This window comes from Schistocerca americana, chromosome X (genome assembly GCF_021461395.2).
Source record: "Schistocerca americana isolate TAMUIC-IGC-003095 chromosome X, iqSchAmer2.1, whole genome shotgun sequence".
Lineage (NCBI taxonomy): Eukaryota > Metazoa > Arthropoda > Insecta > Orthoptera > Acrididae > Schistocerca > Schistocerca americana.
The window spans coordinates 283927424-284071602 of NC_060130.1; positions in this window are offsets into that span (position 1 = coordinate 283927424).

Sequence of the window (144179 nt, forward strand, 5' to 3'; positions counted from 1 at the left end):
ATGATGACAATTCGCTCCCCCATCGTGCATATTTTGTGAATGACTTCCTTCAGGATAACGTCATCGCTCGATTAGAGTAGCCGGCATGTTTTCCAGATATGAACCCTATTGAACATGCCTGGGATAGATTGAAAAGGGCTGTTTATGGACGACGTGGCCACAAACCACTCCGAGGGATCTACGCCGAATCCCCATTGAAGAGTGGAACAATCTGGACCAACAGTGCCTTGATCAACTTGAATATTATGCCACGACGAATATAGGCATGCATCAATACAAGAGGACACGCAACTGGGTATTAGAGGTACCGGCGTGTACAGCAGTCTGGACCACCACCTCTGAAGGTCTCGCTGTATGGTCGTACAACATGCAATATGCGGTTTTCATGAGCAACAAAAAGAGCGGAAATGATTTTTATGTTGATCTCTCTTCGAATTTTCTCTAGAAGTTCCGGAACTCTCGGAACTGAGGTGATCCAAAACTTTTTTTTGATGTGTATGTTTACATCAATGTGTGTAAGGGTGTTCCTGGAAGAATGGTCAATATTCAGGGATATGACGGGAAAGATTACGGGAAATAAAAATTCTAGTAAACAAGGGCTCTAAAATGCTTACCTTAAGGGCTATGAGGACTTTTTCATCTTCCCTATTGTGTAACATATCTCTTACACTGAAAAAGTGCTCACAATTCCTAAGGTACGCATCTTACAGCCCATGTTTACTAGAATTTTTTTGCTCCCAATTCTTAAGGTACGCATCTTACAGCCCATGGTTCAAATGGCTCTGAGCACTATGGGACTTAACATCTATGGTCATCAGTCCCCTAGAACTTAGAACTACTTAAATCTAACTAACCTAGGGACATCACACAACACCCAGCCATCACGAGGCAGAGAGAATCCCTGACCCCGCCGGGAATCGAACCCGGGAACCCGGGCGTGGGAAGCGAGAACGCTACCGCACGACCACGAGATGCGGGCCTTACAGCCCATGTTTACTAGAATTTTTTTTTTTGCTCCGAATGATCGTTCCTGTCTTATACCTGTATATAGACCATTCCCTATGTGATTTTGGTATAGGCACTGCTGGTTATTATAACTACAGTATCAGGAAGGATAGGATATGCTGAGATTTTTACAGTATCAGGAAGGATAGGATATGCTGAGATTTTACATAGTGTGCTGACACAGTATGGCAAGAGGAATTTGTCGACGATTTTAGCGTATACAGGGCGAAAAATTTAGTGTACAAAGCTACAAACTCTAGTAGCACCATTGGCTATGAATCGGCTAGATAAAAAGTATAAACTAGCTTGGATTACTGTTATGTGGACATCATTCCACACTTCAACTCTACGCCGACGTACATCAACCGTAGTGGCTAGCGAGTAGTGCACTGCCTGTCCCTCGGCAAACCTTAAACAGTTGTTTCCAGTGGGTGAAGCATTTGTACAACGTGCTGTCTAGGGAAGCATCTGTATCGAGATATACTTACATGGATATGGTGTCTGTTCTTTCGGACATCGATGACCTACAGTCGTCTAGAACGAAATTAGAATTATATATTAATACCTTCAGTTTTTTGCCGGGCGTTGATATATATCAATAGGGACAGGTGAAAATGTGTGCCCCGAACGGGACTAGAACACGGGATCTCCTGCTTACATGGCAGACGCTCTATCCATCTGAGCCACCGAGGGCACAGAAGATAGAGCGACTGCAGGGAATATCTCGCCCACGCCTCCCGCGAGACCCACATTCTCACCTTGTATGTCCACACAATACACTCCTGGAAATGGAAAAAAGAACACATTGACACCGGTGTGTCAGACCCACCATACTTGCTCCGGACACTGCGAGAGGGCTGTACAAGCAATGATCACACGCACGGCACAGCGGACACCTCAGGAACCGCGGTGTTGGCCGTCGAATGGCGCTAGCTGCGCAGCATTTGTGCACCGCCGCCGTCAGTGTCAGCCAGTTTGCCGTGGCATACGGAGCTCCATCGCAGTCTTTAACACTGGTAGCATGCCGCGACAGCGTGGACGTGAACCGTATGTGCAGTTGACGGACTTTGAGCGAGGGCGTATAGTGGGCATGCGGGAGGCCGGGTGGACGTACCGCCGAATTGCTCAACACGTGGGGCGTGAGGTCTCCACAGTACATCGATGTTGTCGCCAGTGGTCGGCGGAAGGTGCACGTGCCCGTCGACCTGGGACCGGACCGCAGCGACGCACGGATGCACGCCAAGACCGTAGGATCCTACGCAGTGCCGTAGGGGACCACACCGCCACTTCCCAGCAAATTAGGGACACTGTTGCTAGTGGGGTATCGGCGAGGACCATTCGCAACCGTCTCCATGAAGCTGGGCTACGGTCCCGCACACCGTTAGGCCGTCTTCCGCTCACGCCCCAACATCGTGCAGCCCGCCTCCAGTGGTGTCGCGACAGGCGTGAATGGAGGGACGAATGGAGACGTGTCGTCTTCAGCGATGAGAGTCGCTTCTGCCTTGGTGCCAATGATGGTCGTATGCCTGTTTGGCGCCGTGCAGGTGAGCGCCACAATCAGGACTGCATACGAACGAGGCACACAGGGCCAACACCCGGCATCATGGTGTAGGGAGCGATCTCCTACACTGGCCGTACACCACTGGTGATCGTCGAGAGGACACTGAATAGTGCACGGTACATCCAAACCGTCATCGAACCCATCGTTCTACCATTCCTAGACCGGCAAGGGAACTTGCTGTTCCAACAGGACAATGCACGTCCGCATGTATCCCGTGCCACCCAACGTGCTCTAGAAGGTGTAAGTCAACTACCCTGGCCAGCAAGATCTCCGGATCTGTCCCCCATTGAGCATGTTTGGGACTGGATGAAGCGTCGTCTCACGCGGTCTGCACGTCCAGCACGAACGCTGGTCCAACTGAGGCGCCAGGTGGAAATGGCATGGCAAGCCGTTCCACAGGACTACATCCAGCATCTCTACGATCGTCTCCATGGGAGAATAGCAGCCTGCATTGCTGAGAAAGGTGGATATACACTGTACTAGTGCCGACATTGTGCATGCTCTGTTGCCTGTGTCTATGTGCCTGTGGTTCTGTCAGTGTGATCATGTGATGTATCTGACCCCAGGAATGTGTCAATAAAGTTTCCCCTTCCTGGGACAATGAATTCACGGTGTTCTTATTTCAATTTCCAGGAGTGTACATTCGTAGTGTCCCACTCCAACACATATATACGGTGAGAATGTGGGTCTCGCGGGAGGCGTGCGCGAGATAGTCCCTGCAGTCGCACTATCCTCGGTGCCCACGGTGGCTCAGATGGATGGAGCGTCTGCCATGTAAGGAGGAGATGCAGGGTTCGAGTCCCGGTCAGGGCACTCTTTTTCACCTGTCCCCGTTTATATATATCAACGCCCATCAGCAGCTGAAGGTATTAACATATAATTCTAATTTCATTGTATCGAAGTAGGTCAGGACGGTGTGGACAGTATGAAGTCTTGGTTTCTCTTGCTATATGGTAGGGTTATTTTATAAAATGGATAGACATAATTTGGAGGGTGAAATACCTGCCAAATCCAACCAGATCCTTTCCATACGCTAATGTAACACTTAGATGGAGTGTATTTAAAAAAATAAATTGTCTGTTTTACTTTAGAGTAGTCCGTAATTTTAAAAATTTGTGGTGTTCTTATCCAGAAATTTTATTTCTTCAGCGGTTAAAATTTATGTTTTTGTTCTTGAAGTGTTTTTACTCTTAATTTTTTAGCTTTACTGGCTTTATTAGTGAGCCAGTTTTGCTTGTACTAAAGAAATTTTTAATTTTGTGCTTGTGTCGGCCGGTAGACTCCTATTTCCTCTAATTTGGAATTTAGCGACTCAGCCTAGTCTCTCCCGAATCCGATAGACTAGACTAGTAGCATGACTGATGGCAGAGGGTTTGGAGCAATTTTGTGATTATTAAAACGCACAGTTGTTGTACTCGGATTTAGAGGGTTTAGTTCGTAACAAAGCTTAGTGGTTAAGGCTGGAAGGGTCAATTCCGTAATTTGAAGTACTGGCTTCACGTATGCTGAACGGACACTGACCAGATTGCTGCTTGTTCCAAGTCAGTCGCAAAGTGAGTTCTGTTTAATAAGATGCCTCTTCTGCTAATTCCACGGTACCGACATCCATTCTATCCACCGTCACTACTGTTGAGATTTTCACTGTCACTCTAGCAAGTGGTCCTTAGATGACTCTATCACCCTGGCGAGGTGAACCCCGTTTTTTTTTCCCTTCTTATGTTGGTATTACTCCTTCCCCTCCTCCTTCCTCATCACTTGCATGATGAGACACCAGTCTTGGGACGGGTAAACCAGAGTTTATTAATAATTGAAAAACTACATATGGACCTTCTTTCTTTACATTAAGAAAACTATGGTGATGTTGCCAATGAGAAAAAACTGCAGGACACGATCCTTAAAAGAATAAAGAACAAAAAATGGCCATGTGGCTTGAAATGGATTCAGAGGGAGATCACTCACTTAAGTGGAAGATTAATGTCCTTTGGCAGTGTAGGTTTCAGTGACTGGAAGTACACATTAGAAAACACCAAGAAAGTGCGAATGTGTTGCCTATACTAGTGTTTTAGCTCCACACGTAAGAGCACAGTGGGAACCATCATTCAGTAGGCACATTACCCTTCGTACCTGCAAAGGCATGTCTTCCAGCATGGTAGGTAGGGTCACCTGTAGGAAGTGCAGATATATCTCACCTGTGAGGCGTTGTGGAAGGTTGACAGGTTTCACGAGGCAGTCGCCAATAATCCATACCCACGCACTGAGGCTGGAGCGGTGCTGATGGATCGCTGCCACCCAGCAGAAAAACCGTCGCTGCGGCGGCAAGTCTGTAGGTAATAAGGCTGGACGGACGCGTTGTAATTGATACGGAGAGGGGTAGTTGTGGAAAATGTTCCACATGGTCCCTTGCCGGCCTGCCACCCGCCATACACCAGCGTCACTATCAAAAACCTTTTATTTCCACCTTCACGTAGGTATATCTACAATGGAACATATTTAAGGCCAAACGAGCACATGATATTTTTTACTCATTATTTTCTCAGAGTTCGTTTTCCGCAGTTAATGTCCTTTTAGCAAATTGACCCTTGTATACAGAAAATTAGCACATACTGACTGGTGTGTATGGAGTGGGACAAATAGAACTGCCGGCCGCGGTGGTCTCGCGGTTCTAGGCGCGCAGTCCGGAACCGTGCGACTGCTACGGTTGCAGGTTCGAATCCTGCCTCGGGCATGGATGTATGTGATGTCCTTAGGTTAGTTACGTTTAAGTAGTTCTAAGTTCTAGGGGACTGATGACCTCAGATGTTAAGCCCCATAGTACTCAGAGCCATTTGAACCATTTTTTTTTTTAAATAGAACTGGCTGGAAAATATTTACAATAAGACTGACACAGAAAAGACCCTTCTTGATGAATTTCACAGACAAGCTGAAGGTGGCCACTGTTGACGTTGATGCAGCACTGTGTTCCATTCATCAAACTGTGAGACGTGTTTAGCAGCTCTGTTTGAGGGTTAGCAACAACAGCGTTTTCATTGTTCCACTATAGCTCTTCCAATGTATGAGGCTTATTTGAGTACACCTGAACCTTCAATTTCCCTCACAGGTAAAAATCACCCGGGGGGAGATCATGTGATCTAGGTGACCAGGATATTGCACTGCCTCTGTTAATTCCCTATCCTCACCGAACACCTTATGCACTCGTGACAAGGGTGTCACGGCGATGTGTGCTGTTGCATTTCTTACTGAAAATATCCATACAGTCGTTGACCTTCCGTGATTTGATCCACTTATGGATTAAACAGGGCATGGTCACACCGTTTAGCATTAAATTTGGTGAAATAATCGTGTTACGATGCGAACACCTGACATTGCGTACCAAAAAGCAGCCTTGAGATTATGGAACGACTCTTGAGAGAACTGACGGGGGTTTTCTGGTGCGTTATACATGCCCTGACAGACTGAACCAGGCCTCAATTGAAGAAATGGAAAAACCGAGGGTCCGAAAGTTCTGATTCCACTTCACTCTGAAACCACCGGCAGAACTCAACACGCGAAAGTTCATCTGGATTCTTTAACTCGTGCACAAGAGTAGATTTATAAAGTTACAGATTTAGCTTGTTTTTGGTAATGTTTTTCGACACGACAATCTCTTGATTTACACTAGTAAAGTCAAATGGCCTCACTCCAGGCTTTCCATCACTAGAGCAATGTTTTCAAATGTTTGAACTCTTTTTCCGATAATTACAGGTTTTATTCGTTACAGAGCCCGCTTCGTACCGTTTCGCCACTAAGTTTTGCATTGGAGACTTTTCTGGGGGTTTTTACAGAACACTTCCTGTCTTAAAACTCCTGCGCAGATATGAACTGAGCTTCGCATAACACTCTACAACGAACACGCGCTGTTTTATGGTGAACACCATTTTGCGTTGCAGTCAGCTGGTCACTAAGAATGTCTGCTCCTCCCATCCTGTCACACACGGTGAAGTACTCGGGACAGTGCGTGCGGGAGTTGGGTACGTGCAGACATGTGACAGACGCCGGCTGTGGCATCGAAATCAAAGTTTCCTGCATTTTCTGTGATGAACAGCAAGCGGCTTTCCTTTTATTAACAAGGATCAGTTCTGCGTGAGTCTTACGAATACTCTGCTGGCCAGTTTTTTTCCATCTTGTATATACAATGAGTTGTCATCTGCTATACCAATGCATGGGGATCCAGAGGACATTAGAGAGGAGGGCTTACATTATCTCGGACGTGAAGATCTAGTCGCAAGAGCTGTAACACGCTACGCTTGTGTTAAAGTAGAACTGCTGCACTGACGAACGGATTTGTTTCGACCTTCAGGATCAGTAGAAGACGTACGTAGATTGCTTGCTTTCCTGCCATATGCTGCAGGTGTATTTTGAAATGTCTGTAGGATTTTAAAAGTATGTAATATTGGAAGTGTGTTTCGTCCACCAGTCAAGATTAGACCGCCCTTTCGCTCGGTAAAAGTTGATCTAGTACTGAGGATGTCCGGCATTTACAAAACCCCTTTCAATTGTGGGGCGAATAAACGTGGCCCGGAGAATAGTGCTCCAGGGTACAGAGGAACACAGTAGAAGAAAGAAAATACAGTACTAACCTGACTATAGCAGACGTTGAAAGTGACCTCCATTCGTCTCTTGGCACTTCTGGATCATGGTCAGCAAGCTGAAGGCAGATCGAAGCTGAACTGCTGGAATTGCTGCAGTCTCATCCGAAACATTCTGCTCCAGTTCTTCAAGACTGTGAGGGTTCTTGTGGTACACGTTACACTTCAGAGTTCACCACACAAAGTAGCTGCACACTGACAGATCAGGTGACCTGGGTGGCTAAATATGGCTGCGACCAGAATAACCTCTTGTAACAACATTGTTAGGCGTGAAAATTGTGTAAATGTGCTCCAACGTTCGTACTGGCAGTTGCTACATCCTGTTGGAAGTAACTGTAGGTCTTTTCCTCCACCGTTAATGCTCCCACAAATGATGGTTTCAAAATGTTGGCAATGTAAAGCGCCGAACGTTCAGTCCACTTTTATTTGCACCACCCTGTATATCGGTTAGACAACTTACACTTTTCACAAATGCTCTGCTGAGCACCGTCGTGCGACCGCTACGGTCGCAGGTTCGAATCCAGCCTCGGGCCTGGATGTGTGTGATGTCCTTAGGTTAGTTAGGTGTAAGCAGTTCTAGGTGACTGATGACCTCAGAAGTTAAATCCCATAGTGCTCAGAGCCATTTTTTTGCACCGTCGCCGACCACTGTCAGTGATGATGGAGCACTGTTAAACGAGGAATACATGACAGTGTGCGGTGAGAAATAGGTAGTTGCTACTATGTGTCGCTATTGGAATAGTGCCTTAACCATAGATCACTAAACCCTCGTATATATTACGATTCCTGATGGCACCAATTCGCGGTTGCAGCCATTCAGATTAACATTCATATTTTAGGTCGTGATCTCGGTCATCTCCAGTACTACATTTGCTATTTGTGGTTTATGACTTTTTGAATGGGGAAATAACTTGCACCTGAGGGGTCACAGTGGAGGCAAAGGAGAGAAGGGAGAGATACGAATTAGGGACCATAAATGCTACATGTAGCGACCTGACCATGTGAGTGATTCTGGGAAGCAGCGCTCAGTGGATCTTACCTGCAGAGAGACTTCTGGCCGAAGCTCTCTCCTTCCACTTAGGGTCAGACGGAAGGGCACTATTTCGCAAACAGGCGGCAGTCCGTCGTAAAGGCGGCCAGATGGCGGAAAGTGGATGGAGGAAACCATTTAAGAGAGACTGCTGTAAAGTGAGCTTTTGTGGAAACTGTGGGAAGGCCATAAAACTTGGAGCATTGTCATGTTAGTAACTGGGACAATACAGACACGGCAGCTGTCCATATATAGTGAAGGCAGGACTGTAACCCATGCCCACCCTGCCCCCCCCCCCCGCCTTAAGTGACTCCAGGAAGTCGCCAGGTCCTTCTAGCGAGTGGCAAAAACTATGATTGTCTGGGAAGCTTAACAGCCTTCTTTCAGAAATTGGATATGGTCAGCCTAGAAAGATTCGATCATTCTGTAGCAACAAAGGAGGGACTGAGGTCTCATCTAGGTAGATGTTTTTTACCAAAACATGGCCAAGCTTACCGTGAGAACGACGTCTCCATAGCCTAAAATCAGTTTTTTTTCGGATAAGAGAGATTTGGAGTCGCTGACTGGTTCCTCAGGGTATGCAAAGTAGAGGCTTGCTCACTCAGCATGGGAACCCCGGTGCTATGTCTGGATTGCATACCAGGCAAACAGAACAGTAAACAGGGGAGATTAAATGTATAGAGGATAGTTGAATTGGTTTGTGCAATGCGGGGTGGTTTCGTTTTTGCTAATTCGGCTCTTGTACCAAGGCTTGGTGGAAAGTGATTGTGATTCTTTCGCTCCTTTTTATTCTGGGTCTTCCCTAGTGGAGAACTTCAGGTTTCTCCCTAAGGGGTAAGACTGGTGGTCTGTATCTTGTGGTGGACTAAGAGCCAGTGGCAGCTTCTAGTTGTACCGACAGTGGAACTGCACGAGTGTCCCTAGTGCTCCTGAGTCAGTCGTCTGACATGAAGCTTCCTAGCAGATTAAAACTGTGTGCCGGACCGAGACTCGAACTCGGGACCTTTGCCTTTCGCGGGCAAGTGCTCTACCAATTGAGCTACCCAAGCAGGACTCACGCCCCGTTCTCACAGATTTACTTCCGCCGGTACTTCGTCTCCTACCCTCCAAAGTTTACAGAAGCTCTCCTGCGAACCTTGCAGAACTAGCACTCCTGAAAGAAAGGATATTGCGGAGACATGGCTTAGCCACAGCCTAGGGGATGTTTCCAGAATGAGATTTTCACTCTACAGCGGAGTGTGCTGGAGAGCTTCTGTAAAGTTTGGAAGGTAGGAGATGAGGTACTGGTGGAAGTAAAGCTGTGAGGACGGGGCGTGAGTCGTGCTTGGGTAGCTCAGTTGGTAGAGCATTTGCCCGCGAAAGGCAAAGGTCCCGAGTTCGAGTCTCGGTCCGTCACACAGTTTGAATCTGCCAGGAAGTTTCATATCAGTGCACACTCCGCTGCAGAGTGAAAATCTCATTCAGTCGTCAGACGTTTGACATTTCTAGCATGCGCCGTCGTGGCTGTGATTCAAATTGGTTTGGCCAGACTAGTGAACAGGTGCACCTCACACTGAAATCTGTCGGGATTTCAGGGCTCTGATAGGGAAGTTTCACGCGTTCAGATAATCAGAGCGCCCAGATAGAGCAGTTCGCGTATTTTCGTGGACGCGTCGAAATACAAAGCTGCCACAGCGCATCATTCGTTGGCCACAGTGCACCATTTTCTGCTGCCACCTGAATCAAGGTGAAACGGTAAAGTATTGCGGCATCGGCCTAGGGTTGTTAAATGAGATTCACAGCTCCGTGCTCTCAGGTGAACCATATTTTGTAGTATACTTCATCGTAGTTGATTCCATTAGAATAGAGTTGGGTCTCACAGTGGATTTATGTAAACAGTCAGATTAAAGACATTAATGTAGGGGAGAATTAGTATAGCTTTCACCCCAATGTATGTTTTGACTATCAAACACCATTCCTTAACTGATTAGTGTTTGTCTTTTTTGTGTAACATTTCTACATCTACATCTACATCTACATTGATACTCCGCAAGCCACCCAACGGTGTGTGGCGGAGGGCACTTTACGTGCCACTGTCATTACCTCCCTTTCCTGTTCCAGTCGCGTATGGTTCGCGGGAAGAAAGACTGTCTGAAAGCCTCCGTGCGCGCTCTAATCTCTCTAATTTTACATTCGTGATCTCCTCGGGAGCTATAAGTAGGGGGAAGCAATATGTTCTCCAGAAAGCCGTAGTTACTAAAGGTTTAATAAAACTCGTCTTATTTTTTAAACTTCAATACGCCTCTGTTCTCACTCATACTCCCTCTACTACACCTGCAATGGTGTACACCAGCAATTTAAAGTTCAATATTATTAATTACATTAGTTTTAATTTGAGTTCTGAAAGTGACTACAGGCAGAGGGCAACAAAAGTACCATGATTAAGTTCACTAATTCATGTTGATAACTCGTGAGTAGCACACGATTTGAAGGTTATTGATAGGATAATATTTTTCTTTATGTAAAGATAGTAACATTTAGATTCACTCACACATATATTTACGATTAAAGCAAGCGACAACTTGCAACATCCCATTGGAGACTTTATGACCGTAATTAATTAGTGCATAAACTGTAAATTATAAATTCTTTCAATAAAATATGGAGTAGTAAAATTTACGATGGTTTAGTAAAAACGCTACATCTCCCGCTCCTTCATTGTTCTAGGGTTAAAATAAGCAATGAAATTTATAATGTTGTCTTCCAGTCTAGAAATGAGGGCTCCCTTTAAATCAAAATGTGAAATCCTTTTCTAAATGACACAAAAATGATGTACTTTTACTCGGACCGCAGAATCTATCAACAGCGTTATCCGATAGCGATTCATCATTTCTGTCAGCTGTCAACGCAGCGGCGCTGTACCTTCACTTGCATTACGGGGCGGCAGCGACGATTTTTGGCGCACGTGCTGTTGATCTTTCGCGGCGTATAAAACGACTGCCGTTAAAGTTATGAGTCAGTTCCAGCTAGATCAGCAAACAAGGTTCTCACTTGAAGATGGTGACCAGACGAACTCCTGAATAATTGTATGAAACGGCTGCTAATACGACAAGAATAGCGTCATAAGTTACGAAAACGTATCACATCTCAGTGAATGAACATTTACGACATTCAGTATTCAGAACTCAGTGTTAGTGCTTTATATTTCATCGTCAGTGGAAAAATTATCCGTATCTCAGGTGTTTCATAGAAATAATCTTTATCATATTGCCAACTAAAAGCAAATCTACGTGCTTATAATTATTTTGGCAGAGAAAAACGAGCGGTGGAAACAGCGCTGAAAGTTTGCTTCTTTCAGGGTACCCTTTCGCCTGAAAATACCCAGTCTTGTTTCAAAATAACAGCATTACAAATATTGGTGTACCTCCTTCGCACAGTGACAAATATTTCCATAAAGAGCAATAAAGCGCTGGTTGCCGTTTCCGCTGCACAAACGCTGAAAGTTTATTTCAGGGCACCCTCCGACTGAAAATATGCGGTCTCGTTTGAAAATGGCACCATTAAACGTATACATCGTTCTCCCAGTAGCAAATAATTCCATAAAGAGCAATAAAGTGCCGCATGCCGTTTCCCCTGCACGGCCCGGAATGTTCTCGTTTTATGTCGGATTGATTTGCGATAAAACTGGAATGTTGTCTCCTGTACAGGTACCACGGGATCTCAACTCCCTTATCTACTGGACAAAGAGGATTGTTTTCTTTCAATAACGAACGAACAGACGGCCAGAAAGGAGCGGTAGTCATAAGAGTATACTGTATCTATTTCATATAAGATCCCATCCTCGTATCAGATCACCTGCATTGGCTAACTAAAGATAGAAAATAATAAAGAAGTAAATGCTCACATCTGCAAACGAAATGCTATTCAAAAACATCTGTTCAAAAAATGGTTCAAATGGCTCTAAGCACTATGGGAGTTAACATCTGAGGTCGTCAGTCCCCTAGACTTAGAGCTACTTAAGCCTAACTAACCTAAGGACAGCACACACATCCATGCCCGAGGCAGGATCCGAACCTGCGACCGTATCAGCAGCGCGGTTCCGGACTGAAACGCCTAGAACCGCTCGGTCAAATGGTTCAAATGGCTCTGAGCACTATGGGACTTAACATCCATGGTCATCAGTCCCCTAGAACTTAGAACTACTTAAACCTAACTAACCTAAGGACATCACACAACACCCAGCCATCACGAGGCAGAGAAAATCCCTGACCCCGCCGGGAATCGAACCCGGGAACCCGGGCGTGGGAAGCGAGAACGCTACCGCACGACCACGAGATGCGGGCCCGCTCGGTCACAACGGCCGGTTAAACATCTGTTAATCATGTCTTCAAACAGCAGAACTACAAAACTATAAACTGTGACACAGAGGCTAAGGATATGAGAGATCCACTTTTGTTTAAAGAAGCCGGATATGATGATTATCTTCCTTCCAATAGCGAACAGTAGTTTTGAAAGCACATAGAATTTACGTTGGTAACTAAAGCTAGTACAGTTTCTACGCACGGAATCTGATTTAGGTGTGTGTTAAGAGAATGAATTAAATGTTTCATTGAATCACATATGTCATTAGGCCAGTAGCACTCGAAGTGTTGTTAAAAAACTGGGATCCTTGTGGAAGACTACACTGCCGAATCAAGTGACATCTCCCCTCTCCATTCCCTCCAGCATTTCAGTTGCCAACGCGTCAGTCGGGCCGTGGTCTTCGTTTGCGTCAGACCGTGTATCCACAGTGCATCGAAAAAATTCTTCCTGTTTTGAAAGAACAGGGGATTAGTGTGAGGTTTTAGTGAAACTCGGAAAGTCCGGTGCAGAGGTCCATTCTTTGTTGAAACAAGTGTACGGTTACGAATGTCTTTCACGCACTGGTTTAAGCGGTTCAAAGAGGGACGAGAAATGTTTGGAGGTGAGTCACGTCCAGAGCGATCGTCAACGTCAACTACGGACGAAAAAATTGAAAAATTTGGAGATTTAATCCGAACAGACCGTCGGTTGAGTATTTGTGTGGTTGCTGGCATTATACGAATCGACGAAGTGTAGCAGATTTTACATGGACATTTTCACATAAGGGAAGTTTACTCAGAAATGATACCCAGGAACCTGACGCCTGAACAAAAAGGCTCTGGAGTGAACATCTGTGTTCACACTCTGAAAACCATAAAAAACGACCCCAAACGTCTTGACAAAATAATAATATGTGATGAATATTAGTGTTTCATCTCTTATCCGTAAACTGAGTGCCAATCACTGCACTGGAAGAGCAACAGTTCACCGAACATGAAGAAGGTTCGAATCACAAAGCCAAAATTTAAAGAATTGGTGATTGCGTGCTTTATTGTCAGAGGGATTGTAGACGCAAATTGTGTGACTGAAGGTCGAACTGTATAAGTAATAATATCTTGAAGTTCTATCTACATTCTGTGAACAAGTAAGGACAAGACGACCTGAATCGTGGAAAAACAGTTGTCGCATTCTGCTTAATGACAACGCACCTGCCCATACTGCACTGGCTATTTATCGCTAAGCACGGGATACTTGTGTTGCGACATCCACCCTGCTCATCATGTCTTGCCCCGTTTGACTTTTTTTCTGTTCTCGAAAGTGAAATCTGCACTGAAAGAAACAAGTCTTCAGACAAGTGAATACTGTGAACATGCCTGAGAAGATAACTTCAAACACTGTTCTGAGCGTGGAAAATTAACATGCAGTAATATAAGGATTGTGAAGGGAAGTATTTTGAAGGGGATAACGTAAAAGTTGTGAAGAAGTAAAAATAATGTTAAATCACTAAACCGGTTATTTTTTAGCCAGACCTCGTAAATATATTGGTCATATTCGGGAAACACAGTTAAAATACACGAATGCACTATCAAAACTTCATCTCAAAAGCCTAGTCAAAGTTGATATAAATTACACATCGTATACTGAAATTCCATGTACAACGAACACAAAAATGGTTAATTCGTGTTGCTGACCTTTTAGACGAGTGAGTGAAAGTTTAACCATTAATTTTTCCACAAATGTTTCGGAAGGATATAAAGCCATTTCGAAGAACGCCTCGTTTAACCTGTTCGTTTTGTTTTAGATTTCCACTTTAAACATCCGCATTTGGATTCGGTTACGTAGTGTCTCACAGCAAAGCATTCAACAGGAATTTTAGTCGTAGGTTTCTACATAAGTCTTTCTCTCGGCAGTGCCTTAGGAATGCATCATGGTCCGAACAAGGAAATCTTGTGTCGTTTGCTTTTTATGGAACAAGTCTAGAAAAAGACCAAAATGAAAGGAACCGCCACAGCGCTAATCGGCAAGTTGCGTAACGAGCTTAATTTCTGGACACGCAGGCAGCGTTTGCGAGAGTTTTAGCACCATTGCCTCTTCTACCACTGACCGTCTTAAGAAGCTGTTACTTAAGATTTCAGCTTCACTCCGAAATTGCTTATGAACAAGTATTTTAGTATTATACTAACAGTGTTATGACTTTCAGTTGTACCGATGTAAAATTATGGTGTGCAGTTGATCTGGTAGAAGGTTTAGGGATATATTTCATTTTGATCTCACTATTTCGGTGGTTAAATTTAAATAAAATGCTGTTTGTATGATCTGTTTGCTATCAGTCGTCATTTCTTAAGTAGTCATACATATCTCGTATATCATCGATGAGTATTTGTAGTAATGTGTACGTTTGGGACTATTACAGCCAAAGTGTCAGTTCACCGGATTAAATATGCATTTAGAAATGCAGCCTCTACCGCTTGAATCTTAAGCAATGGATTCAGAACATAACCTTGGAAGACACAACTTCTTTATTTATTGTTGCTACTTCCAGAATTATTTGGATTAATTACATGTTTTGGCCGGCCGCAGTGGCCGTGCGGTTCTAGGCGGTACAGTCTGGAACCGAGCGACCGCTACGGTCGCAGGTTCGAATCCTGCCTCGGGCATGGATGTGTGTGATGTCCTTAGGTTAGTTAGGTTTCATTAGTTCTAAGTTCTAGGCGACGGATGACCTCAGAAGTTAAGTCGCATAGTGCTCAGAGCCATTTGATCCATTTGAACCAATTACATGTTTTCATAGCGATAAAATGTTTTTCAACTTGTTGATTTATATATCTCCTCGATTATTGTGAAAACTGCAGCAAACATAAGAACGACGAGGAACATTCAAAGTAGACTGAAATGTGGGTTTTGAGAGTTACAAAATAACTAAGCATTGCCGGGATCTTCCTGAAGGCTGAGAGACCTGTGCTGGAGAGAATGGGACTACCCATAAACTCTGTAGTGGAATACTCGTACGCCATCAGCATGACATGACAAAACGTTTCATAACCCCTCAGTAGTTACGTACGGTACAGCTGTGCCATGTGTTTCGGCACAAGACTTCACCACTGCTACAGGTATGTCATGACCTGCCCTTGCAGCAACCCGGTTCCTGTTGCGATTTTGATTGCCATTACTTATACATTTGCGAAGGCTATTCATAACTAAAAATCCAAAACGTTGGCAGCTACATCCAATTAATGCATAGTATGGCATTACAACTGAAAAAATTAGTCTTCTCCGGCAAGACTGGCTTCACTGTGGACTTCAGAATGCACGTAAGAGGATAAATATGGGGACATTGTCTCTCGGAGTGTTTTTTCCAGTGTAAACTCTGGGTTGATAGTTTGATGAGCCGACCAGTGTCGTGGACGATCGTGATTGGCCCGAATTGCAGGCTGTATGCGAATGAAAAACTTTGTCAAACATTATTTGTCCTGGAAGAAGTTACTATTTACCAATTTCTGGAATTGTTAAGTTGCAGTTGCACGGTTGCTGTAGTCTTCCAGCTTGGAAACCTATTCGATTCGACTCGTGGCGACAACCAAATGAACTGCTGCGCTTTTCTAGGAGCCCAACGCACTAGTTTGTGTAACTAACTTAAGCTGACTGCTTAAATTCCTCGCGGAAAAAGGAAGTAATTACAGAATACTGACTTATTGGGGACGGATGATAAGCTCAGTTAGGACAAGAATGGGGTGCGGCGGGACCACGATTGTAGATGGCAGAACCTCGTTTAGTATAACAGCAGCAGATCTGTGAGGGAGGAGACGATTATAAACGAGGTTATCAATATAAGGTTTAAGGTTTATTTCGTTGTCAATTGTAAAATATGAACGAAATTTAATTAATTGCTTATTATTATTATTATTTTATTGTGTTGGAGTTTCCATAAACACAAACATATGAAAAACGAAGGCAGATTGCTAAAACAATGAAGGGAAATACTTCCTTGCTTTGCTATTCGCTACAGGAATTAATCCAGACGAGTTGGGTTGGACAGACAACAGGCGCTGTCGTGACACTAGAACTTCTAGCTGCCTCTCAGATAACCAGCATTAAGTTACCACAACATATGCTAGTTAAGATTCGTGTGCCACAAACGCCAATTAACCCTTTGACTGCGGAGAACTGCCACAGTGGTGTCGTGGGCTTTCCTACCGTGGGCCTTAGATTTTAAACTTCTTCTTACATGCACCGACTCGTTACATATTCTTATAATTTCTTTTAACCTTTTGCCTGGATTTATGTATATTTTTGTTCTTTTTAGAAGAGCTAGGGCACTGTAATCTATTTTAATTTCAATTACAGCATTTACTGCTTCTTCGTTCAGCTTCCTAATCAGAAAATATACATTCTGATGTTTTTGATTTATTGAGAGTTTTTCTATGATACACTTTGACAGCATTCGTCGTCCTGCGTCGCTGGTTGAAAACATTCTACATTAAAATGAGTATACTAGGATTTTCCTTTCACTGGCTGACCACGCAGTCTACGGATTTCATGACCTTGTCCCTACTGGGCATTTCTTCATTATTACCATCCACGCTTCATCAACAGTGTTTAGTAAAAGATGTGCCACCGCAACCTATATGCGGTAAAATAATCGGACTTATTATCTATCCCTGTATTCCTCTGTTAATCTCAGTTCTTGCATTTTTTTGTTGAAGAGAAAATTGCGACAGGAAAAGGATGTTTGAGTGAAAACTGTTTTCATATGTTCCCTCGTAAAAGTGAAACGCCGGCGCTACGGTCAGGAACGGTAGAACGGAGAGGACTGTGAAGAAGTTGTCAGCCAGTAGTAAGCCGACAGATCCCTCTGCCGGCCGCGGTGGTTTAGTGGTTCTAGGCGCGCAGTCCGGAACCGCGGGACTGCTACGGTCGCAGGTTCGAATCCTGCCTCGGGCATGGATGTGTGTGATGTCCTTAGGTTAGTTAGGTTTGAGTAGTTCTAAGTTCTAGGGGACTGATGACCATAGATGTTAAGTCCCATAGTGCTCAGAGCTATTTGAACCATTTTGTTAATCACCCCTGTTAGCACTTGCCTTCTTGGAGAGTATTTTGCCTGTCATATACTGAGCACACGGCGTGAAATAATTTTGTCATGTCTAGCTGTTGGAAAGATCTCGAAAATTCTTATTGAGTGCCGTCTACTGCAGGGGCCTAGTTTCGCGCTGCATCACTGAGTGCTCTGAAAAATTCTTCCCGCATTATCATATCTTCCCTCTAGTGTTCATCTACTTGCTCTTATCTTAGCTGTAACATCATACTCTAGATTATTCCCTTTATATGGACCCTTCCACCTTCTAGTCCTCCGATCTTTGCTTAGTGCTGGCTAACCATATCATCTCTTGATATTCATACTGCTGCTTGTCTTTTCTCCAAAGGTGTCTTTAATTTTCCTATGGCTGATATCTATCTTCCGCGCTAGTTATACATGCTTCTGCAGTCTTGCATTTAACCTCAAGCCATTCGTGCTTAGCCATTGTGCACGTACTGCCAACCTATTATTTTTATATATTTGCATTCCACATCGCATGCTTCATCTGCTGCCTTTACCGTGCATATTTTCTTCTGTCGTCAATTAAAATCAGTACCTCCTGTGTTAGACAGGTAATTTGTACCGGGTCTTGTCGTTTTACTTGTTATCCCCTGCTGCCTTTAGTATTTCATCTTTTACAGCTACCCGTTCTACTTCTATTGTGTTCCTTCCCCTGTTTCAGTCCATCGTTGCCTTATGGCCCCCTTAAAACTCTAAACATCATCTGGTTCCATCAATTTATCCAGATCCCATATCCATCATTTACTACGTTTTTTTGCATTTCTTCAGTTTCCATCTACAATTCATAACAATAAATTATGGTCAGTGTCAAAGTCTGACCCTGGAATGGCCTTACAGTTAACAGTCTGGTTCCGAAATCTCTGTCTTACTGTTATATAATCAATCTGAAACCTTCTCAGCTGGCCGGTGTGGCCAAGCGGTTCTAGGCGCTTCAGTCTGTAACCGCGCGACCGCTACGGTCGCAGGATCGAATCCTGCCTCGGGCATGGATGTGTGTGATGTCCTCAGGTTAGTTAGGTTTAAGTAGTTCTAAGTTCTAGGCGACTGATGACCATAGATGTTAAGTCCCGTAGTGCTCAGAGCCATTTGAACCATTTGAACCTTCTGGTGTCTCCAGGTCTCTTCCACGTATACAATCTTCTTTGTTGTTGTCGTTGTTGTTGTTGTAGTCTTCAGTCCTGTGACTGGTTTGATGCAGCTCTCCATGCTACTCTATCCTGTGCAAGCTTCTTCATCTCCCAGTACCTACTGCAACTTACATCCTTCTGAATCTGTTTAGTGTATTCATCTCTTGGTCTCCCTTTACGATTTTTACCTTCCACGCTGCCCTCCAATACTAAACTGGTGATCCTTTGATGCCTCAGAACATGTCCTACCAACCGATCCCTTCTTCTGGTCAAGTTGTGCCACAAACTTCTCTTCTCCCCAATACTATTCAATACTTCCTCATTAGTTATGTGATCTACCCATCTAATCTTCAGCATTCTTCTGTAGCACCACATTTCGAAAGCTTCTATTCTCTTCTTGTCCAAACTAGTTATCGTCCATGTTTCACTTCCATACATGGCTACACTCCATACAAATACTTTCAGAAATGACTTCCTGACACTTAAATCTATACTCGATGTTAACAAATTTCTCTTCGTCAGAAACGCTTTCCTTGCCATTGCCAGTCTAGATTTGATATCCTCTCTACTTCGACCATCATCAGTTATTTTGCTCCCTAAATAGCAAAACTCCTTTACTACTTTAAGTGTCTCATTTCCTAATCTAATGCCCTCAGCGTCACCCGACTTAATTCGACTACATTCCATTATCCTCGTTTTGCTTTTGTTGATGTTCATCTTATATTCTCCTTTCATGACACTATCCATTCCGTTCAACTGCTCTTCTAAGTCCTTTGCTGTCTCTGACAGAATTACAATGTCATCGGCGAACCTTAAAGTTTTTATTTCTTCTCCATGGATTTTAATACCTACTCCGAATTTTTCTTTTGTCTCCTTCACTTCTTGCTCAATATACAGATTGAACAGCATCGGGGATAGGCTACAACCCTGTCTCACTCCCTTCCCAACCACTGCGTCCCTTTCATGCCCCTCGACTCTTATAACTGGCATCTGGTTTCTGTACAAATTGTAAGTAACCTTTCGCTTCCTGTATTTTACCCCTGCCACCTTCAGAATTTGAAAGAGAGTATTCCAGTCAACATTGTCAAAAGCTTTCTCTAAGTCTACAAATGGTATAAATGTAGGTTTGCCTTTCCTTAATCTAGCTTCTAAGATAAGTCGTAGAGTCAGTATTGCCTCACGTGTTCCAATATTTCCACGGAATCCAAACTGATCTTCCCCGAGGTTGGCTTCTACCAGTTTTTCCATCCGCCTGTAAAGAATTCGCGTTAGTATTTTGCATCCGTGACTTATTAAACTGTCAGCACCTGATTTCTTTGGGATTGGAATTATTATATTCTTCTTGAAGTCTGACGGTATTTCGCCTGTCTCATACATCTTGCTCACCAGATGGTAGAGTTTTGTCAGTACTTCTAATGGAATGTTGTCTACTCCCAGGGCCTTGTTTCGACTGAGGTCTTTCAGTGCTCTGTCAAACTCTTCACGCAGTATCGTATCTCCCATTTCATCTTCCTCTACATCCTCTTGCATTTCCATAATATTGTCTTCAAGTACATCGCCCTTGTATAGACCCTCTATATACTCCCTCCACCTTTCTGCTTTCCCTTCTTTGCTTAGAACTGGGTTTCCATCTGAGCTCTTGATATTCATACAAGTGGTTCTCTTTTTTCCAAAGGTCTCTTTAATTTTCCTGTAGGCAGTATCTATCTTACCCCTAGTGAGATAAGCCTCTACATCCTTACATTTTTCCTCTAGCCATCCCTGCTTAGCCATTTTGCACTTCCTGTCGATCTCATATTTGAGAAGTTTTTCGCCTGCTTCATTTACTGCATTTTTATATTTTCTCCTTTCTTCGATTAAATTCAACATTTCTTCTGTTACCCAAGGATTTCTACTAGCCCTCGTCTTTTTACCTACTTGATCCTCTGCTGCCTTCACTACTTCATCTCTACTGTATTTCTTTCCCCAATTCCTGTCAATTGTTCCCTTATGCTCTCCCTTATGCTCTGTACAACTTCTGGTTCTTTCAGTTTATCCAGGTCCCATCTCCTTAAATTCCCACCTTTTTTCAGTTTCTTCAGTTTTAATCTACAGTTCATAACCAATAGATTGTGGTCAGAGTCCACGTCTGCCCCTGGAAATGTCTTACAATTTAAAACCTGGTCCCCAAATCTTTGTCTTCTATCTGAAACCTGTCAGTATCTCCAGGCTTCTTCCATGTATTCAACCTTCTTTTATGATTCCTGAACCAAGTGTTAGCTATGATTAAGTTGTGATCTGTGCAAAATTCTATCAGGCGGCTTCCTCTTTCATTTCTTAGCCCCAATCCGTATTCACCCGCCGGCAAGAGTGGCCGAGCGGTTCTAGGCGCTGCAGTCCGGAACCACGCGACCGCAACGGTCGCAGGTTAGAATCCTGCCTCGGGCATGGATGTGTGTGATGTCCTTAGGTTTAAGTAGTTCTAAGTTCTAGGGGACTGATGACCTCAGATGTTAAGTCCCATAGTGCTCAGAGCCATTTGAACCATATTCACCTACTACGTTTCCTTCTCTCCCTTTTCCTGCTACCGAATTCCAGTCACCCATGACTATTAAATTTTCGTCTCCCTTCACTATCTGAATAATTTCTTTTATTTCATCATACATTTCTTCAATTTCTTCATCATCTGCAGAGCTAGTTGGCATATAAACTTGTACTACTGTAGTAGGCATGGGCTTCGTGTCTATCTTGGCCACAATAATGCGTTCACTATGCTGTTTGTAGTAGCTTACCAGCACTCCTATTTTTCTATTCATTATTAAACCGACTCCTGCATTACCCCTATTTGACTTTGTACTTATAACCCTGTAGTCACCTGACCAGAAGTCTTGTTCCTCCTGTGCCGGCCGGTGTGGCCGTGCGGTTAAAGGCGCTTCAGTCTGGAACCGCGTGACCGCTCCGGTCGCAGGTTCGAATCCTGCCTCGGGCATGGGTGTGTGTGATGTAATTAGGTTAGTTAGGTTTAAGTAGTTCTAAGTTCTAGGGGACAGATGACCACAGATGTTACGTCCCATAGTGCTCAGAGCCATTTTAGCCTCCTGCCACCGAACTTCACTAATTCCCACTATATCTAACTTTAACCTATCCATTTCCCTTTTTAAATTTTCTAACCTACCTGCCCGATTAAGGGATCTGACATTCCACGCTCCGATCTGTAGAACGCCAGTTTTCTTTCTCCTGATAACGACGTCCTCCTGAGTAGTCCCCGCCCGGAGATCCGAATGGGGGACTATTTTACCTCCGGCATATTTTACCCAAGAGGACGCCATCATCATTTAATCATACAGTAAAGCTGCATGCCTTCGGGAAAAATTACGGCTGTAGTTTCCCCTTACTTTCAGCCGTTCACAGTACCAGCACAGCAAGGCCGTTTTTGTTAGTGTTACAAGGCCAGATCAGTCAATCATCCAGGCTGTTGTCCCTGCAACTACTGAAAAGGCTGCTGCCCCTCTTCAGGAACCACACGTTTTTCTGGCGTCTCAACAGATACCCCTCCGTTGTGGTTGTACCTACGGTACGGCCATCTGTATCGCTGAGGCACGCAGGCCTCCCCACCAACGGCAAGGTCCTTGGTTCATGGGGAGGGGGAGGGGAGAGACAATCTTCTTTAATGATTCTTAAACCAAGTGTTAGAGATGCATACATTGTGAGAAATTCTATAAGACGGCCTCCTCTTTCATTCCTTTCCTTCAGTCTATGTTCTCCTATTATGTTTCTTTTTCATTTTCTAAAATCCAGTCACTCATCACATATAAATTTTCAAATATTTTAATGGTGTGAAAAATTTCTTTTATCTCGTCAAATATTTTTTCAATATCTTTATCATACGAGGAGCTAGTTGGCATATGAATTTACACTACTATGGTGGGTGCTGACTTCATGTCTATCGTGCCTATGATAATGCGTTCATATGCTTTACAGTATCTTATCCATATTACTATTTTATTATTCATTATTAGGCCGCCTCCTGCATTACACGTATGTGATTTTGTGTTGATAGCCCTGTACTGACCGGACAAGGGGTCCTGTTCGTCCTCCCACCGCACTTCTCTAATTCCCATTATATCTAATATCATCCTATCCATTCCTCTTTTAAAAACTCTAAGCTACTTGGATGATTAAGGGATCTTACATTCCTCGCTCCTACCTGTCGAAAGCCAGTTTTGTTTTTCCCGATGAAGGTTTCACACTGCACTCGGAGATCCAATTGGGGGACTATTTTACCCCGGAATATTTTATCTAAAAGGGTGTCATCAACATTAAGCCATACCGTAGAGTTGCATGTCCTCAGAAAAAAATCACGGATGTGGTTTCCCCTTGCTCTCAGCCGTCTGCTGTACCAGCACAGCAAGGCCACAGTCGCTAATACCACAAGGCCGAATCAATCAATGAGTCATCTACACAGTTGCCCCTGCAACTACTGAATACGCTGCTGCCCAAAAGCAGGAACCACGGGTTAGTCTGGCCTTCCCAAAGATACTCCTCCATTGTGGCTGCACGTACAGTACGGCTGTCTGCATCTTTGAGGCACGCAAGCCATCCCCATCACCAAGGTCTATGGTTCATGAATGTGACGATTTTCTAACACAAAACAAATAAGCAGGTGTTTCACGAATAATGGGCAAACAGCTCTTCCGCAGTGTCTATCGGTGTGTCATACACAAAAGACTACATCTCCCTCCACAGAAAGATTGGATTGGATTGTTTAGGGGAAGAGACCAAACAGCGAGGTCATCGGTCTCATCGGATTAGGGAAGGACAGGGAAGGAAGTCGGCCGTGCCCTTTCAAAGGAACCATCCCGGCATTTGCCTGGAGCGATTTAGGGAAATCGTGGAAAACCTAAATCAAGATAGCCGGACCCAGGATTGAACCGTCGTCCTCCAGAATGCGAGTCAAGTGTTCCTCCACAGAAAGAAATCCATAGGTTAGCAACATTTATAAGGGATAATTAGAATTTCTCAGCCAAACAGAGAGGACAGGTTATTTACACGCAAACAAGGAAATGCGTCTCTAGAAACATCTCATTTTTCACTTATTACTCAAGAAACCTTAAAGGTGGCCAGTTTGTGTAGATTGAACGTGTAACGTGCTGGCTTGAGTGGCATTTAACGACCGCTGATATGTTACTTCGGCCAGCCTGAGTGTAGTTTTTAGGCGATTTTTCACGCTAATTTGTGCAAATGCTGAATGGTTCCGCAATCTCCGCTTCTGAAAATACGTTACAGATACAGTTACATGCTACGAAATATGGAACAAAGTTTGCGCAAATCACAGACTGTGAGTGTATACAGTTGTGGTAACTTACTACTGTGTGTGCAGGAAGGTCATCTTGTCAAGACGATTAAAAAAAAATTGTGAAGCTTCGGAGACAGCGGACACACTACGATGGGATAAACGCAAGGAAAGAGAGATGCTGAAATCTCTTGATGTTTATATTTACAACCATATCTCACAACTCAGATTTGTAGAGTGATGCAAATTGTAACGGTATACTTACGTCGAGGCATCAGCAATGATTGTGGTATATTATGGTTTATCATTTTTAATCACCAGAAAAGATGGTTATTCCTTGAGCATGTTTTTCAGCAGTTGTCCTAATTCGTAGGCAAAGTCTGTACACGCCAGTTGCAATGGCACCATACACTGTATCGAGTGAGTTATAATGTTATTTTGGAAACGAACATTAGTTGGACGTGATAATGTGAGTTTTTTTGGGCTGAGTGCGCGTGAAATGGAACCGAGAGTCAACAATGAAATTACGGCTCGAGGCAGGGGCGGAGAATGTGAGTGAAATTGTGTTGTACTGAATATTGTGATTATGGAAAGTGAATAAATGTCAATGGATGTTAAGAAGTGGAAGTGGGATACCAATAAACATGTTAATTAAAGAATTCTGAGAAGGTAACATAATAAGAGGTTAGGAAAGAAATTGTGTTGCATTCGGGCGGCTCTAGTGTTTAACATTAAAAGTCACGTGCGCATCATAAGAAATAGTAATTGCCCTAAACGTTGCATGATTTAAGTTTCTGTAATTTTCATTGAGAATGTCCCAGTAAGACTAACCAGAGCAAAAATAGACTTGGTAAGACAATGAATTGAAAACTGATCTACTGTTAGCTTTAATAAACAGTCACTACTCTTACAAGTGGTTTTGGTCAGTTATTAAATGTATCCCAGGACGTTATATTATTCATTAAATTAGAATGAACAACGCTTAAATGTTCAAAAAGAGATCGAAACAGAAACATGGGATTAGTAATGCGCACACAGTCACAATTCTTTGCCAGCCCTTGTTCATCAATATGCAGCTTCTTCACTCCCAAATATATGATTTCCAATGGCCATGATAAAATTTGTTACCGCAAAGTGAAAATTAGAAATAATGCGAGAGTATAAGTGTTACAATTCTCCCTACCTCCCTACGTTCCCTCCTCCACACACCGTTGGATGGCTTGCGGAGTATAAATGTAGATGTAGATCGCGACGCATCGGTACTCGGCTCCCGGCTACAACGCATAGCTGCTGATATCAGGGTCGCGACACAGATTGCTGGACCTGCTGGAAACTGCTTGATTCAACCACTAGCTCTCATATACGGCCACAATACAGTACCTTTCAAAATCTGTCAAGCGCTGATTTTCCTGTGTAATCTATTATCGTGATATTAATTGCTTTCCTCTCACTGTTTCACGTAACTGTCAGAGACTTCACTTACGTCTCGTCACAAACCTGAGTACTGATCACACTATCACGCGGCGTCATTATTAAAGCACTCTGATGGTGATTCTGAATCCTATGTCACGGCAACAGTTAAAGTTAACTTAGCCATTTGTGATATCTTCATCTACGAAATCATGTGGCTGTATAGAGGAAATATGTGTAGAGAAGGTACTCCGCACCCCACGCTGAACAGTTGTATTGTGGCATTTACATTCTAATTATCGTACAAACTATATGGAATGTTTACGCACTACGCATCATTTGAAGTTACTAACACAACTACAAAGCTTCCTCTCATTTTTCTGCAGCAATGAACGATATTTTATAACGGTTCCGTGGTGTCATTGGGGCTATAATAAGTTATGTAACCTTCCATTCTTTTTACAACAGCAATGATGTTATTCCGCACAGTATATCCAACAACGTAAAAATCTCACACACACCCACACACACACCCACACACACAGCCACACCCAACCACACACACAGCCACACCCAACCACACACACAGCCACACCCAACCACACACACAGCCACACCCAACCACACACACAGCCACACCCAACCACACACACAGCCACACCCAACCACACACACAGCCACACCCAACCACACACACAGCCACACCCAACCACACACACAGCCACACCCAACCACACACACAGCCACACCCAACCACACACACAGCCACACCCAACCACACACACAGCCACACACACACACACACACACACAGCCACACACACACACACACACACAGCCACACACACACACACACACACAGCCACACACACACACACACAGCCACACACACACAGCCACACACCCCCCCCACACACACACCCACACACCACAAACCACACACACACACCCACACACCACAAACCACACACCCACCCACCCACCCACACACACACACACACACACACACACACACACACACACACACACACACACACACACACACACACACGCTTACGCAAATGCACCCCCCCCACACACACACACCACAAACCCCACCCCCTACACACACACACACACACACACACACACACACACACACACACACAGGTAAAGTACCCTGGTAGGGCAGACGACATACCATACATTGTTCCATGCAATTTACTCTGATATCAAATACTGTGGCATGTCCTTTCAGATGAAATATAATATACTGGAGTATGCTGTTGTAGATACTCTGTTGCTCTTGTCTATGTGAAAATTTTCGCAACAGGAGAACACATAAGCACAGAAGCAACAAATATCACAGTTCTGTAATAGAATGTACGGGTATCATGATCGTCAACGGATAACACAGATATGCATTTGCGTAGAATGTATTTAATGAGATTATTGAGCACTTTAGGAAGAAAATTTTTTCGCTTCTGATGAAGACATACGTAGGAGTTTCTAATCGATCTGCAAAAATGTTTGTGAAGGAATTTCAAACGACTCAGAACTACAGAGGTTCGAAGACCATTCTGTCCAAGGCGTTCAAGTGATAGAATCACCTATTGGGAAGTCACACACCAAATGACTTCTTTTATCTTCAACATACGGCTGAACTAGGATCGGATTCACGTCTTCTCTATATCTTCAGTAGATTAAAAATGTTTCTGATGACTTGACGGTATGTGTATTTATCAGTAATAATACCGTCTAGCGTCATTTTCTTCTCCGGTATCAACTGGTCTGCTATCGGCCATAGTGTCCACGTTGTACAAAGTTTCGCCAACTACTGCCTTCTGAAACTTGGGGGTAATTGTACTTAATGGGGCACACATCATGGGCCAACCTCCTTACAGAGGACTACGGATAAACCGGTCTGATGTTCTACACCACGCTGCTAGTTTCAGGGTTCACCGAAACTGAGGTATGCTGCACCGTAAATTACGACTGACTGAATTGCTCGACGACAGCGAGTCCTGATCTGATACGACTAGTTGTATGAAAGTGACGCCTTAGCAGTGAAGCTTCTCTTCGCGATACTCAGTAGCACTTACTACCCATACTGTCACTCAACAACTCCACCTACCGGTCACCACGCAACACATTACTGTTCCTGTGAGGATGTTTCGTAGAGAAACTGGACATCTGTGAGGATCTTTTATAAAAAATGCTGTACCTCTCACCAATGGACCATTCAGATACTTTGATTGTTTGACAATGAACACTGTGACCGAACACCAACCCCAGAGAGTTTCAAGAGCTGATAAATGACCCAAGTAGCAGTCAGGTGTGGAGTTGATATCTCTGCCTGGTCTGAAAGATTGTATTCTTCCTATAGCAATATACACACCGGCGCAACATATGATTTCGCGTTTGGACTGTGGTTCTCGATTTTGGAGTGTCCGTTATGAAATCTAGAAGAGGAAGACAAGGAACAAATGGAATCGTCTCGTCCCAACGCTCGTCGTCTATCATTATGGAACTGAGTTTGTCGTTGTAATAATACAAAGGAGTTGCAATTCAAGTAGCTCCGCGAACGCATACTTACTGTTTTCTTTTACGCTCCCAGATTATTGATAATGGGTGTAAAACATGTGAATATCTTGCTCATACGCAGAAAAAAAACAATTATTCTCTTCATACACCATCCATGGCTGGAATAGAAAGCTGGTAAAACGATGCTGAGAACGATTATACTGATAATGATTCTGTGGATGTACGGGCATTTTTTTCTGTTCTGCGAATGAGTGCCCTGATTTTCTAAGCTACTTAGGTGTTTGTGGAAACTGAGAAACGTTGTTTGAAGACTGACCTGCAACTCTTCATGTGGTTAACATGTCCTGAAAACGGTGTTACATGCTACAGGATATCGTTGTTGTTGTTGTCGTTGTTGTCGTGGTGGTGGTGGTGGTGGTTCTCGTAAATCCAAAGATTAGTTAAATGCAGCTCCGCAAGCCAGTACATCATGTGGCAGCCTCTTCATCTCTGCTTAATTCCTGCAAACTAAATCCATATGGATCTGCTGAGAAACTCAAGCCGTGTTTTCCGTCTACAGTTTTGACACCCCCCCCCCCCTCACTTTTCCATCCATTACCGATTTGACAATGCCTCTCACAAACAAACCCTTGATTCAGTCAAATTGTGCAGTAAATTTATTTTCTCGTTCGTTCGATCGATTCATCACATCCTCATTAGTTATTCGATCTACCCATCCAATCTTCAGCATTATTCTGTAACACCACATTTCTATAGTTTCTGTACTCTAAAAAATGGTTCAAATGGCTCTGAGCACTATGGGACTAACATCTGCGGTCATCATTCCCCTAGAATTAGAACTAATTTAACCTAACTAACCTAAGGACATAACAAACATACATGCCCGAGGCAGGATTGGAACCTGCGACCGTAGAAAGAGCGCGCTTCCAAACTGATGGGCCTAGAACCGCTCGGCCACAACGGCCGGTTAAATACACTATCCATTACGTTCAATTGCACATCCAAGTAATTTGCGTCTCTGACACTATTATATTTGCAAACATCCAAGTGTTTATATCTACACCCTTGACTTTAATTATCTATCAAAGCTGCTACTTGGTATCCGTTAGTGCTAACTCGGCTTACTTATTAAATAACATCGGGCATAGTCTGCAACACTGCCTTCACGGTGTCAGCAAGTGCCTTGTTTGAAATTGGAATTATTACATTCTTATTGACATTTGAGGGTTTTTCGCCATGTCTTATATATGTTGCACGCGAGGTGGAATAGTTTTGTCATGACTGGCTTTCCTAAGGATCTCACATTCTGAGGTTATAGGGTCTACGGCAGGGGCTTAGTTTCGATTTACATCCCCAAGTGCTCTGTCAAATTCTTCTTGCAGTATCATATATCCTGTCCCATCTTCACCTACTTCCTCTTGCCTTTCCATAATACTCGTTTAAAGTTCGCTTCCTTCTATAGCCCTTCTATGGTTTGCCCATCCTTTCAGTCTTCCCCACTTCGGTTAGTAGTAGCTTGCTTCAATAGGTTAATGCGCTTACTGTGAGGGTAGGAACGTCGACGAGCTACTTCGATGCGCTTTTAGGCTAATATGAAATAAGGAAATTATTACCACGTTCCTTTCGTATGAAATAAATCGAGCGTGTTTGAGTAGTGGTGGAGAGGTCTTTTCGTGCCAAATACCCCGGCTTGCACGTCATGCAAGTATGGGCAGCTACCAAATGTTTGTTATTTATCATTTACTCGCAGCTCATCTGTTCGCTTGTTGAGTCGGTATTACAGTTAGGAGATCAAGATGGTATATAATCTTACCAACCTGAAACAAGACCTCTGGATGTGGATATAATCTGAATAGCAAGGATACGAAAGAGAGGCAAAAAACCTATATAAATAACAGAAACCTAGTATGTATCGTTAATTTGCCGATATAATTATTGTAATGATACACTGAACGTTTCAGAAATAAAAATGAATGTTAGCAGACCTATATAAGCGAAATACAACTTACACAAATCCTTCCCTAGACTTACCTCATCACTACCTATATTATTCGGCAAAGCAAAGTGATAATCTTGCCACGGTGGTAGCACAGACGTGTTTTGCCCGATAAACAGAGGAGGAAGTAGTACTGGTGTACACTCCGGTATTCTTACAAGTGGACCCCTGTAAAACGCCCCTTGTCTATCACCACGTATATGCTTCGGTATGTGTAAAAGTAAAACAGTTTTTGTAAAATATGGCGTACTCTCACTGTTATTTACTGATCTTTGTTTACAAGATCATGATTTTACATCTGGAATCTTGTGGGGAGCAAATATTTTTCTTCATTTATGGCCAATTTTGAGCTTGATGTCCTGCAATATATGTTAATGACATAAACTATCACTTGAAAATGGTATAAAATGCCGTATCCGGGGTCGTAATTCTTTAAAAAACAATACAGTCAAATGGCTGTGGGTCCATTTTAAAAACTTACAGTTGGCATCTAGACGCCCATCCCACCCTTCCCCCAGTGAATACCGAATGTTTTCTTACCGGCAAACTACTGTGGGCTGGAGCATTTGTGAGTAAGTGAAAGTAAGCATAATAATTTACAAGTTAGTCTATTACAAAGGATAATAAGGTTGTCGCCAGTTAGATGTGTTTTGTTAATTCAGAAGATATTTCCGAATATGTGTTTCAAAAATGGCTCTGAGCACTATGGGACTTAACATCTATGGTCATCAGTCCCCTAGAACTTAGAACTACTTAAACCTAACTAACCTAAGGACAGCACACAACACCCAGCCATCACGAAATATGTGTTTCTTGGTTTAATAAAGAAAGGTATAATGCAATATTCCTTAAATAAATAAAGACTTCATGGTCAACACAATACTTTCTACCTTCACTTCACACAAAATCACTTCATTCAAATAATCGACAGTTTAAAAAGTAGGTAGAAATCTCATAACTGTCCAGTTGGAGGAATTTTGGTTTTTGAGTCATATGTGAGAAGTGATGCCAGAATGGAACTCATGTCATCGCGAGCATGCACAACAATTAATCGCTGACCTGCACTTCTATTCGACAATACTTCCCGCACACTGTCACTTTCCCAAAATGTATTTACACAGTCATGTGCGTGAATACATGTTCCATCTAAGTAAGTCACCGGCTGCTTCAATTCTGATGCCTTATTTTTCTGTAAAAACAAAATTTAATGTGCCCTTTTCGCAACTATGTCGTCTTGCTCGCGCATAACAACACGTTTATTTTGGTACCTTTAGAAACTGAGTCTCATAGACAGAATAATTCTTCTCAAAGTTTCCTTGCTAGCCTTGACCATCACTTTTGTGCGACAAAGGCTGTGGCTTCCGAAAAGTTGGTATTTGTTTACATAGTTCCTAATAGCGCACAAGTTGCTGCCAGCTGATACATTTATCCATATCGTCAGTAGAATGCCTACTGTGAGCACCTTGACTCTCCTTCTTTGATGTATAAACTTGAATTGCCTCCTTTCATAATTTTCAAACCATGCTGTTGATGAACTTTAACACTTTGGCTGCATGATCAGTCGCCTTGCCCGCCGACACAATAAATCCCCTCTCTTCCCATCGTCAACAAAATTAATCACATTAGCCACAAGTCTGTGTCCCTGCCCGTGAAGAACTTTCCCGCGTTCACCTCCCGAGCTTACACTGCGACATAATACTCACAATTTCAACAGGAACGTGGTTGTACCCAGTGCGTGGCCACATTAGTTCCTGATACGGCCGCATTGCCTCTTCACCTTGTCAGGAAACGGTGCTGAGTATTAATACAACTATCGCTTTTACACAACAACCAGTGACAATGATTTGCAGCCAACTGTTCCATTGGTGCTGAAGTGGAAGAGACAGGCAAGCCCACAAGTACGGCTCCTCCCACTGCAGCCCATCAGCAGAAAGTCAACAAGTGAGCCATCTGGTCACCACCGTCACCTCAAAGCCATTGCTGTTGTAGCCATATGTTGCCCACTGCTCGACTTCGCTCGTACGTAGTTACAGCTGTTCTACCTCTTGTTCATGGATTTTGTTTTCCGAATACAATTAGGATTTTCATTTCTCCTCGGTGTAGGTCGTTGCTTCAGCTTTTGTGGTCCTTTACTAGAACTATGTAATCCATTAAGGGGGATTTATATAATGCCCTTACATTTTGTCCATGTGCAGTTAATAATGTGGCAACTCAAAGAATACAACAACGGATACTGTGAGTGTAACTGTAGATGCTCACCTCAGATGGTTTGGAAGCTTATCAATACATAGAGTACCTCTCTGTTTAAGGCTGACTAGAAGCAGCCACAGAGTCACAGAAATTACATTATCGTACCAATCATTTTTTTCCGACGTTGTTAGCATTTTCTCTATGTAACCTGTCTAGTGCCGCATACATACTTACAAACTTGGAATAGTCCACAGTGATGATCCTCTCTGAACATTATAAGACATACATTCCATTTAGCGGTGTACAACCAAGTTCGTCGAAACTATTTAGACTATAAAAATACACTGAGATGACAAGTCATGAGATACCTCCTAATATCGTGTCGGATCTCCTTTTTCCCGGCTTGGTGCAACAGCTCGACGTAGCATGGACTCTACAGTTCGTTGGAAGTCCTATGTAGAAATATTGAGCCATGCTGTCTCAATAGTCGTTCATAATTGCGAAAATATTGCCGGTGCAGGATTCTGAGCACCTACTGACGTCTTGATTGTGTCCCATAAATGTTCGATGGGATTCGTGTTGAGCAATCTGGGTGGCAAAATCATTCGCTGGAATTGTCCAGAATGTTCTTTAAACCAGTCGCGAACAATTTGGGCCCGGTGACATGGGGCAGTGTCATCCATAAAAATCCCATCGACGTCTGGGAATATGAAGTCCATGGATGGCTGCGAATGGTCAGAGTAGCCGAACACAACCATCTCCAGTCAATGGACCAGAGGGCAGCCCACAGCATTATGGAGCCACCGTCAGCTTGCACAGTGACTTCTTGACAACATGGGTCCATGGCTTCGTGGGGTCTGCACCACACTCGAACCCTATCATCAGCTCTTACCATCTGAATTCTGGACTCATGTGTCCAGGCTGCGGTCTTCTAGTCGTCTAAGGTCCAACCGATACGGTCACGAGCCCAGCAGAAGCGCTGCAGGCGATTTCGTGCTGTTAGCAAAGGCACTCGAGTCTGTCTTCTGCTGCTATAACCCATTAACGCCCAATTACGCCGCACTGTCCTAACGAATACGTTCATCGTACGTTTCGCATTGATTTCTGCGGTTATTTCACGCCATGTTGCTTGTGTTTTAGGACTGACAACTCTGCGGGAACGCCGCTGCTCTTGATTGTTAAGTGAAGGCCGTCAGCCACTGCGTTGTCCGTGTTGAGAGGTGATGCCTGAAATTTGGAATTCTCAGCAAACCATAGATCCTGTAGAATTCCCTAACAATTTCCGAAATGGAATGTCTCATGTGGCTAGCTCCAACTACTATTTCGCGTTCAAAGCCTGTTAAGTCCCGTCGTGCGGCCGTAATGACGTAGTAAACCTTTCCCCATGAATCAGCTGAGGACAAATGACAGTCCTGTCAATGAACAGCCCTTTCATACCTTGTGTACGCCATAGTTCAAATGGCTCTGAGCACCATGCGACTTAACTTCTGAGGTCATCAGTCGCCTAGAACTTAGAACTAATTGAACCTAACTAATCTAAGGACAGCACACACATCCATGCCCGAGGCAGGAGTCGGACCTGCAACCGTAGCGGTCGCTCGGCTCCAGACTGTAGCGCCTAGAACCGCATGGCCATACGGGCCGGCTGTGTACACCATACCACCGCCATCTGTATAATAGGTGCATATCACTATCGCATGAGTTTTGTCACCTCATTGTAAGTAATTTACATATCAGCGCGTTACACTTTACTCGCGTTGACGAACGACGATAGATGGCAGAGGTTTACGTGAAAACTGTCTTTGGAAACTGCCGTAGATTTTAAAAAGAAATAATTATTAGTAGGAGAAATGATAACATTAATACGCTGTGCTTCCTAGAAGTGACGTTTGTAAAAAGATGTCGGTTCTTGAAAATGAACAATTTAACTTGGTGAGAAAGGCGTACTGAGATGCCCCTCCATTCCGCATCCAAATGACATGCTTTCCATGATCTTCATGATCTTCAACATGGTGGTGTTGCTGTCAGGGTTCCTCCGAGCCATAATCCGTAGGTAGCGGTCATCTACTGCACTAGTAGCCCTTGGGTGGCCTGAGCGAGGCATGTCATCGACAGTTCCTGTCTCTCTGTATCTCCTCCGTGTCCGAACAACTTCGCTTTGGTTCACTCCGAGACGCCTGGACACTTCCCTTGTTGAGAGCCCTTCCTGGCACAAAGTAACAATGTGGCTGCGATAGAACCGCGGTATTGACCGTCTAGTCATTGTTGACGTACAGACAACACCATCCGTGTACGTCCTTCCTGGTGGAATGACTGGAACTGATCGGCTGTCGGACCTCCTCCGTCCAATAGGCGCTGCTCATGCATGGGTGTTGACATCTTTGGCGGGGTCTAGTGGCAGCTCTGAACAGTCAAATGGACTGTGGTGCCATAATAACTTAGTTGCAAGGGTGCTGAAACAATATACCTCTGTTTCCCCATAAAAGATCAATGGAAACATTTAAAATCAAAGCTGGAAAAATCGAGAACTAAAAGTAGGCCAACCTTCTCTGGTCTCCCTTAAATTATCCTTGTCTTCAGATTAATGGAAACTTGGAAAGTACTCCTTAAAGTTGTGCTATCCTGGTTGGATTATCAGTCACTGTTGAAACTTACTTTAATGCAAACAACTTCATTCTGAACACGGAAACATTATTTCCCTTCTGTAATAAAATGAACCTGTTGTTTCATACTAGTTCTCGAACAATTTTAGTCGTGTATCGGTTGCTTTATTTCAGGATGTTCGTTGTAGTCTCTCTTGCATAAGCTGCTTCTTTTCCATTCATTTACTATATGGTGGGGAAAAAACGGATGAAAGTTCTGTGGAGTGAGTCGCAGTATCCAGAAATGTCACTACAGTACAGTCTTCATCAGAGCTGCAGTAAACTACCAGTGGTCAAATAACGCTAATCAAGACCTAGTAGGGAAGAGTTGCGTTGAGCAAAGAAGTAGCTGCTCGTCTGTTACTAGAGTGTCCATCAAGTGTGGCAATGGTCGTTGTAATCCGAGCAGCAATCGATCCAAGCAGTAAACCATTTATCTTCCAATTCCTAAGCAACGTGTTCCTTGTAGCTCACAGCGAGCTTTAATAGCTAGCTAGGTAATGTTCTGGCGTGGTGAGCCCGCACTGCGTCTTAGGTTGGCAGAGTTGGGAAGGTGTAAGGACGTTGGCACGTCCCATCGCAAATGCCGGGTGTAGTATTTTTCAGTAACATGCGTTACCCTGTATAAGTATACTGCAGAGTAATATAGACGTCTTGTTATTAATTAATGATACATTTATACCAACCACACTGTATGTGTCACTTCAATAATACATACTACTTAGTCAGGTATTCTTTAAGATCTATGTATCAGCTGCCTTTTTAAACCTAGATTTCCGTTTCCTCTTATAATTTGATTACACGGTAGCAAATATTGTTTTGAGTTTTCCATATGTTTTTGATACTGTTGAATGTAAGTTAGTGTGGTCCTTGTTCCTTGATAAAGTCAACAAAGCTCTTAGTACAATAATTGCTGAGTTTCTTTTTAATCCTCATAATGGATTTGCAGAGGAACCCACTCGGTGCATCTGGGATATCCAGTTCCTTAAAAGGTTATATTCAAAGGGACGGATTTCTGTTTTCAGTCATTATGCATACGGTCCTTTTCTGTAGTATGAAAGCTGCGGAAATGTTTCGGAATATGGTCCCCAAAAACAGATTCACAGGTAAGAATTGAGAGTACTGGGGAATAGTACGTACTTCCAAGTAATATTCGAGGGACATACCGTGCTTGTCCCCCCTCCCCTCCTCCCCCCCCACACCCCACGAACCATGGACCTTGTCATTGGTGGGGAGGCTTGCGTGACTCAGCGATACAACCGCAACGGAGGGGTATCTGTTGAGAGGCCAGACAAAGAGATAAAACAAATTATTTACATAGTGAAGGGACACGAAAATTTAATAGTAATGGGGGACTGGAATTCGATGGAAGGAAAAGTAGTATGGAATGGGGGTAAGGAATGAAAGAGAAAGCCGCCTGGTAGAATTTTGCACTGAGCATAACTTAATCATAGCTAACACTTGGTTTAAGTGTCATAAAAGAAGATTATGTACGTGGAAGAGGCCTGGAGACAACGTTTCAGATAGATTACATAACGGTAAGTCAGAGATTTAGGAACCAGATTTTAAATTTTAATACATTTCCAGGGGCAGATGTGGACTCTGACCACAATCTGTTGGTTATGAGCTGCAGATTAAAGCTTAAGAAACTGCAAAAAGGTGAGAATTTAAGGAGATGGGACCTGGATAAACTGAAAGAACCAGAGGTTGTAGAGAGGTTCAGGGAGAGCAGCAGAGGATCAAGTAGGTAAAAAGACGAAGGCTAGTAGGAATCCTTGGGCAACTGCAGATATATTGAATTAATTGATGAAAGGAGAAAATATAAAAATGCAGTAAATGAAGCAGCCGAAAAGCAATACAAACGCCTCAAAAATGATATCGACAGGAAGTGCAAAATGGCTAAACAGGGATGGCTAGAGGACAAATGTAAGGATGTAGAGGCATATATCACTAGGGGTAAGATATATACTGCCTACAAGAAAGTTAAAGGGACCTTTGGAGAAAAGAGAACCACTTGTACGAATAACAAGAGCTCAGATGGAAACCCAGTTCTAAGCAAAGAAGAAAAAGCAGAAAGGTGGAATGCGTATATAGAGGGTCTATACAAGGGCGATGTTCTTGAGGACAATATTACAGAAATGGAACAGGATGTAGATGAAGATGAAATGGGAACACGTGAGGCAATACTGATTCTACGACTTATCTTAGAAGGAAGATTAAGGATAGGCAAACCTACGTTTATACCATTTGTAGACTTAGAGAAAGATTTTGACATTGTTGACTGGAATACTATCTTTCAAATTCTGAAGGTGGGAGAGGTGCAATACAGGGAGCGAAAGGCTATTTACAATTGCACGGAAACCAGACGGCAGTTATAAAGAGTGAAGGGAAGCAGTGGTTGAGAAGTGTGTGAGACAGGGTTGTAGCCTATCCCCGAAGTTATTCAATCTGTACATAGAGCAAGCAGTAAAGGAAACAAAAGAAAAATTTGGAGTAGGAATAAAAATCCATGGAGAAGAAATAAAAACTTTGAGGTTCGTCGATGACATTGTAATTCTGCCAGACAGCAAAAGACCTGGAAGAGCAGTTGAACGGAGTGGACAGTGTCTTGAAAGGAGGATATAAGATGAACATCAACAAAAGCAAAATGATGATAATGGAATGCAGTCGAATCAAATCGGATGATGCTGAGGGAATTAGATTAGGAAATGTTACACTTAAATTAGTAAATGAGGTCTGCTATTTGGGGAGCAAAATAACTGATGATTGTCGAAGTAGAGAGGATATAAAATGTAGACTGGCAATGGCAAGGAGAGCGTTTCTGAAGAAGAGCAATTTGTTAATATCAAGAATAGATTTAAGTGTCAGGAAGTCGTTTCTGAAAGTATTTGTATAGATTGTAGCCCTGTATGAAGGTGAAACATGGACGATAAATAGTTAGGACAAGAAGAGAATAGAAGCTTTCGAAATGTGGTGCTACAGAAGAATGATGAAGATTATATGGGTAGATCACGTAACTAACGAGGAGGAATTGATTAGAATTGGGCAGAAGAGGAATTTGTGGCACAACTTGACTAGAAGAAGGGATTTGTTGATAGGACATGTTCTGAGGCGTCAAGGAATCACTAATTTAGTATTGGAGGGCAGTGTGGAGGGTAATAATCGTAGAGAGAGACCAAGAGATGAATACATCAAGCAGATTCAGAAGGATGTAGGTTGCAGTAGTTACTTGGAGACGAAGAAGCTTGCGCAGGATAGAGTAGCATGGAGAGCTGCATCAAACCAGTCTCTGGACTGAAGACCACAACAACAACAACGTGCTTGTGATATAATTCTTACTAGTATCTTTGCATGTCCATTTCACTTCATACATTCATAGTGTAGCAGCCAACAGAACCACTGATTCTCGATTTTTCGCAATCTGTAAGATATCCAACTGCTTCATCTAGCGTATATGTTAACTCTGCAAGCCAGTTTTAAATCTAACACGACAAAGCTTAGAAGTACAGTGAGAATATTGTCAAACGAACATTTACTATGATGGGACAGAATATGCGAAAAATAACGTCAATAAAAACTGCTGAAAGAATGACAGACGATCAGTGCTTAGTGCAAAGATTGGCAGCACAATCTAGATGTAAATGAATATTACGGAGTGTCGTAGACAGACAACACTATCAGCAAACAGTAACTGGCATTAGTAACAACCATCGAGTATCTGTGAGTTTAAAGTGGAACAACCACATAAATATTGTCGCGATGAAGAGAGATGCTATACAGAGTTTTAATTGTAAGGTGGTATAATTCACCCGTAACGGAGGCCTTTTGAAAATTGAAATATCGGCCTTTTCTTCAGTTATTGTGTGTCTGATTGGGACCCTTCCGAAGGCAGCTTAGGGGAAGAGACGGTGTGTTTAAGGAATAGCTCCCTCTCGGTTTTGATTAGCCATTGTGACAGAGTGAATGAAAGGCTCTACAGAGATATGGGTAGCTGCAAAAGAAACAGTGCATCGGTGTGGTGTGAGTGGAGTGGAGAGTGCAGCGCCGGCTACGTGATGCTGCGTGCAACCGAACCTCCCACTCTATCGGCAGAAGCCCGACAAGATCCGTGGAGAGTGCTCACGCTGCCTCCAATAAAGGCGGCCCGGCTCCGTGTGAAGTGGCCCCGAGGTGTTAAGCCGTGATGACCACGCGCCATCAGCTCAAAGCGATAATGGACCAAAGGTCAGCGTGTGTGCCTGCTGCCTATTTCTATCAAGACAAACGTCAGCTGATCGGAAATACATTTCTAAGACAGCTCAAGAGCGATGTTGAAACTGTAGCCCCTTTTTCTTTTTGTACACATTGTTTCAGGAGAACCGGGCATGGGTTATGAATTGATTGTGTGGTCCAATTTTAATGGAACACATTTTGTACGCACGTTACTTATACTCAGTAGCTATCTAAAAAAAGAAAGGAAATAAGGAAAAAATGTTAGGCTTGAAGCCAGGCCGATGATTATTCGATTACTGAATCCTCATAAAATTTACGATTTCAATGGATTACAACACAGTTCATTATTAACTTAATTTGGTATGTAGCGTACCTTTGGAGATCTAATGATGGCTATTAACTAATGGATAACCAATAGATTATTACGTCCTATGAATAAAATGTGAAGCAATAAACTTTGCGATGGTTTTGGTAGCAATATAACTTTCCTCTCTTTAGAGTTCTAGGGTTAAAGACGGAGCACAAACCCGGTGGGGCCGGCCGAGTGGCCGAGCGGTTCTAGGTGCTACAGTCTAGAAACCGTTACGGTCGCAGGTTCGAATCCGGCCTCGGGCATGGATGTGTGTGCTGTCCTTAGGTTAGTTAGGTTTAAGTAGTTCTAAGTTCTCGGGGACTGATGACCTCAGAAGTTAAGTCCCATAGTGCTCGGAGCCATTTGAACCATTTTTGAAACCCGGAGGGGATCAGGGTAGAGAGAAATAGGTCTTGTCAATTTCATAAAGGAACCGCCCTAGCTTTTCATAAAGCAATTTTGAAAACTAAACAAAAACAGAAAACGTACTGCTGGATCCCCAGACGTCCAGAATGCGAGTCCAGGACCTTAACCGCTCCACCACTTTACTAGCTAACAGGTTTCGAGATACAGCTGCTTGAAACTGACAACTATAATGTTCGTCAGTTTAAATATTACTTGCCCAGATATCTGTATACTGCTTGCTTTAAAGGGGTGGAATGAGTCATCTTACCTTTTGCCCGACTCTGATAAACAAATTTTGAAGTAGTTTTTCTATTCTACACGATGCGAAGTGAAGTTGAGCACAGAGTGACACTACCGTTGTGTTCAAGTTTGGCGAAGAGACAGATATCTAGCTAGTTACCTAGCTATCTAGTTACCTAAATTAGATAAAAAGATAGGCAGGTAGGTAGAAAGAGAGAGAGAGAGAGAGAGAGAGAGAGAGAGAGAGAGAGAGAGAGAGAGAGAGAGAGAGAACATCCCGGCATTTTTATTAGTAGGAAGCGTGAAGTTGTAAACGCTTAGAAACAGTTCAGTGTTGTTGCACTGCCTCGTTTAAAAATATTCCTGGAACATTTTAGATTTGTGTTGTCAGAATTTACTCTTAGTGCAGTGTGTGCATCCAGAGATGGTTTCTATAATTCAGTAGTCACTAGCATTCTGGTGCTACTATTTTTTAAATAAAATATGTTTGAACTTTTAGTCTGGAACCTTTTAATACTGGCTATCATAGAAACATTTCAGTGTCTTCAATGAAATACATTTTGTGAACACTTGCTTTATTTTGTTTGGGTTTGATATTGGAAACCAAGTCCCTGGCCATGGTGTCTCTGGCGTAAGCTGAGCAATCTCACCCCAAAAAATTTCAAAGACGTTATAACGCGCTCTCCAGCGGCTCTTCCATCTTCCATCTTTATTTCTTTCTCAAAACCTATCATCTGCCTTCGAAACACTTCCCTCGATCACTGACGTGGTCGCACCGCGAGGTAACAACGGCCTTAAACTAAGACATGGCTGTGCCTAATCACGTGACCAAGTCAGTCCACGCTACTGCCAAGACTATAGTGTACCATTTATCTTAGTGTAGTTCTTATACTGTGCTGTGACAGTACATATATTTGCTTATTAAAGTATGCTGACATCTGCGCGTTTACGATCACTGTAACAGACTAACTTCTCATTTTGTGAACGTATTTTGGATCTAACTGCCTCTTTTCAAATCTAGGCAGTGTGTAAAAACACAATTTCACTGCGATTTGTGTTAAGGGTGTTGAAATTGGCTATAGTTCCTGTAATTTACTTAATTTCACGATGTACGGGACTTCTTACGTGATCAGTGCTGCTGTATTTTTACAGTGAAAAGACTCAGTTGTGATGAATACAGGTTGGAGGGTTTTAAAGTCTGACATGTGTTGAAGCAAAATATTTTTCAGTACCACTTGAAAAGGGGCTTAAGGCCGAAGTTATGGCTGTGAATTAAACAATCTCTACAGTCAACAGCGAATATGATGTCCTATAAAAATACGCTATAATAGAATTTGAGGGGGTGTAGTTCGAGAAGGCCAAAGATAGTTCCTCAATGTAAAATAGCCCATAACATTACTTCCAAAGCGTTCGACGGACTACTGTATGCGATTCTTGCCTAAGTGGCAAATATTCTTTGAGGAACTGAGCGTCGCCCATTATGGGACCGTAAAAGAATTTTCGCGCAACTGGGTATTCCACATACATGAGATGATCAGACAATACGAGAGCACGGTATGTAAACTTACCGTCAGCAGCGTATGTAAAGGTAGTAATATTGTGTGGCAGGAGTTTCGTGAATAAGTAGCAACGTACCTAGCTATACAGAGGCACGAAGAATGAAATTTGCATTAAAAGTTGCAACATATTAGGCAGCAAATGGGCTGTGTCTAATGCTGTTCTAAAGGTTTAGCAAGACGGTCGCCAGATGGCAGAGGCAAAGTTCCATGCCCATACGTAAGAAAAGTGTAACATGTTCTTCACTTGTTTGGTTGGAGAGGCATAGACAGAGTTGGTCCATTGTCGATCCCAAATGTGATGTGCTCCTAAGTACTGTAAAGTGTGTGATTGTGGTAGTAGTTGTACATTGTCTTCATAATGGCTTGTTGACTTATCATATGATAGCTTTCCGTGGCACTGACAGTGAACGTAACTTCCTACCTTGCAACACAGTGTTTGCCACGGTAGACAGAATAAAGACAGTAGCGAAGGCATTTGTATTGAATGACCTAAGTAAGATGATCAAGTCCGAAGCAGTGAAATTAAGTCATTCACTTGGATGGCTACAATGTTTTCAGTGTTAAAAAAGTGGCTGAAAAATTGTGATAGCTAAGGCAAGTCAACATTTCCGTAGATACCGTCACCACTCATGATTAAAGAAATTTAGACAGAGTAACGGTGCAAAGAATCAAACACAAAGGTAAACTGTCAGTGAGATATATGTGCACAAAAAAGAAAAACTTGAAATATATTAAATCTATGGCATGCGAAGTTTGTTCGTGATTGAAGTCTTTCTAAGTAGGCTGAAGTTATCATTTTGTAAATGGAAATAAAACCACTCGAAGAATTTTATTCACAAATTTTTAGTAAATAAATAGCGTATAACGCTTTGGACACTATTGTGAGTCTTAGTACAGTAGATAAGTCTCATGTTTGGCTATCTTTTATTGCCACCACTACAGTGCACTACATTATTAACACTTACAAATAACCTATTTTCCTAACTCTGCTACTTTTGTGCTTTCCAATATCCAATTTATTCGACATATACTGATTACTGAAAAATGAACACGAGCTCTTAACGGAAGCAGCAGCATGTGTAACCCTCACAAACGAGGGTACGATAATCTTAACACGTTGGACAGGAACTTTCAGCGTAGTTTTTCAGCTGATATGTGTCGTAGACACTGAAATCCGTCATTCCTGCAAAATCTATTGCCTGGGAAATTGGACGATGTTCCTTTTGCAACTTTTGCAAGTCCAGGATATACTTACAGCAGGATGGATGCAGAACTGCTCAGTTGAACTTAAACGGGTCATTTGAATGAATAGCAATGTTGTAGGGTCTACCCTCTCCTCCCCACCCCTTCCCCTCTCGGCACCAAGTACCACTTCCCCTTTTCCACCTTCTTGACGGGCCCTCTACAGGAAAAAATGACAGGTAGTATGGAAACTGCACCCACGACTCATTAACGGCTTGCTTTATGTTGTTGTTTTGTGTAACTTCAATATTCCTTACGTTACTGACATGAGTGATTTATATCACTTATACAGTGCACCATGGCTACATAAAGTCACTAACCAACTCTACGCGTAATAGAATGAGAAATAATTGCTATGTTGGAAGGCAGGAAGATGAGAGATTAGAATTTAACGTCCCGTCGACGGAACGGTCATCAGCGACCGAGCACAACCACGATTTACAAAAAGATGGGGAAGGATATTAGCCGTGCCCTTTTCAAAGGAACCAACCCGGAATTTTACTGGAGTGGGTTTAGGGAAATCGCGGAATATCTAATTCTGGCTGGGTGTACGGGAATCTGAATTGTCGCCCTCCAGAATGCGAGTCCCGTGTCTTAACCAATGCGCCACTTCGCTCGGTTTGTTGTTTGAGAGAGAGAGAGAGAGAGAGAGAGAGAGAGAGAGAGAGAGAGAGAGTGAGAGAGAGAGAGAGAGAGATAGCTTCTCACAGTCAAGCACAGCAGGATGGACAAGACACAGAATCAGCTGATTTGATTAATGCCAGATCGCAGTGTTCTGTGACAGCGAAACGCCAGCAACAGGTCGTGCAGCCTGGGCTTTTCATGTGCCTCCATCTTCTGTCTGTGGGGTACAGTGCCTAGCAGCCAGAGGTTCATCTGTGTTCAACGCGCGCCACGGGGCACCAGCTCAGAAAGAAACCTTTGGGTGCTCTGAGCGTGGGAGAAGCTCACCAGAGTTGAAGAGCCACGTCGGAGTATGAGGACACGGAAAATCACTGTTGGTGATGCACCAAGCATGCCATGAGAGCAACGTTCAGGCAGATGCTGGTGTGTATCTATAGGATGAAATAGAGCACCTGTTACGTATCACAGGTGAATTATACTGAAATACACATTACAGTGATGAAAATACGTTTTCTCGTCTACAGCACAGCAAAGGCGACCTATACCTTCAGAGAGATATGCCCCATTGCTCCCATATTTGGTCTGAGTGGTTCCTGGAACACTCCACAGACATGTGGGAGTCTGTAGTATATCCAATGTGACATGATGACCTGATACCAGTCCTGTAGAATGTATCTGGGCCACATTAGCGACGTCGTGGAACTCAGTTAGCTGTCTTCGTCTACAAGATACAGAGCGTAGTAGATATCAGAGTCCAGGATTATGCCGAGTTCCTTGACTTCACAAAGGAATTAGTCTCGGTCGCACAGTTTTACTCTGCCAAGACGTTTCATATCAGTGCACACTCCGTTACAGAGTGAAAGTTTCATTCTTCACAAAGGCATTTCCTACAGTTCGCGCTGCCGTTTAGTGAGCAAAGTACTGGCTTACCCAGTACTAGATTCTGTACTTCTTTGCAGATACATAGTCCAGTCACATTAAAGTGGCCACCGTTTATGTTCCACATCGACATGCAATAACCACTAAGAGACGGCAGGTGGTAGCACTAGCAGTGGAGGGTATATAAAGCGCGTTGGGTCGATCGCGGGAAACAGTGCAGTCATTTTCGTAATGCGAAAACGGAGCGATTTATCTGACGTCTAAAATGTTATGATCATTGGCTTCCGGGCCAGGAGGGCAACTGACCTTCCAGATGAACAAAGAGTCTACCAAAAGTGTGTCCTCAACGACCGCTCGACACATATTGCTGCGTATGGATCTCCGCAGAAGGTGCCTGGTTCGTGCTCGCATTCTAACTGCTGTTCAGCGGCGACGACGACTGGAATTCACACGCAAATACCGCAACTGGGAGTTTACTGAGGGCCGTTGGCGTGTACGGCCCTGCAACAATCGTCGGAAGGAGGCCGGAGGAAGGAGTGTTACGGTCTGGAAAATGTTTACGTCGTGCTCCCTGGGTGGCCTCGTCATTCTGCATGGCACACTGAATTAACACAAATGTGTATCTATCTTTGGAGACCATGTCCTTACCTGCATGCAGCTGGTTTTTCCTCGGTACGATATCTACCAGCAGGACAAGGCGACGTGTCGCACAGATAGCAGTGTGTGTGTGTGTGTGTGTGTGTGTGTGTGTGTGTGTGTGTGTGTGTGTAGTTCGACAAGCACCAGGATGAGTCCTATTTCCTCTGACCACCATTTAAACCCAATCGAGAAACTGTGGGACCACCTCGATCGGGCTGTACGCGCCATGGATTCTCAGCAGCGAAACCCAGCGCAGCTGGTTACGGCATTTGATTCAGCTTGGTTTCACATCCCTGTCGGCATCTTTCAAAACTCTCTTCCTGCACAGCTCTCAGCGGTCCGCTCTGCAAAACGTAAATAAATCTAACGCATTGCGCATAAGTAAGTTGAGAAGTTCGCTACTGTACGATTACACTATTCCAGACAAATCACTATCATAAAATACTTGATGGTAAAACCCGGTGCGACCTAAAGTATTATGACTACACAAAACAAACTACAGGAAAAGGTTATGCTAAGCTTAAAAAATGGTTCAAATGACTCTGAGCACTATTAGACTTAACTTCTAAGGTCATCAGTCCCCTAGAACTTAGAACTACTTAAACCTAACTAACCTAAGGACATCACACACATCCATGTCCGAGGCAGGATTCGAACCTGCACCGTAGCGGTCGCGCGATTCCAGACTGTAGCGCCTAGATCCGCTCGGCCACCCGGCCGGCTGATGCTAAGCTGAGATTCACTGGAAGAATCTCGAAGAGAAACTCTTTTTGGCCAATGCTTGGGTGTTGCTCCTCAATCTGAGACCCTTTCTGGGTTGGATTAGTAGAAGAGGTAGAAAAGAGCCAACAGAGAGTGGCTCGTTTCGTCACGGAGTCGTTTAGCTCGCACGACAGCATTAAGGAGATGTTCAACAAACTCCAGTGACAAAAAAATGGTTCAAATGGCTCTGAGCACTATGGGACTCAACTGCTGAGGTCATTAGTCCCCTAGAACTTAGAACTAGTTAAACCTAACTAACCTAAGGACATCACACACATCCATGCCCGAGGCAGGATTCGAACCTGCGACCGTAGCGGTCTCGCGGTTCCAGACTGCAGCGCCAGAACCGCGAGGCCACTTCCGCCGGCACTCCAGTGACAGACTCTACAAGAGAGACCCTGTGCATCACTGAGAGTTTCAGTTCAGAAATTCAAGACTACGTTCCGAGGAGATTCGGGCAACATACACACATCAAAAAAAGTTTTGCATCACCCCGGTTCCCAGAACACCTGGAGGTATACGTTGACTGTGGATATTGTATCACAGATACAGTCCCTTTGATTGCTCAGAGATGCCACTAAACTCGCCCAAAGGTGTAAAAAGCCATGCATGAACAGCTCCAACAGACGATCAGTTGTAATCATTGCACCAGGAAGGAGGTACACGGCTCGTGTTGTCTGTAGTTCAACCATGCCTAGATGATCAATACTGCGGTTCGATCGCGTCCGCGTTGTTACTTTGTGCCAGGAAGGGCTCTCAACAAAGGACGTGTCCACGTGTCTATGAGTGAACCAAAGCGATGTTGTTCGGACATGGAGGAGACACAAAGAAACAGGAACTGTCGATGACATGTCTCGCTCAGGCCGCCCAACGGGTGCCACTGCAGTGGATGACCACTACCTACGGATTAGGGCTCGGACGAACCCTGACAACAACGCCACCATATTGAATAATGCTTTTCGTGCAGCCACAGGACATCGTGTTATGACTCAAGCTGTGTGCAATAGGCTGCATGATGCACAACCTCACTGCCGACGTCCAAGGCGAGGTCAATCTTTGTAACCACGACACCATGCAGTGCGGTACAGATGGGTCCAACAACATGCCGAAAGGACAGCTCGGCATTGGCATCATGTTCTCTTCAACGATGAGTGGCGCCTATGCCTTCAACCAGACAATCGTCGGAGGTTTGTTTGGCGGCAACCCGGTCAGGCTGAACGCCTTAGACATACTGTCCAGCGAGTGCAGCAAAGTGGAGGTTCCCTGCTATTTTGGGGTGGCATTATGTGGGGCCGACGTACGCCGTTGGTCATGGAAGGCGCCGTAACGGCTGTACGATACGTGAATGCCATTCTCGGACCGATAGTGCAACCATACCGGCAGCATATTGGCGAGGCATTCGTCTTCATGGAGGACAATTCGCGCCCCCCTCGTGCACATCTTGTGGATGACTTCCTTCAGGATAACGACATCGCTCGACTAGAGTGACCTGCATGTTCTCCAGACACGAACCTTATCGAACATGCGTGAGATAGATTGAAAAGGGCTGTTTATGGACGACGTGACCCACAAACCATTCTGGGGGATCATCGCCGTTGAGCTGTGGGACATTCTGGACCAACGGTGCCTTGCTGAACTTGTGGATAGTGTGCCATGACGAATTCCGGCATGCATTAATGCAAGAGGACGTGCTATTGGGTATTAGAGGTGCCTGTGTGTACAGCAGCTTGGACCACCACCTGTGAAGGTCTCGCTGTATGGTGGTACAACATGCAATGTGTGGTTTTTATGAGCAATAAAAACGGCGAAAATGACGTTTATGTTCATGTCTATTCCAATTTTCTATACCGGTTCGGGAACTCTCGAAACCGAGGTGGTGCAAAACGTTTTTTGATGTGTGTATCACTTCCTTCCACATAAGACTCGCTATATAAACTCTACGAGAAAATCAGGGGTAACTACAGCTAAATTGGAGATTAACAAACTATCATTCTTCCCACGCACCAATCACGACTGGACCAGGGAAGAGGGGGACCAAATAGTGGTGCCAGAGCCTCTCTCCGTCACACCGTAAGGTGGCATGCGGAGTATACTTGCAGATGTGCCCGACTTCCGGCAACCAATACGTATGGGTCGGGATCAGCGGTTATGTTGTCAGGATCAAGACGGCTGTCCAACACCATCGTTGTCTTGTGGCTCCATGTCAAGAATTCGAAACAGAGTTGTATACCGCGTAACTCTTCATTTATCTCGTTGTAGTGTTGCAGACGATTGTTTGCCGGTCTGCTCCACACGCATATATATCTTTCATCATTCTGTCTGCTGAGTCGTCATGGTACTCTCGTCCGCCAAGGGAAAGGTGCTCAGAAGCAGCCTGAAAAGCTTCTAAGACTGCTGCAGATTGGCTTGTGCTGAGAAATAATTCTTAAAAAATAAATTCTATATGTTGCGCCGTTTCAGAGTTAATTAAGAAGTTAGCCAATCAGGCCGTTGCGAGTGCAAATTAAAGAGGCCCACCAGATACCATTAGTCAATTGTTCTCGTAGCGTAGATGATAGCTCACGAGACTGCTCAGCCTTTGGCTCGGGTTCGATCTTTACTACCGCCTCATGTCCAATTTATGTATTCCTCTATTCGGTACTAGAAAACCAACCAAATAACATAAGATATTGCTGTGCCGGTGTTGTTCGGAAATACGATGCTAAGTTCCTTCGAACATGCATGAATGCCCGAAGGAACTGCGCATCGTAATTCAGAATAACACAGGCACTGCACCATCGTATTTATTCACCGACACCGACCAAGCGATTAGGAAGTAAAATGTCTCTCCTGTACGGGAATATACACTGAAGCGCCAAAGAAACTGGTATAGGCACACGTATTCAAATACAGAGATATCTAATCAGGCAAAATACGGCACTGCGGTCGGCAACGCCTGTATGACAATAAATGTCTGGCGCAGTTGCTAGATCAGTAACTGCTGCTACAATGGCAGGTTATCAAGATTTAAGTGCTTTTGAGCGTGGTGTTATAGTCTGTGAAACATCAATTCTCCGTCCTCGCAGCGGTCTGAAGAAGATCCCCCAAGAGCGGGACCAACGACGATTGAAGAGAATCGGTCAACGTAACAGAAGTCCAACCATTCCTCGAACTGCTGCAGATTTCAATGCTGGGCCATCAAGTGTCAGGGTGCGAACCTTTCAACGAAACGTCAGGGATATGCGCTTTCGGAGCCGAAGGCCCACTCGTGTCCAATTGATAACTGCACGACACAAAACTTTACGCCTTGTTTGGCCCCGTCAACATAGACATGGACTGTTGATGACTGGTATTATGTTGCCTGGTCGGACGAGTCTCGTTTCAAATAGTATCGAGGAGATGGACGTGTACGAGTATGAAGATAACCTCATGAATCCCTGGATCCTGCATGTGAGCAGGGGACTGTTCAAGCTGGAGGCTCTGTAATAGTGTGGTGCACATGCAGTTGGAGTGCACAGGACCCTGATATCTCGAGCTACGACTCTGACGAGTGACACGTGCGAAAGCATACTGTCCGATCACCTGAAGCCATTCATGTCCATTGTGCATTCCGAGGGACTTCGTCAATTCTAGCAGGACAAGGCGACACCCCATACGCCCAGAATTGCTACAGAGTGGCTCCAGAAACACTCTTCTATGTTTAAATACTTCCGGTGCCCACCAAACTCACCAGACATGCATATTCTTGAGCATATCAGGGAAGCCTTGCAATGTTCTGTTCAGAAGAGAATTATGGATAGCCCTGCAGGATTCACAGTGTCAGTTCCCTCCAGCATCACTTCAGACATTAGCCTAGTCTATGCCAGGTTTTGGTGCGGCACTTCCGCGTGCTCGCTGGGGCCTTACACGATATTTGGCAGGTGTACCAGTTTCTTTGGCCCTTCAGTTTACATAATGGATGTACTAGTACAGGATGTTAACGCATGGTTGGCGACATATGGAAGTTTCGGTCTGGCCGTCAGTTGTTCTCGGATAGCCTAACGTTAAGGCGACTGCTCGCGATAAGCGGGAAATCGGGATTACAGTCCTGAACTAGCACAAATTTCGTTGCCGTCATTCCATTGTACAACTGATGATTGTCCATATTCGCAACTGCGCATACATTCCATACAAACGAAAAACGCAGTTGGAATTTGCATTCGCAACGGACCGATTGGCTAACTTCATTGCTAATTAACTAGGAGACGGCGCAATGTTTCGATTTTGTTTTTTATTAAGTTATTTCTCAGCACAACCTACCCTGAAACACCCTCCAAGCATTTCAGACTCTTTCTGACGACCCTATGTAGGTCACGCCCAAGAATCGGTCGAAGGTCGCAGATCGTGGTCAGTGCACGCGATACTTCATACAAGAGATTTATGAGCATACAGCTCAATCACCGTCATAATGACAAATGTAGATCACTGCATGTGTAACAGAGCTATAGTGAGCTCGGTTGATCGGTTTAGTTTTGAGACTACTTTCAAAAGCACACCACTTCGTGGCACCATCGTTTCTTTTGTGTCCGTTCAATAACGTGCGCTCCCGTCTGCCAAAGTGACTGACAAAGCTGGTTGCCAGTTCGAATAATAAACCCTGTAAACCCCTCCCCCCATCACCCAGCCGAACCGTAGAAGTTTTATTTATCAGTATTCAGAAACAGTGTCAGAGTTTTCAGTACACGTTATCATCCATTTAGTCTGTTTACTGTCTCCCTACAATCAGTTCAGTGATTTAGAGTTTCTGTGACTTTTGTTACACCTGTACGACAAAGTAAACCAGTTACTTTTACATTACCTCGGCCACTCGTCCTTTGATGATCCCTGCCAAGATTTGGTACATAAAATAAAATCCTTAAAACATACAAAGGAGGAGCCATTGAGGCTCTCGTAACTGCTGGTAAACAGAAGAATGGTGCAGCAAGATAAAAGACTGTAATTCATTCCTCATACGTGTGTTTGAACGAAAAGTATTCATCTTTGTGTTTTGTGAACATTAATGTACGTGAATGAACACTTGGCCATTGTGGCTCGCTTTTGTGGTGAATTACACCTGAACTGAGTTACCCGAGAAAGTTATCCCGTATGACGGGCTAGAAAACAGGCAGCAGACAGATTAACAAAACTCACAGTGTCACAGCCAGTCGCTGCCCACTGTCGGTCCGACGATGAAAACTTATTTTTGTCAGGAATGCTTAGACGTATGGTGTTGAAATTTGTCACATTTTGAGGTCTATGGTCCCTGGGAAGTATAATACACGTTAGCTTTCAAGTCAGTGTAATCAAAAGATACGACCATTTATGTCACATATTTTGATACTCGCAGAGTCACTCATCAAAACTATAGGGTACTTCCCGTTGGCCTATAATGATGAAATTTGGCATGAAGCTAGGTTTTACAGTACAAGTAAAGTAAAAAATCCGAAAAATTGTTAATTTGGAACTGACACACGAAAAAAATTCTTTTGCCGTATGTTATCCGACGTAAAACTTGAAATTAAAACAATCAGAAGTTCTGCATTCAGGCTGAATGTATCACAATAGTGAAAGCCAAACATTAGGCAAGGAAGGAACTTATTGCTCATATGACGCGTTTCGGATTTTATCCATCATCAGATATCCAGTCGTTGGAATCCTTGGGATCGATATCTTGTCAGTATCACTATCGATAACAGACAAAAATGGTTGAGATTCTAGATTGCAGGAATGGTTGAACCGACTATACACATAATTCAGTTTGTGCGGAACCCTCTGTGCACAAGTCCTAATCGCACCTGGCCAATTCTTCTTTATTTTAATGCTTATTTTCAGTCACAGTTACAAGCAGCACTAATGATGTGAAAGGAGCCACTAGGAGATGGTGTATTTTAATCGTGAAAGTTAGTATTGCGGCTGACAAGGTGCGTGGTATACTCCCATCTTGTGGAAGGGAGCAACGACACACGATCGATCCAGTGCGTGATTTACCACTCACCAAGAAATTTCATTCACGGTCTCATATATCATGTGGAGTTATCTGTCATGGGAAAATATCATTCTTCTTAAAATAGGCCAGCTTCAATGTCAGGAACTTTGTTTCCTTAGGTCCGTTATGAATCTTACTCTTATACGAATGGCGCGCCTGCCGGCCTGGTGTGATTTCTGTGCTGTTGTTTACGACTGGTTTGGCAAATTATGGTTCGTTCTAAAGTAATTCTTCAAAGACACAATATACAGGCAATGAAAACTAACAGTACACAATATTTAAACGTAATAGAAGGATTTGTAGTTACGCTATATGCAAATTCACTCTAATACATCTTTCGCCAGAGAATACTGCGAGCGAAGTCGTACTGCATGGTATGAAATAAGATTCAGAAGTTTGATAGTTGGATCAACAGCCTTTGTGAAATTTTTAAATGAAATCATTTGAGCTTATGGCGTTAAAATATTATTTATTGCGACTGCAATTTCGACAAGCTGTTATTTTTAAGCACTCTGAAAACAGTCAGTCATAAATTACAATACACGTAATTATGAAACTGACAAACACTGAAAGTGAAAATTTTAAAGCTACTTACGTGGTGTGTTGTAACCCAATCGATAATACAAAGCTATACCATGGTGTTTAAGAACAGTTTCACGAGGTGTTGTGAATTTATCAGCTGCTCCATATACCATATTCGTTATAGAGCTGGTGAAATAACAATGTGAACGCTGATTTTTAAGTTCCATGTTGTAGGCGTGGTAACTGGACCATAAAGGCGGCAAAGATGTAAACGTAGAGTATGAGCTTTGTAATCCAAAAGATGCTAATATATGGAGTCGATATCATGTGGTTTGTGAAATATGTGTGTAGAAAAAAGAAAAGTGACGGAAGTATGTGAGAGATGTAAACGGAATCTAAGAATGATACTGAGAATATAGATCAAAAGTAGGCAAAGAGATGTTTTCATTTCACACTTACTTCCGTCAATTTTCTCTTTTCTACACACAGGTGTCACAAACCACACGAGATCGACTCCATGTATTAACATCTCTGGATTACATAGCTCATAATCTTTGTATGTTTACATCTTTGCCTCTATTGTGATCCCGTTACCACGCCTACTACATGAAATTCAAATTTAAGTGTTCACATCATTATTTCACCAGCTCTATAAAGTATATGGCATATGGAACAGCTTATAAATTCACACCACCTCATACAACTGTTCTTACACAGCATGATATAGCTTTGTATTATCGACTGGGTTACAACATCCCACGTAAGTAGCTGTAAAATATTCACTTTCAAACGTTTGTCAATTTCTTAATTACGTTTATTTTATTTGACGTCTGATTATTTTCAGAATTCTTGAAAATAACATATTCAAATTACAATAGCAATAACTAATGTTCTAATAGTCAAAAGCGGAAATGATTTCATTTAAAAGTAAGATTCAGTGTAGAAGCAAATCTGGTTACATATTTTTATTCTAATCTGGCAGTGTTTAGAGTATGATTATACAAAACCTGCGGCAGTGCCGTTCTCGGAGCTTCCAGGCGAGACACGTTCCCGTTCAAAAGAGTGCACGTCGTTGTTTCGTAGAGCAGCCAGGAAACTAAACGTGAAGAAATTGTTCGGGGTCAAAAGGCTCGCTATTACCTTAATTTTAATGAATATGACAAGTAGCAAAGCAGAAGGTGATGGAAGGTCTTGGAAAAATGTTAATTTTAAGGCTGTGCTGTGTAATTATGGAGGGATAACCACAGTGCCAAGAGGAGTGGGATACGAAACGATAATTAAGGTTTAACGTTCCCTCGACAACAGCGTCATTAGAATGGTTCAAATGGCTCTAAGCAATCTGGGTGGCAAAATAATTCGCTGGAATTGTCCAGAATGTTCTTTAAACCAGTCGCGAACAATTTGGTTCAAATGGCTCTGAACACTATGGGACTTAACATCTGAGGTCATCAGTCCCCAATAACTTAGAACTACTTAAACCTAAGTAACCTAAGGGCATCACACACATCCATACCCGAGGCAGGATTCGAACCTGCGACCGTAGCAGCCACGCAGTTCCGTACTGAAGGGCCTAGAACCGCTTGGCCACCGCGGCCGGCCACAAAGTCATTAGAAACGGAGCGTAAATTTGGATTGGCGAATAATGGAGAAAGAAATTATCATCGTCCTTTTCATAGGAAACATTCCTGCGTTTGCCTGAGGGGATTTAGGCTAACCACGAGATATTTTGGCTTGTTCAGTGACTGGTCGGTCGAATACCGGGGCGCGTCGTGACAGACGATCACAGAATCGGCAACACCCGCAATATGAGCGAGTTAGACAGCGGCGAGATCGTGGCTGCTAGAAGAGGACAGCAACCATTCGTGGTTGAGCGGGCACTGGGATTTTCACGTCGCATCTCTTAAGCATGTACCGTGAGCAGCTCGATGCGGGCTATGCCAGGGCAGCCAGATTCAACTACCACATGCAGCAAAGTGTCGATGAGAGAGGTCGTCGCCAACTATTGCGTATAGACAGACAGCAGACGGTAAATCGATGGCCAGTTCATTGTTAGACAACAACTGGTGACCAGAATCTCATCCTTACCATGGGTAAGACGCCATCTTCCTAACATCATCGTTCCGTTTTCATCACGTCAAAAGACTAAAATATATGGCAGGAGCGTGGAACAAGGCCACTAGAAGCCAAAAAGATGGAAAATCTTCCCCCGGTAGTGAATGGCAGTGCATATTGCTACGCAACTGTAAGAGGCTATGGAACGATGCATCCTACTTGTGAAGAGGAAACCGTTTCAGTAGGCGGCGGAGTTGTGTGGGGCTTTGACACTGGTTAAATGGGGACACTGATATGAATACTGTTTTCTCTTGCGGCTGAACGATACAATAGCATGATGATCCATCATCTGCGTCCGTTTAATCGCCTGAAGCTCCTGTTCGTGACCTGCACATGTGGCGAGACCATGTCCCCATCCTGTTGTTGATAAATTGTCACAATGGTTTGACGAAGATTTAAGTAGCACTGAGGCTGTGTAATCCTGCTGAGCAAATATGGGACGCCATGGAGCGAGATGTAAGTCGCATTAACAAAGGTCCGAGCAGGCTCCATTAGCTTTAGTTGGCAAGTGAGCGATTCTGGGCCTGGATGGGTGCCCAGCGAGTTCTGTGTATAGTAGTCTATGAGAACCGGTTTGCCCACGCTACTAGGCCAATAAATGTGTAATATACAAACCGATTGTTTCTCCTAAGAACCCCGAAGTTGATTTTCTCTAATGTTTCGGTATATAACTGCAAATCCGTATTTCAGTTTTTAGATCCGGACACAGCGTCGACGGAAAATGGTGTTTCTTGATACAAATCAACTGTTTTTAAAGATAAATTTAATGCCCCATTGTATAGAACCATTCACAACTAGTCACACGTGGCGTTTGGTTTTACGATGTATATTAGCAGATACAGTGAAACATGAATATTAACCAGCAACGAGCCAGTAGCTCTGCTACATGGCGGCAACAGGCCTCAGGGTGCGGACCAGTAGACGACACGAGGAAATTCGAACACTTCCGAAATGTTTTCACAGTATGGCTTGAAATTTTAATTGCACATGGTTGTATTACTAATTTGGCTCTCTGGCTTACTCTTGACCATTCGATATCAACAGACACCGAAAGATCAGTAAACATTTCTTCGCCACTTTTCCCCTGTCCGACATGATACATCTGAGCGTGTTGTCATTCTTCGCGTTTAGCTGTAGATGTTAACGTATGCCGATAAAACGAGTATTACCTGCGCTAACTTGGGACAGCGCAAACGAATGGACTGATAAAGTTCCACTTAAAAAAAAACGATGTTTTCTGACTACACAGGTATCGTACAGGGCACATGATGATCAGTATTCATTTAAGCTGAGTCCGTCTCCAGATCTCAAAAAGGAATTAGTGAATATATACCGACATACAAGAGAAAATGTGTCTGACAACTCTTAGAGGAGAGACGTACAACTGTAAGTCGGATCGACGTTAGTAGCATTACCTTGACACGTAAGAATTACTGTGTCATCCAAGGAACTGAGAACTGGCCAAAATATTAGGTGGAGAACTGTTCGCGCAGTAACACTCGGAGAGGTGATGTTGGTTTAGCAACAGACTTCATTCAAGCTTCCTTCTTCTGAAAAAAATAATCTTCTAAAAACACAGTGCAAAGACTCTTTCTTGCTAGGTTTAACCTGTGAACAGGTTGTTTGAACTTAAAGATGCAGGTTGTTTATGTCGAGTCCTGTATTGACAAAATGGTTCAAATGGCTCTGAGCACTATGGGACTCAACTGCTGAGGTCATTAGTCCCCTAGAACTTAGAACTAGTTAAACCTAACTAACCTAAGGACATCACAAACATCCATGCCCGAGGCAGGATTCGAACCTGCGACCGTAGCGGTCTTGCGGTTCCAGACTGCAGCGCCTTTAACCGCATGGCCACTTCGGCCGGCCTGTATTGACATTTTGCAGTTCTAATTTCCCATGCTATCGTGATGAAATCGAATGAAGCTGTATTATTTACGTGCGTGTGTATATATTTGTCTTCTATAATATAAGGGTGACCAAAAAGTTCCCATTCGAAGGTAGTACAGTCCAGAATCGGTATGCCAACGAGACAAAATCGTCTTGAGCGTTTAGGAAATCGTACCACCAACGCACCAAGTTGAAGATATCCGTTTGGTAAAACACAGTTTCCTGTAACCTGAAGAAGTCTGTAATCGCCTGCTCGCTGAAAGGAATCGTCGACCTCTCAAGGCCTTGTTAAATGGATCAAAGGTGAGATACTAAACGGAGAGAGATAAGGACTAAAAGGTGGATACTCGAATGTGTCTCACTTCTCGAGTGTCTCCACTCGAGCTGACGTAACTTCTGCGTTACGACATTTTTTCATATGGGGACGTGCGTTGTCATGATGCAGCAACACACCTTGTCGCAGTTTTACTGGACCTTATTAGGATGATTCAGGTACCAGCAACTGCCAACAGGTCGTGAAGGAATGCTCGATCGCATCAGGAACGCCTTTGCTGACATTCCTGCAGATATGCTTCTGTACTGTGTACGGTCATTTTAAATGTATTGAAGTTGACGGCCCTACTTTTGAACATTTACTCTAATTGTAAGCCAAGGCCACAGTGGCACAACATCAGTCCTTTGTTTATGTCTGAGGAATATAACATTGCCAATGGGGTTTCCAATTAGAAGTTATGAAATCCTGACCTGTCCTACCCTTGCAGAATCGAGGTGGGGTCGATATTCAAGGGCCATTGAGTAGCATGTCGCAAATTTAGATTGTATACACATTTATATTAAAGCACCATCTGTGGCGAAACGAAGAAAATTCTTCAGACAAAACCTACGTAAATTTTTCCATAGAACTGTAATCTGCAATAAAAAAAACTGGTTTTCCCATTAAAGATTTCAGTGTTTCCCCGGCCAACCACGAATCGGGTTGGGCGCGGGGGAGTCGAGGGTGTTGTCGTTGGATGTCTCCCTCCCAGACAAACAAATTGGAATCATATATTTTTTTGTTCCGATGTGTAGTGCTCGAGATATTTCAATGTCTTCAGTGAAAATGAACACTCGGTATACCAGCATAGGAGTCGCACTGTTTTGCATATACGATGCAGCAACACCCTAAAATGGAAAGTTTTTCATCGCTCCATATATATTGATAACATGCCTTGTTTTTCTAGAGCTATTAGTACGAATTTTATTGAAAGTCAGTTCAAAGATTTTAAAAAAAATGTGAGTTCCGGAAAAAGTTGTAATTGATATTCATTTCCCCATTCTGTAATTTCTTTCTACAATAGCAAATTGGCTTGTGCATTCACTTCGAAACTCCGCTTCTGCCTTTTGCTTGATGAAGATACTATGTTTGTTCTATGAGGCTGGTTATAAATTTTGCGACTATTTTGTACATTAAATATGGGAGGTCGATACGTCTTTAGTTCGTTTTGTTTTGTGTCTCCTTTCTAGTGAAGCATAACAGGTAGAGCATTTCTTCAGTACCGAAGAATTGTCATTCTCTGCATTCGCTCTGTAAATAGTATTGCAAATTCCTTTAGTATTAATTTATGTGTGTTCTTGTTTCTTACCTCGAGTGGCTTTACACACCTTCTTTTACATTCCTTTCGGTGTGTAGCTATCTTCATCATTTTCTGTCTTATCTCTGAAACTAAAAAATTATGGAGGGAAATATTCGGAGACTTGTACAGTTTTATTTCTGTTTTTAGTTACTATGCCATTTTTACTGGTGAAACGCCGAGTTTTCCTCAGCACAAGCTTCCAGCTTCCAGTTTCTGGTTTTTATGTGCTCATTGTTTACACTTATTTCTCTTACCATAGCCGGCCGGAGTGGCCGTGCGCTTCTAGGCGCTACAGTCTGGAGCCGAGCGACCGCTACGGTCGTAGGTTCGAATTCTGCCTCGGGCATGGATGTGTGTGATGTCCTTAGGTTAGTTAGGTTTAATTAGTTCTAAGTTCTAGGCGACTGATTACCTCAGAAGTTAAGGCGCATAGTGCTCAGAGCCATTTGAACCATTTGAATAAACACCCGAAAGCACTTCCGTACTTCAACAAACTGATCATAGGACTGAGGCTTAGGGACTAGTCCAGATATCTTCTGCTCCAATATGACACTGATTTTCTCCCAGTTAGCCTTTCTGAATTTAAAACCTGTGGTCCTATTGCCGATAAAATTAGGAGGCGGATATTAAAGCCTAGCCTTCATCTGCAGCTATTGAACAATGCTGATTGCTTGTTATCATGAATTCATGTTATCTGGTAAGAGTCTGTTAATTGAAGAGCATTTTCAGCGTTCGTATGATCATTATAACCCCATTTAGTATTACATTCGAAATATCCAATTAAGAACTTCATCCTGTCTTTATGAAACTTCTCAGGCCCGTCGAAAAGAAATTTATTACCTCGAGGTTTGTATACAGAGGAAATAACACAATCACTAAGTTCCATGGTGATCTAAATTGTTTCTCTCTCTCGTCGGATCAGTGGATATGATCTTAATATACGATTCTGCAAACGCTGAACTCCCTTTCAGCAACGAGAGACATACCAAGGATCCTGGGGCGGGGATGACAACTTCTGTGGGTTCCTTGCATATACAAGACATTACATTTCTGAGCGCTGCATAGCTACTCCACCAAGTATCATGTTGACTGAAATTATTGCCTTACTTGGCCCTGACAAGGGATAATGTTTAGCTGGAAGATTATCTTTCATTTCAAAGGGTGTCTTACTACTGACGCTAGTAATTTTACAGTATTGTTACCACTGTCCATGGGACTCCAGATCGCAGGTAAATTTTGCAGTCTTCTGGAAGACTCCTTTAGTTAACACAGTAGGTTTACTGAAATCATTTATTTTCTACAGCGGACACAGGTTGGCTGTTTAAAGTCGCTGACGATGTGCAATAAATTTTTTGGTCGGAGAAAAGTCAGTTCATATCAATAAAATGCCTATTAGTGGTCAGTGCGTGAATTTGTTTCGTAAGAGGAGGAGGTAACATGAGATAGGCCGTTGAAGTGTGGTGCTCTATCTGAAACTTCGAATGATCAGTAGATTAAGCTTGTGCTGGCGATGTATACGTGCCAGCGGTAACTATAAAAGTCTAGTCTCTAGAGAATAAAGATGCGTCGGAGATTTTAAGTGGCATTACACGGTGCCGTTAACCAATAAACGCCCAAGAGAAGCTGGAACGAGAGAAATAAGGGCAAAAGCGCAAAATTTACACGGTCACTCTGACAGATAATTTACCAACTAAAAAATACGACCTCTGTAGCGTTCAGAATGAGCCATCATCCATCTTAGATACTGTGACCGTTAATTTACGAACGTTGATACACCACATCAAAGATTTTATTCTTCATAACAGCTAGGTTGGAGCCTGCAACGAAAACTAACACACAGAATGAGAAGCAGTTACATACTCGTTGCAGTATAATATCATTTACTGTTCTTAAGAGCTATTTGACACTTGAAAATCGTTTATTGTGTTGCATTCTCTTTTAAACACAGCTTCTTCCTGCGTTTGTTTGAAAGGTATACTTTTATGGTTAGTAATACTTAAATTAAATTGTCACATTTATCCACTTTGGTGCTACGGTTTTTACGAGGTTAATACATTTCCAGATTTTTGTATCTTGTCTGCGTCTTTTTTGTCCTGAGAACTTCGCCAGGTACGAGTAGGACTCACGCACCAAGGGTTCCGCACAAACTTAATCATGTGGTCGGACAGTTAACCCATTATGAGAATCGAGGATCTCGATGATGTTTGCCTGTTATCAACATTGATACTGGCACAATGTTGGTCCCACGGAATCAGACTTTCCAGAATGTCGTAAGTAGGATCACAAGTGAGAAAGGAAACAATTTTTTCGTGTGATACAATTATAAATTAAGAATTTGTAATCTTTTTCCCTTTACTTTTACTGTGAAACCATTCTTCTAGCCAAATACCGCGCGACCGCTACGGTCGAAGGTTCGAATCCTGCCTCGGGCATGTCTGTGTGTGATGTCCTTAGGTTAGTTAGGTTTAAGTAGTTCTAAGTTCTAGGGGACTGATGACCTCAGATGTTAAGTCCCATAGTGCTCAGAGCCATTTGAACCATTCTTGCCAAATTTCATGATTGTAGTCAAACAGGAAGTATCCTATGGGTTTTGATGAGTGAGTTTGGGAGTATCATAGTATGAGACATAAATGGCCGTAACGTTTGATTGCACTGACTTAGATGCTTCACTTTCTTACATCACCGAGCGGCAGTAGACTTCCATATGTGGCATAAATTTCAACGTCACTGTTGCAGCTATTCCTGAGAAAAAGGATTTAGGACAGTCGGACGGACAGACAGACAGACAGACAGACAGACAAAATGTAGTGGGTATAATAATTATGTATAATAATTGTTACCTATGTTTGTGTACAATAATAGTGCGTTATTCATTGCTGTTCAAAGCAGAGATCCGGGAGAAAAATACGTAAAGAGCTATTATAGGTTAAGTGAACATTTTGGAGGCTTTGACACGTTAAGCCACAATATTTGGAAGTGGCACCAGTCGAACAAGGAGGCCGGTAAGCACCGGAGTTTTTGCAGCAGCAGCCAGCACTTAAACAGATCAACGGCCGAGCGGATGTTTCCAACATCAATGTTTCCAAGGAGAACAACGACCAGCGCAGTTCACACATCTGCGGTCAGTGCTCCAGGAACTTCCCCCATACTGAACTCACGTGCGTATCGTATGTGGCGGTGCGGAGCACGACGACAGGGCAATGCCGAACACGCCAGTATAGAGGTAAAACAAGGAAAGCCGGCACGTGTGTCGACATTGGTCACGTTTCTGTCCAAAATGAGAAGCATAGATCAACAACCGAAGAGTCAGTCGCCGTCCTGGAAACTCCTTTGTCGAAAATACCGAATGAATACCTCCGACAAACGGGCATGAGGTGGTCCTTTGAGGGGAGAAAGAAGAGATGAAGAAACGTCGCCTGAACGGACGGACCGATGGTTAGTCAGCGGACGTCATACTTCGCTGCGACGACTTAATCGCTACGCTGCTCGACAGATGATGATGTCGGTACCGCACCAGTATGTCAACGCAGAAGATGTCACCCCAGATGATACCAGAAAGAAGTTTGTGTGTTACTTACACAGGTGCTGGTGAAGACGGAGGGACTGTGGCCTCACCAAATGGGTCACCCGTGAACCTAGAGGTTGGTGAGCTCCGCCAGAAGACGCCGAATCTGAGAGTCACTGGTTCGATTACGGGACGCCATGCCACGCCGGAGCCACTTGTTAATAACGCAACGAGCTAATTCACAAGGAGAAGACCGCGTAGCCGCTGCAGTAGGTTAAGGGTACGGTGCTGAAGGGAAGAATACGCCGCTTGGCGCTTCGCCGCAACACGAGCCGTCACCGCGTCAGTGGTCACATGAATATGTATGCTACGACTCCGTGCTGCACCGCTGCCGCAAGTAATTGAGCGAGGTAAAACACAATGCATTACTCGGTCTCTTTAAAGGGTCTTACATGTCAATAAATGACTGATAGTGGAACCACCAAAGTGTCACTCACGCCTCACCTACTGAACCAAGGAAAGAACCCATTCAACCCCCCAAAGTGTCGCTTTCCCTCCCGCCGTCCGTACAAAAATAATGACTCTGCCCCCATCTATCAGTGACGCTCAATATCTTGGGTCACAAAACCCCGACTCGCTACAAGCCAGACATACGAGGGCTGTCCAGAAAGTAAGCTCCGATTGATCGCGAAATGGAAACCACAGTGAAAATCAGAAATGTTTTATTTGTAACAGTTAGCTACACCTTCCAACTACTTCTCTACGTAGTCCCCGTTCTGACTCAGACATTTGTCGTAGCGTTGTACAAACTTTCCAATACCCTCATCATAGAAGGCAGCCGCCAGTGCTCTCCGCCAATTCTCTACGCTGGCCTACAGCTCGTTGTCTGTGCCAAAATGTTGTCTTCATAGCCAGCGGTTCATGTGAGCAGAGACGAAAGTCAGAGAGAGACAATTACGGGCTGTATTGTGGGTAATCAAACATTTTCAATTGAAAACGATGCAGGAGCATCTTCACTACCCCTGCAGAATGTAGCTGAGAATCGTCTTGAAGAAGAAACCGCACGACGGTTATGTAATGTTGGCTGCATAGCTTCATAAAATACTTGATGGTAAAACCCGGTGCGACCTAAAGTATTATGACTACACAAAACAAACTACAGGAAAAGGTTATGCTAAACTTAAAAAATGGTTCAAATGACTCTGAGCACTATTAGACTTAACTTCTAAGGTCATCAGTCCCCTGGAACTTAGAACTACTTAAACCTAACTAACCTAAGGGCATCACACACATCCATGCCCGAGGCAGGATTCGAACCTGCGACCGTAGCGGTCCCGCGGCTCCAGACTGTAGCACCTAGAACCGCTTTTTTTTTTGTTTATTTATTTTCAATGAGGATCACTCTGTTAAAAGGAACATATAGACCATTTCATCGTATAGTATGTGCATTACATAGTGAGTGGTGAGAGAAGCGTGAGGTTCATCATCAGCTGTCAAATGTGCACACCGACTGCACCCGGCACATTCCAACTGCGTGGGGGGTCAAGGAAGACTGCCTGAAGATAATTGGCAAAGGTTTTCCGATAGTGTGACCATCTATGAACCTCACTGTGGGCTTGCTGCAAGAAATACCAAAAGTCAAGTCGCGACGTGGCAGTATCCCCATAGAGGTATGGGATCGTCCAACCTTTGATCCAGATGATCGACTGTGATTTAGTCGCCGGAAAGTAGTCACTCTCCGGATGTAAGAAGGAAGCAGGTGTAATATGTTGCGGGGTCACACGGAGGTAGCAAGCCACCATCTGTCTTCCTAGGAGCCAGACGTCCTCCACCGCGATACAAGTTAAGCGGTGATGGTCGTCATCCACTTGGTGACATTTCGGGCATAGTGGAGTGTCCACTAGTCCAATTGCATGGAGCCGTTGGTGGGTGTTGAACTTGCCACAGGCGACAGAGAACCACAGTGCCCGAACGAAGGTAGGAAAGAATTTTTGGTGCACATGTCTCCAAATCTTTGGCCAATGCAACCTGGGGTGTTTCAGTTCAATTACATTACAACTTATCCGTCGTAGCAGCCAAACATAAAAATCCTTCGCGCATGGCGGTCTCGTGCGCGGAAGCTCGTCTCTGATATAACTAAGTTCCACGATAAATGTTGAGACATGCGCAAAATGTGGCGTAATGTTGCCCACCGCCACCGGAGGTGTGAGAGACGCTGGAACCAGGAGATCCAGTAGGCGGGATGTAAGGGAATCACGCCCGCTACGCCATTGCTTATACATTGTGGCTAGAAGGAGCGCCGTCGCACGGCAGTGAACATTCGTAAGTCCGAGTCCCCCCTTGTCCGTAGAGAGAGTGAGCGTTTCGTATCGCACCTTGAGGGGCGATCCAATCATCACGAAATAGCCTAGTGCTGATTGAAGTCGACGTCCGAGCGTGAGTGGTAGGGGGCAGGATCTGCGAAATACGCACCATTCGAGAAACCACATAAGTGTTCAGGTACTCGACTCGCTGCAAAGGATCAAGGCGCCGTAGGAGATGTTGTCGGACCATGGTACGTGTTGTCTGTAAAATATGTCGGTAGTTAACTGCTGCAGTATGTTTTACAGATGAGGTAAAGTCTATGCCGAGATAGCGGAATCGTTGCACATAAGGAAACGGACTGATTTCTTCCGGCGTAAGGCCCCTTCCCACCGGCATTGCCGCCGATTTGTTCATGTTCACTGCACTACCCGCGATCACACTGTGGTCCAACAACAGTTCAAGGACCGTCTTCACCTCTTCCTCAGAACGAACGAGCAGCAGGAGGTCGTCCGCATAGGCACGACATTTGAAGGTGTAGCCCCGTAGTTCCATCCCAGAAAGAGAATTGGTGAGCCTCCCAATTAATGGTTCCAACGCTATCGCGAACAGCAGCATCGAAAGAGGGCAGCCCTGGCGAATGGATCGTCGAATTTGAATGGGCCCTGCTATACGCCCATTAACCTGTACCAAGGATTGTGCGCCCCCGTAAATCCTTCTAATGAGACCAGTAAAACGGTCTGGAAAACCCATTTGTTCCAGCACAGCATACAGATAGTTGTGGCGCACCTTATCAAAAGCACTGTCAAAATCAACCGCCACCATCGCCGCTTTAAGCCGGCACTCCTCCGCCAGCGCTATCACATCACGGCATTCGCCAGTAGCTGTTTGCACATTCACCGATCCACCCGGTGTCGTCTGTTCCGGAGAGAGAACGCTACGAATTAACATACGACATCGGGACGCTAGCAACCGTGCAAAGATCTTATAGTCGGCATTAAGCAGGGTGATGGGGCGATAATGTGTGACCGTAATTCCTGGCTTCGGTTTATGTACTGGCACTAGGAGGCCTTCCATAAAAGCCGGTGGAATAGGCGCATCGGAATTTAACATCTCGTTGTACATTTCCGTCCATCGCGGTGCCATTTCGTTGCGAAATTCGCGATAGAATTCAGCAGGAAGCCCATCAATGCCCGGGGACCGATTCAACGCACCTTGTGCGATCGTATCATGTACTTCCTCACAGCTAATGGCTTCCAGTAAGGTTCCCGCGGCTTCCACCGTCAGTGTACGGGAGACGGACGTGGCTATACGGTCGAGGTCATCGAAAGAGGCTGCTTCTTCCCGATAGATGTGTTGGTAATGGTCGACGAATGCAGAGACAATGTCCGCTTGACGCGTCACTCTTCGGTCTTCGCGGGTGATTAACTCCCGTACCAAAACGCGTCGTCGGTGCTTTCGTTCATTCACGACGTGGTGCATGGAAGGAATCTCGTGCCTTATCGTATCGTGACATCTGGCGCGCACCATGGTTCCCTGAAGATGTTTCCGAGCTAAAGCCACTAGTTTAGCTTTTATCCTTTTGCGTTCGATCCAGATGTCCTGTCCCGGCGGGCCATCATCCAGGTCGCGCAGTGCTGCAAAATAAAAGTCGGTGGTACGGCGGCGCCATTCTGCCATTTCCCTGCTATATGAGATGAACCTACGGCGAAGCGCCGGTTTAGCACAAGTCAGCCACCAATCAAGCTTCGTCGCATACCTTCCAACCCCTCGCTCGCACATCGTCCATGTCTCAAGGATCCGTTGACGGCATTCAGGATCATGTAGATGTTGAATGTTTAGTTTCCACGGGGCCTTACTGTTCCACACCTCTCTACGGGGAAGAAGCACCGTACAGATGTAAGCGCTGTGATCGGAAAATGCCAATGGCCAGCGTTCCGCGTACTGGACATCATTTGCATGAGCCCGTGAGATATAAATGCGATCTAATCTGCTCGCCGAATTACTTGTCACATAGGTGTATCCCGGTGCAGCTCCATGTCGTACTTCCCACGTGTCACTAAGTACAAGGTCGTTGACAACGATTCGCAACTCCTGGCTGATGTTTGCTTGCGGCCATTGGTCTTTCTGGCTGAGAACACAGTTGAAATCTCCACCAATTATTACACATTCAGAACGTCCATGGAATAGTGAAGCAATGTCTTCTGCATAAAATCGCGCCCTTTCCCGCCGCCGATTGTTTCCCGACGGTGCATAAAGATTGATGATGCGTGTCCCAAACGTCGTGAAAGCCATTCCCCTGGCCGACGGAAGATAACACACGTTTTCCACTGGGAAGCCATCTCGCACGTAAACTGCCACCCCACTCCCATTGTGATCTCCATGTGACGAATAGGATTGGTAGCCTGCGATGTATGGGAGTGCAGCTATGTGGACTTCCTGCAGCAAAGCAATATCCACATCAGATGCCCAAACCGTTTCCTTCAATAGGTGTATTTTGGCCGGTGAACGCACGTCATTGATATTTAATGTCGCAATACGGTTCGCATGGCGTTGAATCCCACTCTGTCGAGGCGCAACATCATCTCCCTGCACCGGCGCCGGGGGCTGAGTTAGAAGACGTTCTCTCGCCCCTCTCCCTTCACCTTCAGCAATTATTAGTCCGTCTTCGTGAGTGCCGGCTGCCTCTGTATGACGTCCGGCGCCTCCTCAATATCCCCATACCACATCTTTTCAGGCTGTGATATATTCGTGTCCATAGCCACAGCATCTGCGTCTGGAGAGCCAACTGGCTGTGATTTCTCTTCAGCATCACCACTTCCCGGTACCGTCAATGCGACAGACCGCTGTGGGTCGGATCGAACAGTTCCCAGTGCCTCATCCTGTTTCGTAGAGGCTGTTGTGTCGTCTTGGTCCACAGGCACATCGTCGTCGGGGCAAGGGGAGTCATCCCGAGGAGATGTCGTGCGACGCCGCCGTTTCCTCCTTTTCGGGGAACGCTGTTTGCGTGATCTTCCGTCCGTGTCCTCAGATTGCAGGGAATCACGGCTGCCCGACAGAAAAGCATCCGTAGGAACTGGAAGTGTTTCGAGTCCCATCGTTGAACTTGGCGGGAGTTCGGTCGAAACTAATGATGTCGTCTCAGAGTGCGTTTCAGACGGAATAGCATCCGTAGTGGCTGGAACTGCTTCTTGTACTATCGGTGTGCTGGGTGGGAGTTCGGTCTCATCTGATGTTGTCGCCGTAGATTGTATGCTCGACGGAGCAGCATGCTCTGTCATCCTGACGTCTGCGACAAGGTTTCGGAGAGTGCCATCTTGATCTTCCACCGACGCTGTGTCCTTTCGGTCATCAGCGGACGCAGTGAGGGCTTTAGCATAGGTGATCGGTAGTACTGTCATCGCCGGCGACGGCTCCCGCACATCTGAAGGCAGTTGCGTAATCCGCCGTTGCATACAGTTCGACCTGAGGTGTCCCTCCTGGCCACATCCAGAACATGTACGTGGTTGACCATCGTAAATCACCACCGCCCGACAACCACCAATTGTCAGATAGGACGGTACATGCTTCTGAAGATCAATAGTGATCTGCCGCACTCCGTTAAGAACGGGGTATGTGGCGAATTGTGTCCAGCGTTCTGCTGTGTGACCATGTACTGTGCCGTATGGCTTAAAAACCTCGATAACTTCGTCAGCCGGGAGCTCAAATGGCAGCTCAAAAACACGTATTGTCCGTATACCCAGACCAGCATGTTCTACAGTTACCGTGCCGACATTCCCGTCACTATGGCAAAATCGGAGACCTGCTTTTGTCGCCTGTAGAATTCTCTCACACGCCGCGTCATTTACCATCTTAACATAGACCGTGGGACTAACGATGGATAGGTGAATTCCGATAATATCGTTTGGCGGTATCTTGACGTCCTCTCGAATGAATCGTTCCACTGCTAAAGCCTTTGGTCGTTCGTAGTCTTTGCAGAAATTGAATCGTAATGTAGTTTTCCTGTACTTGTTCGCCATGATCGGTGTTACTAGCCCGCGTGCAGACTAAGTCCACAAGTAAACAAACACTCGCACACGCCGCACAGGCGGAAGTATCGGACCTCCGCTTCGCACGGCCGCTAGCGCCGAACTGTACCGCTCGGCCACTCCGGCCGGCACCTCTAATCACCTCGACGTTGAAGAGTCGTTAAACTCTAATCTTCCCTGCTTCTGACTGAACGTTCGTTAGATCTCCTTGCATTTCCTTCCACTCATTATAGTCTATCATGTTCCTGTAATCATTCAGTTCAAAGTACCTCTTTCTCGTTAATAGTTTCCACGTTCTGTTGAGAGTTTTCATCTACTTTTTTCGTACATGCAGCATGTTTTTCTATTTGAATAAGTAGCTTCAATAAATAATATCTCCTTTCGTCCATGTGTAACTTTGGTATTTTAAAATGTTGAATTTATTACTTCTATAGCGACCTGGAGGTGAATGGGGCTGCTACAGCACAGCGGTGGTCGAATGGCGTGCTGTGGAAGCTGAAGTACTGGTCTGGGTGCCTACGAAAACTCTGCTGCAAGATACACCATATTTTGTTCGTCTTTGATTACAATGTTGGAGGACTGTGGCGCCCCTGGATATGCCCCCTGCAGGCGCACAGTTCACGGGCGATGCCGATGATGCCGAAAAGCCTGAGCAGTGTGATGGCCGACTGATATCCACATCCGGCTTTTCTGACACTGTTTACCTCATTCAGCAGCACATGCCTGAGTTAGCACTATGTATCGTCGAGTGAGCAGTGTCAGTGACGCGTACGTCTGCTGAATTCACGTAGGTGGCCATGGCTACTAAAGCGCGCGTCATTTACGACGGCGGCCGAGTTTAGGTTCGTTCTGCGCATCTGATGTCACAAAACACAGTCCGCCAATAAACAGAGAACGACGTCGCCAGAGCTCGACTGCAGTGCAGAGCACGGACGAGTGTCTTCAGTTTTAGAAACGTTCAGTCATAAATAAAGTAATTGAACAAAAGCAATGTCTTGTTAGCACACTTTTTTTTATAGAAAGTTTGGAAAAAGCATTATTTACACCAATTACTTCATATTCTATTAATTACTTAAACTAAACAAGCAATAAGCCTCCTAATTCAGGCGATAGCAAGGAAAGGTGTTTGTATCATTCTCACTAACCGCTTTTTCGCAATAAAGAACAGCGGTAATTGTTTATTTCCTATTGTACTTCGACGAAGCGTGAGTAATTCATAGTCATACCAACAGTGTTTGTCGGTATTTTGTGTGAACTTTTAAAGTCCTCCAGGATGTCTGTTGGATAGCGAGCTACGTTAGTGTAATGGTTGAAGTATTTGGTTACTGAGCAAAAGTTTCTGAGTTCAAACCTTGTTGAATGCTTAATATTTTCTTTATTTAAAAACAATATCGACGTGTCTTACTTTATGAATTTTATTCGTTTGAACGTAATTTTTTGAAATTTCTAGTGGCAACTAAAATCGATCATACGGAAAGTATACACTATGGACTTTTACCTCTGCAAACTCTTAAAAATTTCGTGCAATGGTTTACTACATTTAATGATATACAATAACTGCGTTGAACATCGAATCAAAATCAAAAATCAAATAACCCCCCAGGGGATCCACAACTCTTTTGTGGCTACGTGCGTAGCGAGCACGGGACCCCGAGCTAATGTGGCCTTCCTTCCTTTCTGGGCTGCATACCTTCCCTTTCCGCATCCTTCCCCATCCCCCATCTTCGTCCCCCCCCCCCTCACCTCTGGCTCTTTCCTTCCCTTTCTCCCCCTCTGGGAGTATGGTTTGTGCCTACGTCCGGAGACGGACACTAGTAAATGTACCACATTCTTCGCCTTCCTTGCTTGTATGTCTTCATCCTTCCTTTGTCCTTCTCTTTTCCTTACCTCTTCTCTTTACCCTTTTCTCCGCTGCGGCGTTTGAGACCTCTTTTCTTTCCTTTCCTTTTCTCTTTCTTCCTCCCTGTGCGTGTCTGAAGGCCGACCCACGCACTTCCATGCGTAGCCGGTGACGGGGTAACGCGTAATTTCCCGCCCCGGATAGACAGGTAGGACATGTACGTACCCCCTGGTAACGGCCAGGCCCAGGGAGGGGTGATTACCCGAGCTGATACCTTCCGAAAGTGCCGATTGGTCCCTCCGTCCGTTTGTCGGGAGGTGTGATCTGAGGTGTGAACAATCACCTAAGGCGGGAGTGCCCTCAGAGAGGGCCCCCACAAGGGAGGAGCGCGCCATCGGAGACGCCGGTAATCATGGGGGATTCTTCCGCAATGGTTTCCTCACCTTCCACTATGTCTGCTCACAAACGTAAGTTCACTGAGTCTCAGCCACAGTCAGTTCTTCCATCGTTGCCACAGTTCCTTGTTGTTTCTCGGTCTGTCGAAGGTCACGACTTCTCCACGGTCAACCCTTTCATTATTCAGAAAGGTGTCGATGCAATTACAGGTCCTGTAAAGTCTTGTTCCAGATTACGGAACGGCACCCTGTTGTTAGAAACAGTCAGTGCCCTCCAGGCACAAAAATTGCTGCGTGCCTCACTACTACACACCTTCCCTGTGGAACCGCACCGTACTTTAAATTCCTCGCACGGAGTCGTTTATACACGCACCCTCGATGGATTATCTGACGAAGAAATTCAGCACTACCTGTCTGACCAGGGCGTAACGGCTGTTCATAGGGTTATGAAAAGGGTTGACTCGAACATCATTCCAACCTGCACTGTCTTGTTGACATTTGACAAAGTTCAACTCCCATCGAAAATCAAAGCAGGCTATGACGTAATTTCCGTTCGCCCTTACGTCCCAAACCCTATGCGTTGCTATCGGTGTCAGCGGTTCAATCACACCAGCCAGTCCTGTTCCAATCCGGCCAAATGTGTTACGTGTGGCAAGGATGCCCAAGAGGGTGCTTGTCCACCTCCATCCCCTCGCTGCATCAACTGTATGGGTGACCACGCTGCTTCCTCTCGAGATTGTCCCGTTTTTAAGGACGAAAAGCTCATCCAGGAAATTAGAGTAAAGGAAAAGGTGTAGACCTTTGCTGCTCGAAAATTATTCGCCAGTCGACAGCCCACCGTGCCTCAGAAAGGAAAATACAGCACTGTCGTTGCTTCTCCTTGGCCAACAAAGGAGGTGGCCACGCAGACTTGCGACCTCACCTTTAGTGCCACGGTCGTCAGATCGGCCAGCGCAAAGATCGCCCGTTCAACCTCACCACTTTCGCCTGCCCACTCTCTGGCTCACCCTTCGTCGAGTTCTGCTAAATCTCGAGCCCAAAAGTCAGACACCAAGACTTCGAAAAAAGAGGACACTCGTGAAGAGCTTTTACGTACGGCAACTTCCCAACCATCGGTTCCTCCTTCCTCTAAACATCATACTTCCAAGAAGGCTACAAAGAAACCCAGTTCCTCTCCTTCTCCGCCAAGGCGTGTCCCATCTACAGCACCACCTGGCGGAAATCGCCCTTGGCCGTCTTCTGTGTCGCCGAGGCTCACTGCTAGCGGCCGATCAACTGGCCGATCGCTGGTGGCAGGAGCTGCTCCTGACCAACCTATGGATCAGGATCTTCTGCCTTCGGCTGAATGCCATTCCATACTGTCGGTCGCAAGCTCAGAGCAGTCGTTGAGTTGACAGCGACCTTGGTCACATTCCTCCATTTTCTGTTCACCCTATGTCCATTATCCACTGGAATATCCGCGGTATTCGAGCCAATCGGGATGAATTGTCGATCCTCTTACGATCCTACTCGCCGCTCATGTTCTGTCTTCAGGAAACAAAGCTTCGTCCTCATGACCGCTTTGTTCTCCCTCATTTTCAGTCTGTCCGATATGATCTCCCCTCTGTTGAAGGCACTCCAGCGCATGGAAGACTCATGATTCTTCTCCATGAAACTCTCCATTATCACCCAATCCATTTAAACACTTCCTTCCACGCTGTCGCCGTCCGTCTTTCCCTTTCCGGATGCACGTTCTCTCTTTGTACTGTATACATTCCATCGTCCACACCAATGGCACGAGCTGATCTCCTTCAACTTCTTGGTCAGCTTCCACCCCCATATTTGCTGGTTGGGGACTTCAATGCCCACCACCGCTTTGGGGATCTCCACATCCTTGTCCACGTGGCTCACTATTGCTAGACGTCTTCCACCAAGCAGATCTAGTTTGCCTCAACACTGGGGTCCCTACATTTTTGTCTGCCTCCACGACAAATTTATCTCATTTGGACCTTGCGGTCGGTACTGTTCCGCTAGCTCGGCGCTTCGAATGGTTCGCCCTTGATGATAGACACTCGAGTGACCACTTTCCATGTGTCCTTAGACTGCAGCCTCAACTGCCCTACATGCGCCAGCGACGCTGGAAGTTTGCCCGAGCTGATTGGACACTTTTTTCGTCTCTAGCGACATTCGATGACCGTCACTTTCCCAGCGTCGACGATGAGGTCACACATATTTACGACGTTATTCTTACAGCTGCGGAACATTCAATACCACGCACCTCCGAATTGCCCTGGCGCCCCCCAGTTCCTTGGTGGAACGAGGCATGCCGTGATGCAATACGTGAGCGGCGACGTGCTCTCCGCGTTTTCCGCCACCATCCTACTTTGGTCAACTGTATCCGCTATAAGCAGTTCCGAGCGCGATGCCGTCGTGTCATCCGCGATAGCAAGAAGGCAAGCTGGAAATTCTTTATTAGCTCATTTAACACCTTCACTCCCTCCTCGGAAGTTTGGAGTCGGCTTCGACGGTTCTCAGGCGCGCCTAGTTTCTCCCCGGTCTCTGGGCTCACTGTCGCGCATGACACATTAGTGGACCCCGTCGCAATTTCTATCTCGTTGGGTCAGCACTTTGCTGAGATTTCGAGCTCTTCAAATTACCCGCCAGCGTTTCTCCCGAAGAAACGTGCAGCGGAAGTGCGACCTCTTGCTTTCTCCTCTCAAAATCGCGAAAGCTACAATACTGTTTTCTCCTTGCGGGAACTCCAACATGCACTCTCTTCCTCTCGCTCCTCCGCCCCAGGACCGGATGGTATCCACGTCCAAATGTTGCGGCATTTATCAACCCATAGTCTGCGTTACCTCCTTCGCCTTTATAATCGAATTTGGACCGACAGTACTTTTCCCAGACGATGGCGGGAAGCTATCGTCGTTCCTGTTCCGAAACCTGGAAAGGACAAACATCTCCCCTCTAGCTATCGCCCCATTTCTCTCACGGGTAGTGTCTGTAAAGTTTTGGAGCGTATGGTGAATTACCGTTTAGCGTGGTGGCTGGAATCCCGCAGTCTTTTAACACCTGCCCAATGCGGATTCCGAAAGCATCGTTCTGCAGTTGACCATCTTGTTGCTCTCTCCACTTATATCATGAACAATTTTCTCCGGAAACGCCAAACAGTAGCAATATTTTTTGATCTGGAGAAAGCATACGATACCTGTTGGAGGACAGGCATCCTCCGCACACTGTTCTCTTGGGGCTTTCGAGATCGGCTGCCCCTTTTTCTTCGCGAATTTATGGCAGGGCGCACATTTAGGGTGCGGGTGAACACTACTCTCTCCCGTACTTTCTCCCAAGAAACGGGGTACCCCAGGGCCCCGTGCTGAGTGTTGTACTGTTTGCCATTGCCATCAATCCAATTATGGATTGCCTCCTTCCTGATGTCTCGGGCTCCCTCTTTGTGGACGATTTTGCGATCTACTACAGCTCTCAACGGACCAGCCTTCTTGAACGACGTCTTCAAGGATGTCTCGATCGCCTCCACTCTTGGAGCATCGAAACCGGCTTCCGTTTTTCTCCCAGTAAGACCGTTTGTGTTAATTTTTGGCGACGTAAGGAGTTTCTTCTGCCCTCCTTACATCTAGGTCCTGTCAACCTTCCGTTTTCAGACGTCGCTAAATTCTTGGGTCTTATGTTTGACAGAAAACTGTGCTGGTCCTCCCACGTTTCCTATCTTTCGGCTCGCTGTCTGCGATCCCTCAACACCCTCCGTGTCCTGAATGGTACCTCCTGGGGAGCTGACCGAGTGGTCCTTCTCCGCCTCTATCGCGCCTTAGTGCGCTCGAAATTGGACTATGGAGGCATAGTCTACTCCTCTGCTCGGCCGTCTATTCCTCGGCGTCTCGACTCTATCTACCACCGTGGATTACGTTTAGTGTCCGGAGCTTTTTACACCAGCCCTGTGAAAAGCCTTTATGCTGAGACTGCTGAACCTCCGCTGTCCAATCGGCGAGCAGTCCTTCTGAGTCGTTATGCTAGCCATCTGTCTTCCATGCCTGCTAATCCAGCCCATGACATTTTTTTCGACGCCTCCTTTGATGTAGGGTATGCAGGCCGCCCCTCCTCCCTACTACCACCGGGAGTCCGCTTCCGTCAACTGCTCCATTCTCATTCCTTCCGCTTTCCTAAAACCTTCTTGACAACTTGGGGTACAGCACCGCCTTGGCTTCGTCCCCGGATCTGCCTGCTCCGTGACCTTTGTCGATTTCCCAAGGATGGTAGCCCTTCAATTACCTCCCGAACGCGTCGTCGGGAGGAGGTAATTTTAACTAGACTCCGGATAGGGCACTGTCTTTTTAGCCATCGACATCTTTTAAGCGGCGATCCTCCCCCACTCTGTCCCCACTGCTCTCAGCTGTGGACGGTAAGACATCTTTTAATTGAGTGTCCCTATTTTAATCCGTTACGCTTCCGTCTACAGCTATCGCCTGATATATCGTCGATTTTAGCAGATGACACGCGCTCAGCCGACCGCGTTCCATTCTCTTTCCTTCCGCTTTCCTAAAACCTTCTTGACAACTTGGGGTACAGCACCGCCTTGGCTTCGTCCCCGGATCTGCCTGCTCCGTGACCTTTGTCGATTTCCCAAGGATGGTAGCCCTTCACTTGTTTATCGCCGGGCGTTTGCTGCTCTATGTGCACAAATGACGGACGCCACATTTATTTACACCGACGGCTCGAAAACATCGTTAGGTGTAGGGAGTGCCTATATTGTTGGCGACACCCCAAATCACTTTCGGCTTCCCGACCAGTGTTCGGTGTATATTGCGGAGCTTTACGCTGTTCTCCAGGCTGTCCACTACATCCGCCGCCATCAGCGGATACAGTACGTTATCTGCTCAGATTCTCTCAGCTCTCTCCTCAGTCTCCAAGCTCTTTATCCTGTGCACCCTCTGGTCCACCGGATTCAGGACTGTCTGCGCTTGCTCCACCTGGGAGGCGTCTCGGTGGCGTTCCTCTGGCTCCCGGGACACGTTGGTGTCTGTGGAAATGAGGCGGCCGATATTGCAGCCAAGGCTGCAGTCTCTCTTCCTCGGCCAGCTATTCAATCGATTCCCTTCGCCGATCTACGGAGCGTTCTATGTCGACGTGTTGTTCATTTATGGCACACGCATTGATCGACACTTCCCCATAATAAATTGCGGGACATGATAGCTCTTCCTTGTGCTTGGACCTCTTCCTCCCGAACGCGTCGTCGGGAGGAGGTAATTTTAACTAGACTCCGGATAGGGCACTGTCTTTTTAGCCATCGACATCTTTTAAGCGGCGATCCTCCCCCACTCTGTCCCCATTGCTCTCAGCTGTGGACGGTAAGACATCTTTTAATTGAGTGTCTCTATTTTAATCCGTTACGCTCCCGTCTACAGCTATCGCCTGATATATCGTCTATTTTAGCAGATGACACGCGCTCAGCCGACCGCTTTCTCAAGTTTATTAGCGCCAGTGAAATGACGTCAGTCATTTGAAGCTTTTTGTGGGGACAACCAACCCCTTTCTGTAGTGGATTTTTAAGCCTTCCTTCTGCTTTTAGTTTCTCCAATTTTATGACTTTCGTTCCCATTGCTGCTGGTTTCCATTTACGGTTTTTTACTGTCACGGACCGGGCGCTAATGACCATAGCAGTTTTGCGCCCTAAAACCATAACAAAAAAAAAAATCAAATCATTTATGGAGGGGAAGGTATCAGTCAAGAAGATGTGTAAAAATAAAATTACTGGGCCAAATAGTTTTTGTGAAATCGAATGATAAAGTGTGTCAAAGCAGTCGAAACACCATGTGTATGCACAGGCGAGCAGTGTAGTGATGACAAATTGCGGGGAGCACGTCTTTGTAACAGCGAAAGGGTTAATGCGGCCGTGGTGGCCTTACTTCATAAACTGCGCGCTCCCCCATAAACGTAAGTTTGCGAACTATACGCCGGCCGAAGTGGCCGTGCGGTTAAAGGCGCTGCAGTCTGGAACCGCAAGACTGCTACGGTCGCAGGTTCGAATCCTGCCTCGGGCATGGATGTTTGTGATGTCCTTAGGTTAGTTTGGTTTAACTAGTTCTAAGTTCTAGGGGACTAATGACCTCAGCAGTTGAGTCACATAGTGCTCAGAGCCATTTTGCGAACTATACAATGGCGCTGCTTCTCTTGGCGCGTGCAACTGACAATGCAGCAATCTCCCGCGTCTAGGAGCGCATGCGCGAACCTCCAAGATAAAAGAATTGAACTATAGTTTAGGAGTTCGCCCTGGTGGGGAGGGATGAGGCAGTGCAGCCATGGACGCAAACCGCTGCCCACCAGGCAGAAGTTTTACATCTATATCTACATGATTTCTCTGCTATTCACTATTAAGTGCTTGGCAGTGTGTTCAATCAACCACCTACAAGCTGTCTCTCTACCATTCCACTTTCGGACGGCACGCGGGAAAAACGAGCACTTAAATTTTTCTGTGCGAGCCCTGATTTATTTTGTCAACAATGGTTCAAATGGCTCTGAGCACTATGCGACTTAACTTCTGAGGTCATCAGTCACCTACAACTTAGAACTAATTAAACGTAACTAACCTAAGGACATCACACACATCCATGCCCGAGGCAGGATTCGAACCTGCGACCGTAGCGGTCGCTCGGCTTCAGACAGCAGCGCCTAGAACCGCACGACCACTCCGGCCGGCATCTATTTTATCTTGATGATCATTTCTCCCTATGTAGGTGGGTGCCAACAGAATGTTTCCGCAATCGCAGGAGAAAACTGATGGTTGAAATTTCATGGGAAGATCCCCTTACAACGAACAACACCCTTGTTTTAATGACTGCTATTCCAATTCACGTATCATGTCTGTGGCGCTATCTCCCCTATTTCATGATAGTACTAAACGAGCCGCCCTTCTTTGAACTTTTTCGATGTCATCCGTCAGTCTCATCTGATGTGGATTCCACATCACTCAGCCCCCCCCACCCCCCTCCCCAGGGGGTTCGCCACTCTTTGGTGTGTTTATGCTTGGCTACCGCAGGGCCCCAGCCTTTGCAACACTTTTTCCCTTCCGTGCTGTATGTCTGTCTTCTTGCTATTCTTTTTCCCCTCCTTTGGGAACATGTCTGCGGTATTAATAGGAATGTTCTGCATTCTGTAGCTGACCTGCGAACATTCTCGACTTTCTTTTTGGCTCCCTTTTCCTTACTTTGTTTCTCTTCTCCTCTCTTTCCTGAAGACGGTCAGTCCTTCGCCACGATCGATCCGTTTATTATTCCGAAGGGTGTTGAAATCCTGCTCTCGTTTACGGAATGCCACTCTGATTTTGGAGACGGATTCTGATTCTCAAGCACAACAACTACTTGCTACCTCGCTTCTCCACCGGTACCCTGTTCCTGTCGAGGAACAAGGAACTTTTAATTCTTCCCGTGGTGTAATGTACACCAGGCTACTTGACCGTCTAACTGAGACTGAAATACAATCTCACCTCTCTGATCAGGGTGTCATTGCCATCCATCGTGTAATGAAAGAGGTCGATTCCTCCTTGGTTTCCACCTGCACTCTTTTCATCACCTTTAATACGGTGGTGCTGCTGTCAAAGATTAAAGCAGGCTATGAAATCATCACAGTCCGGCCGTACATTCCGAATTCAATGCGCTGCTACCAGTGTCGTTGGTACAATCACACTAGAATGTCTTGTCGACACACAACCAAATGCGTAACCTGTGGCAGGGATGCACACAAGGGCTTGTGTCCGCCTCATTCTCCCCACTGTATCAACTGCAATGGCGGCCATGCCGCCTTCTCCTGGGATTGTCCCATGTATCTAGATGTGCGAGCTGTTCGAGAGATAAAGTAAAAACTGCCTTACCCGGTAGCTCGCAAGTTACTGGCTAGTAGCAAACCCTGTGTTCTCCCATCTGACACCTATAGTTGAATTCCTGTTACCGCTCGCTCCACGAAGAACATGGCCACGCAGACATGTGACCTCAAATTTGGCTCTGAGGTTGTGAAGTCTCCCAGTGTCAAGATAGCATCGCCGTCGCCCCGTACCGCTGTGCAACAAATTAAAAAAATGGTTCACATGGTTCTGAGCACTATGGGACTTAACATCTGAGGTGATCAGTCCACTAGACTTAGAACTACTTGAACCTAACTAACCCAAGGACATCACACACTTCCATGCCCGAGGCAGGATTCGAACCTGCGACCGTAGCAGCAGCGCGGTTCTGGACTGAACCGCCTAGAACCGCTCGGCCACAGCGGCTGGCTGAGTGCAATAAACCGTCAAACTCTCGCCTGAAGGGGCGAAGCTACCCATCAAACAACCTGCTCTCAGGAAAGAACAGGAGGAGTACTCCCAAGAAGACCTCCTCCGTCCCTCCAGCCAAACAACACTCAAGTCTTCCTCTACCCAGAACGGCTCAAAGAAGTCCGCTAAAGACAAACGGTCTTCTTCTTCACCGACTCGAAGATTGTGCTCGATGGTGTCGCCCTGTGGTCACTTAGCCTGACCGGCCTCTGTCTCGCTGGTGCGGACCACCAACCGTTTTTCAGCGCTGGACTCCGCAGACCAACCGCATAAGCACGCAGATGCTTCTGTGGACCCCATGGAGCAGGATCCTCCTGTTTCTGTGCTCTGTAGTAGCTATTCTCCACCGGCTGTCCCTTGGGGCCACCGAAGTGACACACCTCTTCCTCCTCAAGACTGTCGTCCAATGGAACGTTCATGGCCTTTGGTCCCACAATGAGGATTTATGGCTGCTTCTAGCGTCACAGCAGGGTACTCTGCCTTCAGGAAACGAAATGCGCCCTCAAGACCGCTTTGAGCTTTCACATTACTTACCGATTCGTTTTGACCTTCCCCCTGAGGTCGGCATCCCATCTCATGGGGGCGACCTGCTGCTCATGTGGGATGACCTTCATAGTCAACCCACCCCCTGACTACCTATCTTCAAGCTGTTGCCATTTGCCTTTTCCTTCCCCACCTGACTTTCTCCTTGTGTACTATTTATGTACCTCCGTCCTTCGATGTCACTGGGACAGACTTTCTTCTGCTTATTCGGCAGCTACCTCCCCCATTTTTGATACTCGGTGACTGTAATGCGCAGCACCCCCTTTGGGGTTCTCCCAGGACCTGCCAGAGAGGTGCCCTCTTGGCTGACCATCTTAACCAACTCAACCACTTCTGCCTTAACACTGGAGCACCCACTTTCCTTTCTGACTCCTCGCACACCTATTTCCATTTGGACCTATCCTTTTGCACTGCCCAGCTTGCCTATCATCTTGAGTGGTCCGTTCTTTCTGATGCCTGCTCGAGCGACCACTTCCCGTGTTCTCTCCATATGCTGACTCCTACCCCATCCACAGGCATGCCAAAATGGTAGCTTACTAAGGCTGACTGATAGCTTTACTCCTCCCTGGCAACCTTTGCTGAACAAAATTTCCTCAGTTGTGATGACCAGGTGGACTATCTCACCAATGTTATCCTCACTGCTGCAGAACGTTCCATTCCTCACACTATCTCTTTACCACGTCGTGTCCCAGTCCCCTGGTGGACTGAGGAATGCTGCGACGCAATTCGCGCACAGAGAGGTGCTCTCCGCGTTTTAACAGCCACCCTACGCTGGAAAACTGCATTCATTATAAACAGATGAGTGCAATGTGTAGTCGAGTTCTTCGGGATAGCAAAAGAGCTAGTTGGATTTCATTCATTAGTTCTTTCAACAGTTCCACACCTTCCTCTGTCATGTGGGCCAACCTCCGACGGCTCTCTGGAACCAAGATCCATTCCCTCATTTCTGGCCTGACAGTAGGTGCTGATGTCATCTTGGATGCTGTTGCTACCTCCAATACCTTGGGCCGCCATTTTGCGGAAGTTTCGAGCTCTTCACACTATCACCCTGCCTTCATTCATCGGAAACGAATGGAAGCGGCTCGGGCGATACCCTTCTCTTTTCCGAATCATGAGTACTATAATGCCACCTTCACTATGAGGGAGCGAGATCATGGTCTCAGTTCATCCCGGTCCTCCGCCCCAGGGCCAGACGCTATTCACAATCAGATGTTGCCGCACCTCTCTACTGCGGGCAAGCACTTTCTGTTTAACACATACAGCCGCATCTGGGCTGAGGGCACATTTCCTGGACTGTGGCGTGAAGCCACCGTCATACCCATACCTAAGCCCAGTAAGGACAAAAACCTTCCTTTTAGCTACCGCTCCATCTCTCTTACCAGCTGCGTTTGCAAGGTGATCGAACGTATGATTCATGCCCGCCTGGTGTGGTGGCTCGAGTCTCGCCATTTACTTACTAATGCACAGTGTGGATTTCGAGCGTGGCATTCTGTAGTTGACCATCTCGTTACTTTGTCCTCCATGAATGTTTTTCTGAGGAAATCCCAGACTGTGGCCGCGATTTTCGATTTGGAGAAGGCCTACGACACCTGCGTACTCTTTACATGTGTGGCTTCTGTGGGCGCCTGCCCTGTTTTCTTCAGGGATGTTTACAAGACCGATTTTTGAAGGTGTGTGTGGGTTCTGCCTTATCGGCCACCTTCATTCAGGAAAATGGTGGGCCTCAGGGTTCCTTCTTGAGCGTCAACCTCTTTGCAATCGCCATTAGTCCTATAGTGGTCTGTCTCCCGCTGGGCGTCTCCGGTTCCCTTTTTGTCGATGACTTGGCCATCTATTGCAGTTCTCCACGGACCTGTCTCACAGAGTGGCGTCTTCAGCTCTGTCTTGATTGTCTTCGCTCCTGGAGCATCGCAACTGGCTGCCGGCTTTCCACTCACAAAACCGTCTGTATGAATTTCTGGCGTTGCAAATGGTTTCTCCCACCATCTCTACACCTTGGGCCTGTTGCCCTTCCATTCATTGACACTACGAAATTCCTGGGGCTCATGCTCGATAGGAAAGTCCTTTTGTCCTCCCATGTCTCTTACCTGGCAGCCAGCTGTACGCAGTCCCTCAATGTCCTACGTGTCCTCAATGGTACTACTTGGGGTGCCGATCGAACCACCCTCCTCCGTTTGTACAGGTCTCTTCTCCGTTCGAAACTCGACTTTGGGTGCTTTGTTTAGGCGTCTGCACGCCCATCCCTTTTACGCCATCTCAACACTATCCCTCATCATGGCATTCGCTTGGCCACAGGCGCCTTTTACATCAGCCTCTTTGAGAGTCTGTATGCTGGAGCTGCTGAACTACCACTATCCTACCGCCGTGACTTTATCCTCAGGAGGTATGCATGCCGTTTGTCTGCAGTATGTGGGCACTCCTCCTATACCTCCTTCTTTCATGATTCCTTAGATCTTCAGTATGTGGCTCGTCCCTCTTCTCTGTTACCTCCTGGAGTCTGCTTTCGCCACTTGCTACGGCGGCTTAACTTCACACTACCTGCAACTTTCCCAGTGGGTGTGAACCCTGCACTATCTTGGCTTCGTGAAGCGGCCCATGTTAACTTTGGCCTTCATTCGCTTCCTAAGGACACAACTCTAGCCTCGTTATATCGTCTTCAGTTTCACGACCTTCACATGGAACTTAGCGACAGTACCTTTGTATACACTGATGGCTCTCAGACTGACAGTGGGGTCAGGTGTGCCTTCGTCATTGACACCCGTGTCTTTCGATATCGGCTTCCGGCACACTCCTCAGTATTTACAGCCACGCTTTCCGCCTTGTATCAGGCCACAGAGTACATCCGGCAACACAGCCTTCCCAATTGTGTCCTCTGCTCAGACTCACTGACCGCCCTCCAAAGTCTCTGTGGATTGTACACTGCTCATTCCTTAGCGCATCAGGTCCAGGGAAACTGTCACTTTCTCACACTTGGTGGAGCCAATGTCATGTTTCTGTGGGTCCCTGGCCATGTCGGTCTGCCAGGAAACGAGGCGCTGACGCTGCTGCCAAGGCTGTAGTCCTCGTACCACAGCCCGCGAGTACCTCTATTCCCTCCGATGATCCGTGCGTTGCTGTCTGTCAGGAGGTGGTGTCCCTTTGGCATCGCCAGTGGTCCTTCCTTCACGGGAATAAGCTTCGGCTTATTAAGCCTCTCCTGGCGCCTTGGACGACCACCTCTCGGCCCTCCCGCCGGGAGGAGATTATTTTAACTCGGCTGCGTATTGGGCACTGCCTTTTTAGCCATCGCCATATGCTCAGTGGCGCAGCCCCACTGCTTTGTACGCAATGCACCCAAGTTCCGCCGCTTCCTGCTGGAATGCATTTTTTACCAATTTACGTTTCAGCTTGGGTTTGCCATCTGATTTATCAGCCGTTTTAGCGAATGACGTGCGGGCTGTCGACCGCGTTTTACTTTTATCTGCCGAAGCAATATAGCGAAGGTTATTTAATTTTTAGTTTTGGATCTCCAATTTTGTATGTCTTTTTAGTCCTTTTTCCACGTGTCTTTCTCAGTTTTGTCCTATTCTGTCCATTTTGACTAACGTGTAGTCATTTCCCTCGTCTCTGTGTTTGTGTTCTATAGTGTTCCAGTTGCTTTTTGCGTCCGAAAACAAAACAAAACAAACACCAAACAACAATACTCCAGCATAGGGCTGACAAGTGTGGTGTAAGCAGTCTCTTTAGTAGACCTTTGCACCTTCTAAGTGTTCTGCCAATGAATCGCAGTCTTTGGTTTGCTCTACCCACAACATTAACTATGCGATCGTTCCAATTTAGGTTATTTGTAATTGTAATCCCTAAGTATTTAGCTGAATTTACAGCCTTAAGATTTGTGTGACGTATCGAGTTATCGAAATTTAGCGGATTTCTTTTAGAACTCATGTGAATAACTTCACGCTTTTCTTTATTCAGGGTCAGTTGCCACTTTTCGCACTATACAGGTACCTTATCTAAATCATTTTCCAATTCGTTTTGATCATCTGATGACTTTACAAGACGGTAAATGACAGCATCATCTGCAAACAATCTAAGAGGGCTACTCAGATTGTCTCCTATGTCGTTAATATAAATCAGGAACAATACAGGGTCTATAACACTTCATTGGGGAACTCCGGATATTACTTTTGTTTTACTCGATGACTTTCCGCCTATTATTACGAACTGAAACGATATTCCATAGGCACGCACTTTTGTTAGATGACGTTGGTGAGGAACGGTGTCGAAAGCCTTCTGGAAATCTAAAAATATGGAATAATTTGACATCCCCTGTCGATAGCACTCATTACTTCATGAGTATAAAGAGTTAGTTGTGTTTTACACGAACTATGTTTTCTGAATCCGTGCTGACTGTGTGTCAATAAATCGTTTTCTTCGAGGTAATTCATAAAGTTAGAACACAGTATATGTTCCAAAATCCTATTGCAAATCGGTGTTGCTGAGGCCACTGAGGGATGACTCTCAGTTGTCACCTAAGTCCGCAGCGGGAGACTTAGAATTGTGAGCTGGTCTGGTGTAACAGGCTGCCCAGACAGACGTCAGCTGCTGGCTGGTCAATACCATGCTGGAAATTGACGTGGAAGGTGCTGCCAGACTGCGCATAGGTCTGCTAGAATGAGAAGGTATATACAGAGATTAGTGGCACACTTGTTTTGCCGTTACACTGCTTCCAACCTCGTACAGATCAACACTTTGGTGACCAAACAGTATGGAAATATACCACAGGCCGTTCCCTTATTACAGAGTCCTTTGCGATATCACCATGATTAGCGGCTTAATCCAGCCGCCTCACAGCGGAAAAAGAGGCTCACTTGTGGGATAACATGTTAGAGCCTCTGTGTCCACCAGCTTACCTCACGTGGTTGCCATGGTGCTGCTTCAATGCAACAATGCCCAAAATTCAGTTATGACCTTATACCTAATTTTGTCTCGTATAATTCCATATTTTTAAATAAACTTCCATAATCTTCATTTGCTGCTTCCAGCCTGGTGACTTTTTTTGTTTAACTTTGTATTTAGTTTTCTCTGCATCTGACAAGTTTATAAACACACAAATTTCTAAAGTGGAACATCCTGTCTTGAACGATTTTTTTTATTGAGAAGAAATGTTGTTTTCAATCACAATAGAGTCTATGTTGTGCAGCTATTAACATTTTCTACAATTGTGTCATCATCAGATGGTAATTCCTACAGAGAAGATACACTCACTACTATATGGGAGACTATTAAGGAAAAAAAAACATAAGAAAGTTACGATTAAATATGAGCATATCAGTAATGAAGCACTATGTTAGTGACGTTACTCACCTACCGTGGCTCTTGCTATAGCTGTAGACATTATATTCCATAACTGTTTGCAGCTGCGCATCGAGCAGCTGGTCAGCCTTTTCTAATGTGAAATTCGTGTATAGCACTCTCATAGCGGGATATAGCTCACACAAATTTGAGTGAGACACAACCGAAATTGAATTCGAAAACTAATATGAAGCAAATGGAGTGCTATATTTTTTGGAAAAATATTGTACAAAAACACCTATTAACGTGAATTCAGCATATTTGGAAAGCTAACATATGCGTATATGAAAGTTGACTACTCTGTAACCTATGTTGTTGTGGGCTTCAGTCCGGAGTATGGTTTGCTTCAGCTTTCGATGCTGGTGTATGCTGTGCAAGCTGCTTCATCCTTGCATAAGTATTGCAACCTACATATTGACATAAATTTTTATACTTTAGTAACGTGATGCAAAGGATACTTAAAATCATACTTACAAGGGAACCATCTGACAATCGGATTTTGAATTTTTTGAAAATTTATGGTACTTGATGTTTAGAACTAAAGTAATAATCATGCTAAGCATTATGATGCAACTCTAAAAAATTCTCGGACAAACGGACTTTCAAGATTTCAGAGGAACTTTAATTTACTTACGGCAATTTTTCATGATGATTCATGTGGCTCGTGGCCTCTTAACAGAACTTTTGGAGAGGAATGGAACGGTAGTTCAGGAAACACATAGTGTATGTGTTGGCAAAATGTATGTTAAAGCAATAATTCTTAAAAAAATTCACTATTTTTTATGTCTACGTTCTTAAATACACATCCTTAAATATCCCCTACCTGTGTGTTTTCGGATAAAGGGTAATAATAAGCATACAAAATATATCCAGGTTGCTTATCATAATAAACAGGTGTGATTATAGATCTCTGGACATAATGGAACAATTTAAATTCTGCCTGCAAAAATTAAAAATGTTCTGCATTATTTATTTAAACACATAAGATTCTGAGTATAAAACACACATACTGTCTTAACTTATTCGTACTACAGCAGCAAAAAAATACACAATGCTCACATATTGGAACTACTGGTATAACTTACAGGTTAAGCAGCACTTGTTGATGTTTGTACTGTGTATAACTGTCGCTACTGAACACACCTATTCTCAGGGTTTCAGTCTTCACATCAGAACCGTTTTATGCATCTCATGTTGTAATAATGTGAAGTTACAACTAACACAGGAAAGTATAGTAGTGTCCATTACTGAAAATTACACATGTTGTAAGTTCTTTTTATTTATTTTAGTACATTTCATATATACATAGTCACTAATACGTTATTACTCTTCTCTCATCACAACTGTTGGCCACATGACAATATTTAGCAAATAATAGTCTTTTATACATGTGACTTTTGGCATGTATGTGATGCTGTTCACATTTTGCTATGAAAGCACCCAACTCAACACCCACGTGAACTTTGTCACGTTTACATTTCACAATGCCATAGAACACATTTTTAACTTGACTGATACATTTCATTTCGACCATTGTCACACAACATTTTAATGTCCACTAATAGACGTTTACATGCTTTTGATTAGATAGTGGACGCACATTAAAGATCACACAGCTAGAGTATGCACATTGTAAATCACACAGTGCATGATAAGCAACTAAGAGGGAAGGAAGTTGTCGTTGTTTTTTCGGGGAGGAGACCAGACAGTGAGGTCATCGGTCTCATCAGATTAGGGAAGGATGGGAAAGGAAGTCGGCCGTGCCCTTTCAAAGGAACCATACCGGAATTTGCCTGGAGCGATTTAGGGAAATCACGGAAAACCTAAATCAGGATGGCCGGACGTGGGATTGAACCGTCGTCCTCCCGAATGCGAGTCCAGTGTGCTAGGGAAGCAAGTGTGTGTAGCTAAAAACCGTTACCAAAGTCAGCTATAACGACCAGTCCACTCTCAAACTGCTCAAGGGAAAAATGAATAATACATGAATTAAACATCTATCTGTACTCTTACAGTAGTGCTCTATTGTTGTACCACCATGTGCAAGGATTTCTGATCCACAGCCTAAGAGATGATGGAGAAGAAAATGCAGCATTGGCGTTGTATGCTGGGTGGGATGGGGTATACTGAGTTAAATAACTCAGCCATTAGCTAACTCCTCTTGAATGGCGCAGTTTCGTCACATGGATGGTAAGTGAGCTGTAAACTCTCTTGTCCCTTATGCGGTCAGTGATAAGTAAATACTGCTACATACTTGTCTGAGGTTGTGGCGGTAGTTGTAAAACTTACAAACAGGGGCTATCAGCATATTTTGTTTAAACAATACCCTGCACCTCCACAGTGTAATTGATATGTAGCAGGAGAGTACTTCGTTAAAAATCGAACCCTAAAATCTCCACATTACAACTGTTACATAGCAGGAGTGTATTTTATTTAAAAAATGATTCCCATCACCTCCACAATGTATTTGTTAGGTAGCAAAGATGTACTTCGTTTTAAAAAAGTGTCTCCCACAAGCAAGTGGGTTAGATCCACCATATTTTTTAACTTTGTTCGGAAAGCCAGTCATGTTTGTCATGTAATACTGCTACACACAGTTCTGTGAGAGTACGATATTGCACTGCCTGTTTTGTTCCAAAATATAATGGAATATTCCTTCAGACATGGATGCATGCATCCATACAGATACTGGGGAAGCGATTTTCAGTTAAAATGTCTCCCATGTTTCGGAACGTACGTAATGGATGTACGAGTGCTAGTTGTGAAATAATTGACTGTGCAGTGACATAAAATATCAGTGCAATCCGTTGAAAATTCTCTATTTGCACTCTAGTGACAACTGAGAATTTGTACCAGACCAGGACTCAAACACAGATATCTTGCTTTTGCGAGTAGTTGCCTCAAGTATTAGGCTATCTTCGCACAACTCCATGAGCTTCTGAAAAGGTGACTCTTGTGGATACTACACTCCTGGAAATTGAAATAAGAACACCGTGAATTCATTGTCCCAGGAAGGGGAAACTTTATTGACACATTCCTGGGGTCAGATACATCACATGATCACACTGACAGAACCACAGGCACATAGACACAGGCAACAGAGCATGCACAATGTCGGCACTAGTACAGTGTATATCCACCTTTCGCAGCAATGCAGGCTGCTATTCTCCCATGGAGACGATCGTAGAGATGCTGGATGTAGTCCTGTGGAACGGCTTGCCATGCCATTTCCACCTGGCACCTCAGTTGGACCAGCGTTCGTGCTGGACGTGCAAACCGCGTGAGACGACGCTTCATCCAGTCCCAAACATGCTCAATGGGGGACAGATCCGGAGATCTTGCTGGCCGGGGTAGTTGACTTACACCTTCTAGAGCACGTTGGGTGGCACGGGATACACGCGGACGTGCATTGTCCTGTTGGAACAGCAAGTTCCCTTGCCGGTCTAGGAATGGTAGAACGATGGGTTCGATGACGGTTTGGATGTACCGTGCACTATTCAGTGTCCCCTCGACGATCACCAGTGGTGTACGGCCAGTGTAGGAGATCGCTCCCCACACCATGATGCCGGGTGTTGGCCCTGTGTGTCTCGGTCGTATGCAGTCCTGATTGTGGCGCTCACCTGCACGGCGCCAAACACGCATACGACCATCATTGGCACCAAGGCAGAAGTGACTCTCATCGCTGAAGACGACACGTCTCCATTCGTCCCTCCATTCACGGCTGTCGCGACACCACTGGAGGCGGGCCGCACGATGTTGGGGCGTGAGCGGAAGACGGCCTAACGGTGTGCGGGACCGTAGCCCAGCTTCATGGAGACGGTTGCGAATGGTCCTCGCCGATACCCCAGGAGCAACAGTGTCCCTAATTTGCTGGGAAGTGGCGGTGCGGTCCCCTACGGCACTGCGTAGGATCCTACGGTCTTGGCGTGCATCCGTGCGTCGCTGCGGTCCGGTCCCAGGTCGACGGGCACGTGCACCTTCCGCCGACCACTGGCGACAACATCGATGTACTGTGGAGACCTCACGCCCCACGTGTTGAGCAATTCGGCGGTACGTCCACCCGGCCTCCCGCATGCCCACTATACGCCCTCGCTCAAAGTCCGTCAACTGCACATACGGTTCACGTCCACGCTGTCGCGGCATGCTACCAGTGTTAAAGACTGCGATGGAGCTCCGTATGCCACGGCAAACTGGCTGACACTGACGGCGGCGGTGCACAAATGCTGCGCAGCTAGCGCCCTTCTACGTCCAACACCGCGGTTCCTGGTGTGTCCGCTGTGCCGTGCGTGTGATCATTGCTTGTACAGCCCTCTCGCAGTGTCCGGAGCAAGTATGGTGGGTCTGACACACCGGTGTCAATGTGTTCTTTTTTCCATTTCCAGGAGTGTATTACTTACATTTGTTTGACGTTGCTGGCGCTGATTTTGTGTTTAGCATTTGACGATGCCTCTGTGACCCCAGTATATTACGACATGTTTTTATAAAACAGGTATGCCTCATCATACTTAAAGCGCACAAATGCACTACTATGTCAGTAACACTTTTCATCATGGTCTGTTTTATTGTTTTAATCTGTAGACAGTCTGCTAGCTGTATCTGTGTTTTCCCAGATTTTGCTGCAGATCTGAAGTAGGTCACTGCAGACCGAAACCGGTAGTCCGAGGACTTAAAAATTTGTGATCGTAGACGTGAAGTACAGGGAATATATCCTAGTAATAGGGTAATCCACGTTCCTCCACCATATCATTTCTTCCAGTATTGCTTCATCCACATACCTCGTGTCAGAATCTCTACTTGAAGCGTGTGGGATTCTTAAACGGAAACATAACATAAACAGTGATTCAATTAGGCCTACAGGCGTACTCAGATAGCTTAATGGTCGACTTAGCCTCAGCAATGGCTGAGAGCCGACGTTATTGACGTCGCATGTACTGCCCATACAGGTCGGTGCTCTATTTTCAGTTTAGTACGGATACAAAGGTAACTGGGACAAGAAAGAAAAACGAAATGCAAGACCTCTGTAACGAGCCGCCGGATACGGTGGGTCCATTCTACTAAAATACTCAGAAGGTATCCGTGAAAACCTCTGAAAGTTTGTCGGTGGAGTTCTGGTGGACGGCCTAGAATATGCGCTAACTGCGGTTCAATGAATCATTTCAAGGCTAACTGTTCTCAGGGTAAAACAGTACACAGCGAGTTCGAACGCCTCTTAAGTTGGTGAAAAGGAGAACTTAACAGACCGAACTGCGTGATTGTGGCTACAATGCCAACATCCGTGCCCGTACAGAATCTTTCCAATCAGATGACAACCTACCTAAAACGCTGGCAATTAACATAACGCGTAGTCGTGGTTATTGGAGCCTTGTGGGCTTGAGAGAATGACATTACTTGACGCAAAAACAAGGTGGTGCTTGTGCTTCCTCTATTTGATACCCAAAAGAGATAGCGACAGCTTCGGTGCAGTAAGCAACGCAGTCTAATACACTGTGATGCACAGCTAGAAAACATATCAACGAACAAGATGCCGAACAGTCATGCAGTAATTCACGCAGCAATACTCGAAATGAACAGGCAAAACACACTCGAATCCCTACATTAGTGTAGTGAAGAGGTAGAATGCAATAAAAAACGCGGAAGATCCAACGATAGTGGAAAATATTCAGGAAATGGAATAGAGTCGAAATAGTTCTCGAACTCGTCAGTAAGCCTCGTAAATAGAAAACGGAAGAAAAAATCATGGGGTTCTTAGAAAACAAGGTCCTCACAGTCAACAATTGTAGATAGGACATCGCTATTTTAGGATCCGAGTATACGGAACAATTGTGGTATACAAACTTCTAAATTGGCCACGCTAAACGTTAACAGAATATCAGGACTAAAATGTACAGTGTCTGTAGAGGTACAGTCTAAAAGAGTAGATCAGTGGCGCAAACGTGGATATTTCCATGTTGGAAGAAGGAGAAACTCCACGAATTTCTGATCCGGTTGTTTATCAAGCAAACATAAACACTGCCTCCGAGGCAGCCCCTGCCATCCTTTCTAAGAGAGCGAATCCAATATTCCGTAAACGATATAACAATGACAGGCAGATAGATAACATTGCAGCGTGAAGGCTTGCTCCTGATTAACATATATCCACCCACCGAATGAACGAGCTGCGTGTCAAGGGCGAGTTGGCTAATCTACTCGCTAACTACTCCACTACAAGCTTATTACTGGGTAGAGACTTCAATTGTTTATTGATCGAGGAAGATAAAACAGGTTGAAGTGATACTTTGGTCCAACTACGTTACCACCATCACATGACCTTACGCAGCACCCCTTCCCGCCAGCTGCCTAGACATAATTTACGTAAATAAAGTCGTTATACATTCACCCTAATGAAAGCTGCATAGAATAAGAAAGCAGGAACGTCAGTAGTTTTATAACGTTACGAAACAGCCTGAAACCTAGAAGAATTTAACTGAAATGTTTTCCCACCACGAAGGCAAACGCTTTGGCCTCAACTAGAATGTTGTAAACTGTGGAATGCGGCTACCCGATATCAGTACACACAGTTCTTAAATACTTAATCTGCAGTATGGTGAACATGCCGTGATAACTGAAAGTATGTGATAGATCAGGACTTGAACGGACGTTTCCTGCTTTCCGTGAATTGCCTAACAAACCATTTTCTTATAATATAAACTAAACCTTAGTTTACATGCAAGTAAGAATTAGTGTGAAGCGAGCAAAAAAAGAAAAGTCCTCGCTCTTTTTTGTTGAAGACTTTAATCGGTTTCCCAGAATTGTTTCTGGCGTGATCTTGGAATAACGGGGAGTATTACTACTATTATTATTATTCCCGAATGAGATTTTCACTCTGCAGCAGAGTGTGCGCTGATATGAAACTTCCTGGTAGATTAAAACTTAGTGCCGGACCGAGATTCGAAGTCGGGACCTTTGCCTTTCGCGGGCAAGTGCGCTACGAACTGAGCTACCCAAGCACGACTCACACCTCGCCCTCACAGCTGTACTTCAACCAGTATATCGTCTCCTACCTTCCAGACTTTACAGAAGCTCTCCTGCCAGCGAAAGGCAAAGATCCCGAGCTCGAGTCCAGGTCTGGCACACAGTTTTAATCTGCCAGGAAGTTTCATTATTATTATTGTTATGTTTAACACTGAAATAATGCTTGATTTGGTAGTGCTCATCCGCCAAGTATATCTGATTGTGGCTTCTGTCTGGCGCTTTTGTCGTGATTGTGTAATAAACGTCTATTGAGCCAAGCATAGTTGTTTTTATTTCCGATCGGTCTAGAGCATTACCGTTATGTATACTGAAAAGTTGTATCAAGGCAACGATGTTAATGAGCTTACAAGCTGAGGAAATTTTATCGTTGAAAATCGTCTAGAAAGCCTCATCTGTTATATATTATTGTTGAGCACTGTACTGAATTGCATTTAGCATTAATGAGGTGCGACTGATGACCATAGATGTTAAGTCCCATAGTGCTCAGAGCCACTAATGAGGTGCAGGATATGGACTTTTGAGACAGTGGTCCAGTCAAAATGTGGAACCTGCACAGCTTTTGTAGTAGAGTATTCCTAAGCCTGCCCTGACAGAACGGATCCCACTGTAATTTTCGGTATATGGAGTTTTGTACATCGTGCTGTCTTACAGGTTGCTCTTACCAGTTCCAGGGACATTAGAATCACATGGGAAGTCATAGATTTTTAAGTGCGACATGAAGTCACGTGCGAGGATTGTGAACACTGTCTAAAAATTAAAACAAAACTTGTAACACGTGCTGTTCGGTAACTGACATTTATTGGCGCGTTTCTAGATTAACTCATCATCAGAACGTCTGTCAAAAGATGTGTGAAGGATTCCACCTTTTTTCTTAGGTTGGTTGGATTAAAAGAGGAGGGGGCGGGGGGGGGGGGGGGAAGGGGAGAGGGACCAAACTGCTAGGTCATCGGTCCCTTTTCTTAGGTATGTCATAGGTTTGCCTTGTGTGTCATAGGTTTGCCTTGTATGTTTCTTCAGAAATACTTTTTTTGTTAATAGTAAGCCTGAAAACTTTTATTATTCTGTAGCTTAGCACTTTTGTAATTTTTGACAGGTGTTCTGATGAGGAGTTAATCACGAAACACATTAATAAATGTGAGTCACTGAACACCAAGTGAAAAAGTTTGATATAGAGACCTGATCAGCCATTTTAAAAGTTTTTAGAATTTTTTTTTGGTACTCCGTACTATGTCATTGGCTTAGGTACGTTAGTTCCCGTACATGCTGTCTCAAATATAGATGCTCTTGAGTGTTTAACGTTGAGTAGTAATTGTCTTTTTACACTTTCTTGAATTCCAGCTTACGTTACGTTTGGGTCTAATATCCCATATTTGTTAAAAATGACTTGTCGCTAGGAGAACATCAGTCCAGTAGCAGAGAAATCCAGGAGTTCAGTGCGAACTTATCTCTCGTTATAAGTAACTGCGTGAAAGGCTTAGCAGAAATTTGGTATGCTGTTGTGTGTTAGACCTGCTCGTGTAACTTAAGATGTGGTGTACTGACATGGGAGGTTTGGAGAAAAAACTAGACTCCGGCTGCCTGGCACACCAGACAGAGTAAGTGTAGTTTTAAGCAGTTTTCCCATCTTGCCTATGTCATTCTGGGCTGTTTGCCCATCTCTTCTTGAGAAAGACTACACGCAAACAGTTGAAATACGAATAAGAACTCACAGCCGGCGTACATAACTAAATAATGTTTATGTCATCAAGAAGGTTATACAGCCACTAATCAAAAATAACTGTCAAATCATTGGTGAAAATTGTCTATTATTAGCGGAGTGCGGCGCAAATAGGAAAAAGCCGAATAAAAATAAGAGTCTGTGTGCTGAAGACATGTGATACACATTTTCCTAACTGGTTTTACTACACGGAGTGAATATTAATAAAACCGACCCTGCAGTGACGGATTCATGACTAAAAATGGAGGAAAAAATTCCTATGAACATGTGTCCAGAATGGGCGGTGTGCGTACGACGACAGCCAATGGTTCAAATGGCTCTGATCACTATACGACTTAACTTCTGAGATCATGAGTCGCCTAGAATGTAGAACTAATGAAACCTAACTAACCTAAGGACATCACACACACCCATGCCCGGGGCAGGATTCGAACCTGCGACCATAGCGGTCGCTCGGCTCCAGACTGCAGCGCCTAGAACCGCACGGCCACTCCGGCCGGCGACAGCAAATCGTCCCGGAACACAGTACAGAGCTGCTTCGCATGTACTCACAACAGATGTTCAAAGTTCCCTCCATGGGGTTGCATGTGATAGGGACAGAAGGGGTGGTCACGCAGGATACACATAATCGTACTTTGGCTTATACCACGTTGGCTGGCCACATGCCTGACGCTTGTACTAGGATTCGTCTCAATATCGTCTAGAACCCGGTCCTCCAAATCTTGTGCATGCACAGTTCGCCATCTCCCCGCACATACGACTGTCTGAAGGGTATCGTGATTACACAAACGTCGAAAAAGGTTCAAATAGCTCTGAGCACTATGGGACTTAACATCTGTGGTCATCAGTCCCCTAGAACTTAGAACTACTTAAACCTAACTAGCCTAAGGACATCTCACACATCCATGCCCGAGGCAGGATTCGAACCTGCGACCGTAGCAGCCGCGCGGTTCCGGGCTGCGCGCCTAGAACCGCTAGACCACCGCGGCCGGCGTCGAAAAAGGACTTGAAACGTTGTGTGATGTGTTTGGTGTTTGCGAGGGCACTTGGTGTCGTATAGCCATGCTGCCTCTCCACCATTTCCAACTGTTTAACCGTAGGCAAACAGCATCTCTGCTTCCAGAATGAGATTTTCACTCTGCAGCGGAGTGTGCGCTGATATGAAACTTCCTGGCAGATTAAAACTGTGTCTCGGTCGGGCACACAGTTTTAATCTGCCAGGACGTTTCAGCATCTCTGCTTCTTACCGACATGAATATCGGACCATTCTGCTGCTCACAGTACGCTGTGTCAATCATTCAGCGCACGCAGCTCGTGGTCGTGCGGTAGCGTTCTCGCTTCCCGCGCCCGGGTTCTCGGGTTCGATTCCCGGCGGGGTCAGGAATTTTCTCTGCCTCGTGAAGGCTGGGTGTTGTGTGATGTCCTTAGGTTAGTTAGGTTTAAGTAGTTCTAAGTTCTAGGGGACTGATGACCATAGATGTTAAGTCCCATAGCGCTCAGAGCCATTTTTGAATCATTCAGCCTCAGCACACAAGGAATACGCGGCACGTGCTCAGGGGAACTGTCATTCGCCAGCGGCATCTACCTTGACAACGATGCATTTACAAACACATGTTCATTGGACCCTTTGTCCTCCATTTTGTCAGGAATTCGTCGCTGCAGTGTGTCCGTTTTATTAACGTTCGCCCTGCATACTATAACATTGTTAAGACGTCTACATAGATCTCAGTTTGCTCTTTGAATGTTTCAAGGTGCAAAATAAGTAAATTAATTTGTTTCATTACTAGAAACTGAACTCCGATACATATAGTACGAGTATAAAATTAAATATAATTGTTGATTGTCACACTTTAATTTCATTTCAAATTACGACAGAACGAAAGTAATCTGCACCTGGCTACAGAAATGAATGATTGCTGTTATACTAAAAGATGATTACATATTTTCCATATGTATGTGTGTTGTTCAGCTGTAGATGTTGTATTTATTACAAATAACTCACTCGCTGTTGATTCAAATGCGTGATTTCCAGCTAATTCCGATATGCGTTTATTGGATAATTGAACCAGGAAAAGTGGAAACTTGTTTCCTCGCTGGAGCAGCAGCGAAGTTTGTGGGATGTTGTTACTCAGTCGCTTTAATCAGCGGATCACGGAATGAGACCCAATACCGGAGCAGCTATTGAATTTCTCCAATGGCCTCTAACCGACAGGTCGGGTTGTTTGAATGGTCTTTTAACAACAAGAAATAGCGCTGTATCATCATTCCCGATGCGCTAGCAGCATGCAGCAGCGTCCGCTCTGTTATGCAGGCTTTTCACCAATCATATCCCGGTATTACTCACGAAATTCATTTGCCAGTCATACGTATACGAATCAGAAAACGTTCATCAACGCTTTAGGTTGTGTGTGATTTACCAAACTATTTTTATCCGAATGCAGATACAGTTCATAGTTCCTGTGATGCGTTGTACGTTCCCGTTCATCTCTAATTACCTCCGTGCTGATGAGATCACCTATCTTCCGTCAACTGTACGTCCTGTTCCGCGAAACGCGTGCATGATTTAGTTCTCTGCTCGATGTTAAGCATTGTCTCTGTCTTCGGACTTCATGGGTGATTAAAACCACTTAGCTAGAAGCCGATTTACAATTCCCGTACCAAGAACGTACTGAACTTGCGATATTTGCGCTGTGACCAACAGAAATAAATGCAAGACGTTAGAAGTTACGAATCGCCTGTTGCCTCAGTAATGCGAAGTACCTAAAAGACATAAATATTTGTGAATTTGATAACAATTTTCGTGAGTAGTATCTGCAAAATAGCTCCGAAGTGACACTGATAAATGACTGAAGATCGGTAAGCTCGCTGTAAAACAGTCACTACGACGACCTTGTGCGTTGGTCCACAAGAATTTCCTGTGCAATGTGATGTATGGTATGAGTGACACGGCATCTAGCGTCGAAAACATATATTTCCAGTAACATGTTCGTAAAGACTATTTCTTCCTTAGATTTTCAGGGATCGTTTGCCGTAGACTTTTCTCATTTTTCAAAATTATTTTGTTTACTGTCTCCATGTCCTTAAATACTTAATCTGCAGTATGGTGAACATGCCGTGATAACTGAAAGTATGTGATACAGTACCCAATGGCATACTTTTACGGTACCTGCAACAAGGGTCTATTTGTCTGAGGATGGGATCGCGGTCCTAACCCTTCAAGAAAATTTCGCCTCTCACCACCATTGCTCTTCGTCAATGATCGTGCTGCAACTGTCATCAGAAATTGTCGTCACACTCTATTAACAAGGAAATGAAAAACACTGAAAGAGTGTTGTCTGAGGAAGATGCGTCTCTAGGTTGCCAATCGCTCTCGATAACAGTTCCACTGGTAAATACACTAACGAATGAAATTTCTGCAATACATTTGTCCAGGTAACATATCTAAGTGATTAACATTGCAAGCTCACAAGTCAACGTAAACGCGAGATACGCCATTGCAAAAATGAAATGCTGGTAATTAATAAGCGGTGTAAGTGCCAGAATGCTGAATACAAGCATGAAAACGTGCATGCATTGTGTTTTACAGGTGCCGGATGTCAGTTTGTGGATGAAGTTTCATGCCTGTTAAGCTTAGTCGGTCTATACAGAGACGGTTAATGCTGTTTGTGGACGACGGTGGAGTTGTAGTCCCATGCTGTGCCAGTGTGCTCAATTGGAGACAGATATTGTAATCGAGCAGGCCAAGGCAACATTTCGACACTCTGTACGGCATGTTGAGTTACAAAAGCGGTATGGTTCAAATGGCTCTGAGCACTATGGGACTCAACTGCTGAGGTCATTAGTCCCCTAGAACTTAGAACTAGTTAAACCTAACTAACCTAAGGACATCACAAACATCCATGCCCGAGGCAGGATTCGAACCTGCGACCGGAGCGGTCTTGCGGTTCCAGACTGCAGCGCCTTTAACCGCACGGCCACTTCGGCCGGCAAAAGCGGTATGTGGGCGAGCGTTATCCTGTTAGAACACTCCCCCCCCCTTTCCCCATGGAATGCTGTTCATCAGAAGCAGCACAACAGGTCGGGATTGACGTACAAATTTGCAGTTAGGGTGTGTGGGATAACCACGAAAGTGCTACCTCTGTCATACGAAATTGCATCCCTGACAATAACTTCAGGTGTAGGTCAGGTGTGTCTAGCAAACAGACACGTTGGCTACAGGCCCTCAACTGGATTCCTCCTAACCAACACACGGCCATCGCTGGCACCAGGCAGAACCAGCTTTCACCGGAATACACAACAGACCTCCACCCTGCCCTCCAATGAGGGTTCGACGTAACTGAAGCCTGAAGCTGGAAGCGGCGGTGGTTTGTGGTCAGTGGAACGCATGTTACATGGCGTCTGGCTCGAAGCTGTCCTTGAGTAACTGATTTGTAACAGTTTTTTGTGTCACTGTGGGTGCTCAGATTGCTGCTGCAGATGCAGTACGATGCGCCAGGGCAAAACGCCGAACTCGATGGTCTTCCCTCTCGGTGATGCCACATAGCCGTTCAGAGCTCAGTCATCTTGCGATCGTATGTTGTCGTCAACTCGTGACCACCGTTGTCAGCAGTCACCGACAGTGCGTACATTCCTGCCAAGTCTTTCTGCAGTATTGGAGAAGGAATATCCAACTTCTAGTAGTCCTATTAGACGAGCTCTTTGAAACTCTGTGATGTGTTGATAATAGTGTCTTTGTCACCTTAAAGGCATTGTTGGCTAACTTCAGCACACCGTGTACAATCTCAAAGGTAACTAACGCTCACGACCGTTACATTTTGTATTTACAGAAAAACTGAATTGCAGCCTCATAGGGCCACTCTTATTACGAGTCTTATCCGACTGGTGTGAAATCTGAATAGACATCACCTTTCAGTTGCAGAACTTTCGTGTGTCACCTTGTCACCGTGTATATCTCCTTGGTGTTACGAATTTGTTACGTCAGTGTATATAGCAGTTCACACATAAATCTGTGTTATAGTACTGTACAATAAATGTTCCGATTTCGGACCGTTTATGTTTTCGCACATTATTTCTTCGCAATTTTTCACAAATTTATAAACACAAATGTATTTTCTGAGCGATCTAACCGACAATCAAACTTGGTAAGTTTTCGTGGTGCATTTACATTTATATGAGAATAAAATTGATAATGCATTATGATTTTAGTCTCTTCGCTTCTAAGAGCAACCTCCATTGACTATTTAGTAGCTAAAAGCTCCCTCAATTTTACATTCTGATCCGGGCCTACGTGATTATTGACATAGTTACGTAGAAGTTCGAGTACAGGAATAATGTCACCAGAAGAATGAAGTTTTTAGATTTTATTTACAGAAAAATCTAACACACTGCGGTGACTCACCTTCTGTCCACAGGGAACTGCTTGCAATACAGTTGGAAACTGATCTGTATTTTTACGCTACCACAGTCTTGCGACAAAATTCCAGTGTTGAATTGTCTGGAAAGTATTTGGTTGTAGAATGTATACCGCACTCCAGATAGGCACACAGGCGCCTCTGCTACCAGAAATTGTAAGAAAGATACACAAAAACGGCTTTCTTCTTCGGTAGTTTTCCATCACTACTTACTCCGTTTGTACTATTAGGAAAACATTTCACGGTGTCGGGTTCGGGCGATTATGATGGACCATAATCGGCTACAACAGCTAATATGAAGTTTTTATTGTGATCAAGACTGCATCAAAATTTGTCAGTTACTATGTGGGTTGTTGTCTTTCTCCTACTAGTGTATTGTCAATATCTTCTAATATCGATTAAATTTGTTATTACTCTATCTTACTGTAACACTTTCCGTCAGCTATTTTCGCTAGTTTCCGATGGATAGTGTAATGATTCTGACTTACTGTCTTACAGATTCGCTTTCAGGGTACCGACAGTAAAATAAAAAAAAGTTTATACTTGTGTCTGGGCCATTTTCTAATTTGAGTCGACAAGCCATTCAGTGTTATGTACTGCTTTCCAGTTTCTGATACACGTGACTACATATAATCCTATGGATTCAAAATAGAAAAACGTTTCTCTTAAAAAAAATTTTTTGTGTGTCAAGGAACTCATTTACATATTTGAAGGAAATACAGAAAAAATTATGGCTATCGCGAAGCCGCCTTCCTCGTGAATATGTCACAGAAAGAGAGACTGTGATACTTTCATTTCGTATTTAGGAAGTCCTTGGCATTGTTTCATACTATATTATATTTATTCAGAAGATGAGTAAGAAACCTTGACGATCCATTTGTAACAGTACCATAGCGCTGTCGTATAAAATCAGCACTTAATCGTTTGCGTACCCTAGATTGGATCTAATAAAGTTGATACGTTGGCTGTATTTGACGTTGGCTGTATTTGTAGTGCCGTAACTGTGAAAACCGTACGTTCACTCACGTCTTTGTAATTTACCTTTAGTGCACTATCTGAATGTTGATGATTTATGTTGTTAATCACCTATATGCACAGTAAATAGTATATTCTGTGTTCATGTCGAAAGTAGTGCTTGAAACATGCTTACCATTCCTGAAGATACGTAAGTTTCTAGATGGCACCGGGCAAAACAAGTAGATGGAGCAACACTCGGTTTGTATACGAGGGCGTGCTAAAAGTACTGCTTACGAATTACATATGTAAAACCTCTTAAAACTGTTTAAATGAAACAAACGTTATTAACATCTAACATCTTCATTTCTCTTGTGTTGAGTCCCTGTACTCATCTGACCAGGGCACTTCAGTAATTTTCACTACATCTACCTTCAGCCTCCATCGCTCTGTTTAAATTCGCTAAGCTGCCTACTCGATTGAGGATTCTAACATCATGCGCTCCGATCCGTAGAATGCCATTTTTGTTTCTCCTGATAACAGCGTCCTGTGTTGTCACCACACATAGATTTGAGCGTGTGACTATTTTACCTGCAGAAAATTTTCCCCAAGACAGTACGATCGTAATTAAGACATACAGTAGCGCTGCATGTTCTAAGGAAATACAAGGCGAGCAAAAGATAGATGGCTCGGGAAACAGTTATAAAACTGACCGGGAATTGACCCTCATTAATGAAGAGAGGAATTGATAATCACAGAAAATGGTGGAAACCGTGATTTCGATGCACCATTCGGTTGGTGTCACATTTCTGTACGCGCGCATTTCCCGCATGCATCTGTCCGGACTACTTCACTGCGTCATTACGTCTGAGTGAGTGAGAAGACCAAATTTGTTTGATGACCAGTTAGATGTAACATAAAATGGTGCTCCCGATAAAACAGACTGTGGTTATTGTCGAGTGCTGAAAGCACAGTCCACGGGAAACGTGTGCGGAGCTGATTGCGCTCGAGTTTAAGAGAGGAAGTGCCTCTGCAAAAACCTCCAGGAACGTTTTCAGTGCAAAACGTAGTTGTCAAATGAACGAAACGGGCTCCGTAGCTAATAAAAACCATAAATATCCGAAGAGAGTTGGAACACCAAGAAACTATTCCTCGAGTGAAATAAATCCTTTAACAACGCCTCATATCTGTGCAAGTGGAAATTAAGAGATCGTGTCAAATCGTCAAAATCGACCTGTGTCTGTATCCTTACAAATTTACTGTTGTACCAGTTTAAATATCCAGAGAAGCGTCGCGTGTTGAGTTGTACCGGTGGTTTCCGAGCGAAGTGGAATCAAGACAATAGGATTCTCGATTTTTGACTTGTATAAATGAGGCCTAGTTCTGCCTGTAAGGGTTTTTGAGCCACCAGAACATGCATTCTTTGCATCAGAAAATCCCCACGAGTATTGTAAAGAGCCGTTGCATAATCTCGGGATTGGTGTTGGTTACGCACTGTCTAGTGTCTGCATCATAACAAGATTGATTCACCAAATTGTTAATGCTAGCTGGGACGTCAAGAACTTGTTTAATACATATATGGATCAACTCACAGAATATGAATGATAGTAGGGATATTTTCAACAACATGGAGCAACAGCACACCCCGCCTTGATAAATTTGTCACTAGTGCATGAGGTGTTTGACAGGGAGAGGACACTCACCAGAGGTATTGCAATCTCCTGGCCACCTAATCGTCTAGTACCTCTCCTTATGAATTTTAACTGTGGGAAAACTGAGGGTCAAGTTTACTCAAATAATCCTCACACACTGGAAGAACTACAGCAGAACACTGAAAACTCAATTTCTGTCACCTCTAGGGCAGAGCTGCTCTTCCCTGTCTGAGTTCGGTAAATCAAGCACAGCGCTACATCGATGACAACTGTGGCCATTTCACGCATCTTCCTTGATGTTTATTAAAAAGAGTCGATTCCACGTCAGTATTATTGTCAACATTTTCTGTAACTGCACATTTAATGACTATTTTTCGTGATCATTTTGATGAACAGTTATTCAATGTATGTCAGATATGTTTGTTCTGTTTCTGCCAGACACTTTGTGAATATGATCTCATTTATATACTGTAACAACTGCATTATATAAGAAAGTTCAACATATTTCGACGATGACTACCTTTACAGAAGTTTGATCGTGCCCAACATTGTGGTACTTGAAAATAACCAAAGGCGAAATCATGGTTGCACAGTAGAATAAACAGTTTATCCAGTCAAACGTCGAACCTTCCATCTAAACAGCATATGTGAGTGATATAGAGGAGGAGCTACAGACAGAGATACAGCAATAAAAGTCCTATGCAAGCTAAAATACTTAAATCATCGGCAGATGAGTACGGAATACTAATTCATGAAAAGTATGTGTTATTTCTGTGTATAACGACGACACTGTACAGAGCCTGATATAAAGTAAACACCTAGACGACAGGTACAGCCGGAGATACATTATGCGTATAAGTGAAAGGAACTTTGTACCACAGTTTAGATACACGAAAATATGCACATAATTAGCTTACGTAATTTACATACTCGAATCTAGTTTTTGTACAGCCTCAAAATACTGCTATCAGAGACTGTTAAAGTTATAGCGTGGAATCGGAGAGGCTGAGTATGTTAATGGAGATTCTGTCTCCACACGATCAGTACGCGAGTTCTCGCAGCATAAAGACTGACAGCTGCCAGACCTCGAGCAACAAGCTGTCAATAAACCAAATGTCAGAGGTTGTCTAACTAACGTGAAGGACAGAACAGCACTGATGCTCCTCGTCCTTCGAAGAAGGGCTAAATTTTCGTCGTCACACGTCATTCTCATACTGAAGAATGCCAAGTGGAGTTGACTAAAAGAGGAGTGCTATTTCGGGCTATAAAAGATCTCTCGTGTAGTCCTTAGTGTTCAGACTACTGTTTGAGGTGTTTTTCGTTTCTGAAAATGTAAGCCGACACAGTGACAAGAGTTCCAGCAGCGAAGTCCGTGGTGGACATTGTGGAATCGTCGGTTCAGACATGAGTACACTCATTGCGGCAAGACTGTGGACGAAGCTGTTCGACCCATCATCGCTCTGCGGACAAAATCGATGTCAACTCGTGCTGTGGTCGTATTATATGGACTAATATCCACTCATAGCTATGTATAGTCCTCTTACGTTCACTTAGTTCCATATATAGCACTGAGGTAGTAACACGACCTGAAGGAACCGAAATGTGACCGTATGATAAAACTATTGTCAATAGTCTAATACTCTCACATACTTACATTGAGACCGTTACTGTCGACGAGGTATGCAGACAGTTGCTGCCTCATTGCAGATTAATTTTCTCATTCTTCACGACAGAACATCCACATCTACAGATATACATCGCGAGGAACTGTAGATTGCTTGGCGGATGGTTCAGCGTATCATTATTATCGATATTTTTTCTTATTCCAATGGCATACTAAGTGAGGGAAAACTGACTGCATGCCTCTGTACGCTACGGGATGTCTCTTAATTCCAAGGTCCTTACGAGAGATATGAAATGGTGACAATATGATGGTCACACAGTCTTCGTCGAATACAGATTCCACAAAACAGCGTCGTCATTCCTCCATGGGTTTCCAATTAAAATCTCTGAGAATTTCTGTTACACTTTCATCTGCACTGTATTAACTTGTTAAGATTCTAGCAGTGCTTCTCTGAATGCATTCATGGTCTGTTGTTACACGCACGAGTACCTGATAAGGACTCTAATCGTCGTATGAGAACTTCATAACTGCTCGCTCTTAAGTCTTTTGTGGTGTCACCGCCAGACACCACACTTGCTAGGTGGTAGCCTTTAAATCGGCCGCGGTCCGTTAGTATACGTCGCACCCGCGTGTCGCCACTATCAGTGATTGCAGACCGAGCGCCGCCACACGGCAAGTCTAGAGAGTCTTCCTAGCACTCGCCCCAGTTGTACAGCCGACTTTGCTAGCGATGGTTCACTGGCAAATTACGCTCTCATTTACCGAGACGATAGTTAGCATAGCCTTCAGCTACGTCATTTGCTACGACCTAGCAAGGCGCCATTATCATTTGCTATTTATCTTGTGATGCATGTACCGTCAGACCGATGTTTACCAATTATGGATTAAAATTAAGTATTTCAGAAGCTACGTACCTTCTTTTGCTAGTATAATTACTTTACCTGTTCCAGACCTCACGCCAGCCTGCGTGAGCTTAAACGCGTGCCTTTCGGCTTCCTCTCCTAGTGGCTTGGCTGTCTTGCCAAGTCACAACATCTTTTATACAATTTTCTTTACAAAAACGTCATATTTTTACAAAAATCCTTCAAAAAAATCTTAGTCTTCGTTCTGATTTCCATAACACTTATTTTACATGAATGTCCCATTTCAAGTCGCTTCTCAGTCATCTTCGTATCGTTCCAGCAAGCCAGGTAGGCTTTTTCTGACCAATTTGCTTCCATTTGGCTCTGTCTTAATAAATTCCTTGTCTTTGTATTGTTTCCCAGATTTTTCCTCTAGCCTTTAGATCTTCCTTAATATAATCCAGCCATATTTTTCTTGGTCGTCCTACAAGTGTTTTCCCCCTCACATTTCTATCCTAGAATTGTTTTGGGAGGCGTTATCCTTCATCCTATTCACATGTCCAGCACTCAATCTGTGCCATTGACAGGACCACTTGCATTTTACCTCTGATATCTTCATTCCTAATTTTTCATTTACTAGTCGTCTGCATGGCTAATCGTAGAAACTTCATTTAGTATGCTTGTAACTTGCTCAAATCTGCTTTGTTGGTTACACAACACTCTAAGCTGTGTTTCATAATCGGCAGGAGATAATGTTCAAAACATGACAGTTTCGCTTTCACAGGAACTCACTTTATCCCATACGAAGTTCGGCGCTCGCTGAAAAAAATTGTATACCTTTGTTATCCTGGTCCGCACTTCTAGTTCGGCAGTTCCATTCGTTGATGTTGTACTCGCCGGGTAATTGAATTGTTCGATACATTAAGTTTTCCTTCCATCTAGCATAAGATTACCCTGGGTACGTGTCCTGCTCGTAATGATTACTATCGTTTCGCTCCTGCTTACTGTCAACTGGTACTCTTTAAATATGGATTTCCACTAAATTAATCTTCCCTGTAACTCTAGTTCTGTTTCTTCCCAAACAGCTACAGCATCAACAAAGCCTAACGCACTGAGATCACCGTTTCGTATCTCCTTCATTTCCTTTATAGCCACATCCATAAAGGAAATAAAAAGTAAGGGGGGGAAGTGCACTACCCTGTTGCAATCCTCTCTCTCTGTCCTGGATCAGTCCAATCTGATATTACCCACTTGTACACAACTTCTGCAGCCTTCAGAGAGCATTTGCAGTTTTCTTACTGGGTAGTTTATAACCATTAGTTTTTCTAAGTACTTCCGGATCCTATACCTTAGCTTCTGAATATCTCCCCTAAATACTTCTAAAATGTGACGTGCTCAAGATGCTCAGCACCAAATTTGTAATCAGATACTAGCGGGCTGTTTCTCTTCGTTACTTGAGAAGAAAGCTGCCATTCATTAAGCAAATGAAAAATTTGTCCATGACACATTTTTGTACACTGCATCGCCTCCTTGAACTATATAATTGTGCTACTGGTTTTGTCTTACAAATATTTTATGTGCGGCGACTATTCGGAGAGTAAGGTCCGACCGGTCGCGAAATGGAAACCACAGTGAAAGTCCACAGAAGCTGCGAATAGATGTGTTGGACAGTGCCTCTAGTACGCCCGTCGATCGCATTACGTCTATCTTTTCAAATCTTAGGTCACGGTGAGCACGTAAAAATGCCAAGAAAATAGTGTCTTCCGCCAAGCATGCGTGCCTGTGAGAGATTTCGGCTGATTTCATGCAGCCCACAGAACGTAATTGTCTTGCGGTTCCTTCTTCATCACAGTTATCGGCCGTCACTGCAGGGCAATGAGGACGCTCCTGCACCGTTTTCGGTGGGAAGTGTTCGATCAACCATCATAGAGACCGGACTTGGCTCCATCTAATTTCCATCTCTGCTCACATGAACCGCTGTCAATGGCACAGACAACAAGCTGCAACTCAGCGCAGAGAATTGGCAGAAAGTACTGGCGGCTGCGCTCTATGGCGAGGGTATTGGAAACTTGGTACAATGCTTCGACAAATGTCTCAGTCTGACAGCCGACTATATAGAGAAGTGGTTGGAAGGTTAGCTAACTGTTGCAAATAAATCATTTCTGATTTTCACCGTGGTTTCCATCTCGCGACCGGTTGGACCTTACTTCACAAATAGCCCTCGAATACTGAAAACATTACATCTATTAGTCTAAGCTTTCTTGGGGTGCACTCCATGATACTTTCATTTATATCGAACATTTGTCATCCAGTATAACGTACAGACTAACACTGCTCGCCACAGTTACTCAAGAGAATGTACCTTAGCGTATTCGTGAGCTACCTTTGAGGAATCTAAATCAGTTATTGCTCGTACATAATTTACGAATCCTCCGGGTTTCGAATGAGTTTGGTAATTTTCTCAGGTTATTGACATTTTTATAGCTTTTAGTGAATTGTAACAGTTACTAATTACTGAAACGTTTGACGCTTTACGCCAGGTCTTCCTCATTTTATTGCATCAGAGGTGCGCTACATAAAAACTTAAACTATCTCTAATGGAGATAGGCGGTCGAGAATGGTATGGCGCTGGAGGACGAGTAAAGGTGGAAATATGCAGGGGAGTACTGGCGCGCGAACTGCGGATTACGGCGGAAAACTTTATGAAAAGCGGCGTCTGCAGCCCGCTCAGGCTCCAGTGCGCGCACAAAGCGCCGCCGCATTTGTTCAAAGCCCCACTACTGTCGCTCACCGCGGAAAGTTCCCCGTCCCGTCAATGAAACACTTAAAAACGAAAAAAAGGCCTCGTCGAGGTGCAGCCCGCCCGGACGTACCGAACCAGGCGAATTGGGCGTTTTACTTCTAAAAGGCCTGTTATACCTGTAATATCACGCAAATTAAATACATTCACCCTAAAAGCGCTTTGGAACAGCGTGATTAATCGGAATGTCGCGATTTTTGTGGTATTAAGCGACCGCGGCTTTTGAAGTGGAAATCCGCTAGACTACATGTGAAATCACATTTAGTCTTCGAGTGCATATTCTGCTATTGTTGCCTCTAAAAGTTCTTCTGCGACGGTTTATACACTTTACGGTCTGTCAATAACTATGAATTTGAGGATATGCAGCGATGAAACTTTCCACTGTGTTTCTTATTGATAGGAGCAGCTCTGAAAACAGCGACTACATTGTACTACAGATATATTCCTTTAATGACATCTGCAATTAAGTTACTCATGTTCTGAAAGGTGACGGAAACAGAAACCAATCTACAAGAAATATCGCACGTATTTCCGTCTGCAAAGAACTCTTCGCCGAAGGGCTGTTAAATACTAATATTCCTTTCTTCATTTTTTCGTTCCGTCATGCAGGTGCAAACTCAACGCTCTTGATTTTTACTGTTCATCGTCAGTGACGTCGTTAGAAGAGGATAATCGAGCTGCCCCGCGAGGTTGGGTTAAGTAACCAGTCACGAACTGAAAAAATGAAACACCATCCAGACAGTTGCCTGGAGTGATTCAAAGAACGAAGTGAATCTTCGTCACTGGCTGAGTGACGAATTACCTTCAGTGTGATAGTATTGTATTAAGACTGTGTCATTTCGCTCTGAAAAAATATAACTTGCTACTATTATAAACAGTAACTGAAATTTATGCTTAATCCTTGAAACTGCTTGTACATAAAATGTTTCGTTTATTTCGAATATCTGTGATGATGATTCTGAGTTCCTACTCACGAGCAAATTTTGAGTTAGTTCCTTTCGCAATCTTCTTTTACCTGTAGTGCAACGGAAACTGTTTGCCCTTTAAAGCCGAAAGAATACAATAGCAAAGTCTCGGCTGAATGCCAACAAGCAACGAAATTTGCCATACTTGATATTGACAACATTTTGAAACTTCCTGGCAGATTAAAACTGTGTGCTGGACCGAGACTCGAACTAGGGACCTTTGCCTTTCGCGGGCAAGTGCTCTACCAACTTAGCTACCCAAGCACGACTCACGCCCCGTCCTCACAGCTTTACTTCTGCCAGTATCTCGTCGTCTCCTACCTTCCAAACTTTACAGAAGCTCTCCTGCGAACCTTGCAAAACTAGCGCTCCTGAAAGAAAAGATATTGCGGAGACATGGCTTAGCCACAGCCTGGGGGATGTTTCTAGAATGAAATGTTCACTCTACAGCGGAGTGTGCGCTGATATTTCCTGACAACATTTTGTCTGACGTTATCTTTGATGATCGAGGTGATGCAGTTGTCAGAAAATTTAACTCTCTTCCAGTGTTAGGAGAGCGAGGTTTAAATCCCCGCCAGGCAATCTAAATGTTTTCTTAAGGAATTTAATTTTAATGCCGTAAATTTTCTTTTTCCTTAAAACGTTTATTAATGATTCTGTCAACAGTCGCAGTATTTATTAGGCGACTAGTTTCGAAACTTACAGGTTAATTTTCAAGCCTGGCCTACTTACGCTGCTCAGACAATGCCTGATGTTAATAATAAACATCGGGTGGCGGCACATGCTCTATAAATGTTTACAGGATGGATGACACAAGCCACACATGACTGTTACCACGTCAGAATCAAACAAAGCATTCCACTTCTCAGACACATACACTATGTGATAAAAAGTGTGCGGACACCTGACTGGAAATGACTTAAAAGCTCGTGGCGCCCTCCACCGGTAATGCTGGAATTCAATATGGTGTTGGCCCACCCTTAGGCTTACTGATAGCTTCCACTCTCGCAGGCATACGAGTTCCGCAGAGCGCCCCATTCTGCTCTTTCATGATGTCTAGTGACTACTGAGGTCGCTGATACGGAGTACCTGGCAGTAGGTAGGAGCACAATGCACCCAAAACGAAAAATGTATGTTTTGGGGGGTGTCCGGGTACTTTTGATCACATAGTGTAGGTATCAGTAGAAATGACACAGTTTTAGGGACTTTTGTGGTCTCTTACAGATACGATTTTATGTATATAGACTGAAGCGACGAATGAAAATTTGTACCAAGGTCGAGAATCGAGCCCCTGCTTACTAAGCAGGTCTCTGAAACTGGTTTTCAGGCTGGATCCCCCATTTACGTTCGATGCTGAGATGCTATTCCAAAATATGGAGAGCGTCGTCAATATTCTGTTCGCGTGTAAGTGGAAATTTAGAGTAGACTGGGGCGGCAGTGAGAACTGGATCGAGGAGGGAGGCGTCCCAGGGTAGTCCGTGCAGTTGTTTTAAGCCGCTGTGCCAAGTGGCTCACTGGCTGAAGCACCTGCCTAGTAAGCAGGAGACCCGCGCTCGATTCCCGGCTTTCCTACAAATTTCCACTCGCCGCTTCATTCTGTATACATGAAAACATAAGTATCAATTGACGTGGAACGTCAATGTTTGAATCGATGGTAAAATAATAACGTGGCATTGTTGTCAAAGTGTAATAAGGACAATGAAAATATTTTGTGAATAAGTAAATATATTTTGTGTGTATCGGGTGTTGCCGGCCGCTGTGACCGACATGTTCTAGGCGCATCAGCCTTGAACCGAGCTGCTGCTACGGTCGCAGGTTCGAATCCTGCCTCGGGCATGGATGTGTCTGGTGTCCTTAGGTTAGTTAGGTTTAAGTAGTTCTATGTCTAGGGAACTGATGACCTCAGATGTTAATTCCCATAGTGCTCAGAGCCATTTGAACCATTTGTATCCGGTGTTGTTGAATATTATGTACTAAACTGTTTAGACGTACCACGTGTTGTACGTCTTTACATCTTCTTTTACAGATCCTTCGCGTTGTTCACTGTTTTCAATCATCGTACATGCTAGGTATTTCTTCATCCTTTCTTTACTGTGGGCGTATTCTGTTCCTGTCATAACATTGCCATTTTAAACTAATCGTATGAATGAGGTGGCGTACGCTGTAGTCCTGTACATCATCTAATATCTGCTCTGAATGTATTTATATTTTCAGAGACAATGAATTGGATGTCTTAGGTAAAGATGTGAAAAAAAATCCTGAATTACGTTCTGAGAGAATACCAGAACTCAGGCTGACAGATGACATAATCCGGCAGGCAGATTCCCTCGAACGCTGCTCGTTTTCCTGTCTCACAAGTTAGCATTCTACTCAGAATATTTTACGAGAAGGTATTTCATCAAATTTTACTTCTTCACAGTGGTTCGACACTATCAGGCCTTCAGCTTTACAAAGGATTATTGTGAAGAAACGAATGACATTTTAAGTTTCGTAATAAGCTTTATTCTGTGTTTAAAGAGTGACTAGTGCGTCATTTGGCACGCACAGCCATTCGCAGACCTTGAAACGAAGAGCTAGCTCTGTCTCTCTCACACACACACACACACACACGCTCACACACACATACACACACACATGTGTAAGCTTTCACTGCCACGTACAGACGTGAATGGCCACAGTCACGGGGCGCTTGTTTATTTGTTTGAATCCTGAATGCTGCCGGACTTGTCACACAAATAAACAGTCTCTCCACTTGACAGAGCAATTACGACACAACAGTTTAAAGTACTCTGAGACTGCTAGTTTAAAACTGGCCTACGTGAGACATGTGACGTAAAATCCGCTATTTTCTGTGTCTTTTTCGAGACACAAATGTCTCAACTGCCCGTGTAACGCCCATCTTCATCCCATTTCTTACAGAAAAATCTTGCTGTCTGTTACGGTTAGTCTAAACTGATGCTCCAGAAATGTTACTTCGACGTGTATTTTCTGCGCTAATATATTCCCCTTCACTTGAAATGTTCAACTTTCTTACAGTCAGCCCTAAAAGACTTTCTTACAGAAGGGTTTCAGGCAAGAACTAGTATGTGAAGAGTTTCTGAACTATCAAGAAAGAACCGGTTGTGACATACTGAATGAAGTACCGTTTCGGGTGTGGTGTTCAGATCGTTCGGGAAGTGGTGATTGAGTGTTGGAACATCTAGAAACGTTTATGACTAACACGTTTGAAGAAATGAGCTAGTCCAGTTGAAGTCCCTTTCTCTTTCCATTACAGCTATGGATGGAATGCCTGACTCTGATTTGAAACCTCTGACGACAGTAACAGACGCATTTTTCCGAAAGTTCCTATTTAAGGAGGACAAATTTTTGGCCTCGTGCAATTCTGTACGCCTAATCAACTTGTCTTCTCTGATTCAGAAACAGTGTAGGCATGAAATGTATACTGCAGCATTGTGGTTATAGTTTAATGCGTTGTCGCAGTTCAAAAGTGTGATACTTTATCTGCTTACACATTTCACGAATACAAGGTTTCATATAACATAACAAGACACATAAAATAATCAAACATGAGTAGCTAAACTGTTTTGGAGAGGAAGCACAATGTTTCGTCACCGTGATTGGCATTAGTCTGGTGAGTCACGTGACTTTCACTGAACATCGGCATGACAGGCGAGTATTGGGTGGGAAAGGCGCGCCAAGCAGCGCATTTGGTCGCTCCAGATCGTACATGGGGCACTTAGTACCGAAGTCGTTCAGGCACTGGGCTTTTCACGTGTAACCACGTCAATTATGTATCGAGAGTATCTCGATTTTCTGAAAACCAACGGTACTGAAGCTGCTCAACTTTCACGGACAAAAATACGTCCACGTTTTGGGAGGGGCGTAGTAGCGTTGGCGGCGCGGTGGTGGTGGTGGAGGGGGTGGGGAGAGGCACAACAAATAGCTTGCTGGTGTAAAGCCGGCCAACAACGCTTGGTGAGCAGGCACTTCTACAGAACAATTTTCCGTCACACTTTCACGTATGCTGACAGCACAGAGAGCATGGGCTGAGGACATCGTCACTGAACGCTCTAAGCGTGGAAGGACTAAAGACACAAGTTGGCACATGCTGACACCAGCATAAGTGTACGTTGAGCTCCACGTACAGCAGCGCGCTTGTCTTACCAACGAGGTACCGTTCAACCAGACTGTGAATCTATTCTCGTGTACTGAACGTTTACGTTGTACACGATGGAGCCAAGATCTGTCTGCCGTTGTTCTGACTGTTGGAGATAAACTCTAAGACAAAAAAAGAAAGAAAAGTTGCACCACGAAGATCTTATCCGTATGGGACGGAAATTGGTAGATATGGTAGACATGTACAGGCAAACAAATAAATAGATTTTCAAAACAATTGGTTGATTTATTCGCGAGCAAGGGCTTCACAAATTGAGCAAGTCAATTACGCTTTGGTCCACTTCTGGTACTTATACAAGAAGCTGTTCGGTTCGGCATTGATTGATAGAATTGTTGGAGATCCTTCTGATGAATATCTTGCAAAATTCTGACCAATTGGCGTGTTAGATTTTGTAAATACCGAGCTGGTTGGAGGCCGCTACCAGTAATACTACCAACGTTCTCAGTTTGGGAGAGATCTAGCTATCTAGGTTTTGGCAAGCACGAAGGCAAGAAGTAGAAACGCTTGCTGTGTGCGGGCGGGCATTATGTTGCTGGGATGTAAAAACCAGGATGACTTGCCATTAAAGGCAACAAAACGGCACAGAATATCGTCGATGTACCACAGAACTGTAAGGGCGCCGCGCATGGCATAGTGGTCCCGCTGTGAAAAGAAATGGCACGTCAAAAAATGGTTCAAATGGCTCTGAGCACTATGGGACTTAACTGCTGTGGTCATCAGTCCCCTAGAACTTGTTGTTGTTGTTGTGGTCTTCAGTCCTGAGACTGGTTTGATGCAGCTCTCCATGCTACTCTATCCTGTGCAAGCTTTTTCATCTCCCAGTACCTACTGCAACCTACATCCTTCTGAATCTGCTTAGTGTATTCATCTCTTGGTCTCCCTCTACGATTTTTACCCTCCACGCTGCCCTCCAATACTAAATTGGTGATCCCTTGATGCCTCAGAACATGTCCTACCAACCGATCCCTTCTTCTGGTCAAGTTGTGCCACAAACTTCTCTTCTCCCCAATCCTATTCAATACTTCCTCATTAGTTATGTGATCTACCCATCTAATCTTCAGCATTCTTCTGTAGCACCACATTTCGAAAGCTTCTATTCTCTTCTTGTCCAAACTATTTATCGTCCATGTTTCACTTCCATACATGGCTACACTCCATACGAATACTTTCAGAAATGACTTCCTGACACTTAAATCAATACTGGATGTTAACAAATTTCTCTTCTTCAGAAACGCTTTCCTTGCCATTGCCAGCCTACATTTTATATCCTCTCTACTTCGACCATCATCAGTTATTTTACTCCCCAAATAACAAAACTCCTTTACTACTTTAAGTGCCTCATTTCCTAATCTAATTCCCTCAGCATCACCCGACTTACTTAGACTACATTCCATTATCCTTGTTTTGCTTTTGTTGATGTTCATCTTATATCCTCCTTTCAAGACACTGTCCATTCCATTCAACTGCTCTTCCAAGTCCTTTGCTGTCTCTGACAGAATTACAATGTCATCGGCGAACCTCAAAGTTTTTATTTCTTCTCCATGAATTTTAATACCTACCCCGAATTTTTCTTTTGTTTCCTTTACTGCTTGCTCAATATACAGATTGAACAACATCGGGGAGAGGCTACAACCCTGTCTTACTCCCTTCCCAACCACTGCTTCCCTAGAACTTAGAACTACTTAAACCTAACTAACCTAAGGACATCACACACATCCATGCCCGTGGAAGGATTCGAACCTGCGGCCGTAGCGGTCGCGCGGTTCCAGACTGTAGCGTCTAGAACCGCTCGGCCACAAATGGCAAATGGCACGTCAGACCATCAGCCCTCTTTGTCGGGCGTATGGTGTGCGGCGACCAGGTTAGTATCCCACCATTCTAGGGCGTCTACAACACGTCTTCGGCCTGGAATCTTACTGACTGGAATAGAATTGTCTTCAGTGATGAGCCCCGCTTCGAAATGAGCCCCGGTGGCCAAAGAAGACGTGTCTGGAGAGGCCCCGAACAGCAGTGGAGTACCAACCAGCACGTCGCCCGCTATACCGCTCGATAACCAGGAGTGATGGTCTAGGATGCCACTTCTTTTCATAGCAGGTGCCTTTGATTGTCATTTCTGGCACCCTTACAGCACAGCGGTATGTCAACGATATTCTGTATACTGTTTTGTTGCCCTAAAGGGGCCTACGTGAGAGTTTCTGCTCCTTTTCTTCGTGCTTGCAAAGCCTTACCTTGGCCAGCAAGTTTACCGAGTCTCTCCCCAAGTGAGAACGTGTAAAGCATTATGGGTAGGGCCCTCAGTCCAGACGAAATTTTGACGATCTAACGCGTCAGTTGGACAGAATTTGGTACGACATCCGTGAGGAGGATATCCAACAACTGTGTCAACCATGCGAAGTTCAATAACTGCTTGCATAAGGGACAGAGATGGACCAACTCGTTACTTACATGCTCAATTTGTGAAGCTTCTTTTCTTCAATAAATCAGCCGCTTGTTTGAAATTGCAACCATTTATTTGTCTGTACATTTACATCACATCTGCCGATTTCCATCCCATTTGGATAATTCCTTAGTGATGGGCTTTTTTTGTATTAGACTGTGAGAGAGCCTTTCGTTCGACTACACAATTCCACAAGCTGTCTTGAACTAAGTTTCAAACAGTGACCGGAGGTTAAACGGTCATGTGTCAGAATGGCTCCGAAATCTACTTGTGTGTCGTGGAGTCCATGTCATGGTGCGAAGGTATCGTCAACAGAGCGAAAACGGCCGCTGCACTCTACTAGGAAAGTGACTCTTATTCAGATACTAGTGAGTATGCTATATAGTGTCTACGACAAAGCTAGTGCATTGAAGCTGTCGTTCAATCAAAGCCACGACTAAGAAAGGATAATTTATATCAGGGGAATATACGACAGTATGCCGTGACAATCCGTATCGCCGAGGATCCAGTATATTTAGTGAACTGTCCATTTCCGTTTCATTCAGTTTTCATCCTGTTTCTGTAAATTTCTCGCTTCAATAGGATACCAATATCGATTGTGCAAGACATGTATGCCTTCTGGCCACATACTGCGCAGTTATTACTCTCTGACTTCATATTATGTGCGCAAATTGTTCAACAGTCGTGGAAATTATTTTGGGAAATCATTGATTATTAATACCAAGCAGTGAATCTATTATGTAATCGTATCTCTTGTGCAGGAACCAATCACGTTACACGCTCACTTTTCCTAAAAGATAATAAATTAAAGTGTTTGCCGCGCGGGATTAGCCGAGCGGTCTAGGCGCTGCAGTCATGGACTGTGCGGCTGGTCCCGGCGGAGGATCGAGTCCTCCCTCGGGCATGGGTGTGTGTGTGTTTGTCCTTAGGATAATTTAGGTTAAGTAGTGTGTAAGCTTAGGGACTGATGACCTTAGCAGTTGAGTCCCATAAGATTTCACACACATTTGAACAATTAAAGTGTTCACTGTTTCGTGGAGTGTGTTACATCCAACGGTACAACAGACTAAAGTCTCTGTGTCGATATATGTAATTAACAGCTTCTTTGAAAGCAGTTTTACTAGATGCAAGGAAGTAAAACAAAACAAGTGGAAATCCTTGTTATTAATACACGTTATTTGGTACAGCAGCATTAGCAAAGTTTAGGGGAGAGTGCCCGATTATCGGATACTGTTCTTTATGATTATATCTGACGTACTTTATTTCACGCTATGTTAACATGAAATAAACTTTCACATGCCACAAGCATTCCAATAAAATATATCTTACCTAGGTTTTCATTATTGATATTATTTTGGTCACAAATTGTACATTATCTGATTTATGAGCATTTCGGTGTTTTTAAATTCGGGTTCCTGTTATCGGGTAGTAGTCAGGATTGACTACAATTCGATATAAAGAGAAACATACTTTATCTTTTAAGTACTTTTAATATATAACATACGAAAACCTTACTTACACAACACAAAGACGCTATTCATTTGTTACCGTGCATTACTTGCTTAATTTATTACAGTGAGCACATAAAAATGTTTTCCATCCCTTCTTGGCAACACCAGAACACAATTCGTGCGCCCAACGAAGACATTTTGTACAACGGATCCACTGTTCGCCACTTGTGTCTAATTTGTAAGAGTGATTGCAATATAGGCACGCCTCTTCCGCACTGTCCTCGTCATCAGTGGAGACGAGAGGAGCACAATCATCCTCAGATGAGGAGGAAGAAGAGTAACGCTGCCTTTTCTTTCCTTTTCTGTGTCTTGTTGCAGGCGTTCTTGATGCTGTAGCTGTTGACCTTGCCGAAGATGGACGTTATGACAGAGCTATGGCTGATTTTGTGTATGATGGACCTTGTTTTGGCCTAGGCCTATCTGTTGGGCCTTGTAATTGAAACTTTTCTTCAAGCGATTTCTTGAAAGGTGAGCTAGTGATTGTAGCGGTTTTACTAGTGGGACGTGCTGTTGCATTTGTTTGGCCGACTGTTGGAGGCGGACGCACATCGAAAGGTGAAACAATTTTTTTCGTTTGGCTGGGCTCCAGAAATTCAGAATCATTGTCAGGATTATTTTCGTGCCCATCGTCCAATTGAATAAAGTCTAGTTCTGAAGAAACATTCCTGTTAAAGGGGACTATGCCGCATTTTTTGAAACCACTCATCGCAGTTTCAAGATCTGTGCAGTTAGCATACGCCTTCCCCATCAATTCCTCGACTTGATATGCTGTAACTGTCCTAAAGGGGTGGTTAGACATCCAGGACTCTGTTTCTTGGCTGCAATATGTTTTGAATGGTCCCATGAAGGCTACATATAATGGCTGGAGTTTTCGTATTGTGTGTGGTGGTAGCCACAAGATTGTTACACCATGTTTACGAGCTAGTTCAATCACTCCGATGTTCCTCGTGTGGGAGAAATGTCCGTCTAATATATAACATGGCTGTCGGTTGATAGTTTTGTAAACTGAAAGAAGGGCTTGAACCACTCTGTAAAAAAAGAGAGCTGAATCCATCCTGAGGGGTGACAGCTTGCAGTTTTTCCTGCAGGACAACCATTCAACCATTCAACAATTCCGCTTTCATATTTTTACGAGGAAAAACAATCAGCGGCGGAACAAACATGCCAGCTGCACTCATGCTAGTTAGCAGTGTTATCAGGGATCCTCTTTCTTGTGATCACAAACTTCCTACTTGTTTTTTGCCCTTTAAACCAATAACTTTTGTACGTCAATTTTGAACAACGGTTATTCCCGTTTCATCTACGTTAAACACTTTGGCAGGATTGAAACCGACCTTTTCTAGCACAGGTTCCAGAAGGTCGGAAAAGGAATCAACGTTTTTCTTTGAAAAACCTTTAGCTCTAGACAAAGAAACGGACTGTGGTCTTCTTAAACTAAGAGAGGGATGACGCTTTGTAAAATTTCTGAACCATTTTTCTCCCGTTGATCCTTTTGAAAGCTTGAATGGATGTTCGATGTCATATCTCACTGTTAATTGGAAAGCAAGTTGCCTTACGTCACATGACTGTAACCCAAAATACCTATTTTCCATTACTTTACAGTAACGTAACAATTCTTCTTCCAAGTCATTTCTTAACACACAAGATGTTCCTGGTTTTTTGTTAACCAAACTTCCATCATTTTCAGTTTTGATCTTTACATAGTCTTCTATGGTTGATTTGGGAACGTGGTAGATTTTTGTTGCTTTCAAGTACCCACATTTCTTCTCTCTAACGGCATTTACTGTTTCTAACATTGCTTGCGGGACCCATTGTTTCCTTTTCTTGATTGGTTTCGGCAATGACAGCTACAAAAGAAAATGACGTAAGTAAAAAAAGGCTAAGCCAACTATCGGATATCCGATACTTAGAACCCTCCCACTATCCGATAAAAGGAACTCACGCTGAAAGTAAAGACCAGCATACAACAAAGACAGTATTTAACAAACACATTATTTCGAACTATTGTGCAGAAGTTGAAAGTATCTGCTTTCCCACTAGATATAACATAAAAACCGTATACACTTACATTTAGTCGATTTCTGCGCGTATAATGAACCCTGCAGAATATTTCCAAACTCCGAATTCACTCAGGCAACCACTTCACCAGAAAGCACGCTTCGTACTATGGTAAAACTCAAAATAGCGTCTCAGTGGACCAATACCTAACAGTTCCTGCCACCTCCGACAGAGTGCAGTCGTTACTTGGTTAGAAACCTTACTATCCGATAAGTGGGAACTATCCGATAATCTGGCACTCTCTCCTACTGGAGCGCTCAGAAGCAGGATCTCACTTAAAGGATCGGAAGTCAATAGCAGTTTTAGTTACTCTGTTTTCGATTTATCCCTTTTTGATAGATTTTATCTTCCTAGTATCCAATCACAGTGAATACTGACGTTAACGTCTGCACAAGGTATGTAGAAATACATACTTGCAATGATACCAAGTTCAGTAGTGACTGAACTATGTTGATTAGGACAAAGTATTATTTCCTGTTGAATTTCTGATCCAAACGCACACCTAAGATATTTTCCTTGGGATACTCAGTGAAAACAAAGAAAACATAAATCGTTATAGTGAGGGGGAATTTGGATCTCTCTCTTCCTGTAGTTTGAGTTACCGTTGATGTTACATTCTTTGTTGGACAGAATGAAACCTGCTATATCAAGAAAACTGAGGTAGATGTGTTGAAGAAAATCAACCAACAATTCTTTTAAAAATATTGTTCACAGTTTCCTCTGTTGTCGTGTATCTGTTGTGATTGATTGTGATGCGTATGTCATATGCAGACAGAACTGATTAATCTTGATCTATGTTAAATGTAAGGTGATTTAAGTGACAGACCACAGCAGAAAGGAAATATTCTTTCATGGTTATTTGCGTATCTAGCTGAATATTTTTTCCTGTCAACTCAACTGCTGAATGTATGAGCATGTGCGAGAGAAAATACTGCTATTTATTATTTTTCGTGACGCGTCATTCATATTGTCGAGAAAGACCTCACGTAACGTAATACCGTAAGGTTTGAAAGGAAAGAGCACTAACAACAGCATTAAACGTTCATGAACCGGAACACATTTAGCTGATCGGGTGATGGTATCTCGCGATTCCAGGCATCTGCAGGGGGAGTTAATGATCCAGGAGAAACAGTTTTGCTAGCAAAGCAATCACATTTGTTAAACCACTATGAAATTGTCTCGACAGCAAAGATTGATGTTTGCTGGCCTGGCTGCTGTGGACTTTCTGACGAAGCTGCGTCATGTACACGGGCGTTGCAGTTAGCTCATTTTTGACCACGTTTACTTTTGTACTTGTCATATACAACGCTAAATATTTTACTTTCAGATCAACGAAATCAAATACACTGCGAGGGGCTGTTCAATCTCTTTTTACGACTTCTTTATGGCTGTAACTGTATTAGTGGAAGCAAAGTTGTATACTGTGCCTGGAATTTAACAGATGGTTTTGTACCTTATTTGCTAATTTCGTGTAGCAATTACATAATGAATGCTTCGAGTAAAGTATTATCGGTCGAGGAAATTCACTGTCCTTTGCTTGGAGGAAGAAGGAAAAAAGAACGACTGTGATTCAACATCCCGTCGATGTCGAAGACATTACATCCGGTTCGTAAGTTTGGACTGAAGAAGCGTAGGAAAGGAAAACAGCAGTGTCCATTTCAAAGAAACCATTTTGGATTTTTCCATAAGCGATTCAGAGAAACTCTCGGGAACCTAAATCGGTATAAGTGGACGGAAATTGGGATCCTATTCTTCCAGACTGCCTGTTCAGGGTATTAATCACAGTGTCAACTAGCTTGTCAGTTTTGTTTGTAAACAATCCTGCTATTCGTGTGGCGTGTTTAGAAACATTGACAATTATGAAATGGCGAAATTACGAAGGCATGCTGAAGCGTAATGCCTCAGAAATTTTGAAGTGAAAGGTATTATCCCGGCGGTGCACGCACCTGGAAACAAGACGGCAGTACGCGCAGCTGGTATCACAGACCTTTGCAGTTTCTATCTTTCTTAATTTGCATTTAGATGTATATTATGGAGGGAAGCGTTATTAAATGAAATAATATCATTAAAAATCAGTTTAGTAAATATATTTAAGGGATAAATTTAATGTTTTGGTAAAAAATATTTACACAAATGGAGATATATAAAATTTAGCCGTTATCAAAATAATGCATGTATTCAGTCAGATATTTTGTCGATACAGTCTTGGCACACAGTAAAAGAATGTTCAAGGCAAATGTATTTCTTGCACTTCTTACAAATATATCTTGTTTTTCTGTTTTTGCTTCTGCAATCCACACACCGTCCTCGTGAAGTCGCAGTTGATTCCACTTCAGAAATTTTCACACTGCAAAACTCTCCAATTCTCTGTTATCTTCCTTGGCAATATTTTTGACATTAGTCTTCGCTGAAGATGATCATGCAGAAGCGCAAAAGAAAGTTGCCTCAAAAACTCTCTTCTTCTCAGTTGTTCTTTCTGATTTGAGTTGAAAATCATAGCAGCATTGATCGCAGCTGTGTTCATGATGCTATAAAAAACAACCATTGGCCAACTTCTTGTGTTTCTAGCTACATTATGTGTTCCACTCATTCCGTCTACAACGTCAGCTCCACCCTTGGTAAGGTTATAGAAAGTGATAATTTCTGGTTTTTTATCATTCCCTGTATTTTCGTCAATATATCCGTTGTGGTGCATCGTTGACAGTAGTAATACCACTCTATTTCGTTTCGGCACGTAAGAGACTAAGGTGCAATTTTTCTGAAACCCAAACATAGATAACTTTTCTTGTCGATTTTTAGCGTTAAAAAATCCCCTTGCGACTTGTCTCTTGTTCTTCCTCAGGGTACCAACGATGGTCGTCTTGTTCGTAATCAATGTGCTTGCAAGCTCGTAACTTGTAAAATAATTGTCGCAAGTTATGTTGCGGCCTGTATTCAGGATAGGTTGGCAAAGTCTCTGAAAAAGTTCAACTGGTCTGTTGTCCTGTCTGTAAGGGCCTTCAGGCTGTTGCCCAACATACACCTCCATGCTGAATGTGTAAAACATTCTGGCATCCACTGCTGCAAAAATCTTTACTCAATACTTTTTTGGCTTATTTGGCATGTACTGTCGGAATCTGCATCTTCCACAGAATGCTTCTAGTTTTTCATCAACTGTCACGTATTGAGAAACCGTATAAGCCTTCTGAAAGTTTTCAACAATTAGACTGAACACCTGTGTTACCGCCGCCATGTGATCTGTTTTCTCCCTTTCCACTGTCGTTTGTTTATCGTCGAATTTGAGGCATCGAAGGAGAAAACGAAATCTGTTTATGCCCATTGTGATATTTCAACTCCTGTGCCACCTGTTCGCCACAAATCTTGTAGACTTACTCGATGGGCACGCATTACACCAGCATAGTACAATAATCCCAATAAGGCCTTTATTTCAGCTTTATTAGTTTGTTGTGCACCTCTTTTCCCTTGAAAAGTTTCCCTGGCTACTTTGAATGTACCTGTTAGTGCAGTGAACGAGTATGTGTGCAATGTTTTCATCAAAAACAGTTCCCAGCACTGTCGAGGATTTGCAGCACTTTCTGCAGCACCTTTCACACTTGGTAAATGAGTTATGACAACGTGTGTGGGAGTTCTTTGGCGGAGCACGTGAGTACCATATTGTTCTGTCTTTACCGACAAACACATCACTGTCAGCATCACAACCACTGTCTTCTGATTCATCACTCGACGTTTTTTGTTCGGTGCCGGAATCACTTTTCTACTCTGGGTCCTTGATTTCTTTACAGTCGATTTCTCCATCTTCAGAATCACCAGCGTCACTTTCAGCCATTACTTCTTCAATCAAGTTTCTAATTCTCTCCTCCTGTGCCTCGTAAGAATTAACCATGATGTAGTTACAACACTTATAACACACTAAAACAAGGCACAAAGCACGAAAAAATCTGTTCTACCTCTAAACTAAGCATATACCGCAAATATGCGCGGACGTGAATAACCTTGGCGGAGCTAACAATAAACTGACACCAGCGCACGCGGCTGGCCTCTGAGACCCTAGACCTCTTTGTTGTGAGCTAACTGGAAGTGCTATTGTTGAAATACTAGATACACCATACCAAAAGACTCCTAATACACTCACTTAAAGATACTGAGAAGATAGCTTCTTGGAAACAACTTTCAGACATTGCATTAATGTGAAAATATTCTCCTTGGTCTGACAGACCACCTGCGTGTACTGGCAGGTTAAAGATTTTTTAAATAAAACCAACTTTATTAACGTTCTACTCATTTATTCTTAAATTCTAGATATTTGCAGCCCTCTGTCGCTAGAGTGCTCAGAAGTGCATCTTGTAACATGGCGGTGTATAGCGCAAGTCTGTCGGTGTGCGAGGAACAACGTGCTGTAATCGAGTTTCGAATCCGAAGAGTTCATCCACGCAAGGAGCACCCTCTCCTTTAGCATGACAATGCCAAACCACGCACGAACGCTGCGACGTCAGCAATGCTGTGATGCACTGGTTTCACCGTCATCGATCACGTTCCATAAAGTTCCATCTTGAGCCCACGATTTTCATCTGTTTACAAAACTTAAAGAGCTTCTTCGAGGACGTCACTTTGATAGTGATGAAGTGGTGAAAGCAGAAGTGACGGCAGCTCGATGTTAACGCCAGAGATCCCTTAATGCTTCATCTACAGGTATCCTGTACACTCTTTACCGATTCATCGGAATGGGTCGACGGAGTCAGCTGGATGTACAAGAAATAAACCGAGAGACAAGTCGCCACGCTTTCTCGATTTCCATGTAAGCAGTCGCTAGAAGATGCAGCCAACACTCACAACGTGATCAATCTTACGGGAAACCCATTTTACGACACAGCGACGGCAGTACTGGAGAAAGAGCTGAACTTTACGGTGACATGTAAATTTCTTTCAACAGCCGAGATTGCGAGCAGTGTGGAGCAGGCTATCCAAGTAGAGCCAAGCGATACCGCAACGGAGCTTCGTTGGAAAACCTGTCGTATTCTCAGCAACCTGCCTCCTCCACGAAGCAGCATCTACAAAGCAGAAATGACAGTATTTCGTACACCCAGAGAAATCGTTGTCCTTCCAGACGATAAGGGCACCACGGTTCCCTTCCAACGTAAAGACTACGAGCGGAAAATGCTAGAGCTTCTGGATGATCCTGCATACCGGAAAGTAGCAGCAGATCCAACAAAGGAAGTGCAACAAAGCACCCCATCCTTGTTAAAGAACTGGGTGCTCAACAAAGACGTCTCCAAATCAGCTCGCCAGCGCATTGTTGTCCCACTTAGACTGTATGGCCCGCCAAAGATCCACAACGAAGACATTCGACCAATAGTGAGCAACAGTGGGACACTAACATATTTCCTGGCGAAGTTTTTGACTTATCTGTTGGGCCATTACTTCGGCAAGTGTACACATCACATACGAAACTCTCATTATTTCATTGGTTGTCTGAAGGAACAAAGGTTGCAGGAATTTGACATAATGGTCAGTTTGATGTCGTCTCAGTTTTCACTTGAGACTCCTTGAAAGACTCCGTGAAACTAGTCAGCGGGAAGGCCAGCTGAGCGGACACAGTTTTTTAAGCATTTTCTGAAATCGACCTATTTTTTTTCCAGCGGACAGTACTATGAGCAGACTGATATCGTAGCCATGGGCAGCCTCCTCTCTCCAGTTGTAGCAAATTGGTTCATGGAAGACTTCGAGGATAGAGCCGTGGAAATGCTGAAATGAAATCTGTTTCATTCGGTAATTCGACACGATACTTTTGTCATCTGGCCTCATGGACCCGTAAAAGTACCGAAGTTCTTTAATACCATCCATGAAAACATCGAGTTTACCATGGAAGTAGAAAAAGGTGACAGACTTCCTTTCCTCGACGTCCTAGTTCACTGTAGGCCCAACGGGTCGCGTGCCCGCAGTGTATGCCGTAAACCATCGCATATGTATTTATATCGCCATGCCTCCAGCTGCCACCATCCCTCGCAGATGAACAGCATATCCAACTCTAGTACTCAGGACATACTCCATTTCATACAAACAGTCTTATGGCAGAGCTGCAGCACCTGTAATCCGCCTTCCACGAGAATGGATACAGCAACCGATTGAGTCGGACAGCCCTGCGACGCAAGAGCCCCAAGAACGACACGGTGGCCGAAATTACGGAAGAAGGCGATAAGAAGACCGCTCTCTTACCATTTGCTGGCGACGTATCGTGGAAAATTGGCAGTTTACTGCGAAAACACCAAGTAACGACAGTTTCTCGCTGGCCAACCAGAATAAAATCTTAATTAGGGACAGTGAAAGACGACTTGCCTCTCAAAAAACGAAGGGGCGCCGGGTGGAGGGAGGGGAGCGCACCACGTTCGGTGTGACTACGGAAAAACTTACAGTGGACAAACCGTCCTACAATCGAAGACTGATGAATAGAACAAGAGCGCCACACCCACTTACTGCAGCCCAACTAATACGCAGTAGCGGAACACTGCACTGAAATTGGACATGAAATGACTTAATCAACAAACGAAAGTTCTGCCTACCACCGATAAATTTTTGGACTGCATTGACAAAGAAGCAACTGAAAAAGTGACTGGCAATTTAATCAACAGGGCATAATCTCTCAACTGAGCAATACATGGGAGCCAATACCAAGTTCCATGAAAGCAGAACGCGACGTCCGGAAGCGAAATGCGACAGGGATGGTGGGCGGAAGGCAACAGAGCCTCACCCCTTTCCCCTCCTCAATCGTAGCTGCACGCCACCCTTACCTCCCCCCCCCCCCTTACCACCGAGTACGGTTAAGGGCTGGCGAGGCCCGAACCCTGGACCGGCAGGAAGAAACAACTCCAGCACGCAGCAGACGCATCATTTCTTCAGCACCACCTGATGATGCCGGAACGATTGTTCCTCAAAATATCGTGGACCTTCGACAGATGGATCCCGAGAACGATGGAAGCAGCATAAATTCAAATGGGTCAAATGGCTGTAAGCACTACGGGACTTAACATTTGAGGTCATCAGTCCCCTAGACCTAGAACTACTTAAACCTAACTAACCTTAGGACATCATACAAATCCATGGCCGAGGCCGGATTCGAACCTGCGATCGTAGCAGCAGCACGGTTCCGGACTGAAGCGCCTAGAACCGCTCGGCCACAGCGGTCGGCTGAAAGCAGCATAAACGCTGGGAAAGCGTCAGATCGCATATGTAGAATGTTAATAACGTCTGTGTTATTTGAAAAAGCTTTGAGTTTTCACATAGAAAATTCGGAGGCATTCGTTTTCAACACGTGCTCGTAGGAGACTCTCCAAAATATTGCAGTATATCATCCACAAAGAGTCAAGTATAGCGCTGAACAATAAAGTTACTATGAAAAAAATGGTTCAAATGGCTCTGAGCACTATGGGACTCAACTGCTGTGGTCATAAGTCCCCTAGAACTTAGAACGAGTTAAACCTAACTAACCTAAGGACATCACACAACACCCAGCCATCACGAGGCAGAGAAAATCCCTGACCCCGCCGGGAATCGAACCCGGGAACCCGGGCGTGGGAAGCGAGAACGCTACCACACGACCACGAGATGCGGGCAAAAGTTACTATGACAATTATTAATTTTTTAATTGCTGTTTTTACTCCCATCTCGTATTTTTGGAACTTCTAAAATGTTGGTATACTGTCAAGAAAAAATACATATAAACAAACGGATCTTGGTCTGTGTTACAGATACAATACGCAGAAATATTTAACAGGTAGTATTGCGCCGCCTTTTAGATACCAGGCTCTAACAGCACTGCAATACATAGGTGAAAAGCAACGGCAGACAATGTAGCTCACTCTCGTAATACTGCAATAAGTTGTCCTGACAAGACCTTGCCTACACCCAACGACGTAATCTGTGTGACTAGAAATAATCGTCTGTACTAACACGACGACGTCACTTAGGATTTGATATTCAGCTTCTCACGCTATAAATCACACCACAGCTCGCTGCAACATCACTATTTACAAAAGCATGGACACAATAACACTTTTGGTGGTCTAATCGGGTCGGTGGTAGGTAGCTATCTGGGTATTAATTACAACAACGCATCTGACTATCAGAGTTCACTAGGTTCGAAAGATCAAATACCATCAAGGCTAGTATCAGTACTAAACGCGAGGGTCTACGGTGAATAGGAATGATGGATTTACTTTACCAATAACAGCAACATGTAGCGACGCTTACTGTGTGTACTCTGACAACACAACTAAATACTTTCTCAACAACTTAGGTACCTGAAATGAAAGCTTTCGTATATAACTGAGGAATACGTCAAATAGATGTTACCTCTTGTAATCGCTCCTCTTTTAAAGTGTCAACGAATAATCTTATATACACCCAATCAGTGTGAACATCGTAAATTTTTATGTGGTTTGAAGAATACGCTCACAAGGCAAAGATATAATTTGATGTTGTTTATCTCTCGTTGTCAATCAACGATAACCTCTACAAGTAGCACCTAGCTACAACAATATCCGTGACTCAATTGAAATTTTGTCGTAATAAACTATTTCATTAACCTCAACCTTTCAGGAATCAGTGGAATAACTTTTCATATACAGTTGATCACCTTTTAATAAAACGTATACTTGCTTTTCCTGTAGAAATAAAGATTAATTATCTTTCTTTTCCTTGCGAGTTATTAACTAAAAATATATTTAATTTCTTTGAACTTTGCTATTACCAATATTACAGTCTTTTACTCTACTGGCATTTGGATTTACTCCATCGCAAAAAGATGTATTCAAGATGTAGTCTGCTCTCTGCTCTGAAATAAACATTTGATTACTTTTTTTGTAATAGTTTGCGGCTAAAGACGGCTGCTGATTTTTTTTCAGTATAAAACCGTTAATTCTTTCGTTCCTGCAATTGAATGTTTGCAGGTACACGGCAGCGTTTTACTTTACGAGTGCTGGTTCTCTGTTCCAAACACCACTGAGCGGAAATGTAATAAAAAGAATAAAACGAAATACTTGAGTGTCACCGCCACTTTTCAGTTATACGAACTTTACACAACCAAACAAAGCTCAACCAGCTCGGGCGTTGACTGCCGCGACCCACTAATATTTGAAACTCAAAACCCACCACTCGATCTCTTTTAGAGAGAATTAGCGTGTTCTCTAATTAATGGCTCTTGATTTGTCGTTTAAGGGCAAGGGGGAAGAGCTATCAAATTCTCAGTAAATTTCCGATTGTTTCTCAATAAACAGCTATTACGTAGGACGACAGTTCTCTTTAATATAGACTACACATTCACTGCATCCAACGAGATTTCCGGAATTTACTATATTACGAGGCTCATGCAGAAGTCACACAATAAATCCTAACCAAATATCGCTAAGACACTATTCCTCAATGCTCGCGTCTACCTATACAACCACAACAACACAATGCAACGTTACCGTAACTTAGTGCGTGCTTCAATCCTCAACCACAAAATAACCAAACGACTTCGCGTGAGCACGTCTCTTCACATACACCATCCAACGGAAAATCTCCAATAATATTGAAACACGGTTCTCCTACAAACGCGTGACTATTACGGAGCACAACGCACCATTAATCACAAATAGGAGAAACTAAACTAACACTTTACTAAATCGTAACTCTTCCTATACCTGGCGAGTCTACACTACCAAAACTGGCGAAATAATCATTTTCTACACAAGCCGATAATCTTCCCAAAAATCTGTCTAAATGACTTAGAACTGCTTTGAACACACTTGAGTTCTATCGGCATTGCTGACTAATTCACGTATCGTACGTGTGAGCCATTCTCATCACATTTTTGCGATAATCTCTCTCGCGGCCCACTACTCGAACAATACTCGGATACTACTACTGAAATGATAAAAGGACAAGCCAATAGATATTCTCTGCGAATAAACATATCCAGCTAATTCCCTCTTTACAAAAAGTGTTTCTTCATAGCAGTAGCCGGAAAACGTTCGTAGTGGCTAGCTGCGTCGTAGTTGTTATCTTTGCCGCTCGCCGCGATTCAGCAGTCGGCTGGGCGTAGCAAACTCGCTTACTAGACACCACAAAGCTTTTCTCGACCATCAGGTGTCACATATCTACAACATATTAACAAAAAAAACTTACAAACAACCTAACAAGCTCTTCATTCTCGTAGCACACAAATAAATCAATTAGTTGATGCTGAGGACGGTCTTGCGCATTACAAGCTACAACATCAACAATGAGATATGGAAGCAAGTACTCGACACACTGTTACAAAACCAATCATGTTCGTAATGTAAAAACTGTGTATATTAATAGCGCTGTATGATTGCAGATCGCTTGAATGCAGACGAAATAAGCTTACCGACTAGCTGTACAGCTGTTACAAAAATCGTTGCTTCATGGTATAGATACATAAAGTCTTTAAAAGTCTTAATAATAATTATTGTTTCTTACTGGGCAGGAGAAATGCACTCATCAGAAGCTCTTAACGATGGTTGACGCTTTTGGATTCGGCTGTTAGTTGCTAGATACGATATTATAAAAACGGCTGAGAACCGCGAGCCGCACAAATAGTTGATAAAGGTCGCAGGCGGTCCGCGGGCCGCAGTTTGACGAACTCTAGATTAAACAGTGAGAGACACTTTTAAATAGTTATAAATGAGACGGCTAAGCACAGGGAGCCACAGTTAGTGAATACTATCACCTTATAAAGTTCAGAATTCATATACAGGGTGATCAATTGATCGTGACCGGGCCAAATATCTCACGAAATAAACGACAAACGAAAAAACTACAAAGAACGAAACTTGCCTAGCTTGAAGGGGGAAACCAGATGGCGTTATGGTTGGTCCGAAAGATGGCACTGCCATATGTCAAACGGGTATCACCTGCGTCTTTTAAATAGGAACCCCTACTTTTATTCCATATTCGGGTAGTACGTAAAGAAATATGAATGTTTTAGTTGGACCACTTTTTTCGCTTTCTGATAGATGGCGCTGTAATAGTCACAAACATTAGGCTCACAATTTTAGACGAACAGTTGGTAACAGGTAGGTTTCTTAAATTAAAATACAGAACGTAGGTACGTTTGAACGTTTTATTTCGGTTGTTCCAATGTGATGCATGTACCTTTGTGAACTTACCATTTCTGAGAACGGATGCTGTTACAGCGTGATTATCTGTAAATACCACATTAATGCAATAAATGCTTAAAATGATTTCCGTCAACCTCAATGCATTTGGCAATACGTGTAACGACATTCCTCTCAACAGCGAGTCGTTCGCCTTCCGTAATGTTCACACATGCATTGACAATGCGCTGACGCATGTTGCCAGGCGTTGTCGGTGGATCACGATAGCAAATATCCTTCAACTTTCCCCTAGAAATAAATCCGGGGACGTCAGATCCGGTGAACGTGCGGGCCATGGTGCTTCGACGACCAATCCACCTGTCATGAAATATACTATTCAGTACAGCTTCAACCGTACGCGTGCTATGTGCCGGACATCCATCATTTTGGAAGTACATCGCCATTCTGTCATGCAGTGAAACATCTTGTAGTAACATCGGTAGAACATTATGTAGGAAATCAGCATACATTGCACCATTTAGATTGCTATCGATAAAATGGGGGACAATTATCCTTCCTTCCATAACGCCGCACCATACATGAACCCGCCAAGTACGCCGAAGTTTCTCTTGTCGCAGCATCGTGGATTTTCCGTTGCCCAATAGTGCATATTATGCCGGTTTTGCGTTACCGCTGTTAGTGAATGACGCTTAGTCGCTAAATAGAGCGCGTGCAAAAAACCTGTCATCGTCCCGTAATTTCTCTTGCGCCCAGTGGCAGAACTGTACACGACGTTCAAAGTCGTCGCCATCCAATTCCTGGTGCAATCGATGTGGATGTAGCATTCTCAACACCTTAGTTTTTGAGATTCCCGATTCTCGCGCAATTTGTCTGCTACTGATGTGCGGATTAGCCGCGACAGCAGCTAAAACACCTACTTGGGCAACATCATTGTTACAGGTCTTGGTGGGTGTTCCACATGTGACTGAACACTTCCTGTTTCCTTACATAACGTAATTATCCGGCGAACGGTCCGGACACTTAAATGATGTCGTCCAGCATACCGAGCAGCATACATAGCACAGGCCCGTTGGGCATTTTGATCACAATAGCCATAAGTTCTCTAACGCTATAGATACAGCCATAAGGAATAGCGCAGTAGGCAGTACAGTTGAAGAGGAATGGACGTCTTTAAAAAGGGCCATCACAGAAGTTGGGAAGGAAAACATAGGTACAAAGAAGGTAGCTGCGAAGAAACCATGGATCTAGGCGAAGAAACCATGGGTAACAGAAGAAATACTTCAGTTGATTGATGAAAGGAGGAAGTACAAACATGTTCCGGGAAAATCAGGAATACAGAAATACAAGTCGCTGAGGAATGAAATAAATAGGAAATACAGGGAAGCTAAGACGAAATGGCTGCAGGAAAAATGTGAAGACATCGAAAAAGATGCGATTGTCGGAAGGACAGACTCAGCATACAGGAAAGTCAAAACAACCTTTGGTGACATTAAAAGCAACGGTGGTAACATTAAGAGTGCAACGGGAATTCCACTGTTAAATGCAGAGGAGAGAGCAGATAGGTGGAAAGAATACATTGAAAGCCTCTATGAGGGTTCAGATTTGTCTGATGTGATAGAACAAGAAACGGGAGTCGATTTAGAAGAGATAGGGGATCCAGTATTAGAATCGGAATTTAAAAGAGCTTCGGAGGACTTACGGTCAAATAAGGCAGAAGGGATAGATAACAATCCATCAGAATTTCTAAAATCATTGGGAAAGTGGCAACAAAACGACTATTCACGTTGGTGTGTAGAATATATGAGTCTGGCGATATACCATCTGACTTTCGGAAAAGCATCATCCACACAATTCCGAAGACGGAAAGAGCTGACAAGTGCGAGAGTTATCGCACAGTCAGCTTACCAGCTCATGCATCGAAGCTGCTTACAAGAATAATATACAGAAGAATGGAAAAGAAAATTGAGAATGCGCTAGGTGACGATCAGTTTGGCTTTAGGAAAAGTAAAGGGACGAGAGAGGCAATTCTGACGTTACGGCTAATAATGGAAGCAAGGCTAAAGAAAAATCAAGACACTTTTATAGGATTTGTCGAACTGGAAAAAGCGTTCGACAATATGAAATGGTGCAAGCTGTTCAAGATTCTGAAAAAAGTGGGGGTAAGCTATAGGGAGAGACGGGTCATTTACAATACGTACAACAACCAAGAGGGAATAATAAGAGTGGACGATCAAGATCGAAGTGCTCGTATTAAGAAGGGTGTGAGACAAGGCTGTAGTCTTTCGCCCCTACTCTTCAATCTGTACATCGAGGAAGCAATGATGGAAATAAAAGAAAGGTTCAGGAGTGGAATTAAAATACAAGGTGAAAGGATATCAATGATACGATTCGCTGATGACATTGCTATCCTGAGTGAAAGTGAAGAAGAATTAAATGATCTGCTGAACGGAATGAACAGTCTAATGAGTACACAGTATGGTTTGAGAGTAAATCTGAGAAAGACGAAGGTAATTAGAAGTAGTAGAAATGAGAACAGCGAGAAACTTAACATCAGGATTGATGGTCACGAAGTCAATGAAGTTAAGGAATTCTGCTACCTATGCAGTAAAATAACCAATGACGGACGGAGCAAGGAGGACATCAAAAGCAGACTCGCTGTGGCAAAATAGGCATTTCTGGCCAAGAGAAGTCTACTAATATCAAATACCGGCCTTAATTTGAGGAAGAAATTTCTGAGGATGTACGTCTGGAGTACAGCATTGTATGGTAGTGAAACATGGACTGTGGGAAAATCGGAACAGAAGAGAATCGAAGCATTTGAGATGTGGTGCTATAGACGAATGTTGAAAATTAGGTGGACTGATAAGGTAAGGAATGAGGAGGTTCTACGCAGAATCGGAGAGGAAAGGAATATGTGGAAAACACTGATAAGGAGAAGGGACAGGATGATAGGACATCTGCTAAGACATGAGGGAATGACTTCCATGGTACTAGAGGGAGCTGTAGAGGGCAAAAACTGTAGAGGAAGACAGAGATTGGAATACGTCAAGCAAATAATTGAGGACGTAGGTTGCAAGTGCTACTCTGAGATGAAGAGTTTGCACAGGAAAGGAATTCGTGGCGGGTCGCATCAAACCAGTCAGTAGACTGATGAATAAAAAAAAAAAAATAAAAAAAAGGCATACATCAGCATGATGTCGACCTTTTCCTCAATTGATAAACGATCCATTTTAACATGGGTAATGTATCACGAAGCAAATACCGTCAGCACTGGCGGAATGTTACGTGATACCACGTACTTATACGTTTGTGACTATTACAGCGCCACCTATCACAAAGCGAAAAAAGTGGTCCAACTAAAACATTCATATTATTTTACGTACTACACGAATATGTAATAAAAATGGGGGTTCCTATTTAAAAAAATGCAGTTGATATCCGTTTGATCTATGGCAGCACCATCCAGCGGGCCAACCATAGCGCCATCTGGTTTCCCCCTACAAGCTAAACAAGTTTCGTTCTTGGTAGTTTTTTCGTTTGACGCTTATTTCGTGAGATATTTGGCCCGGTCATTATCAATGGACCACCCTGTATACTCTGGCATAGTGTCAGGGCACGTTACCTGTATTACTCCTGCAGCAACTAATCCTATGTATTTTTTTGGTATTAAAGAAAAGTATGGAAAAGCATCTGTACTTTTCACAGCACTGAATTACACTTCATGAGTACACGCCTTCTCCTCACCGTCGCTGAGGAAGACTTGGATCTCGTGCCAGTGTAAGGCTGACGTTGTACTGAGGATTCTATCTGGTGCGGCGCAGAGATCTTCGTTGCACATCCACATTCTCTAACAGATCGTCCGTATACACACACAATACGTTACACTAAATGCGTTCGTTAGTATCTCGTAACCCACATTCATGCTATCGCCTGTGGATGACAAATATATGGAAACACAGCGTGAAGTGCATGCTTGAACATAAATGCAGATGCTAGCCAAGCCGACAGGTTGCACTGTTGTTGTTACACACGAACGGCACCTGTGGATCGACACGTTGCAAGTGAGAGTCGTGGCCAGAACACTGCCTTTGCAGTTCTGAGTGTATTCGAGCGTAGGCAAATTGCTAAGGAAAACGCTTCCGTATCCAAGGTTGAAGAAGTGTTTGGTTTGTAGGGGTACCGAGTGGAGACACCTCTACAGTGTGAGGGTGGGTGTCGTGGGAACCGTAGAGCATCTTTCGGCGCTACTAAAACATGATTAGCAAGTTTATTCACTTAGATTTACACATCTGTATGTTTCGTCAGCATCGGATGACGCCCGATACCAGTGATACGGCGAAATTCCACTGACTCTTGTTGTTTTGTCGGCTGGCTAGACTGCTGCTACAGCTATCCAGCCAACGTGTTGCGGGCTGCCACCTGGCAGGCAAAGCAGGGGCGTGAGATTATGCACCCACACTGCGTTAGAGCGTTCTCGATCACGCTCCAGAAAATGACGAGGACGTTCGGTGACCCATCGGCGTGCACCGCGCTGTCGTGTAGTCCGTGATTGTGGCTCCATCGGACAGGTAGGTCCTCGCATCCGGAAGTGGCTGCAGCGATGACCACAAACAGAGGTACCAGCTGGCCGTCTCACCCAGCAGTGACGATGATGTTAGAGCAATAAGCACAGCGAGATGTACTGTTCTTAGTGTACGGTCAGTCTGCCCACGAGCAATGTGATAGGTGGCCAGAGCGGGGTCCCTCGAGCGGCAGGTTGTGGATACTTGGACGTTGTCATATTTGCAACGGCAATCAGCGTGTTCACGGGAAATGCTAAAACATCTATTACGTAGATTTCTTTAAAGTCAGTAACGCCATTAGACTGTTTTTTATTTGCATTGTTACATTTAGACGATCATGATTTCGGCTCCAAAGTGCCATTATCAACTGTTTTAAGTGTTATACAGTGCCTAAGATGGCATACTGTCGTATTTAAAATACACCATTAGACACATTGTCTAAGGGTCGATATTTCTGGTAAAGCCTACTGCTTTGTTTTATCTATGAGTATACCATCTTTAGTTTTAAATACGACAGTATGCCATCTTAGGCACTTTATAACACTTAAAACAATTGATAATGGCACTTTGGAGCCGAAATCATGATCGTGTAAATGTAACACTGCAAATAAAAAAGTCTAATGGCGGTACTCACTTTAAAGAAATATATTATGACTGTGGCCCAAGATTATGAAAAATTATTATTACCTAGATGTCACTACATCATAATAATAACTGAAACAAGTGCTTCGGCACGGACGCAATTATCGATCCTAATGACCAACTGAATTCAGATCTGGCGAACTGTGGTATTTATGGAGCGGGCTGGATGCAATGACGCGAGGCTCTATTTGTTATGACCGAAATCACTTTACAAGTGATTAGCGGTCCTCATTCCGGAGTGTTTGCTTAACAATTTCTTACACGCTAGTAACTGCCTTAGCCAGTCTCTGATCAGTGTTATTGCATCTAAGGTATAACTTGTCGCTCCATGTAACTAGAACTAAACAGTATATATCTCTCTCTCTCTCTCTCTCTCTCTCTCTCTCTCTCTCTCTCTCTCTCTCTCTGTGTGTGTGTGTGTGTGTGTGTGTGTGTGTGTGTGTGTGTGTGTGTGTGTGTGTGTGTGTGTGTGTGGGGGGGGGGGGGGGGGGGGGGGAGAGTTTCGTTGAATGTTTCACTTGTGCCTGGCGATTGGCGCCGATGCAACAAAAATGTGGTCATGTGTGTAACGATGTCACAGTATTGATTGTTTCTTTCTGCTGCTCAGCCATGTGACCAGATCTGCCTGGTGTCACCTGTGGCTGTGCTAGCGTGAACTTAAGAAAAGCTTTAATTTCTTCCCCTGTTTTACTGTGTGACGTAACAATTGTTTCAAGATGATTTGTATTGCGTACAAGGAAAGAGGAAAACGTCATCCACCAGAACACAATGCGGAGTTCAGTGCTCATGACAACGGGCACTGAAGAGGACTGTGACGAAAAGTAAGAGGACGGGAGCTGCAAAAGTCACTGCAGAACTGAATGTCGCACTCGCGAACCCTGCCAGCACTAAAACAACACCAAGGGAGCTCCATAAGTAGGGAATTCCAGGGCGAGATTGAATTCCAAAACCATTCATCATTGATGCTAATGCCTTTAACTGGAAAACGTCGTGACGAAGCTATAAAACCTGGACTATGGAGCAGTGGAAGAATTTCATTTCGCCGTATGAGTCTTATTTCACACTGTTTGCAGCTTCTGGCCGAATTTGCGACCGAAAAGTGAAACATGCCGAGATTCGGCAATGATACCGTGGTATTCCAGGGGCCGAATACTTACTCTGCCTCTGGTACAATGTTTGCTCCTCAGTGGTGATACTGTCTTCTGAGACAAGAGCTCCCCCCCCCCCCCCCCCCCCCCAGCTCGTATCATGCAGGACCGGTTTTGTGAGCAATAAGATGAATTTTCGGTTCTTCTATGGGCACCACAGTCAGAAGTGGTCTATTATCAAGCCTTTGTGGTACACTTTGGAAACAAGGATGCGTGATCGCTATCTACGTCCATCATCGCTATCTACCTCCATCATCGTTACTTGAACTATTTTGCAGAAAGAATGGTATACGATTCGCTTGAAAACCATACATGACGTGTATTTATACATACCGAGATAACAGGAAGTTGTTTCGAATGCCACCGGCATTCCTCCACCGTATTAGGCATGGCAACGTGTTGTGTCTTGTTATTTCCATATTTTTCCTCCTCCTGTATACACTGTGTGGTATCAGCAGAATTTTTTTTATTGTTGTACCCTAGTATATTTGTTTTTTATGTCTACAACTAGCGTTTAGCGATACTGTTCAAAATGGTTCAAATGGCTCTGAGCACTATGCGACTTAACTTCTGAGGCCATCAGTCGCCTAGAACTTAGAACTAATTAAACCTAAGGACATTACACACATCCATGCCCGAGGCAGGATTCGAACCTGCGACCGTAGCGGTCGCTCGGCTCCAGATTGTAGCGCCTAGAACCGCACGGCCACTCCGGCCGGCAGCAACACTGTCCCATGGTCGTCCATCCTCCGCTATTTTTTAAAAGATCGTACAGGGATTGGTTTGTCTCGTTTAATTTCCTAACTCAATATTAAAAGTGACGTGGGCGCGTGTTCCTGTATGATCACATTCACTGATATTATTATCTTTCCTGTTGAACCAAGAGAGGTAAACTGGATATGAGCTATGGCCCTTTAAGTAATTGACCATGCACTGAATAAGTTTTCGTGAACACATTCGCGGAAGCTCGGGAAAAGGTGGTGGAAATTTCGGCCCACTACACTGCTTTTCCGGTCGTTCTACCTTATACATTTCTCCAGCTGAGGAGCTGGATCTTGATCATTAACTTCTGCTTTTTAGTGGAGCATTATCAAACCTCCCAACGCAACTAGGAGGAGGCTGTACGACATCTTAGGTAATGTGGACTTACTAAATGACTAGCTTCCTATGATCGCCAATAGAGCATCGGATGGCGTGGTGCCAAGCGGTCTTGTGAGTCTGTAAACGTCGCTGGATTTGTATGTTCCGCGCACAGAAGTCTGTGCGCCCAGAAACCTGTTTCGAAGCCTATTATGGCCTTGAAGATGGAAGCAAACCACCGAGTAGAATAAAACGTATGTCTTACTACAGAGCCATACTATTGTCAAAATTTGGGGTTTTATATCACTACGCCAAAATACAAAAATGATTTTTTTCTGCAAACATTTAAATTTTGATTTTCTGGTAAAAACCCGCCAGCCTATTTTTAATACTTCTTACCTGTGGAGAAACAGCCGCGCGACCTCACTTACGGTAACATGTAAAGCCAAAAAATGGTTCAAATGGCTCTGAGCACTATGGGACTTAACTTCTATGGTCATCAGTCCCGTAGACCTTAGAACTACTTAAACCTAACTAACCTAAGGACATCACACACATCCATGCCCGAGGCAGGATTCGAACCTGCGATCGTAGTGGTCATGCGGTTCCAGACTGTAGTGCCTAGAACCGCACGGCCACACCGGCCGGCACTTATTCTCAGCTCAGAGGAAAACCATTAACTGTTGCCTGTTAGTTTAGCAAATGTCTTCCTAAATCGACTAGTAAAACACATGTTCACTCGAAAATTGGTTTGTCAGCATTCTACACTACTCCATACTGATGAAATGTTAACTTGTATTAATTATCAGGATACTTAAATCATCGGAAACACGTCAAACGCTCCTGTGATTTGGTCTCATTGCATATATGCCTTATTTCAGTTCTTAGAAGCTTCACGGAGCTGTTGTTTGTTACATTTATCATCATCAAAGTCAGTCATCTGTCGTTAAATTCAAGATAAAGACCTTTCTTACCCATTTAATGCGTCATTGTCTTCAGCTATACGAATCCATGATGTTGCTGCATGATTTGATATTACACACATTTCAGATTAGTCTTTTCTTGCCCCTTGGAACCTAGTAAAGAATTTCCTTGGCTCATCTACCATCAGCTAGACTAGCCGTCTAGAATTTGCCCATTTCCGTTTCATTTCTTTTAGGGTCGTAATTATGTCTCTGACTTCAGTCTTTACTTGACCCACTTGTTTACTACCCTGTTTCTCTTGGTGATACCTGACATGCATATTTGGTTTATTCTCTGAGCAAGCCGCAGCTTTGTAAAATAATCTGCGGATTAGGAGTCATTACATAATTAACTTTAGTCAAAACTGCTACTACCCACTGATTTTGAGCTTTTATTTGCAGACATATTGTACGCTGAGTTTTGAAAACTCTGTTTAGTTTACCAAAACTACTCAAGGCCATATTTACACTTGTCTCTCTTTCTTTTACTGTCCATCCATCCATTGCCGCCGGCCGGAGTGGCCGTGCGGTTCTAGGCGCTACAGTCTGGAACCGAGCGGCCGCTACGGTCGCGGGTTCGAATCCTGCCTCGGGTATAGATATGTCTGATGTCCTTAGGTTAATTAGGTTTAAGTAGTTCTAAGTTCTGGGGGACTGATGACCTCAGAAGTTAAGTCGCATAGTGCTCAGAGCCATTTGAACCATTTTGTCAAACTTACCGTACTAAGTTGCTCCATTCTTTGTTGAAGTACAGTATATGTGCGCTAGTAAAATTTCATCAGCCAAACGAAGCTGATTCAGATAAATTTCATTCGCTTGTGTCATTAATTCTTTTACGAATCTCGAAAAAGAATAAGTCTTCCAGAACGCTGAAAGAAAATAGTTTAGATGAAATGCACCATCTTAGTATGGTTCCTATTCTAAATCTCTCTCCTTCTATACGACAGCTAATGAAAGCTATAGTACTGACATATATATTCTTCAGTCAGACTAACATAGGTCATTTCAATAACTTGTTTCTCAAGGGGTGTTGGTACAGATTTTGTTGAAAGTGAATCCAAAGCTTGGTTAAAATCTATTAATCCTTGAGCAAGTAGTAACTATTACACATTGCCCATTCTGTAATTTCTTTTGCGAATTACGAACGATTTCTTGTGTTACATCGTCTTCGAAAGGAAACTTCATCCTTTATCCAATTAAAGTGTAATCCGTTTTTTCTCTACATCTAATGATAATTTTATCAATATTTTGTACACTGTGGAGTGAAGCATTCTGGAAAAGTATTTTTTGTGTCTTGTCTTATTTCTTAAGAAATAGAGCAATTAAAGGACTTCTCAAATTTCAAGGAATATATTCCAACAGAAACATTCTTTTAGCAGTATTAGAACTTATCGGTACATTACTTTCCCTCCAGATTTAATCATTTCTTGCCGGCCGGTGTGGCCGAGCGGTTCTAGGCGCTTCAGCCTGGAACCGCGCTACCGTTACGGTCGCAGGTTCGAATCCTGCCTCGGGCATGGATGTGTGTGATGTCCTTAGGTTAGTTAGGTTTAAGTAGTTCTAAGTTCTAGGGGACTGATGACCTCAGATGTTAAGTCCCATAGAGCTCAGAACCATTTAGTCATTTCTTGTGTGTCGTAGCCTGACATAAACATGGCAGGTCACTGTCGCCAATCACGAAGCGTGTCGAAACCGAAATGATGCTCAGTCGACGTGAATACACTAGAGAGAGGACGTTACGAAAGTAAATAATGCCAGTGGAATCAGCTCGTATTAGCCTGAACAAATCAAAAGAGCCTAAGATCGTTTTGAACAACAACATCAGCAATAAAAACAACAGCAACAACAACAGCAGCAGCAACAACAACACTTATAATCAGAGTTTCAGTTGAAAGTCCGGCTCAAGAAAGCGACGTAAAGCTGTATTTGAGAATCAACGTACAGAGGCTCCAATAGCAAGATAGGAACTGCCGATCGATCCGCCAGACAGGTTATGCAGCTAAGACAGGCCACCCCAAATACACTCCTGGAAATTGAAATAAGAACACCGTGAATTCATTGTCCCAGGAAGGGGAAACTTTATTGACACATTCCTGGGGTCAGATACATCACATGATCACACTGACAGAACCACAGGCACATAGACACAGGCAACAGAGCATGCACAATGTCGGCACTAGTACAGTGTATATCCACCTTTCGCAGCAATGCAGGCTGCTATTCTCCCATGGAGACGATCGTAGAGATGCTGGATGCAGTCCTGTGGAACGGCTTGCCCTGCCATTTCCACCTGGCGCCTCAGTTGGACCAGCGTTCGTGCTGGACGTGCAGACCGCGTGAGACGACGCTTCATCCAGTCCCAAACATGCTCAATGGGGGACAGATCCGGAGATCTTGCTGGCCAGGGTAGTTGACTTACACCTTCTAGAGCACGTTGGGTGGCACGGGATACATGCGGACGTGCATTGTCCTGTTGGAACAGCAAGTTCCCTTGCCGGTCTAGGAATGGCAGAACGATGGGTTCGATGACGGTTTGGATGTACCGTGCACCATTCAGTGTCCCCTCGACGATCACCAGTGGTGTACGGCCAGTGTAGGAGATCGCTCCCCACACCATGATGCCGGGTGTTGGCCCTGTGTGCCTCGGTCGTATGCAGTCCTGATTGTGGCGCTCACCTGCACGGCGCCAAACACGCATACGACCATCATTGGCACCAAGGCAGAAGCGACTCTCATCGCTGAAGACGACACGTCTCCATTCGTCCCTCCATTCACGCCTGTCGCGACACCACTGGAGGCGGGCTGCACGATGTTGGGGCGTGAGCGGAAGACGGCCTAACGGTGTGCGGGACCGTCGCCCAGCTTCATGGAGACGGTTGCGAATGGTCCTCGCCGATACCCCAGGAGCAACAGTGTCCCTAATTTGCTGGGAAGTGGCGGTGCGATCCCCTACGGCACTGCGTAGGATCCTACGGTCTTGGCGTGCATCCGTGCGTCGCTGCGGTCCGGTCCCAGGTCGACGGGCACGTGCACCTTCCGCCGACCACTGGCGACAACATCGATGTACTGTGGAGACGTCACGCCCCACGTGTTGAGCAATTCGGCGGTACGTCCACCCGGCCTCCCGCATGCCCACTATACGCCCTCGCTCAGTCCGTCAACTGCACATACGGTTCACGTCCACGCTGTCGCGGCATGCTACCAGTGTTAAAGACTGCGATGGAGCTCCGTATGCCACGGCAAACTGGCTGACACTGACGGCGGCGGTGCACAAATGCTGCGCAGCTAGCGCCATTCGACGGCCAACACCGCGGTTCCTGGTGTGTCCGCTGTGCCGTGCGTGTGATCATTGCTTGTACAGCCCTCTCGCAGTGTCCGGAGCAAGTATGGTGGGTCTGACACACCGGTGTCAACGTGTTCTTTTTTCCATTTCCAGGAGTGTATATCCAAATGAGTAAACGAATCGCTAAGTTATAGCGGAAAATGTGAACAATTTTCTGTTGTACGAAAGTACTGTTTCACGTTTATAGCTGCCCGACTAAGGCACCGACGTTGTTTTCTCTTTAAAAGGAATGATAACATTCTTTCTGTGGCGTTGAAAAGATCATTCTTAGAGGACTTCAGCGACATATATGTGGAACTTGAGTGAATAGCGACAAAATAGAGCCAGATAAAGAAACCCCATAAAAATCAGCCATACTGTAGCAAACATGAGCAAACACGTAACTCAGGGATGGTTTGTGTTTATTGTTATGACTGCTGTATCAAGTGTTCAAAATGTTGACCTCAAGTATCGATACATACCATAGGCTCCTGCCAGACATTACCGCAACGTGAACTTTATCTGGACTCCTCGCTGTAACGGCCGCCAGTCTTAATGGGCATTTCATGTCTTCGGTACGCGTCGGTGTTTCCTTGCAGACTTTCTGTTTTAATTTTCCTCACAGTTAAAACTCAAGAAGCGCTGAGTCCGATGAGAGTAAATGTCGACAGATTCAACTATTCCCAAATGTTCTGTTACGATCTGTAAGTATTTGTGTGGAATGAGCGTGACATATCTGTTGTTTGCTACAGCATGTGTTTCCTTAGGTCCAGGGACACGTCTCTCAATACCATCAGGATAACATGAACGCTTGATGAGATTCTTGAAAAGTCCTCACCACACGTTAACAGACAAAGGTCATTGGTTATCGACTTCTCGGAGACAGACAGACAGCGTGGATTTTCAACTGACCAGTAATGTATATTACGAGGATCAAGTTGTCCATAGTTTATAAAACATGTTTCATTTGTAAAAAAAAGTAATTAAAAAAAAGAAAGTCGGAGTCATTATTCGGCACTAGCCTCTAAACCACCAAATTACTTTCGTACAGTTGAAAAATTGCCACGTTTCCTGCTATAGCTTAGCGTGAAGCGCATCCCGACATATTTAGTCGTGAATATATTTGGAGTGCCCTGTCTCAGCTGTCCAGTACTGGGTCAAGGGACATCCTCAGAGCAGGGTTTGCAGTAAATCTGCAGTAGCTGCCTTCGCAAGCGGAACAGTCCACCAAACTGATCAAATGGCCTCACTCTCTGGGGTGGGGGATTTTTAAGTTATTTTTTTCAACCAACTCCCCTTTATTCACAGTTCTAATTGTTTCATAAACCTTACCTAGCATGACCTTCATTATTCACTGACTGATGTTTTAAACTACATAAATATTTAAAGACATCTTCGGATTCTTGCTATTTTTCTCTCTGTCGTTAGACAGTGTGCCATCTACCATCGTAGCTGATGAATTATGGTCCTACCCAACCTACGTTCCTGTTCTCATTTGTTCCTCTTGCAGTTATTCTTTGTATCTGTCACATTTTCTCGAGGACATCTTTCATTTGTTTCAGTACATCGCATAATGTTCCTGTTTCCGTTTGCTTCACACGCTCGCCTTCTCTTCAGTAGCTACTCCATTTCATTTGTGATTCTCATGTGTTTTGCGTTCATGGTGCTTTTATGCTCTTATGTTTTCTGCATGGGTATCTTTATTGAATTACTTTTCAATTTAATCTTATATAACTCCATACTCATTAATAAACTCTGTGAGGATCTTAACTGCGGCGTAGCTCATATAAGAGTACGAGGGTGTGTAGGTAAAGTACCTATACTTTCGTTCTAATCGTCATTGGGTTGGCAGTACGTCGTTTGTGACGCAATTCAACGCTGTCACGTCGTTTCGCTTCGCGGTCTCCTTTTGTACCAATAAAGAACAGCGTTTGTAATTCCGTTTTTGTATTCTGAATCAGTACTACAAGACGTTCTGTACAATGCTTTATCACGCCGAAGTATTTAGCATTGGACTAAACAATTCAGAAACGGCCAAACAAGCTTCGAAGGTAAAAGCAGGACGTCCAATTACACTCACTTCTGATGTCGACATTCAGGAAGTGCATAGTATGATCTCGAACAACCTACGAGTGATTGATTGTTGATAAAGTATCAATCCACGCTACCACGGCAGACGTTGGGTTACTGCAGTTCCTAATTACATCCACTGAGAAACATCAGGGTTAAGGTAAAAGTATTTTTCAGAGAGCGTTTTTGCGGAATCCCACATCCATGACTCATCCTACCATAATTCGTACGTGAGTGATTCCCCGGTTGCCGGGGACAGCACGCCAAATTTCTAGAACCGGAGTTCCAAGAACCCCATACTATCCTCAATTAATTGTGAACCCACCGCGCGTCAGCCCTGAGATGTAGCCGCGGGTGAGCTAGCGCTGTCTAATGCAGTACCAGTGGGGCCAACCAGCGGATTCGGACGGATTCGCCACACCAATCTAGGCCCGTGTAAGTCCCGTTAAAATTCCCATTTATTCTGCCGGTTCTGTCATAGCCACCCTATTGTTTCTCATATACCAACAGCTTCTGGCCGTTCTCTGTGTACAAATTAATCTGAAAGTAGGTTCATCACTTGGAACCAACAAGAAAACGCGGAATTGTAACACCCTGGCTTTCCAGCCAAAAATAAATTCAAGAGTCAACCCTCTGCATTAAATGTGTCACTCACAGCTTTTTTTGGGACGCAAAAGGGAAAATTCTAGGACATTACGTAGAAAAGTGGTCAACAATAAACAGTCAACTGGACAGAAAGCAGCTAATACTCTCATCATGTATCCTCCGTCATTCATTTTACAGTGGCTTACGGAGTGAACACGTAGACGTAAAATCTACAAATATGACTTCATGGTTGATAAATGTTTTCTTCTAATTTTTTTGTCTGTTTTTGGTTATATGTTTCAGCGTAGCGAAAAAAACACTACCTAGAACACACACAATGGATGTTTTGTCCAAAATTTTACAGCGAAACGAGAGTGCGAAATGAGCAAATGGGATATCAAATTGACCAGCGTTAGGTCTATTTTCGTAAACAAAGGTGTAATTGAAAGTAATCAGGGTAATCAAGAAAAATGTAATTAATGGTTTGAAGGAAAACTTTGTCCGAATTTTCCTAGCCAAACGAAGAGTGGGAAGTAGACAAGTGATGTATGAAAGTGGCCGGTGTAAGGTCTGATTGAGCAAAAAAGATTTCATAGCTCGTTAGTAATTAGGACAATTAAGAAAATTTTAATCTGTAGTTTGAGGAAAAATTGAAATGTTTCACAAACAGCGGCTGCTAGCTGTGTACGTTAACTAATGAAAAGTTCATCTCTTTAACGTCTAGTCATCCTGAGCACAGAAATTTCAACAGGTGTGTAATCTTTAACTGTCAACAATCGTTTGAGTGGAGCGAAAGCAAGACTCCCTAGATGTTACATAATGATTTTTGTACGAATTTTCGTAGACAAACGAAGTGTGGGAAATTGACAAATGCGGTAACAAATTGACCAGCGTGAGATGTAGTTATGCAAGAAATATTTAATGGCTTGAGTGTAATTAAGATAATCTAGGAAAAAAACACACATTATTTCATGCTTGCTGAACAAAATCTGAAAATAAAAAAGATTGGAAAAAGGTAAATTGTTTAGGAAACGATCTGCCTAAATGTAAATAATTAAATAGATTAGAGAAACATTTGACGCGATTTGAATTTTGCAATCATGTGCAGCAGTTATCCTCTAGTGCTCTTTAAATTACTAAGATTCTAATTTAAGCACTAAATTTTGAATTCTCAATTGGCATCTCAGCTGTTTATCATTTTGACCATCATTCACAGGTGAGTGAAATGTTTCCCTAATCTATTTCATATCGTACTTCAGAGAAGTCATTTTTCAAAATATTTCACAGTCTCTTTTTCAACTTTTGTATTATTCTGCGTATTAGGAGACTAGGAGTACTTGTAATTAGAAAGTGGTTAGGACAGTGACACCTTACCTTTTCTATTGGTTGGTTGTATTAAAGAGGGGGGGGGGGGGGGGGGGAGAGACCAAACTGGGGAGTCATCACCTTTTCTGTATTTCTAGA